Source organism: Neoarius graeffei, chromosome 3 (assembly GCF_027579695.1).
Source record: "Neoarius graeffei isolate fNeoGra1 chromosome 3, fNeoGra1.pri, whole genome shotgun sequence".
In the NCBI taxonomy this organism is placed as follows: domain Eukaryota; kingdom Metazoa; phylum Chordata; class Actinopteri; order Siluriformes; family Ariidae; genus Neoarius; species Neoarius graeffei.
In genome coordinates this window covers 76,133,950-76,257,934 of record NC_083571.1, presented here as the reverse complement: position 1 = coordinate 76,257,934, position 123,985 = coordinate 76,133,950, and the positions used below count along the sequence as shown (strand labels likewise).

Sequence of the window (123,985 nt, the reverse complement as noted above, 5' to 3'; positions counted from 1 at the left end):
ATTAATCGATATGAAGATGATAAACACAGCAAATGCGCCCTTGCCTCCCCTGTATTTTAATGATTATGACTGTTGAGCAAAATTGGTAGTATTTGAAACCACTTACTGTAGTAATCACATCCGTTTGTTCATTTATTCATATTGCTTTACCTCTTCCTGCACCTCCTCCCCTTCCCGCTCATCCTCGTCTTCCTCATGGTCACTCTTAGGTGACACCTTTTTCTCAGGGTTCCACTGCTCCCTGTTTGGGTGCTGCTTCTGGCCTGCAAGGCGGTTGATCAGGTCCTTGTCTGCACACTACATCGAAAGCAACAAGCAGCACTCATCCAAACTATTCAAATAGTCACAGAAGGCATCTTTACATTGCTGTTCAAGGTTCAGCAATGAACTTTTGGTCCATATTCAATTTTGGCGCTTATGGAAATTATACATTCATTTATAGTCAACTCTCGAACAACAAGATGATAAAAGGAAGAAGTTTACCTTTAGGTTGATGATGAAGTCTGGTGAGTGTTTTTGTTTTATCAATTCTATTTGCTCATGAATCTTCAGATATTCCTCAGACATTGATGGTAGGCATGACAGAACATAACCTGCTCAAGCACAACATGGACAAGTTATTACCTTCTACCTACCTGTATGACTATATCATTTTATGAGCTATAGAAGTTGTAGTGCTCTCAGCCTTTATAATCAACTGTCTATGAAGATTTCAAGAGATGCACAATTTCAGCCACAATAAATTGCTTTAGTTGCCTCGGGTCACCTTACCATAGTTTTCCACCTCTGGTGTTTTGAGCTTTTCAAGAACCAATGTCACCACCTTCTCCTCTGGAATGCTCTTTCCTTCAGCCAGGATTGCTAAAAGCTAAAATCCAGACACCACATCTAGTACATCATGGTACAAAAGTGTTTCTGTATACATGACTTTAACTAAATAAAGAAAATATAAAGAAGCACACAAATACACACCTCTTTTCCTTGCTCTGTACCATCATGAATGTGACTGTTGAGCAACTCTGTGTCTGAAGAAAGAGAAAATAATAGACAATACAGTACACAACAGTACAGAACTGGAAGTGACTGACTGATTAAAGTGACAGACTAAACAGTACCATCAATGAGGACACACCCCCAAGTTTTGGCAAATATTCTGGCAAGGGTAGACTTCCCAATACCCTATAAAAGAAAAATATCAAACAACAAGTCAAAAATATCAGAGTGCATCTGTTTTCAAATGTATACTAGGTATTAATCATTTCACTTTTACATGTACACTTCAGTTGTTCCACATGCCATATTAATTGGTGCATAATTTTATACCAGATGCTCTTCCTGCCACAATACTCCCGTTTCCAGGCTTGGGAAACAACCATTCACACCTATGGACAATTTATAGTAGCCAGTTAACCTAAATGCATGTCTTTGGACTGTGGGGGAAAGCGAAGCACCCACAGAAAACCCACGGGGAGAATGTGCAAACTCCACACAGAAAGGCCCCTGTCAGCCACTGGGCTCAAACCCAGAATTTTCTTGCTGTGAGATGACAGTGCTAACCACATGCCACCCATGAGCGCAGGTTTTCTGTACTAAAGTTAATCAAGTCTGTCTTAAGAAATACAATGAGTGAAGCATGATTGAGCAATTTGGGGGAGTTAAATGTAGAGCCAAGAAGGGCTAGAGCCATCACCCATGATAATTTTGTGGATGTGTTTGCCAAAAGACAGCTATAGGCGAATAAAGCTGTATTGAAAAGAATGTGGCCTGACAAAGCAAGGATAGGTTGAGTAGGCTATAGTAAAATTTACATTGGCCATGATGTTTTTTGTTTTATTTTTCATTGTTGGACATATACAGTGGTGCTTGAAAGTTTGTGAACCCTTTATAATTTTCTATATTTCTGCATAAATATGACCTAAAACATCATCAAATTTTCATACAAGTCCTAAAAGTAGATAAAGAGAACCCAGTTAAACAAATGAGACAAAAATATTATTCTTGGTCATTTATTTATTGAGGAAAATGATCCAATATTACATATCTGTGAGTGGCAAAAGTATGTGAACCTCTAGGATTAGCAGTTAATTTGAAGGTCAAATTAGAGTCAGGTGTTTTCAATCAATGGGATGACAATCAGGTGTGAGTGGGCACCCTGTTTTATTTAAAGAACAGGGATCTATCAAAGTCTGATCTTCACAACACGTTTGTGGAAGTGTATCATGGCACGAATAAAGGAGATTTCTGAGGACCTCAGAAAAAGCGTTGTTGATGCTCATCAGGCTGGAAAAGGTTACAAAACCATCTCTAAAAAGAGTTTGGACTCCACCAATCCACAGTCAGACAGATTGTGTACAAATGGAGGAAATTCAAGACCATTGTTACCCTCCCCAGGAGTGGTTGACCAACAAAGATCACTCCAAGAGCAAGGCATATAATAGTTGGCAAGGTCACAAAGGACCCCAGGGTAACTTCTAAGCAACTGAAGGCCTCTCTCACATTGGCTAATGTTAATGTTCATGAGTCCACCATCAGGAGAACACTGAACAACAATGGTGTGCATGGCAGGGTTGCAAGGAGAAAGCCACTGCTCTCAAAAAAGAACATTACTGCTCGTCTGCAGTTTGCTAAAGATCATGTGGACAAGCCAGAAGGCTATTGGAGAAATGTTTTGTGGATGGATGAGACCAAAATATACTATTCAAAAAAAGTAGGGGATATTTTATTTTGAGATCCAAATTTTCACATATACAAAGGGATACGAAAGCATGTTGTATAGTTCCTTACTGAGGAAGCATTTCCAAAGAAATTCATCACCCAAACACATCAATGACACTCTCATGATCAGCACGGGATGCTACTGATGATCAAGGGGGTCGTGCCACAAATTTGCATGACTCTGAATTGGAAGGTTAGAGCCACTCCAAAGGAAGATTTTGAAGAGAAAGCATCAGATTATCAGTGGTTGAAGTCGTTAATTAAACAGAGACCATGCACCGTCTAACACAGGATGAGAGGTTACGTGCCCTTGGCATGCTACAGGTTGGCACAAGACAGGTCGTTGTGGCAAGAGCATTGAATGTTTCCCAGTCTGTCATCAGCAGATTATGGTCCAGACATTGTGCTACAGGGTCTGTTCAGGATGGACCACGATCCGGTTGACCAAGGGCAACAACTCAGGCTCAGGACAGATTCATCCGCACTATTGCCTTGAGAAATCGTATGGTAACAGCAAATCAGATAAGGTCTCAACTTCGAAGGGATACTGGCTTGGTAGTGAGTGGCCAGACCATCAGGAATCGACTGCACAGATTTCACTTACACGCCCGACGTCCTCGTGTCATACCCTGTTTGAGGGATCGTCACATTAGGGCCAGACTCCAATGGTGTCGTCATCATCAACGCTGGGATAATCGCTGATGGAACCACGTAATGTTCTCAGATGAGTCGAGGTTCACTGTGGACTTCCTGGACAGACAGAGGGTTTGGCGCCGACGTAACGAACGTTTCCATGACGTTAACGTCATTAGACATGATCCGTATGGGGGTGGCTCTGTAATGGTGTGGGGAGGCATCACTGCTGCCGGCAGAACAGACTTGCATGTTGTTGATGGACGTGTCACAGGGCAGTACTACCGGGACAACATCTTGGCACCCCATGTTGTGCCGTTTGCACGTCGTTATGGCAGCCATTTCATTTTCCAAGATGACAATGCCAGACGTCATAGGGCCAGGATCATTACAGATTACCTCCAGCAGCAGAATATCACCAGATTACCATGGCCAGCACTCAGTCCGGACCTTTCCCCCATCGAGCATGTCTGGGACATGCTTGGACAGCGGCTACACCAACATCAACAACCTCCTGCCAATGTCCAAGAACTTGCTGCAGCATTGCAACAGGAATGGAATAACATTCCCCAAAATGACCTGGGACGTCTCGTTAGGAGTATGCCACGCCGAATTCGAGCTTGTCTAGCCAACCGAGGGGGTTTTACCCACTACTGACTCAGTTTCAAAATGGTGGTAAATTTGCTGTGTGACCCTGTGTTTGTGTTGACCCTTATTCTGGAGAATCTGTCCTTTACTGACTGTACACAGGGTTTCGAATAAATTGACAAATGTTTCCTTAATGTTTTTCTGTCATTTGTTTCCTTCCTGACCTCATGATCTGCATTTCATTGTACTTGTAAATCCAAAATCCCCTACTTTTTTTGAATAGTATAGAACCTTTTGGTTTAAATGAGAAGCGTTGTGTTTGGAGAAAGGAAAACACTGTATTCCAGCATAAGAACCTTATCCCATCTGTGAAACATGGTGGTGGTAGTATCATGGTTTGGGCCTGTTTTGCTGCATCTGGGCCAAGATGGATTGCCATGATTGATGGAACAATGAATTCTGAATTATACCAGTGAATTCTAAAGGAAAATGTCAGGACATCTGTCCATGAACTGATTCTCAAGAGAAAGTGGGTCATGCAACAAGACAATGACCCTAAGCACACAAGTCGTTCTATCAAAGAATGGTTAAAGAAGAATAAAGTTAATGTTTTGGAATGGCCAAGTCAATGTCCTGACCTTAATCCAATGGAAATGTTGTGGAAGGACCTGAGGCGAGCAGTTCATGTGAGGAAACCCACCAACATCCCAGAGTTGAAGCTGTTCTGTACGGAGGAATGGGCTAAAATTCCTCCAAGCCGGTGTGCAGGACTGATCAACAGTTACCGGAAACATTTAGTTGCAGTTACTGCTGCACAAGGGGGTCACACCAGATACTGAAAGCAAAGGTTCACATACTTTTGCCACTCACAGATATGTAATATTGGATCATTTTCCTCAATAAATAAATGGCCAAGTATAATATTTTTGTCTCATTTGTTTAACTGGGTTCTCTTTATCTACTTTTAGGACTTGTGTGAAAATCTGATGATGTTTTAGGTCATATTTATACAGAAGTATAGAAAATCTAAAGGGTTCACAAACTTTCAAGCACCACTGTACATTTTTGTTTACAAAAGTACACAGCAACAACCAAATAAAGCTGCATTTAAAATAGTTGGAGGCCTCTTGTGGTGATTTTAAATTTGAGGAGGCTTGGTGCCAGTAAATGTTTTGCTTCTTACAATCAATATACCCCTTCAAATTAAAAGATGTATAGTTGTCTTTTTAATGAAAAAGGACAACTAACCTATTTGAAGAACAATTAATCGCCTAACACATGTATGTACAGACACATAACACATTAAAACAGGATTATTGTGGAACTCAAAATGTTAACTGTTCTGGTATTGGTCTATGCATATCACCTAATTAATAATATTAACTGTAAAATAACAAAGTATATCAGTATACAATTCCCTATCATATTACTATAGTTTTCAAATAGCCTATATATGACAACAGCATAATAGAATTCCTGAAATTCTGTTATGGCTTTTGGTTTTGGTGTGCCACTCCAAGATTTTTAGTGGCCCCCATCTGGTCAACCTTTTGAAAAATTTCTGGAGATGCCCCTGAACACCATCCTCATTGGACTCATCTTTGATGAGGAGGAATCCACCTCCAGGTGGGAGATTGACCATCTGGTGTCCTGGTGCAGGCAAAACAACTTGGAGCTCAATGCCCTAAAGACAGTGGAGATTATTGTAGACTTCAGGAGCAGCTCTGCCACACCCTCCCCCATCACCCTGTTTGACTTCCAAGTCACCTCTGTGGAGTATTTCCGCTTACTGGGCACTACAATCACTCAGGACCTCAAGTGGAAGACGAATATCTGCTCTTTCACCAAGAAAGCATGACAGAGGATGCATTTCCTGCAGCAGTTGAAGAAGTTTGACCTGTCAAAGATAATGATGGTGCACTGTTACACCACCATCATCGAGTCCATCCTTACCTCCTCAATCATGGTCTTTCTGCTGCCACTGCCAAGGATAAGAGTAGACTGCAGCACATCATTCACTCTGCCAAGAGGATGATCAGCTGAGGGTAGCCATGGTCTGAAGTTTAGAGAAGCAGCCCTGGGCACGGGCGCAGATAGAGGGGGGGACGGGTGGGATTCGTCCCACCCAGATTTAAATTCACTTCGTTCGGTCCCCCCCACTTATAGGGAGGAAAAAACGTCTATGCTGTCTTTCTTTGCATAAGGCAAACCTCACGGAAAAATCAAAAGACTAATTACCATTTGGTTTATTGAGGTGCACGGCAGTATATACATAGTTGCAACAACTCACATAAAACAAAACAAAGACTGATATTCGGTTGGTTGAGCTGCGCAGACTGCACAGGTTGCGAGCTTGAGCTTGGTTGCTATGGTAACCCACAACAAGTTTGACAGGCATATCGGGGTTAGGGTTGGTTTGCTGGCAGCTTTGTCCCCCCCCAGTTTTTTGTCTCCCCCAGTTCAAAAAACATATCTGCACCCCTGTTTACATCCCAGTTATTAACAATTTTAGATGAACAGGTCCCAAATGTGCTGTTGCGCGTTATTTCCTCATCCAGCCTATTTCATCTCGCTGTCACACCGTGCATTTCCACAAGCGTGCGCACATTGTGGTTATGAACACATAGGCCTAGAAGTCATATTTGATGTTAAATAATTGTTAAATATATAACTTAGAAGAGGTGTATGCGTATGCCAATATTCTAAGCAGAATCGAACACTTGCTTTAGCCTACATTTCATTTAACCATTTTTGAGTTGCCTAATGCGCCCTCACGCTTTATCTGCCGGTTGCTGAGTACCCAGCATTGTTGATTTGCCATTATTTTCGAGGCGTATGCGGCATGTAATGCACAGGCATTGGTTCAAATGCACGCGAGATGGGTGCTTTCGTTATTTTAAGACTATGTGACTAAAAATGTGTTGTGTAATTCGTCTTAAATAACGCGAAACAATCAGCCATACTCGCTGCTTTGCTATTTGGAGTGGCAGTCAGCTGGATTTCGCCCCCGACGTAAAAGTTCATTCCCACACCCGGGCCGAAGATGCCGATTTCTGAAGATGCATGTCCTTTGGATGTGTTTTCAAATATTTTCACTAAGGAACTTTGGGACATGTTGGTGACACAGATAAATGTATATGCGGATTAGACACGCGGCCACACACCATCCAATTTTAAGTGGAGCCCCATCTCATACTAGATGAAATCGTTCGTCGGTCTCTGCATTACGTTTGTGGTCATTAAACTACTGCGTAATGGAAGTTTTATTAACCCTAAAGTAATGCAGAGAACGACGAACAACATACATTGTCACTACCTGAATTTAAACCAAATAAAAAGCATTGTGAAAGAACAGTTATTTGTTTTATCTTTTTTAATGTACTCAAATTCCTCCTCCATTTCAAAGTGGTCTGAATGTGAATTAAACTCCCGGACTGAAAACAGGGCCCACTCCGGCCCTGTATACTTTAATACTAAAACTTATACTTTAGTATACTTTTTACGTTTTTCTGCCACAAAGTACTAATACTTAGTATATCTTGCTCCAAGTGCATAATAAGGTCAAGTCATTGACTCATGCTTAACATTTAATTTATATATTAATATAATATAATGCTGGAATTTAAAACTTTACAGTATATAGTATGTGTGCTCAATTGCATTATCTTTATGTACCTTAAAATCATACACAAAAACAGGAAAACTTTTGACTTGACTTTATTGATCAAGCTAGTCCCTTTCATAAGGGTTTGGCAGTGGTGTTATAGCGTCAGCTGTTTCAACAAGAACACATTTTGTTTTGATCACGTCTGGCCAGACAGCATTAACAGTTTCAGTTTTTTTAACAACATATAGGAAAGTACTTTGTACATTGATTTGTGAATCTTTACATACAGGCCTGTCTGATCATAAAAGTACAGATTTTGTTTCTATCTAGTTATTTATTTTTGGTTCCAAAGGTGTGCACTTTTCTTTTACCTTTTTTGACAAGGACTTTAGTTCTCAGTTGAAGACGCTATGTTTACATTTTTACAAGCATATGCACAAGTTTTGCTTTACCACTTTTTACAAATAAGGACTTGATTTTGGAGAGACCATTATGTTTACATTCTTACATGCAAATGTGCACTTTTTCCTTTCATTTTCTCCAGTAAGGAAGGACTTGATTTCATAGGTCTTTGTTTTTGAAATGTTTGAAAATATATCAAACTTGTTTTCAACATTCTGTCTTGTGATTTTGTAAATGCATCACACTCTTGTGTACATACAGTATGAGTAAACTTTACTTTAAGGAGTATATTTCCAGTATATAAATAGTAAGCTACAAGTAATATGCCAAGCAAACTTAAAGTATAACAAGTAAACTAGTGAAATAACCAATGTTTATAACAGTATACTTAAAGTATACAATAATAAACTAAAAATAGGGACTTTTTGAAGTATATACGTAACTAGTACAATGGCAGTATATCGATAAGTGTACTTGTGGTATACTTTAAGCATACGAGAGGAATATACCAAGTACATTGATAGTATATAGATGAGTGTATTTGTTGTATACTTTAAAGTGTACTTTGCAAACTTAAAATGAACTTTAAAGTATACTTTTATAAACTTGAAATGTTCCAATTTAGTCCGAAAAAGTATTAAATTTGTATACTTTCTAGTACACTAAAAGTACATGGTCTGTAGTATACTTGCTATACTTATACTAAAGCATACTTAATAAAATGAACTTTAAGTATACTACTTTTTGCTAAGGGCAGCTCGGACTTCAAAACAACCCATATTTTAGACTCCTACTTATTTTTTAAAATTTTATTTATATTGCTAGTTTTATTTATTTTTAATTTTTTCCCTTAACTGTTCAAACATCAAGCTCCACAGCAAATCATCATTAAAATTATTTTTACGCCGTTTTGATTGGCCGAGCGAACTGTAAATAACGTCCTACAAATAAGTCTGCGCCAGGGGCGTATCACCCGCGGGGGATGCGTACGTTTCATCCCCCCCACTTTTGTTGAAACACAATTTCATCCCCCGCACTTTTGTCAGATTAAAATGACATCATTATGAAAATTATACAGCTACTATAAAATGTGTAACAAGGAAGTAAACTATTGCCATAACGTTAGACAAAAAACAGCCACGCAACGGACTCAAAACAGTTTTTCTCACCCAACCAATCAGCAGTTGCATGAATATAATAGCCAGTTTGCGTAGCGTGCCGAAAGCGCTCAATAATACAGTATCTGTCTGCAGAGCTGCAGAGCCAACACCAGTTTTACCGCTCCTGATTCACCGTTCCAGGTTTGACGTTGCATGCGGTGCTTACTGTGCCTGGCTCTGTGGCTCTGCAGACAGACCCTTCTCAAAGCGCTTGCGATGCCGTCGTTCAAACAGTTGTCCCAGGCGCCGTGCCCTAAAAGATTGTGTTAATAGTAGTTACTAGCTGTAAAGTCAGTTGAGGCAAGTTTTTTATTACGAGTGTGTGTGTTTGTACCAAGTCTACTTTTCATGCATTATACTTATCACTTTTTAGAAGAGTTTTTCAATTGAGATTTAAAGGCATTTCAAATCGAATGAATGTTCAATAATTGTTGTACAATAATGTTATTTGGCCATTTATGGCCCTTTTGCAATACCCTTTTTCAGCTCACTTCAGCCCGACACGGCTCGCGTTTCGACTATCTAAGAACAGCACGACTCAGCTCGCTTCAGCCCTGCTCAGCCCCCAAAACTCGCACAGTTTTGGAGTAGGGCTGAAGCGAGCCAAACCGAGCTGAGTGAGGCTAGGGGCGTGAGGAGACACTCCCCTGTGCACTGATTGGTGAGGAGGTGTGTCCTCACATGCCCACACACGCCCCGCGAGCACGCTGGGATCTGTAAACACCGTAAACCCGGAAGAAGGAGAATTACGAATTACGAGAATTATGAAGCCTTATGCGCCTCGCCTCATCTATACGCTCTTGCCAGTATCTGTTGGCGTTGTCGGTGACAACAAGCCACAGCACCAAGACCAGCAACACTAACGACTCCATGTCCTCCATGTTTATTGTTTACTCTCCGGGTTGTGAGACTACCGCTTAAAAGGTCACTGATGTCACTGTTTGCGCCGCATAACGACATCACCTGACGTCCACCCACTTTCGCTAACTCCACCCAATGTGTCCACCCACTTCCAGCCAGCACGGTTCAGCGCGGTTGTAGTCGAAATGCAACTCCAACAGCCCCACTCAGCTCGACTCAGCCCAACTCAGCACGGCACGGCTCAGCCCAACTCAGCCGCGTTGGTAGTGGAAAAGCGGCATAAGTGTTTGTTGTATGTGTAGTCTATTGCATCATTTTCAAATTTTATGCATTAAACCTGATGTAATGCATGAGGCAAACAAGTTTTGTACACGAGTTTGAATAATTAAAGACATTAAAAGCAGGAACTGCCCCATCTTAAAGAGGTCCTTCCAGGATGCTGCGCTTCTCCAACATGAACTGATTAGCCATGCCTCCTGCTCACACAAAGCGATCCCAGTCCAAACTGTTATGCATGATGGTGTATGATCTATACACTGTGTATGACTTCTTGGGCTATGTGAAGTTTTTGGTTTTGTTTATATCAGTGTGCAGTGTAGGCAGCAATACTGACATCTCTGTTATAGAACAGTATCCTGTTACCTAGAATTATCACTCAATACTTCTTGCCTTCACTTACTGAATAATTACATAGCCCTGGCAGTAACAACACCAAAACCCAACATGATAGATCTCTGCATGAAATGCAGAACTTGGCTGGAGTCAACTGGATTTATAGGCTTTCTGTTGTCCTCCCTTTCATTTGCATCCATGGACCATGGGTATGAAAAAGTTCCATATCGGTCATTGACAGTACATCACAGTGTACACGCCGGGCGTGTATATAGCCATAAACCGATTTCTAATAATATGGCTTCCCCAGGGCGGCACGGTGGTGTAGTGGTTAGCGCTGTCGCCTCACAGCAAGAAGGTCCGGGTTCGAGCCCCGGGGCCGGCGAGGGCCTTTCTGTGTGGAGTTTGCATGTTCTCCCCGTGTCTGCGTGGGTTTCCTCCGGGTGCTCCGGTTTCCCCCACAGTCCAAAGACATGCAGGTTAGGTTAACTGGTGTCTCTAAATTGACTGTAGGTGTGAATGTGAGTGTGAATGGTTGTCTGTGTCTATGTGTCAGCCCTGTGATGACCTGCCGACTTGTCCAGGGTGTACCCCGCCTTTCGCCCGTAGTCAGCTGGGATAGGCTCCAGCTTGCCTGCGACCCTGTAGAAGGATAAAGCGGCTAGAGATAATGAGATGAGATGAGATGAGATGAGATGAGATGGCTTCCCCATTCCAGAACACCCTCACTTTTGGAAAGCTTGAGCCGCCCCTGGTCTGCGCATGCGCAATTACGTCGCACTTTTGTATTTTGAGTTGAGATGTAAATAAAAGTGATTGCATATGATTTCTTTTATCGTTTGACTCGTCGCGCGAACTTTATAAGCAATATTTCAAAAACATTTGAATGATAAAATAATTATTGAACTCGGTTTTCACAAAACATCGTCATTTGTTCGTGTCTCGCAAGCATTTTTTTTTTTTGCCTCTGTCTTCGGCACTAACAAACCTCATTTCGTCCAATAATTGTTTACTCCTTGTATGTGGGAACGTTCTGATTCTGATTCTGATGACAAATAACGTGCTGTTACAACTCCAAGAAAATAGCTGTGGTAATAGCAAAATTGTTGTTAAACACTTGAATAATTCAGTCTAAGTCAGTCTAATTCAAGTGATCATTTGTCTTCTACAAAGAAGTATCTTGAAGTAAGTTTTAATGCTGAAACTCACTGGTTTTCCAAGTATAATGAAGCAAGCGGGCCTGGAACGCAGGAATTCACTCTCAGCTTCATCCTCTATCAAGCAGTCACACAAGGGGATGCCACGGGATACCATTCTGAACAGAAAGCTTTAAAAAATCTGCGAAGGAAATAATACTGTTACACAAACGATAAAGTCTCCACTCCAGCGTCTGTATTAGCAGCTAGTTAGCGAGTCAGACATGTAAATGAAGCTAAGCAACTTATTTGTTAATGTGTGGAACTGTAAAGCTGACTCCTTGTGCTCTTCTATTTCAGTTGTTTGCAGTTTTAACTATTTTCTCACCTGACATCTAGCAAGGTTTCTTTCAACTCCTCTCGTTCACTGTGTCAGTGTCACCATGGCAACCCTCCCTGCTCAAAGCGCATGCGCAGATATGAATGGGCATATGCATGGAAAGTTAAAAAAAAAAAAAAAAGTCCCGTGTTTAATCACGGCTTTTTAACAGTTTTCTTGTCCTTCTATTTAAATGCATGCCTCAATCTTCTTTCTACGGAAGCCGCGAGAGGCCCGTCATATAATCTTTTTTTATTCACCTTGTTATCCCGAGATAACGACATAATTAATTCAGGATCTCGAGAAAACATTCATTCATTCATTATCTCTAGCCGCTTTATCCTTCTACAGGGTCGCAGGCAAGCTGGAGCCTATCCCAGCTGACTACGGGCGAAAGGCGGGGTACACCCTGGACAAGTCGGCAGGTCATCACAGGGCTGACACATAGACACAGACAACCATTCACACTCACATTCACACCTACGCTCAATTTAGAGTCACCAGTTAACCTAACCTGCATGTCTTTGGACTGTGGGGGAAACCGGAGCACCCGGAGGAAACCCACGCGGACACGGGGAGAACATGCAAACTCCACACAGAAAGGCCCTCGCCGGCCCCGGGGCTCGAACCCAGGACCTTCTTGCTGTGAGGCGACAGCGCTAACCACTACGCCACCGTGCTGCCCCTCGAGAAAACAACACAACTAATTCGAGATCTCGAGAAAACAAAACCGTTATTTCGAGATCTCGAGAAAACAAGACAATTATTTCATGATCTCGAGTAAACAGCTGAGAAATGGTTCATTCAGGTGCAGACCCGTTACAACAAGGTAGGCAGACTGGCAATTGCCTAGGGCCCCCGCTGCCGAACGACTGGTTATGTATTCAATAGCAATGACAACTTTTTGAGCGCGGCAGCGCAGCGCCTAATGACACTTGTTGAAATACCCTAGTTCCAAGGGGTGGCCCCCCTAATGCACAACAGCGCCTCCCTACATGCTTTGGCCAAAAAGTGCAATGACAGTCTGTTGTCAACCCCTCAATGCCCATCTCCGTCCAGTCAAGTGGTTGCAGAGCTCCGCGGCAAAAAAAAAAAATCAAATATGAAGCGAAATTACCCCTCAGGGAGCCAGAAGAGAAAGAAGAAAAGGGAAGAGGAAGACAGAAAAAAACAAGACACTGGTAAGTGAGAATGTACACACTCATTAATACCAAGCGGGTCGACAAGCAAATTTGGTAGCTAGCTTACGTTAATGGTAGTTATATATGTGTGTGTGTATATTTTGTCTATTCTTGTGTTTAATTGGGTTTGATAATTATTTATAATAATGTAAAGAGTTCATTTATTAAGTAAAAATCGTAAGAATGATTACAATATGTGAGATGTTTATTTATTAAGTCTTCAGTGGGTAGGCGGCCATAAGGCCTTTCGTCGGGGGGGATAATTATGGGCCCCAGATCCCCCTTTGCCTAGGGCCCCCAAATAGCTTGAAACGGGCCTGTTCAGGTGCGCCAAGAGACTTGTGATATGCTGACTTTGGGGCTATTTCTCATTCTGTATCGGCGCAACTTTGGTCATTAGAATGTCTGGAATAATCGATCACCTAATAAGGCAATATTTTGATCAGGGGTTGACACAGGGAGAGATTGCATTAAGTCTTTTAATAAGGGATAATTTCACAATTATCCGGGTGATGTTCTCCTCTGGGACCCCCCTCTCTCTCAAGGCATTGTAAAAAGCCATTTCTGCTCTGTTACATGTCCGCCAATAGACCCCTTCACAGTAAACGTCATTCATACGTAAGAGGAAATTGCGCGCGCAGCCTGGACCCAAAAAAGACTCAGAAATGCCTAGTTGTTGTGTTGTCGGGTGTCAGGATCGTAGCAGTGATGGTGTTAAAATGTTCAGAATTCCAGCAGGATCTCACCCATTCCAAAAAAATCGCCGACGTCTATGGCTACAAGCCATCAAACGTGTAGACTGGGATGAAAGTACCATCAAAAATGCGCGGGTTTGCAGCGCCCACTTCATCACAGGTAAGATCAGGCTATTTATTAAATCTTTCTTTTTTATTCTTTCTAGTCTTCGTTTATTGATGTAGCAAAATACTTTGGTAGTGTTTGTCTGATTAGCTGGGTCATAGTTACACAATGTAATGAATATTGTTAGCATGTTAACTTAGCTTTGCATGCAATTTTGTTTGTAGGAGAGGTCTCGCTTGACTCAAGCAGTCCAGATTTTGTGCCATCATTATTTGTGTATGCCGAAAATCACAATTTTAAAGCAAGGATGGAAAGGTAAAATTGTGTGCCCTCACTCTAAATGCCAACTTACGTTGACTGCTCTAACCTAGCTCCCGCCCCGTTCAGTTTCATTTCTGCTCTCTGCCTCTCGCTTTTTACGCAGCTCTGATTTCTCTCAGCTGCACTCTTTACACTATCATTCCTTTCATGCCATTACCTCCTGCAAATTGCTGTTTAGTGTTGGTATTTGCTGTTGTAGCTAAAGCCACATTGCCATCACATCACTGGCATAATTTGATTAAAACAAAATGAACATGAATGTCCCATTGTTAATCAAGTTGTACATGCCCGCACATAACAATCATATGCGTCTAAAGACTTGTAGGCACGAAGTTTTTCGTGGGTGTACACTGAAGTCTTGTCAATAAGGTACGAGTATATATCTGGCCATTGTATACCAGGGAACTTACTAACATCGTCCGTCCACTCTTTAATTAAATGCGGATCCGGTAGGCGATGTCCACTTGTTAGAGTTAACTTATTTATGTAGCGTTCTCGATCTTGTAACGATAATTGTTTGGCATAATCTGACAGCTCATAATGCCGGTCTATGAGCAGCGCCATTGTTTCTGGGTCCAGGCTGCGCGCGCATCCTGGCAACGGTTGGTTTGTTTACAAACATGCGAAGGGGTCTATTTCTAAGACCCCGTCCACACGTAGCCGGGTATCTGCTAAATCGAAGATATTTTTCTACGTTTTGGCCTGTCATCCACATGAAAACACATCAAAAACGAATATTTAAAAAAACTCCTGGCAAAGTGAAGATTTTTGAAAACTCCGTGTATGCCTTTTCGTGTAGACAGAGATAACCGGAGTTTTGCGTTTTAGAACGTCACAATCTGCGCCAAAAAAATGACAACAAATCTGCCCTGACGTCAAACGTGCGACCTTTGTTTACTGCAGAAGCCAGATTAAGCATGGACTTAAGCTAGCCGCACACTACGGCGATCCACGCGGTACCGAACCGACCCATTTCAGAGCCGACTCCCGACAGGGCACGCACATATCCCCCGACTGTTGACGAGTGCAGTCGCGATTGAAGCGACACGTGACAATAGCTTTGTGATTGGCTATTGGATATAGTTACTGTTAAATCCAACACTTGAAGATGCTACAGGCTGAATTACAAATGACACAACATGGAATATGTAGCGCACTATCTAGGCTGCATGAGCTATTATTCCCAACCTTAAATAGTGCACTTATATAGGGGAGTTAAAGCGATTTGGAATTCAGCCACACAACTTGAGCAGAGTGGCTTTCCAGCCCACTGTGTCTATGGATAAAGCTTCAGTCTATGGAATTACAGTATATACCTGCATTAGGTGCTACCAACACGCATTTCTCGCGCTAGAAATAGTGTTTAATGATGTCACGTGTTATATGCGAAAGATATGATTGGCTATTGCTAGCGACTCTCGCCGATCAGTCTGGCTCCCGATTAGTTTTTCGAATCGGCTGTGAGATGAGTCGGTACCATCGAAAACTAGTCTTTACGCCTGACTCGCGACTTCAGTTGGCTCGGTACGCTGAAAATCGGCGTAGTGTGCGGCTAGCTAAAGAGTAATGGATCGGAGTAGTGCCTTGAAAGCGTTAATTATTGTGCAGGTGCTATTTACATGTTTAATTTTAGAAGCCCAACTACTGCTCCAAGAGCACAGGCGATGTGATTAGGGGGTAGGATTTGGGGAAATAATGCCATCTACAGGTTTGGAATGCTTATGAATGTGATTGAAAACGCAGATGTTCGGTTATGTGTGGAAGGGATTTTTTTCGAAGACGAGGTGGTGTGGATAAAACATTTTTATAAACGGAGGGGGGGAAATGTTCGGTTTTAAAAATACCCGGCTACGTGTGTACATGGCATAAGTCTTCGTTGTCTGACCCACAGGGGGCGCAGCTCTGCTAGAAATCTCAGCTGTTTTCTCGAGATCATGAAATAATTGTTTTGTTTTTTCGAGATCACGGAATAATTGTCTTGTTTCTCGAGATCACGGAATAACGGTTTTGTTTTCTCGAGATCTCGAATTAATTATGTCGTTATCTCGGGATAACAAGGTGAATAAAAAAAGATTATATGAAGGGCCTCTCGCGGCTTCCGTATCTTTCAATTTATCATGTTAACATTTGTTCATCGTTTTAATTCCACCGGAAAGTGAGTCCTTTAGAATCTGAGTGTTCACTTCAGATAAGTGTGTTTAACACAGTAAACTCTATTTTTTATTCTTCACTGAAGCACCAGGTCTTATGTATTAAACGAAGTTATTATTAAACACCGGGCTCTCCTAGAGTAAGTTTTTAAAAATATATCTAAAGAGTGGGCCACACTGAAAGTAATGCATTTCCGACGGTGAGCAGCAGGGTGCAGCAGTGTCCAGGGTCTTTTTTTTCCCAAGCCAGAACACTCGTTACTGTACTTCTCACAGAAATATCATATGATATCTTGATATATATTCGACAGTGTAGTCACATTAGCACAAAGAAGGAGAGTAAAGTGAACGGTTTTTCATTACATTATATGGTGACAAAACACCTAGGAACTTTTCCTCCCTGACAAGAGGTGTTTCCACACAGCAAATTCCTCAGGGTTGAATTAACACTTTCAGAGTTTATTTGGGTCCAATTGGACCTATATAAACACAGTAGGGTGTTAAATCAACACTCTGGGTGTTAATTCAACACTGGGGATTTTGCTGTGCAGTGGTTCGATCTGTACAGCCATCTGTACAGCCATCTGTACAACACATCTACTGCTCTTTAAAGGAAATAAAGCTGACCCACTTTTACTCTGCTTCACTTTGAAGCATGGCACTGACACATCATGGGCATTCTTTTCTGTCAACTATGATATCCAACCTGAGTCAGATTAGTGTATACAAGTTGAACTTACTCACACTTTATCTTTACTACTTTGTCAATAAAACACTTTGAAGCGATGGTGAGTGATTCTGTGTAATAGACCATTAAAGAGAGAGAGAGAGAGACTCTGACTGACTGACTCAGACATAATGCATACGCATTGACACATATACCATCCTCAGGAAAACAGGAAGCGATAAAGCTTCGATCTCCAGATGTTCTATGTTCAGCTGCTTTCTCCATTAGGATGATTACTTCAGCCAGACCACAGACAGAATGACGACTCTCTAGTATGAGTTAATAGCATCTCACAGCTCAGACACATCAAACACAGGAAAGCGTATGTACAGATGTGTATACAATGCCTTCATACTGTAGATCACACTCTGGTCAAAAACAGTGACTCAGCACAGGAAACAGAATATGCAAGCATATGATTGGGCTGGTGGGCGGTACAGTAGTGTAGTGGTTAGCACTGTCACCTCACAGCAAGAAGGTCCTGGGTTCGAGCCCAGCAGCTGGCGAGGGCCTTTCTGTGTGGAGTTTGCGTGGTGTCTGCATGGGCTTCCTCTGGGTGCTCCGGTTTCCCTCACAGTCCAAAGACATGCAGGTTAGGCTAATTGGTGGCTCTAAATTGACTGTAGGTGTGAGTGTGAATGGTTGTTTGTCTCTATGTGTTAGCCCTGCAATGACCTGATGACTTGTCCAGGGTGTACCCTGCCTCTCGCCCATAATCAGCTGGGATAGGCTCCAGCTTGCCTGCGACCCTGTACAGGATAAGTGGCTACAGATAATGGATGACTGGGCTACGAATGTCATGGCAAATTATGTATCATTCATTTTGAAAGTCGTGATTTCTGTCTCTCTGCTTCTGTGATTTAAAAAAAAAATCTACAAGGTGGTCCAGGGAGATACAAGTGCTTATATCATATCACAGAGGGCAAAATCTACTCTTAGTCTGGAATCAAAAAGGACAAAGGAAGGGTATAGTTAATAATTCTAGCTTTCTTAAGTGGTTCTACCCTATGTTGTAGACTTCCATACAGAGTTGTACACTCACCTGTTATAGGGTTCTTTAAAGAAACAAACCAAAGATTACAACAGGTCACAAATAAGGCCAATATTCTGCATAAATACCAATTAAATAATGTAACACTAGAACAAGGCTTAGAATTAGATATTACATTTGATCCCTGCAAAGTTTAATACAAAATGAACACACCAAACTGTCAGTTATAATCACTTCAATAATACATCTCATAATACGTCATATGTGTGCCATGTTATGCTAACCATACACTAGAAGACTTTGAAAGACTTGTAAAAGACCAAAGTCTGACTAATTATTAATTATTATAGTCTAATTATTAATGTAGTTATAATTAATGCTGTACCTGCACCTAAACCTAACCCTACCCTTAACCTCAGTAATGGAAAATAAACTTTTAGATTAGATTAGATTAGATTAGATTAGATTAGATTAGATTAGATTAGATTAGATTAAACTTTATTGATCCCTTTGGGCGGGTTCCCTCAGGGAAATTAAGATTCCAGCAGCATCATTACAGGGTAAATAGAGAATAGAAAATAGAGAAAAAACTTCTAGATAAATTAAATTAAGTATTTACATATACAAATATAAAAAGAATAAGATATGGGGAGGGGGGGGGGGAGGACCAGCAGGAGCGGTATTGCACATTATATTGCACATTGTCCAGTATTGCTTATTGTTAGGCTAGGCTACTGCTCCTTCCCGTCCTCTGTCCTCCTGTTACCCTTCCTCCCCCCCAGAGAGGAGTTGTACAGTCTGATGGCGTGAGGGACAAAGGAGTTTTTAAGTCTGTTTGTCCTGCACTTGGGAAGGAGCATTCGGTCACTGAACAGGCTCCTCTGGTTGCTGATGACGGTGTGCAGAGGGTGACTGGCATCGTCCATGATGCTCAGTAGTTTGTCCATAGTCCTCTTCTCTGCCACCGTCACCAGAGAGTCCAGCTTCATGCTGACCACAGAGCCGGCCTGCCTGATCAGTTTGTCCAGCCTGGATGTGTCCTTCTTGGATGTGCTACTCCCCCAGCACACCACGGTGTAAAACAGGACACTGGCAACCACAGACTGATAGAACATCCACAGGAGTTTCCTGCAGATGTTAAAGGACCGCAGCCTCCTAAGGAAGTATAGCCTGCTCTGTCCCTTCTTGTATAAGTGATTGGTGTTGCAAGTCCAGTCCAGTTTGCTGTCCAGCCACAGCCCGAAGTACTTGTAGGAATCCACAGCCTCCACCTCGACTCCCTTGATCAGGACTGGTCGTGACCTGGGTCTGGACCTCCCAAAGTCATTGACCAGCTCCTTGGTCTTCGAGGTGTTGAGCTGCAGATGGTTCCTGTTGCACCACACAGCGAAGTCCCTCACCAGGCTCCTATACTCCTCCTCTCTGTCGTCACTGATACACCCAACGATGGCTGTGTCATCAGCGAACTTCTGAATGTGACACAGCTCCAAGTTGTAGCAGAAGTCCGCGGTGTACAGGGTGAAGAGAAGAGGGGCCAGCACCATGCCCTGGGGTGCTCCGGTGCTGCTAATCACAGTGTCAGATGTGATGTCCTTCAGCCTGATGTACTGTGGCCTGTCGGTGAGGTAGCTGGAGATCCAGGTGACCAGGCAGGGGTCCACTCGCATCCTGTTCAGTTTGTCCTGAAGCAAAAGGGGCTGAATGGTGTTGAAGGCACTTGAGAAGTCCAAGAAGAGGATCCTCACTGTGCCATTTCCCTTATCCAGATGCGAGTGGGCTCGGTGTAGCAGGTAGAGGATGGCGTCTTCCACACCAACACCTGCCCGGTACACAAACTGCAGACAGTCCGGGGCATGTTGTACCTGAGGTCTGAGGAGGCTGAGGAAGAGCTGCTCCAACGTCTTCATCAGATATGAAGTGAGTGCCACCGGTTGGAAGTCGTTCAGCTCACTGGGCCGATTCTTTTTGGGAACTGGAACGATGCATGATGTCTTCTAGAGCAGGGTTTCTCAAACTTCTTTGCTCTGGGGCCCAGTAATGTTAGGCCTTGGTGCTGCAAGGCCCTGCATAAGGCCTACGCCTCTGTGCACCCCCCTGAACCCCCCCCCCCCCCCCCCACACACACACACACATTGTGTGCACCTCCATAGATAGATACATGCATACAAACATATATACATACATAGATAGTTTCTTATTATTATTTATTTTATTTTTTTTTGTTAGTAGTACTTGTTACAAGTAGCAGGCTTATACCAGCATAACAATATTTTGGCTAAATAAGCCCTAACAGGAGTGCATTGGCAGAATTGTAGAAAATTGCCAAATGACCAGTAACTGTCCAAAGATATGCCATTATAATAATAATAATAATAATAATAATAATAATAATAATAATAATAATAGTAAGCTTATTATTATTATTATTATTATTATTATTATTATTATTATTATTATTGCTTATGCCTAAACTATTATTAAACAAGGGAAACTAACAGAAATACTTTGGCTTTGAGATTATTGCCAAATTAAATAAATATACTGATATGTAGACCCAATAATTTGACTATTATTATTATTATTATTATTATTATTATTAACCTATTATTACCATTTGCATAAGAACCATTAAACCAAGATTTTTTTTTTTACTTTTGTGTTTTAGATTTTTTTTTTAAACTACACCTTTGAACTTGAAGCACTGCCAAACAGTGCCTCAATAACATACACACACTTATAAAAAGGTCTACCAGAAACATGGGACCTCAAACCGAGAAACCTGAAGACCTACTATACCCCTAATACTGACTGATTACACAATCCCAGTATGAAGACGGGAGAACTGAAAGTAGGCTACGTGCTGCCTTTTAACCTCAAATGACAGGCCCAGTCACCCACAGAGATTTGGAAAAGAAAAGTCAGCATTCTAATGCGAAGGATGTGCCTGCTTTCTCGCCACTAACAGGTCGAAACGAGGAAGAAAGGGTGACAAGGCCGCTCGGAGCGTGTTTTCTGAGTTGAGCCTGTTTCGGTATTTTGTCTTTGTGGCTGTCAAATGTGAAAATGCGGTCTTGCAGAGGTATGTTGAATGGAAAGGCATCAGTGTTTTCACTGCCATCTCACTCAGCTGGGGATATTCATCGTAGCATGACAGCCAGAATTCAGACAGAGAAAGTCGACCAAATCTCGACTGCAGACCAGCATCGCACAAAAGCTCCAGAAGTTTATCCTGCACGTTTCTGGGTTGGTGAACGAATCTCTTACCCATTGCTTTTCCATGAGATGGGATTTTGACAGGAAGTATGAATCAAAATGACGCAGTGTTTCGGTAAGGTGTTGCGCGATCACTGCTGGCACCTGCCCCAAATCCACACCTTCATCAGCCAGAGACGACAGACAGCCGAACATGTCAAACACACCTCTGTTAACTCTGTTGGTCCAGACTGAGAGCTTCTTTTTGAAAGCCATGATTTTATCATTGGCTTGAAAAATGTCACACGCTTAGCCTTGGATCAACAGGTTTAGCATATTGAAATGGTCCAGGATGTCAGAAAGATAAGCTACCTTCATAAGCCAAGACTGATCTTGCAGGTGATCTGCAAGATTGGACTGTTTATTTGTTAAGGATGCCTCAACCTCATGCCTCAACTCGTACACTCTGTTCACCACTTTACCCCGTGACAACCAACGAACCTCAGAGTGCAAGAGCAGATGAACATGATCTGCACCCATCTCATCACACAGAGCTGTAAATAGATGGGAATTTGTCGGATTGGCCTTAATGAAGGTCACTATTTTGACCACTTGATTTAAAACTTCATGAAGCTCTGTGGGGGGCGGCACGGTGGTGTAGTGGTTAGCGCTGTCACCTCACAGCAAGAAGGTCTGGGTTCGAGCCCCATGGGAGTTTCTGTGTGGAGTTTGCATGTTCTCCCCGTGTCCGCGTGGTTTTCCTCCGGGTGCTCCGGTTTCCCCCACAGTCCAAAGACATGCAGGTTAGGTTAACTGGTGACTCTAAATTGACCGTAGGTGTAAATGTGAGTGTGAATGGTTGTCTGTGTCTATGTGTCAGCCCTGTGATGACCTGGCGACTTGTCCAGGGTGTACCCCGCCTTTTGCCCGTAGTCAGCTGGGATAGGCTCCAGCTTGCCTGCAACCCTGTAGAATAGGATAAAGCAGCTAGAGATAATGAGATTAGATGAGACGAAGCTCTGTTGACAGGCGTTTAGAGGCAAGTACCTCTCGATGAATAACACAGTGCATTGCCTGCACTGATGGTGAAACAGCTTTTACCTGAGCAACAACTCCGTTGTGCCTGCCGGTCATAGCCGCTGCCCCATCTGTGCAGACACCGACGCAACGCCCCCATATCAACCCATGCCCAGAGATGTACCCATCAAGCATACGGAATATTTCTCCAGCGGTTGTGGTCCCTGGAAGCACCTAACAAAACAAAAAAATCCTCATGAAACCGGCCCTCATGAGCATATCTGATGTAGACCAGAAGCATAGCCAAGTTAGAGAGATCCGTGGTCTCATTCAATTGAATGGCAAACCAGTCAGATGACTTCGCCCTTTCTAAAATTTGTATTTCGATGTCTGCCACCATATCGTCAATTCGACAACAGACCGTGTCATTTGACAGAGGAATCTCTTTTACTTTGGCTGCAGCAGCCAGACCCAACACCTCACTACAAGCAGTAACAATCGAAGGCATAATTAGTTTCTCCCCAATTGTGAAGGGTGCCTGACATTTGGAAATGTGGTGTGAAATCATGTATGATGCCTTTGTTAGCTTTTCATTCTCGGTCAAATTACTTTTCAACACTTTAGTTTGGGTGGCCAATTCATCACGTTTTCTTCTGAAAAAAATCCTCTGATTTATCCATGAGATGGGAATGTCTCTCATCTCATCTCATTATCTCTAGCCGCTTTATCCTGTTCTACAGGGTCGCAGGCAAGCTGGAGCCTATCCCAGCTGACTATGGGCAAAAGGCGGGGTACACCCTGGACAAGTCTCTAGGTCATCACAGGGCTGACACATAGACACAGACAACCATTCACACCTACAGTCAATTTAGAGTCACCAGTTAACCTAACCTGCATGTCTTTGGGGGAAACCGGGGCACCCAGAGGAAACCCACACAGAGAACATGCAAACTCCGCACAGAAAGGCCCTCGCCAGCCACGGGGCTCGAACCCAGACCTTCTTGCTGTGAGGCGACAGTGCTAACCACTACACCACTGTGCCACCCAAGATGCGAGTGTTTAGTTTCCAAATGCCGGTGTAATTTGGATGGCTTCATAGCTTCGTTGCTTACCATGGTTTGGCAGATAACACAGATTGGTTTCGGGGGACAACTATCACTTGAAATAAAGCTGAATTGTATGTATGAAGGGTCGTAATTGCGAGTGAATGGGCAATTTTTTTTTGCCTCTGGCTCATGTTGTGTATCTGCACTGTCAGATGGGCACTTTCCAAAGAGTCAAGAGTAGCTTGCTTTGAACATGCCATGATATTGCTCTCATAAAGCATGTGTGTGCGAATGACTGGACTTGGGACAGAATGAATTAATAAGTTTAAGTGTGCAACCTCGCGCGGGCAGGAACGCTTAACATTCTAGAATGGGGGGGTGGGACTTACGCTATGTGGCACACAGTGACAAAAGCACTGAGAGCAGAGCCAGCCAATCGCTCTTCTACATAATCTGATTGACAGTGACCAGTAGTTTGAAATTATAATAATGACTACTAGTGCAGAGGCAGGCTTGCGGATCGATGGTAATCTTCTCACGGACCGGTACCAGTCCACGGCCCATAGATTGAGAAACACCGTTTTAGAGGGTGGGCACTCTCCCCAGCTGCAGGCTGAGGTTGAAGATGCAGTTTGGCTCTTTTGAGGGCGCTTAACTTCCTAAAACAGTTCTATTGAGAACCATCACCAATAGAGGAACATTCTGTTGTATATACATAACCTTTAAGGGTTCTACATTTCCTAAGGGTTTAGTTAGTAGTTTTGGTACATACCGGTAGTTTTAGCTACCCTTTCTCATCCTGCTTCACTGGTGTTGAATTCACCCCGGATGCAACACCAGTCCATCACAGGGCACCCTGCATATACAATCGTACCTAGTGACACTTTAACATAGGAATCCGCCTACTTATATCTTTTTGGACCATGAAAGGAAACCGGAGAACCTGGAAAAAGCCACATGGAGAACGTACAAAACTCACACTAACCCAAGCTCAGGATCAAACCCAGGAGCAGCTGAGAAAAACTGATAAAGATCTGAATAAAGCTTTGTCACTTTATGTTTAGGGCTGACAATTTAGGAAAACATGACATGTCACTCGACAAGCTGCTATTCTGTTTTAAGTCAAGATTTCGAGCATCAGTCAACACAAAGACCTTATTTTTCACATAATTCTTAAAGTTGACTGATGTTAATTGTAATGGATCTTATTTGCATCAATTAACCCATCAGATATAGCATTTAGGTAATGCCAACTGGAAGGAACAGAATGTCGCAGAGTGACTGAGCTGATAAAAAGATATGTCTGTGAAAAGTTTCGAGTTTCACTTGGTCTGAGTGAACTTTAGCTGAAAACTTATCCGTTTGCATTTCAGGGTTTTGTCACTGACGTTAGTTTTCACACAAGTGCCTCTGGCTATCATTTTACAGTTCAACCTGTAGATCTGTGGACGCTAAGCCATATTTGATCTAAAGGAGCCTCACAAATGCCTTAATATACGTAGAGTGTTTTAGACATAATTGTAAAAAAAAAACCCCACAAAAAAACAAACTAACAAAAAAACCCTCGGCAAATTCAAGGGGCCCCTGTCATTAATCATCACATGATCTCTCAATTAATCTTGTCCTTATAAACGGACTCTATCATCTTTATTATTATTATAGTGAGGATTATGGAGGTGTGATTGTTACACATGCACCAGTTCCCTCTCCAGATGGAAAAGTAGCCATGCAACCAATCACCAGTGAGAAAAATGCAGGTTTAATCTTTTGTGCTTTTACAGCCCTTTTTAAGATGAGCAAAAAAATTAAGACTCACATAATATTCATTAAAAGCATTTGCTTATGTTCATATCACACATTAGTTTAATTATTTTTTGGTAGAGGCTCCAGAACACCAAGAAAATTTCCATAATCTTTGTCTTAAATTAAAAGATCTAGTTAAACGATAAATATATAACCCAAGTATTTCTGGCAAAAGTATTTTTTGTATGAAATGATCAAGTCTAAAAGCACAAAATGTATCAAAATGTTTGGTTTCTATTTTTTTTTTCATTTTAGTACACAAGTGCCTAAACACAAGGTACAAACTCTGTTGCTCAAATGAAATGTTCAGCAATTAATCCTCTGACCCTTATTAACACCACCTCACATCTGGTTCAAACGCTCAGCAGACATTCATTCATCTCAAATTAGAATTCCTGATTGTTCAGTCAAGCAGATCATGAGACAAAGAAACACAGAGATACAACTGTTTAATATGACCTTTTTAATAAATACAGGAATGAATAGCAGATTTTAGCTTTCATAAGAAGAAAAACTTATCAGCCCTTCAGACATGAATTTTGTCTCTCAATTTATGAATTTCAGTTGAAAAATCTGTGAATCCTGAAGTGTCGGAAGCTGTTAACCATATAATATTCATCAGGAATGTAATCTGATGGCTATACACATAAAACAAAAAAAAAGGAAAAAGTCCCCTCTGTGCTGCAGTTCTACTCTGCTCAATCTGTAGTGTGTAAAATTCCACAGCATGCTGCTGACATTCATGGCATATGAGTCTGTAATGCTGCTCTGTGTCACCCAGCTTCCACTTAGATGGGCTTAAAGATGATGTGAAAAGTGTCTATAACTCCTGCTCCACTCCAGAACTGCTCTTTTTCTCATAAAAGATCTTTATTGACAGCAAATTCTCATTACAAGTTTAAGCAACACAATCATAATTAGTTGAATGTGACACAGCAGTTGGTGTTGTTTCTGGATGTGGATGTACATCATATACAACCCCGATTCCAAAAAAGTTGGGACAAAGTACAAATTGTAAATAAAAATGGAATGCAATGATGTGGAAGTTTCAAAATTCCATATTTTATTCAGAATAGAACATAGATGACATATCAAATGTTTAAACTGAGAAAATGTATCATTTAAAGAGAAAAATTAGGTGATTTTAAATTTCATGACAACACCACATCTCAAAAAAGTTGGGACAAGGCCATGTTTACCACTGTGAGACATCCCCTTTTCTCTTTACAACAGTCTGTAAACGTCTGGGGACTGAGAAGACAAGTTGCTCAAGTTTAGGGATAGGAATGTTAACCCATTCTTGTCTAATGTAGGATTCTAGTTGCTCAACTGTCTTGGGTCTTTTTTGTCGTATCTTCCGTATTATGATGCGCCAAATGTTTTCTATGGGTGAAAGATCTGGACTGTAGGCTGGCCAGTTCAGTACCCGGACCCTTCTTCTACGCAGCCATGATGCTGTAATTGATGCAGTATGTGGTTTGGAATTGTCATGTCAGAAAATGCAAGGTCTTCCCTGAAAGAGACGTCATCTGGATGGGAGCATACAGTGGTGCTTGAAAGTTTATGAACCCTTTAGAATTTTCTATATTTATGCATAAATATGACCTAAAACATCATCAGATTTTCACACAAGTCCTAAAAGTAGATAAAGAGAACCCAGTTAAACAAATGAGACAAAAATAGTATACTTGGTCATTTATTTATTGAGGAAAATGATCCAATATTACATATCTGTGAGTGGCAAAAGTATGTGAACCTCTAGGATTAGCAGTTAATTTGAAGGTGAAATTAGAGTCAGGTCTTTTCAATCAATGGGATGACAATCAGGTGTGAGTGGGCACCCTGTTTTATTTAAAGAACAGGGATCTATCAAAGTCTGATCTTCACAACACATGTTTGTGGAAGTGTATCATGGCACGAACAAAGGAGATTTCTGAGGACCTCAGAAAAAGCGTTGTTGATGCTCATCAGGCAGGAAAAGGTTACAAAACCATCTCTAAAGAGTTTGGACTCCACCAATCCACAGTCAGACAGATTGTGTACACATGGAGGAAATTCAAGACCATTGTTACCCTCCCCAGGAGTGGTCGACCAACAAAGATCACTCCAAGAGTAAGGCGTGTAATAGTCGGCGAGGTCACAAAGGACCCCAGGGTAACTTCTAAGCAACTGAAGGTCTCTCTCACACTGGCTAATGTTAATGTTCATGAGTCCACCATCAGGAGAACACTGAACAACAATGGTGTGCATGGCAGGGTTGCAAGGAGAAAGCCACTGCTCTCCAAAAAGAACATTGCTGCTCATCTGCAGTTTGCTAAAGATCACGTGGACAAGCCAGAAGGCTATTGGAAAAATGTTTTATGGATAAATGAAACCAAAATAGAACTTTTTGGTTTAAATGAGAAGTGTTATGTTTGGAGAAAGGAAAACACTACATTCGAGTATAAGAACCTTATCCCATCTGTGAAACATGGTTGTGGTAGTATCATGGTTTGGGCCTGTTTTTCTGCATCTGGGCCAGGACGGCTTGCCATCATTGATGGAGCAATGAATTCTGAGTTATACCAGTGAATTCTCAAGGAAAATATCAGGACATCTGTCCATGAACTGAATCTCCAGAGAAGGTGGGTCATGCAGCAAGACAACGACCCTAAGCACACAAGTCGTTCTACCAAAGGATGGTCAAAGAAGAATAAAGTTAATATTTTGGAATGGCCAAGTCAAAGTCCTGACCTTAATCCAATCGAAATGTTGTGGAAGGACCTGAAGCGAGCAGTTCATGTGAGAAAACCCACCAACATCCCAGAGTTGAAGCTGTTCTGTACAGAGGAATGGGCTAAAATTCCTCCAAGCCGGTGTGCAGGACTGATCAACAGTTACCGGAAATGTTTAGTTGCAGTTATTGCTGCACAAGGGGGTCACACCAGATACTGAAAGCAAAGGTTCACATACTTTTGCCACTCACAGATATGTAATATTGGATCATTTTCCTCAATAAATAAATGACCAAGTATAATATTTTTGTCTCATTTGTTTAACTAGGTTCTCTTTATCTACTTTTAAGCCTTGTGTGAAAATCTGATGATGTTTTAGGTCATATTTATGCAGAAATATAGAAAATTCTAAAGGGTTCACAAACTTTCAAGCACCACTGTATGTTGCTCTAGAACCTGGATATACTTTTCAGCATTGATGGTGTCTTTCCAGATGTGTAAGCTGCCCATGCCACATGCACTAATGCAACCCCATACCATCAGAGATGCAGGCTTCTGAACTGAGCGCTGATAACAACTTGGGTCGTCCTTCTCCTCTTTAGTCCGAATGACACGGCGTCCCTGATTTCCATAAAGAACTTCAAATTTTGATTCGTCTGACCACAGAACAGTTTTCCACTTTGCCACAGTCCATTTTAAATGAGCCTTGGCCCAGAGAAGACGTCTGCGCTTCTGGATCATGTTTAGATGCGGCTTCTTCTTTGAACTATAGAGTTCTAGCTGGCAACGGCGGATGGCACGGCGAATTGTGTTCACAGATAATGTTCTCTGGAAATATTCCTGAGCCCATTTTGTGATTTCCAATACAGAAGCATGCCTGTATGTGATGCAGTGCCATCTAAGGGCCCGAAGATCACGGGCACCCAGTATGGTTTTCCGGCCTTGACCCTTACGCATGGAGATTCTTCCAGATTCTCTGAATCTTTTGATGATATTATGCACTGTAGATGATATGTTCAAACTCTTTGCAATTTTACACTGTCGAACTCCTTTCTGATATTGCTCCATTATTTGTCGGCGCAGAATTAGGGGGATTGGTGATCCTCTTCCCATCTTTACTTCTGAGAGCTGCTGCCACTCCAAGATGCTCTTTTTATACCCAGTCATGTTAATGACCTATTGCCAATTGACCTAATGAGTTGCAATTTGGTCCTCCAGCTGTTCCTTTTTTTGTACCATTAACTTTTCCAGCCTCTTATTGCAGGGATGGGAATGAAAAATATTGAAAAAGTCTGAAAAAAGCCAGGGGTTTGGGGGCCACAGGCACCCAGTTGGGCCCAGGGGCAGAGCCCCAGTGGGGGCCCAGGGGGCGAAGCCCCTGGGAGCTAATGATTTTTGGCTATTTTTTTTTTTTACCCCCAAACCATTAATTTTATCAGCAAAAAGTTGCAATTTATTTGGAAATAAATTCCCTTTCTTGGTGGACTACCAGGTGAAAATGATTAATATGGTACAAGAGACTTGTTTTTAATCAATCAATTCACATTTGATGATTTCAAAAAAATCAATGCACCTTTTAATATAAACAAGAGCTCTACAGTATTATATTTCTGCATTTTTGTTATTCATGTCTTTCTTAACATGTGGATATCAATGTAAATGAAGAATATATAATTTTTAAAATATATAAAATACCTTACCAAATGGAGACTGGGCTGCTTTCTCTAAAGTTCTTTTCATAACAGTGATAAGGTTACAATACTTTTCCGTGTTTCTGTCCAGTTTATATACAAAATTAAAGTTTATATCAAACATTCATAAGCATTATATTACAATATATCAATAAAATACCTGAACATTATTCACACGATCAGCTACTGATATCAGAGGATTTACAGTGGAAGTGTGGCCATCTGTGCTTTTCACCAGTGGTTGATGTATATGAGATGCACTGCTACTATCACTAGTCTGAAGTGATGCTGGTAACTGGTAGTTTGTCCTCAGAAGTTTCAGTTTGTCTAAAATGATATCATCAGTATCATATGAAATTTATGTTCTTTGTTGACATACTCTAATCCTTTAAAATGAAGTGCAAACCAGAAAAAAGTTATATCATATAATTCTCTTAAGCTTTCTTTTGATGTTATCATGGTAGCAGGAGGTCTTGCATATTAAGCAGGCAGCATTCAACATCACTCATCACTTCCCTTTCAACTGTTGTGTGTACTAACTAGGTTTTATCTGGACAAGATGTTGTGTAATGTAATACATATACCATATGGTCAATTTGAAGATCAAGATGGTGATTCTGAATTAAAGAACAGGCATGTACAATTGGCATTACATACTGGAAATTTTTTTAAAATAAAAAACTACAAGTTCATCTCGGCCTAAAAAATTTGTGGCAGATGCTCCCATGCGGCACATGCCAGCAATCCCCCCCGTCCCCCTATGAAATGAGCAATAAGTAGGAGAGTTATACACGGTATCATACCTAAAATTTTATCAGAAATATAGATATGATACTATGATTCTCCCCAACATGCTACATTAGATAAGCTAACCCCATTTATAAAAGATACACACTTGTATTTGATATTGATTTTATATATAAATATATAAATAATGGCATTGATTCGTGCGATATACATTATAAATAATATAATGAATCATTGCCACAGCCACGGCCCAGCTTCGTTGTGACAGTCTGCTCGTCGATCTCGACATTCAGTGTTCTTTCTAACCAAGCCCATCGAAAATGGTTCTTTATCCCTGCACCTTTATCAATCTCCCTCGCTCAATCCTCTTCTTTCTTATCTAGGACTTTTGCCATTGTTGATATGCTAAAATATCCCGCCTGAATACGTGTCTTTCCAATGTTACAAATGCGTATCGTCAGTGTGTATGGTAGGTGAATGGTGATTGCAAGCCACGCGTGGAGAGCATGTGTACTTGTGTTTATACACTGCACGTGATGGGATTTCCCGAAAATTCTACCGCAAATAAGTCAAACATTGTCGCAAAAGTGAATGTTAATTACGACATGTCGAAAGACTCGAGTGTGTCAACCCGGAGCCCACCAAGAATCAAGACGTTTTAAGGTGACCACAGATCATTAACCATACCCCCCCCTCCCCCCCGAAAATTTCTCAACGGATTTACATCGATCTCAAAAACGATCATTTTGGTCTGAAAAAGTCGGAAATCCGCTGATCGGCGGAAAATTCTCATCCCTGTTCTTGCCCCTGTCCCAACTTTTTTGAGATGTGTTGCTGTCATGACATTTCAAATGAGCCAATATTTGGCATGAAATTTCAAAATGTCTCACTTTCAACATTTGATATGTTGTCTATGTTCTATTGTGAATACAATATCAGTTTTTGAGATTTATAAATTATTGCATTCCGTTTTTATTTACAATTTGTACTTTGTCCCAATTTTTTTTTGGAATCGGGGTTGTAGTATGTGTTCATGACCATAATATGAATAGTCAGATATTATTCATAGTCATTGAAAAACAAGCATGAGGCTGGCAGTGGTAACTGCAAAAACAGCAAATGCTATGCTTTTGAACTTTTCTTGCCCTTGTTGATCCGATGTCTTCTCCAAAGCAAACAGTTTTTGCAGTGGAAGCTTCGTGCTGAAAGGCTGGTCATGACTGGGTACACTTTTTTGATAGATACGCAATAAATTTTAAAATGTGCACATGTGGGTTATTTCATGGCAAAGGTGTGTTAACATTAATACTTGATTTATAAGCATGAATGTGAGCTATGAAGACAGGAAGAACAGATTTTTTTTTTTTTGGGGGGGGGGGGACAACTCTGAATTTAGCAATTTAGAACCAGCAGAATTGGGGTTAAGCAAAGAGCAAATGAGATAAGGAAGAGAAAAATTCACCTATCTGAATTAAAATATTAAACTTCTCTACAAGTTGTCACACATTCTATAAAAGCAAGTATGGAATAGATTATGAGCTTTCCAGGACCAACCTTTTGAGAGGATCAGACTTTACATGTCTTCTATCAATGAAATGAAATGAGAATTTCACATCTGTGACCAGTTCAGCTCTAAGCACAAGTGGACCCTGAATCAGTTTCTAATCCATCATGTCATTTGCGCATGAGCCCTTTGGTATTTCTCTTCAAAAACTTTTTGTTCTGTATTTCATTGAGAGAAAGGGACACAGAGCAGCGAGATGGGTTCTCCTTCCTGTACACGATGCTCTCCTTAATGGCCTCTTTGATCACCTGTGGAGGTAAAGTGAAAGAGTTAAAAAAAAGATTTCATTTGGCCATATGGTGAAAGAATGATTAAATCCAGACTCCACAGAAGTCATGTGCATTATGCTAAATGGTGGTCAAGAAAGTTTATTTACAAATTTATATAGCATAATAATATTATTTAGCATTTACCAATTACCCTGTGGCTACTATCTTCCATGCTTGTATTTAGTACATTAGCATTATTTGTGTTATTTTGTTGCCAGTTTTATATTAAATAATGGTGCTTTAAATAGTGATTATTTCCATTCATTTATTAAGCGTACTGTTCAGTAGGGGAGAGCGGGGAGACTTGGGACCGGGGAGACTTGGGACAGTTTGTCTCATCTCATCTCATTATCTCTAGCCGCTTTATCCTTCTACAGGGTCGCAGGCAAGCTGGAGCCTATCCCAGCTGACTACGGGCGAAAGGCGGGGTACACCCTGGACAAGTCGCCAGGTCATCACAGGGCTGACACATAGACACAGACAACCATTCACACTCACATTTACGGTCAATTTAGAGTCACCAGTTAACCTAACCTGCATGTCTTTGGACTGTGGGGGAAACCGGAGCACCCGGAGGAAACCCACGCGGACACGGGGAGAACATGCAAACTCCACACAGAAAGGCCCTCGCCGGCCACGGGGCTCGAACCCAGGACCTTCTTGCTGTGAGGCGACAGCGCTAACCACTACACCACCGTGTCGCCCTGGGACAGTTTGTATTCCCATAAATTAATTTCAACAAATCATGTTTTAGATTCCATCAAAAGTTAGATGTTGCCCCTTAGAGTAACCTACTTCCATTTGGAGCCACACAGCTGGACACTGCAGCAAGGTATGTGCGGTTCAATATTTTTGTCAACCAAAACTTGCATTTTCTAGGAAGTAAAGTATGTAGCCTAGAGACACTATATATAGTAATATTTATTAAATAAAAAAAAATTTTTTTTTTTTTTTTGGGGGGGGGGGCATTTAAGGATTTTTTTAAAAATGACCAGATGGGGTGAGTTAGGACAGTTCATGCTGCAGGTTTTTTCTTGAGGTTTACAAATATAAAATTTTTAAAAATGTTTGTTAAAATTTTGAACATGTCCCTGCATGAGGATTAAGCTTATTTTATTCCTTCTTGAGAATGGAACTGTTTTGTCTTGTCAGATTTGGATAAAGCTGGATAGAGCTCTTGGATAGAGCTCTTTCAGATAAATGGAAATAATGGCAAACCCTGAGAAGTGTATACAGTCAAACCTCGGGTCACGAACATCCCTATTCATGAACAAATCGGGCTACGAACACCATTTCCGAACAAATTTTGCTTTGATTCGCGAACGATGCTTCGATGCACGAGCACACAAACTGGCGGGCTTCTGCACCACGTGAGGCGTGTGGCAGCATTAGTTGTACTCAAGGTGGAGCGCTGTGAACATTGTTCGTCATTGCGTCGTGTTATGATTTATTTTTTGCTTTTTGCATTAAATTAACCCTCATTATGGCTCCCAAGAAAGTGAAAAGTGTTAGTGATAGTGCTCCTCCTCCATCCACGTGTGCCAGCAACTATCAACCACAAAGGTAAAGTGTACTGTACAATTATGTTTTATTTTAGTATTACTGTATTTTTCTATAATTAAGGTTATCTTTAATTTCTTTCTGTATTTTTTCCATACATAAACCCATAAAAAGTTACAAAAAACTATGTTTCTGGGGCCGGTGAATGGATTAATTGGATTTACATTAATTTCATTGGGAAAAATTAATTCAGTTCGTGAACGGAGTCAAAGAACGAATTAAGTTTGTAACCCAAGGTACCACTGTACTGGATAGGTGGTGGTATGATACCTATGCTCCCACTTGAGTCATGGACTCTTCAGGTGACTCTTCAAACTAAGTGGAGACTGAGTGGGGACCGAAGCAAATATGGCCTGCCAAAGTCTCCTGATCATATCTGGCTCCATCACATGAAAGCTACCAACATGTGGATAATTTAAAGCAATCCATAGGCCGAGTGTCAGCATCAGGCATGGTCAAACATCAGGAAGGAGGGGTTCGAGAGAACAAGTAGGAAACACCTGTTCATTGCTAATGGGAGCCTACTTCTGTGCCTGTTTTTGTCCTCAGTATGCTAGAGAGAGAAAAAATTCTCAGAGGTGGGTAAAGCCAAGTGCCACTAACTTCCAAACTATCCAAACCAGCAGGTTAAAAAAAAAATACAGAAACGTCTCCTCAGCCACTTAACACTCCTGTCTCAGGTGTCCTTATTCCCTTCTGAGTGCTAAGAGATCATATTTTGTTTTTATGCCCAAAGCACACATTCCTTGCATAGCCAGTAAAGTATGTCTGAGGCATGCCCATTCAAGTAAAGCCAACTTTCATGAGATTTTAGTGACCTTTCCTTTGCATTCTGGTTTTGCTCTTTATATGACAGTTGTCATGGCATGTCTTTTAGCAGAAGTTACAGTTCTACTGGCAGAAAGTTAATTTGTGCAGTTCCCTGAGTGCAGTTTGAATGCAACGATCCTGAATTTACCCAAAGTGAATCAAACACGTTGTGTATTTCAAGCTGCTGGTGAGATTTCTCTGGAGATGTGAGCTGCTAAACTGAGCCACAAGGCACAACATGAGGCAAAGGACAGATTGCTGAAGTGCTACAGAAATGTGTTCTGATAATTTGCATTTGTACACAGACTTGGCAAATGTTTGCTTGCTTCCCCCCCCATCACCATGTTTTTGACTGTAGCCTAGCTATCAGTCTTTAAGCACAAGTTTATGTGGAAAATTAAACACAGTTATCTAATATCAACTCACAAAATACCATGATGCAGCATTTTACGAGTAGTGTTATAAAAGCCAGGCTAATGTCTCAGGGATATCTGATTGAACATTTTTATCATAACATCAGAAATCAAACACAGGAGAGTTAGCTATGTGAAGTTTTCATTCAGATTACTCTGATCAGGATCATGTTTTACTGTGTTTATGGTTTGTGCTGTTGTGGACTCTTGATTAGCAGCAAGTGTAATGTGATTTGCACAGAGAAAACATTATCAGCATATTAAAATAAAGCACTCAAAGGTCTGGAATGAACTTTTTTTTTATGCATAGTGCAACTCCAGTGCATACACAACACTAATAAAAGTGTCATCATGTGGTCAGGACACTACTGGATGTTTGCAGTGCATTATGAGATGGCATGGCTGTAAATGCCTCACCTCTATGTTGTTAAGTGTGTTGAACTCCATGAGGTCATGCAGCTGAGTGAAGGCCTTGTTGGAATATTGGAAGTTAAAGGTGGAGTATGGTGTTTCTGGGTCATCAAAGATGTCATAGTCAGCAAACTCTTTGTCCGCTTCAGTCTCACGAGGAACTCCTGCAGAGCACCAAGTACAAAAGAACAACGTGGATGTTATATGATTGTGATTTTACAGTTCACAGTTTAAACTATATTAGACATATATATTACTAAATGCATTCCATATTGTTAAATTCAATCATGTTAAATTTGTCATACACTAAATTAATGTAGAATAGCTATGTCTTAAGACTATGTATATCTAAAGTATTTCCAAAGCTTCTGAAGAACATGGTCACAGGTACGTAATACACTACAGACTGTGCTGTTAAATGCAAACTATGCATGCTGGGGTGGTATGATGCGGCACAAAGCAAAAAAAGTGCATTATTTTCATATAACTGCAGTGTCTGGAGTGTTATTTCTCTTACACGACAGCAGTATGCAGTTTCCAATGATTACATTTGATTCGTTAATGAAAGACATACTGTGCATTTTAACAACTGATGCTATAGTTAGATTTAACGTTGTAGGACGTCTGAGAGAGAAGTTAGTTCCTGTTTTCACTCAGATTTAATGTTGTAGGACGTCTGAGAGAGAAGTTAACTCCTGTTTTCACTCAGAGTTGTCATTTTCTTTCCCTCTCTTGCTCTTCCCCCCTCGTTCTTTCTCTCTCTCTCACTCACACACACACACACACACACACACACACACACACACACACACACACACACACACATACCTGGGGCTTTGAACTTTCTGAAGTCTAGGTTAACCAGGACAAAGTGAATGACAGTGGGACAGTTCTTGTCACCCTTACTGGGCTTAAAGACATAGCACTCTTTCATTCCTTCCCGGTCAAACACTTTGGGATCAATTCTGGGAAATGGAAGCTTGTTCATGCGGGCCCACTTCTCAGCCAACAAAAGCTCCTAAAGAAAAAAAGAATGCACCACTTCAAAGTATGTTAACAGAATTATCATCAATGGCATAATCGTACAGCATTGTATGACATGTTTTCCTGTTTTGTTGCCATGGTAGCAGGTCTCTCCTACATTATATACAATATCACGCCATCCTGAGAAGGCAAAAGAGAGTTTTCAGATGAAGGGCGTTTGCATACTTTCCAGACCTGAGGGTATACGCAATGACAGCTTGAGACACATTCCAAATACCATGATTTGCTCAAATTATCATGTCCCTCCTACTAAAAGATTCGCAACGGTATGAAAAACAAGCTGTGCTATGCAACTCTGACTGAATGCCCTGGCAATAAATTGAGCCAACACATGACACACATTAAGAAGTAGAATAAAGAGATGGAGCAATTATCTTTTGTTTGGCAATGATTTCATGTACATTAGAATTAAAATATAAATGTGTGCGATAGAGCCATGGTCAAGCAGGAATGTGACTGTGAAAACAGAGAACATCCAGATCTAGCCCTGAACCAAATTGCTCGTCTACTTGGTAATGTTTTTGCATGTGCTTAGTGACCATGTGACTTCACGATGCCATAATTAACTTCAACATGTCATCCTAAACCTCAGCATGTCCACGAACAGAAACCATCATGTACCACTAAAAGCCTATCAGTGTCCTTTGCTGAGGATTGTATGCTGCGTGCTTCTCTATCTGTGAGAATGTGAAGCATTTACTACTACATGTGTTTGTATGTTCATAATCACCTTGAACGGAGGACTAGTGTCACTTGGTCGGGCCGAGAAGTCAAAGGAGATAATTAGGTCAACTCCCCTCTGGGGTCTCAGGATCAAAGGATAGGGCAGGTTAAAAGTCAAGCCACTGTCCACCACATGGATCTTCTTGCTCTTTACGTCGAGCGGCTCATAGATGCGGTCAAACTCATTGGGGTCTAATGCCATTCCACAATGAAGAGAGAGAAGGAGAGGGAAGAAATAAATGTTAAATGCTTTCAGAACTAAATCACAAATAGAAATAGATTAATTTAACGCTTTTGCAAATTTCCAACAACACTATCATTTTTTAGTTAATTTATGTTTTGCTGTCCACTGAAGAAGAACTGAAGAAATAAAATCAAACTATCTGTGCCATACTGAAATGCACAGCATCATATTATTTTATATCACATTGAATCGCATTGTGTTGAATCAAATCGTGTTGAATCACACTAGGGATGAATCGTTTATCACAACAGTAGTTGCTCCATATGTATCTTTAATGTATCACATTGGCCTCAGTGATGGAGATGCACATTCCTACTGTTAAAAAAAACTAGTCACCAAAAGCGTTTGTCCAACATATACAACATTAGTATTTCCAGACCAAATTATTTTATACCTGTTACAGCATCTACCTCCTCCTCAGGACTGTTTTGGTTCAGGACATCACTGAAGGGTGAGAAAGGGATGCTAGTGTTCAAGTTAAGACCGAGCATGAAGTTGTGCACTTTTCCCGCTCTGCCCTCACGCGTGTTAAACAGGGCGGAGTCACTGAACAGCGAGGTGACCATGCGCTGCATCCAGCTGGCCTGTGCTTGCTGATTGTCATTCTGCGTGCCAACTAAAGAGCAATCGCAAAGACACGAAGAGAAAATGTTTAGAACCTGCACTGAAAAAAAAGTATACTGAATTGACCTAATTAAAAATGTGTACATCAGTTCCATGTGAATGAACTGAGTCACATTAACACAGCTTGTTTTCATTCAATCAACATGATTTGATCATGTATTTTCAAAACCCTGGAATAAAATCGAACAGGGCACACTCACCTGAGCTCAGGACTGAACCCAGGATCTTGCATTGTGAGGCAGCTACGTTACCCGCTGCCGCACATGTCAAACAGATCAACTTAATCTTATCGTCTTTTCTTCCTGTCAGTGCCAACATCCTCACGAGATTTTAAAATGTAACTGGATTACATTAATACTATGTGAATTGCTTACACTCACTCAACATAATTCAAACTAGTAAATCAGATACATGTTTAAATCACATTTAGCATAAGCAATGAAATCATGTTTCAATAAGAAGTTTGACATTTTTATGCAAGCTATGTGTAATATTTTATCTCCTTTTTCCATGTGGTGAAAGAACAAACCACAGTAAAAAGCAGTTTTTAATGTGCCTTTGCATTGTGGGTAATGTAGTTTCTCACCTTTGCGTGACTCTTCATCAGTGTCTAGGCTGTCTTCTCCCACAATATGCTCAGGTTTTAAATGTTCTGTCAGACAAATACATGTTCACAGCCACTGATTAGTCACGTACTTGTTTTATTAAGGAGAGCCTAACAAGAGCTCCTTGCTTTAACTGCAAAACAAAACTTAAAAAATTTTCGTCCTGCAAAAAAAAACAACAAAAAAAACACTAGCTCCCTCTTTAAAGTCTCTCTGCAAAAATGTACTATAATTGTGCTAGATCAACTGCAACCCTGACCAGGATAAAGCTCCTACAGAAGATGATATATACTCATGAGTAAACTTATTACACTTTCAAGATACTGTTTGTACTCTTGCCACATATAACCCCAATTCCAAAAAAGTTGGAACACTGTGTAAACAGTAAATAAAAACATAATGTGATAATTTGCAAATCATGAAAACCCTATATTTCATTGAAAATAGTACAAAGACAATATATCAAATGTTGAAACTGAGAAATTTTATTGTCTTTTGAAAAATATATTCTCATTTTGAATTTGATGTCAGCAACACATTTAAAAAAAACTTGGGACAGGGGTATGTTTACCACTATGTTGCATCACCTCTACTTTTAACAACACTTTGTAAACATTTGGGAACTGAGGAGACCAATTGCTGTAGTTCTGAAAGAGAAATGTTGTCCGATTCTTACCTGATATACAATTTCAGTTGCTTAACAGGTCAGGGTGTCCTGTGTTATTTTGTGCTTCATAATGCACCAAAAGTTTTAAATGGGAGACAGGTCTAGACTGCAGGCAGGCCAGTTTAGCACCCAGACTCTTACTATGGAGCCATGCAGTTTTAATATGTACAGAAAGCGGTTTGGCACTATCTTGCTGAAAGAGGGAAGGCCTTCCCTGAAAAAGATTTTGTCTGGATGGCAGCATATTGCTCTTAAACACGTATATGAGGGTAAGTCAAAAAGTTCTAAGACAGATGTTATAATTTTAAAAGGTGTGAAAGACATCTCCCAGAATTCTACAAAGAAGGAATTCTCCAATGGAAACACCACTTGCAGAAGTGTTTAGGCTTAAATGGAGGATATGTAGAGAAATAGCTTTGTTATTTTCATAAATAAAGATTTTTTTTTCAGTTTGTCTTAGAACTTTTTGACTTACCCTCGTATATCATTCAGCATTAATGATGCCTTTCCAGATGTACAAGCTACCCATGTCATGAACACATACACGCTCATACCATCACATATGCTGGCTTTTGAACTGTGGACTGATAACAAGCCAGATGGTCCTGCTCCTCTTTTGCCTGGAGGATGTGGTGTCCATGATTTTGAAAAAGAATTTCTACTTTTGATTTATCAGCCCTCGGGACAATTTTCCACTTCACCTCAGGCCATCGTAAAAGAGCTCAGGCCCAGAGAAAGTGGCGGTGTTTCTGGATATTGTTTTAACTTGCATTTGTGGATGCAGTAAAGAACTGTTTTCACAAACGATGGTTTTCTGAAGTGTTTCTGAGCCCATACAGTGATTTCCACTATAGACACATGTCTGCTTTTAATGCAGTGTCGCCTGAGGGCCTGAAGATCACAGTCAGTTTTCAATGTCAGTTTTCAGCCTTGTCTCTGAGATTTCTCCAGATTCTCTGAATCTTGTAATGATATTATATACCATAGATTATGTGAGCCCCAAATTCTTTGTAATTTTACATTGAGGAATGTTATTCTTAAGTTGTTGCACTGTTTGCCCATGCACTCTTTCACAGAGCAGAGAACCCCTCCCCATCTTTACTTCTGAGAAACTCAGCCTCTCTGGGATGCTCTTTTTATACCCAATCATGTTACTGATCTGTTGCCAATTAACCAAATTAGTTTTTTTTTTAATGTTGCAGATCTTCACATTATGTTTTTATTTATGATTTACACAGTGTCCCATTTTTTTTGGAATTGGGGTTGTACTTATTTAAGGACTGTATTTCATTCAAAGCAAACTATGTACTGACTGGAGAGCACACTTTAAGAAGAAAAATATCTAGGCCCACCCTGTGGCACAAAAGATAGCAATCTGAATACTGGGTCTCAACATCTTTTTTTATTGAGTGAGAAAGGAAGTGTATGGCATCCTCAAGACTCAATCTTCTGAAGACAGAGTGGATGATTGAAGAGTGTGCGATTTGGGAGCTCGTGAACTGGCTTTAACACAAATCATCTGTTCGCTGGTTAGTTTTAAGAGTTAAATCCCCTTTATTTCTATCATACAAGAGGTGTGTGCTAAATATAAAATGAACTGAGTAAAGGGGGTTGAAACCTCTTCTCTAGTATATACATGTTAAAAAGGTTACAAGTAATGTATATGATATACATACATTATATAAATCTGTTAATTATAATGTGCACCTAATTATATGCAGACATGAGTATTTAGTAAACTCATAAATAAGTCAAGTAAGCAAATGTATAATTAGTTGTACATCTATTATACACAGAGTACATCAGTATTAATTTTGCTTTCATAAGTTAAGTAAAAGTTGTGGTCTTCACACATTTTTCTTTTGCTTTAACACTGATGTTAAAAAGAGCGTGGTACCCTAATTACAGGAAATGAGATGCCTTTAAAAAAAAAAAACCACACAAGCCCATATCTGGTTAAACATCAGCTCAGTAATATGATAATAATCAGACAGGGAGCACATCTTATCTCACATCTCTTCCTCTCCACTAACTAGTTCCACTTTCAAAAGCTTAAAATATTTAGTTGATAACATAATAGTAACCTTTCATAAGAGGGAGTTATAACTATTAATTCCTGTACATTAAGGCATCATATCAGAGTGGGGTAGTGCTGTCCCTAACCCTATTCATCATCTGAATTTAAACAGAAGCCTGCTATCATCAGTTATACCTGAAGAACATCAGATTATTTTATCTCTGTGTTTTGATGCAGTAAATAGTTATAGAAAATGTGATAGTGAACATGAGAAGCATGTGAAATGTCCATGTGAAATGAGACGTAACGTAGTGTGAGAAGATTTGCCTGCATCATACCCAGCTCCTCCTCCATGGTGCTTCCCCCAGTGTTGTCCTTTACCCCCAGTACTCTGTTAAAAAGTATGGAGAAAGCACTGCCCCAGACCCCTAAAGAACACACACACACACACACACACACACACTGCAAGATATCACAACCAACTAACCAACTGAATAATTAAGAACCAAGTTTTCTGTTTATCCTAAATGTAAAAGGGCCAATAAAAAGTTGATTCTCAGAATCTCAAACTGGGAATCAAAAGCAGACAATAAAGTTTTGGAGTTGATCCCTTGGCTAGAATTTTAAGTGACAAAGTAAGAGATTGCATCACTACAAATATCCGTAGTCTTGCAGAATTTTGCTTCTGAGTAATTTTTTTTGACAAAACAAGCTTACAATCAAACAAAATCCCCCCAAAACATCTTAAGGCTATTAACCCAACAAAGTTCACAGGAGAGTCAGGGATAGGTTTAGTTAGCTAGGCCAGCAGTCACACTCCAATGTACGCGGTTAAACTAACTGGAAATCATTTATCATGGTCATTTCCCAGTCACTGCTCGGCTGATGGCTGGCCTGTCATTGGACAAGTCCAGAGTAATAATGCTGGTGTAATATTATCTGTATATGTGATTTTTCTTTGTTTATATTATGTAAAATAGTAATTATTAAAGGCAGTGCAGGTAATTTTGGAGAAACCAGGAAGAGTAAGCTAGATTTTGAAAGTATCCAACTGAAAAATTTCTGCCTTTCCCTTCAGCCCTCCTTCCAAAACCACTTCTCCAAAACACATGAACGTGCATTGCCTGACTACTGCTGGAGGACGAGTGCATGATAGAGAGCATTGAGGGGAGAAGCATAGTGCATCGTTGTCATATCCAACTATCTCATGTTTCACTCACATATTTAAAAAAAAAAGAAAAAAAACCCCTAACATTATCATAATGAATGTAAACAACAAACATGGTTATTGTTTGTACTCACAGCTGTTGACTAGTTCACTAGCTTCAGCAACGTGTCGGTAATATGTCTGTCTAACCTTGTGGAAGGCTCCAGTCACACATAATGAGTTGACGGGCAGAGTGAGCACAGGTAGACAGGTAGGTAGGCCATCTAATCATTCCATTCAGACCGAATGTTACTGTACATCATTCAGACCAAAAGAAACAATTAGACGGGATTTTTACAGCCCTGTAAGTGCCACAGACGACAGATTTTTTTTTTGTTAGAGGATTTGATTTATTCATTGCTTGTTGGGATGTAAAAAGAATGTCAAGAAATATAACAAGGAATGCTTCGGGGAAAAAAATACCTACCCTGCCTTTAAAGCTCTCATTTTTTTTGGTCCAGGTACATAGAATAAGACTAGTCCATGCAACAGCTATGGATAAACAATTAGCCTAATTTTCCCTGTAGGGGAACTGCAGTGCTGATCCATCTTGGCATGACCTCCTGAGCCAGTTACGATTTCTTATGCTATGTCACATGCTGCTAAATTAAAACTAGAAAGCATGTCCTGTTGACACAAAGTGACACAACAGGACAGAAACAGTATCCTGTATCCATACACATAAGGCAGTTTGGTTTACTGATTGACAATTCAGACTTAAGGCTGAGATTAAGACTTCAAATATATATATATATATATACACACACACACACACACACACACACACACACACACACAATTTTTTTGTACATTTAGTAGACACTCTTATCCAGAGCGACATACAACATACCCAAAGCAGCCTGGGAAGCAGTTGGGGGTTAGGTGCCTTGCTCAAGGGCACTTTAGCCACTCCAGCTGGTTCAGGGAATTGAACTGGCAACCTTCTGGTCCCAAAACTGCTTCTCTAACCACTAGGCCACGGCCTATATAGGCTCATATATGGTGAGTAGAGAAAAACAAAATGGCGGCGCATGAGGCTGAACCAACTGAGGATGAAATAAAAACTACTCGAAAACAAGCCCCCCAAAAATACGAAAAGCAACAAAATATGGAGTGAAAGTATTTGATGGTAAGAACATATCTTTTTTTATTTTTCAAGAATTATTATTATAGCAGGGTGGCATGGTGGTGTAGTGGTTAGTGCTGTTGCCTCACAGCAAGAAGGTCCGGGTTCGAGCCCCATGGCCGGCGAGGGCCTTTCTGTGCGGAGTTTGCATGTTCTCCCCATGTCCGTGTGGGTTTCCTCCGGGTGCTCTGGTTTCCCCCACAGTCCAAAGACATGCAGGTTAGGTTAACTGGTGACTCTAAATTGACCGTAGGTGTGAGTGTGAATGGTTGTCTGTGTCTATGTGTCAGCCCTGTGATGACCTGGCGACTTGTCCAGGGTGTACCCCGCCTTTCGCCCGTAGTCAGCTGGGATAGGCTCCAGCTTGCCTGCGACCCTGTAGAACAGGATAAAGCGGCTAGAGATAATGAGATGAGATTATTATAGCATTTTTCACAAATTGCTACTGTCATTTTGCTGCTTTTCTTTACATTCTAAGCAACAAGAGTGCTCCGAGAGCACAATATCCCCCACTCACAACTATGCCATAACTCTGGTAAAATGCGACTGAATCGAACGAAACTGCAATATGCATATTACCGACATATAACAAAGAATTCTGTTACGTTTCATGAAATTCCTCCAAAAATTGTGAGAGGAGTTGATTTCTGAATGTGAGTACCCTTCCCGGGATGGACAGACGGACATCGCCATGCCATACTCTCCCTTCAGGCCTTTCAGCCAGTGGGGGATAAAATTTTTGAGGGAAGTTGATTTCAGAAAGCAAGCACACATTGATGAAATTGCCAAAGTATAAGTTTGTTAATAATCAAGGGCATAACTCTGGTAAAATTTGCCCAAATTAAGCAAAATTTCAATATGCGTATAACTGTTGTATAGCAAAGCCTTTTGCCAAGTTTGGTGAAATTCCGCCACAAATTGTGAGAGGACTTGATTTCAGAATAACATGCACCCTCATGAAATTGTCAAAGTACAAGCTATTTAATCAAGGGTCAAAACTCTGGTAAAATTTTCACAAACAAAATTAAATTGCAATATGCGTATTACTGTAATATAACAAGGCCTTTTGCCAAGCTTTGAGAAATTCATCCAAAAATTGTGAGAGGAGTTGATGTCAGAAGGCAAGCACACCTTCACGAAATTGTGAAAGTACAAGGTTGTTAATCAAGGGCTACAACTCTAGTAAAATGCGACCAAATTGAACAAAATAACAATATGCATACTACCGACATACAATGCCTTTTGCCACGTTTTGTGAAATTCCTCCAAAAATTGAGAGGAGTTGATTTCAGAAGGAAAACACACACTCATGAAATTGTCAAATTATAATTTTGTTAATTAAGGGCTGTAACTCTGGTAAAATGTGACCCAATTTGACAAAATTACAATATGCGTATTACCGACATATAACAAAGAATCCTGCCAAGTTTCATGAAATTCCTCAAAAAATTGTGAGAGGAGTTGATTTCAGAAAAAGAGCGCCCTTCCCGGGATGGACGGATGGATGGAAATCTCGACATAATTCCCCTTCGGGCCTTTTGGGCAGCGGGGAATAAAAATTATTTTGTCGGACGTTTTGTATAAAGTTTTATTAATTGAATTTGCAAAAAATAAAAATAAAATGCTCTGTTTCTCAAAATCCAATGAATGTGGACATTATAAAACAGTAATTCCACTCAATCTCTTTGTATATGGCTTATATCAGCTCATGTACGACTCGATTTCATGGAATAGCTGTTTTTTATATATATATATATATATATATATATATATATATATATATATATATATATATATATATGTAAGGGCTGTCAAACGATTAAAAAATTTAATCGCGATTAATCTCAGAATTTCATATAGTTACTCACGATTAATCGCATTTTTTTAAATCTATGTAAATGAATAAGGCTTTTAAAGTGAAATGTTACAATTAAAATGGTGAACACATTTTATGCTAAAAGTACTTGTTAAAAACTGCTGGGACAAGAGAAAATGGTAAGGGAGTTTATTCACTCACATACTAGGCAGTACTGAACATACAAAACACAAAATTGGATTTTGTGATGGATTAGGGAGCTGTAGTCTCAAATATAAGACATGTAGTCACATACTACTGTGTCTCAGTTCAGACATGTGTGACAAAAGAAAATAAAAATGAAATAAAACTTCAATTGTGCTGGAGTTGTATTCAGTCACAGCCTATAGGACTTCACAGTACTGTGCAAACAAAAATAAATTGCAGTTGGGCTTCAATAAAGACATTTAGTATCATATCACAGTGCTACAGCATACTGAAATCTCACTTTGCAAAAGTATTTTAGAACTGCAAAGTGCATACCAAAACCAACTCAATCACACTCTACTTTTGAAATGAAACTTCTTGTTTAACAGACCTTTCTCCATCACTCACACTTACTCTTATTGAAGCAGTGCGTGACAAGCCTCAACAGGAACTATGGGTGACTCGCAGGGCCAAATTAGAATTTGCGCTAACGGCACTATTTTTTTTTTTAATCGCGTTAAATTGAGATCGCGTTAACGCGTTATTATCACGTTAACTTCGACAGCCCTAATATATATATATATATATATATATATATATATATATATATATATATATCTCTCATCTCATTATCTCTAGTCGCTTTATCCTGTCCTACAGGGTCGCAGGCAAGCTGGAGCCTATCCCAGCTGACTACGGGCGAAAGGCGGGGTACACCCTGGACAAGTCGCCAGGTCATCACAGGGCTGACACATAGACACAGACAACCATTCACACACATTCACACCTACGGTCAATTTAGAGTCACCAGTTAACCTAACCTGCATGTCTTTGGACTGTGGGGGAAACCGGAGCACCCGGAGGAAACCCACGCGGACACGGGGAGAACATGCAAACTCCGCACAGAAAGGCCCTCGCTAGCCACGGGACTCGAACCCAGGACCTTCTTGCTGTGAGGCGACAGCGCTAACCATATATATATATATATATATATATATATATATATATATATATATATATATATATATATATAATTATTTATTTATTCCCCACACACACACACACACACACACACACACACACACACACACACACACACACACACACAAGAGTGTCAACCCCAGTGACTGTGTAGTCATGGATGTTCAGGCCCATGATTAGCTAGTAAATATAATCTTCTGCGCAATATGAAACAGAAGAAGAAATACTTGGAGGAGTGTTTTGAATAGCTTGAAATGAAATTTGATTGGACAGTTTTCCCCCTCATTTATTCTCTCACTTTGCATCCATAAAACTGTTTTGTTGTAGAAGTTTTAAATCAGACACAGCATTTTTGGAATAGAATTAATTGAATTACAACCCCGATTCCAAAAAAGTTGGGACAAAGTACAAATTGTAAATAAAAACGGAATGCAATAATTTACAAATCTCAAAAACTGATATTGTATTCACAATAGAACATAGACAACATATCAAATGTCGAAAGTGAGACATTTTGAAATTTCATGCCAAATATTGGCTCATTTGAAATTTCATGACAGTAACACATCTCAAAAAAGTTGGGACAGGGGCAATAAGAGGCTGGAAAAGTTAAAGGTACAAAAAAGGAACAGCTGGAGGACCAAATTGCAACTCATTAGGTCAATTGGCAATAGGTCATTAACATGACTGGGTATAAAAAGAGCATCTTGGAGTGGCAGCGGCTCTCAGAAGTAAAGATGGGAAGAGGATCACCAATCCCCCTAATTCTGCGCCGACAAATAGTGGAGCAATATCCGAAAGGAGTTCGACAGTGTAAAATTGCAAAGAGTTTGAACATATCATCATCTACAGTGCATAATATCATCAAAAGATTCAGAGAATCTGGAAGAATCTCTGTGCGTAAGGGTCAAGGCTGGAAAACCATACTGGGTGCCCGTGATCTTCGGGCCCTTAGACGGCACTGCATCACATACAGGCATGCTTCTGTATTGGAAATCACAAAATGGGCTCAGGAATACTTCCAGAGAACATTATCTGTGAACACAATTCACCGTGCCATCCGCCGTTGCCAGCTAAAACTCTATAGTTCAAAGAAGAAGCCGCATCTAAACATGATCCAGAAGCGCAGACGTCTTCTCTGGGCCAAGGCTCATTTAAAATGGACTGTGGCAAAGTGGAAAACTGTTCTGTGGTCAGACGAATCAAAATTTGAAGTTCTTTATGGAAATCAGGGACGCCATGTCATTCGGACTAAAGAGGAGAAGGACGACCCAAGTTGTTATCAGCGCTCAGTTCAGAAGCCTGCATCTCTGATGGTATGGGGTTGCATTAGTGCGTGTGGCATGGGCAGCTTACACATCTGGAAAGACACCATCAATGCTGAAAGGTATATCCAGGTTCTAGTGCAACATATGCTCTCATCCAGACGACGTCTCTTTCAGGGAAGACCTTGCATTTTCCAACATGACAATGCCAAACCACATACTGCATCAATTACAGCATCATAGCTGCGTAGAAGGGTCCGGGTACTGAACTGGCCAGCCTGCAGTCCAGATCTTTCACCCATAGAAAACATTTGGCGCATCATACCGGTAAAACGGAAGATACGACAAAAAAGACCTAAGACAGTTGAGCAACTAGAATCCTACATTAGACAAGAATGGGTTAACATTCCTATCCCTAAACTTGAGCAACTTGTCTCCTCAGTCCCCAGACGTTTACAGACTGTTGTAAAGAGAAAAGGGGATGTCTCACAGTGGTAAACATGGCCTTGTCCCAACTTTTTTGAGATGTGTTGTTGTCATGAAATTTAAAATAACCTAATTTTTCTCTTTAAATAATACATTTTCTCAGTTTAAACATTTGATATGCCATCTATGTTCTATTCTGAATAAAATATGGAATTTTGAAACTTCCACATCATTGCATTCCGTTTTGATTTACAATTTGTACTTTGTCCCAACTTTTTTGGAATCGGGGTTGTTTTCACAAGTCCTCATGTAGCAGAATAAAGTTTATATATAAAGTGTGAACATTTTGTCTTTATTTCTCACAGTATAGTGTAAACAGGAGTCACAGATGTATCATCTTACCCATTAGGAAGTGCAGAGGATTCTCCTCATATTTCTTAACTACAGTTCCCATGAAGAATTTACTGCCAAAGAGGTCAGGGGACATGAATGTGCCATATTTAGCCATGCCAATCTCATAAGGACTGAACTCCACCCAATCTGTGAATCAAAACACATCACAATTAGTACATTATTTTGCATAATTGTTTTTAACCTAATTGAAGGTCATGGTCCTGTCTGTTACTTGGCAAAATGTGCACTTTTTTTTTTACTCTATTCATCACCTGAGTGTGTGTGGATTCTAGCAGTATGCATTGTTATGTGTGGAGTGACTGGCAGCACTGGTCAGAAAAGAGGAAGCTGAGGTCAGTGGCCCAGATTACTCTTTCATGTTTTCTATGCAGGACTATTTTAGGATCATCAGGATGACACGAGGGGGAAAAATGTGTGTGTGGGTATATATATATATATATATATATATATATATATATATATATATATATATATATATGTGTGTGTGTGTGTGTGTATATACATACACACACTCACTGGCCACTGCTGTTTTATGTAGTTATCTAATCAGCCAATCCATTGACACCAACACACTGCATAAAATCACACAGATACAAATCAAGAGCATCAGTTAATATTCACTTCAAACATCATAATGGTAAAAATTGTGATATCCGCGACTTTCACTGTGGCATGGTTGTTGGTGCCAGATGGACTGGTTTGAGTATTTCAGAAACTGCTGATCTCCTGGGGTTTTCACACAGAACAGTCTCTAGAGTTTAAAAAGAATGGTGCACAAAACAAAAAGACATTTGAGTAAGCAACTGTTCTGTGGGTGGAAACACCTTGTTGATAAGAGAGGTCAGAGGGAAATGGCCAGATTGGTTCGAGCTACCAGGAAGGCTATAGTAACTCATATAATCTCTCTTTACAACCGTGGTGATTCCAAGGTTGTCATAGCCAGGGGTGGCAGTAGGGACAAGCTCCCACTGCCTAAAAAGTGTTCCCACATGACATGCACCTCAAACAGCCTCTGACAACTAAGTCCAACTCCTGGCCTGCTTGTGTGGATTAGTCTTGAAGCCTGGTGGAACTGCTTTTACTGACAGGAGAAGGTGCGAGGGCGGATCTCTGGCGCCTTAAAACAAGTTGCTTTGGGTATGTGGAGCTTGTCAGCCTGGGAAGGCAGTCCATCTAAGAGAAGGTAAACGCTGATCTCAAACCTCCACTGCCTTGTGGCCATATCCAGTTTTGGAAAAGGCTTCAGGAGCAAACCTCGAGGAAAAACCCAGAGTGGAGCCCCTAAGGGGGTTGGATCATCAACATTGACCTCCTTCTGGCAGCTCCTGCAGCCAAGCTGATGCCAAACGTATTGCTCTGCTCTTCTCTGGACCACATCGGTGAGGCTGAGAGGGTGATTCTATTGACTGGGCACCACAAGATCTCCATACACTTTGCCCAGGCATGCGCCCTGGAGAGGTCACTCCAGGGCCGCTGTTCTCAGTATCATAAAAAACACAGGAGGCAACAGTTACGAGTTGCAAGTCCAGACCAATTGGCATAGGTTCAGGCGCTAGGGGCTGTCTCCAATGGTGGGAGGGATTATCGTAGTCTCATTGGTCAGCTATCGCCTGCCTCAAGCTGGGCAGCCCCCAGCCAGTAAGGTCCTGACTCACCACAGTCTGCCTGCTTCTTTGGGTGCTTGGAGCTAAAAGTAACAACCGACAAGCAGACTGTAAACATCGCACCAGGCAAAGAAAGAAGAAAGAGAAAACCATCACTCATATGACTAGCAAGCTGGAATATCAGGACAATGTGTGCTGGCCTCTCTGATGACTTACGTCAGGTTGATGACTCCAGGAAAACAGCTATCATCAACCAAGAGCTCAAAAGGCTCTCAGTTGATGTCATTGCCACGCTGCAGGAGACCAGACTCCATTCAAATGGTGGCCTCAGTGAACAGGACTACACATTATTTTGGCAGGGAAAGGAACCAGAGGAACCATGTATGACTCAATTTCAGAGGAACCACAATTGCATGGTGTTGGATTCACTGTGAGAAACTCTCGCCTGTCATCAGTGGAACCACCATCCAAAGGCACAGCCCGAATCCTCTCTCTCTCTCTCTCTCTCTCTCTCTCTCTCAACCTCCTCTGACACAGTGAACATCTTGAACATCTATGCTCCTACATTTTGCTCATCAGCCAAGGTCAAAGATGAGCTTTACAAGAAGCTTGATTCCACTATCAGAAGGATTCCTCCTACAGAACACCTGTACCTACTTGGGGACTTCAACACCCGAGTGGGAGCCAACCATGACTCCTGGCCCCACAGCATTGGCCACTGTGGTGTTGGCAAGCTTGACGAGAAAAGACAGAGGCTTCTAGAGCTGTGCTCCTACCACAACCTCTGTATAATCAACATGTTCTTCTCCAGCAAGCCAAACTACAGAGTATCCTGGTGGGACCCCAGATCCTGTCATGGGATCTCGTTATCACTTGAAGACCCTCACTGAACTGCATCCTTGTCACTCGCAGCTATCACAGTGTTGACTGTGACACCAACCACTGCCTGGTAGGCAGCAAGGTGTGTCTTCAGCCCAAATTAATCCACTGCTCCAAGCAGAAAGGATGCCCATATATCAACACAGCCAGGACAACAATCCCAGACCTGTGTGAATGCTTCGCCGGCTCCATTGAAGAAGTCCTGAAGGACTGCCCCACAGGCAATGCCGAAGAGAGATGGAATCCCATCTGTAATGCCATTTACAACTCCGCCTTGGACACCTTCAGCAAGAGAGATAGGCAGAACCCAGACTGGTTCGAAGCAGGAACTGCTGAACTTGAGCCAGTAATTGCAGCTAAGCATGCAGCACTGCTCAACTACAAGAGAGAGTCCTCAGAGAAGACGCTTGCTGTGCTCAGGAAGGCCAGGAACGATGCCCAACAGATCGCTAGACAGTTTGCCAATGAGTACTGGCTGAACCTCTGCCAGAGCATCCAGCTCTCTGCAGCTACATCCATGCGATGTACAATGGCATAAAGAAAGCCTTTGGTCCAAGTGCCACCAAGACTGCACCCCTGAAGTCCACTTCTGGCGACTTCATAACCGACCGAAGCAAGCAGATGGAGAGATGGGCAAAGCATTACCAGGAGCTGTAATTCAGAGAGAATGTTGTCACTGACACAGTAGCGTACCAATCCCCTGCCTGTCATGGAGGAGCTCAATGTTCCATCCTCTGTAAAGGAACTGAGCAAGGCCATCAACTCCCTAGCCTGTGGCAAAGCTCCAGGAAAGGATGGCATTCCCCCTGAGGTCATCAAAGCTGGCAAGAAATCTGTTCATCTGTACCATTTGCATGAGCTCCTGCTACAGTGCTGGGAGGAAGGTACAGTGCCCCAGGATATGTGTGACACCAACGTCATCATGTTGTACAAGAACAAGGGCGACCACAGTGACTGCAACAACTACTGTGGAATATCCCTCCTCAGCATCACTGTGAAGGTCTTTGCCCAGAGAGTATTGAACAGGTTACAGGTACTTGCAGAACATGTATACCCTGAGGCGCAATGCAGATTCAGAGCAGAAAGGTCAACAGTAGACATGATCTTTTCACTGAGACAGCTGCAAGAGAAGTGCCAACAGCAGAGATAACCTTTGTATATCGCCTTCATTAACGTGATGAAGGCTTTCGACCTTGTCAGCAGGAAAGGCCTGTTCATCCTGCTACAAAGGATTGGATGTCTCCCCAAGCTCCTGAGGATGACCACATAGTTTCATGAAGACATGCAAGTTATCGTCCCATACGATGGCTCATCCTCTGACCCATTTCCAATCAGGAAAGTGAAACAAGGGTGCGTACTTGCCCCGACACTCTTTGGCATATTCTTCTTCCTACTGCTGTCCTTCACCTTCAGCCAGTCAGAGGACGGTGTATACCTCCACACCAGAAGTGATGGGAACCTCTTCAATCACACTCACCTCTGTGCAAAGACCAAAGTGCGGACTGTCTTGATCAGGGAGATGCTGTTTGCAGACAATGCTGCCCTGACTGCACACACTGAGGAAGCTCTACAGCATCTCATCAGCTGCTTTGCACATGCATGTAGAGAGTTTGGCCTTACCATCAGCATCAAGAAGACCAACATCTTGGGCCAAGGTGTCAGCAGCATTCCAAGCATCTCCATCAGTGACTACACCCTTGAGGTGGTGGAGAACTTCACTCACCTTGGCTCGACCATCACCAGCAACCTCTCCCTGGATGCCAAACTGAACACATGTATCGGCAAAGCAACAACAGCAATGGCTCACCTTGCAAAGAGGGTTTGGAAAAACTCTATGATGACCATCCACACCAAGATGAAGGTGTACCAAGCCTGCATGCTCAGCACTCTGCTCTATGGCAGTGAAGCGTGGACCTTGTACTCCTGTCAAGAATGCAGACTCAATGCCTTCCATCTGCACTGCCTTAGAAGGATTTTGGACATCACCTGGCAAGACCGCATCCCAAACAAGAGCGTCCTGGCACAAGTGGGGATACCAAGCATGTTCACCTTGCTCACCCAGAGGCGCTTACGCTGGCTTGATCATGTCAGTCATATGCAGGATGGCTGAATCCTTAAAGACATGCTGTATGGTGGGCTTGCCATTGGCTCCAGACCTGCAGGAAGGCCTGTTCTTCTCTACAAAGATGTTTATAAACATGAATTGAAGGCAAGCAACATCAATCCAGCAAGTTGGGAAGCTGCAGCTGCAGACCGCAGCAGCTGGAGGCCTGCCGTCGAAGCAGGCATTCAGATGAGTGAGCAGAGGAGAGAGGGGCAGTGGGAAGAGAGGAGACGGCGTAGATGGCAGAGGGCAGTATCAGCACCCACAGAGCCAGGCGCGGACTATATCTGCAACAACTGCAACAGAGCCTGCCATTCCAGGATCGGGCTGTACAGCCACAGCAAGCACTGCAACCCAACTGCAGACTAATCCTTGGCGCACATTCCATTGTCTTCCAAGACAGATGGATGCCAACAACAACCATGGTGGGCAGAAAAGCATCTCAGCATGCAACAGTAGAAGATTATATTGGGTTCCACTCCTGCCAGCCAAGAGCAGGAATCTTAGAATTAAGAACAAGTTCCTATTAAAGTGGCCAGTGAGTGTATATAACAGTATACTGTACATATCCCAAAATAATATGTCCATTACACTTCCAGTTATAAAGTTATAATAAAAAGCAATAAAAGTTACATAATCCTATAATGGGATTGGCTGCTAATTTGACCGTCTGCACACCCTTCGCTGCTTTCATTACTGTAATGACGTACTGATGTATGCCATCTGAGAACTATGCCATGACATGTCCTGTATTCAATTACACAGTCATCACAATACCTGAACTAAAGAAAAGAGAACAACTGGGAGGATTGTGTGCTTGACAGAGTGATCCATTTGGGTGTCCCCTGACTGACATATTACACATTAAGTAGCTGGAATGTAACTGGTTCTGTCTTTGCAGCTTATAGAAACACTACTTGTTCTGTCGTAACAGCTAAAATGTCTCCAATAATAGTCTAAACATACAAGGAATTTAAGCCAGTGTTTCACCATGCATACCTTGATCATTTGCCTGTTGGAAAGGTTGTGGTATTGTTGAGAAATGTGAATGTGTAAAATCATTGTGCTGCACACTGACAAAGTAAGCCATGTTTTTAATGCAACGCAGCATGCAAACACATTTGCATCCATCTACACAATGCCTTCCTAATAGTAAAATAAAGGCATTGCTCCTTCAATTTGCATACAAACAGTAACCCTCATGTACAGACATACACGAAAAACATTCACAAACATGCTTACCAGCAAACATGAGCTCAGACACATCTGGTTTGACATGCAGGCATGTAAAAAGTGGCAAAGGAGACTGTGCTTCGTTAATTTTCTCCTGCATCTCACTCAACTTAGTGTCCATCCTCTGTAAATAGTCAAATTGAGAAAGACATTAATACAATAATACATACAAATATACAGGACATGCCAATCTTTACACTTTGCGCAAGATATCATAAATTGCAAATATACTGTTTGGAAATGTGTAAGTAAATATAATTACACTCAATTGTTGACACACACACCTACAGTATAAGTCATTCTCCTATATAAAAGAGGACAAACACCTGTATACATCTATATCCTGAGTTTACAAAACTAACACACACACATTGTAAATAATAAATAACTAAATACAACCCCAAATCCAAAAAAGTTGGGACACTGTGTAAACTGTAAATAAAAATAGAATGTGATAATTTGCAAATCATGAAAACCCTATATTTCATTGAAAATAGTACAAAGACAACATATCAAATGTTGAAACTGAGAAATTTTATTGTTTTTTTAAAAATATATTCTCATTTTGAATTTGATGTCAGCAACACGTTTCAAAAAAGTTGGGACAGGGCATATTACCTCTACTTTTAACAACACTCTGTAAACATTTGGGAACTGAGGAGACCAATTGCTGTAGTTTTGAAAGAGAAACATTGTCCCATTCTTGCCTGATATACAATTTCAGTTGCTCAACAGTTCAGGTTCTCCTTTGTTATATTTTGCGCTTTGTAATGCCCCAAATGCTTCAAATGGGAGACAGGTCTGGACTGCAGGCTAGTTTAGCACCTGGACTTTTTTACTATGGAGCCATGCAGTTTTAATATGTGCAGAAAGCGGTTTGTCATTGTCTTGCTGAAAGAAGGAAGGCCTTCCCTGAAAATGATTTTGTCTGGATGGCAGCATATTGCTCTTAAAAGTGCATATATCATTCAGCATTAATGATGCCTTCCCAGATGTACAAGCTATCCATGTCATGTGGACTAATGTACGCTCATACCATCACAGATGCTGGCTTTTGAACTGTGTGCTGATAAGAAGCCAGATGGTCCTGCTCCTCTTTATCCTGGAGGATGTGGTGTCCGTGATTTCTAAAAAGAATTTTTACTTTTGAGTCGTCAGACCTTGGGACAATTTTCCACTTCACCTCAGTCCATCATAAAAGAGCTTGGGCCCAGAGAAGGTGGCGATGTTTCTGGATATTGTTTATATACGGCTTTAACTTGCATTTGTGGATGCAGTAATGAACTGTTTTCACAGACGATGGGTTTCTGAATTGTTCCTGAGCCCATACGGGGATTTCCACTACAAACATGTGTCTGATTTTAATGCAGTGTCGCCTGAGGGCCTGAAGATCACAGGCATCCAATGTCAGTTTTCAGCCTTGTCTCTTGCATACGGAGATTTCTCCAGATTCTTTGAATCTTTTAATGACATTATGTATCATAGATGATGTGATCCCCAAATTCTTTGTAATTTTACATTGAGGAATGTTAGTCTTAAATTGTTGCACTGTTTGCCTGCGCAGTCTTTCACAGAGCGGCAAACCCCTCCCCATCTTTATTTCTGAGAGACTCAGCCTCTCTGGGATGCTCATTTTATACCCAATAATGTTACTGACCTATTGCTAATTAACCAAATTAGGGTGTTTTTTTTTTTTTGCATTACACAACTTTTTCAGTCTTTTGTTGCCCCATCCCAACTTTTCTGAAATGTGTTGCTGACATCAAATTCAAATGAGCATATATTTTTCAAAAAACAATCAAATTTCTCAGTTTCAACAACTGATATGTTGTCTTTGTACTATTTTCAATGAAATATAGGGTTTCCATGATCTGCAAATCTTCACATTCTGTTTTTATTTATGTTTTACACAGTGTCCCAACATTTTTTGAATTGGGGTTGTAGTAATAATAACCAGCCTGCTGAAATTATAGTGACACTATTTTGTTACAGCTTAATACGTACAGCAGGAATAAGTGTTTCTCCAATAAGCATGCCAAAGATGTCAGCAAATGTGACGGGTTGGCCACTAGATTTTTTGGTCCACAGAGCTTGGACATAGTTGGTGATGTGCTGTGGCAGGAGCAGGCGGAGAGGATTGCTGCTCACACTGTTCATTAGCTCCTGATTAATCTGCTCTGGGCCCTTCTTAGGGAACTCTGGGTGAGAGTACAACGTAGACATATACCTGGAACACACACAGATGCGTTAACAAGGAGTTGGAGGACAATATCTGTCTCAAAGAAGCAACTTTCATGTCAAACCTGTTGTCTCACATTCATAAGTTTCAGTTTCATGAGGAGTAAAAACACTTGGTAAAAACATACTGTGTAAGAACAGGTTAAATTGTTAAAACAACATGCTTGAAGTGTCCAAGGGTAACCAAATGTGTCACTTAAAATCATACCCACTGTAGGACAGTATTGTGGAATGATGTTGAACATACCATGTTGAGCCAGACAGGCCAGCAATGTATGTTGTGCAGTCCAGAACTCCTGACTCGTACAGAGCCTTCATGACCCCTGAGAAGCCAACCATCGCCCTGAACCCACCACCTGATCCTACCACAGCTATGACAGGGACCTGCATAGACATACAATGATATTACATCAGTTCCTGAACATCCATCCATCCATTGTCCATACCGCTTTTCTATCATGGTCGTGGGGAAGCTGGAGTCAATCCCAGCTGACTTCGGGTGAGAGGCGGGGATCACCATGGACCGGTGACTAATCTATTGCAGGTCTAACACAGAGATGAACAACCACTCACACTCACTTTCACACCTATGGGCAATTTAGAGTAGCCAGTTAACCGTATCCTTGTCTTTGGACTGTGGAAGAAAACCGGAGCCTTGAAGGAAACCCACGCAGGCACGAGGAGAACATGAAACGCCACACAGAAAGGCCCCAGTCAGCGGCCAGATTTGAACCCAAAACCTTCTTGCTGTGAGGCGACAGAGCTAACCACCACACCACTGTGCTAACCCAGTTCTTGAACATTAGCTTAAATTTAAAACATGATCATGATATATATTTTTTTGCTTTAATGCTCTCTTAACCACACACTGGGGAAGGTATATGTATTTCGAGAATAGTTTCATTAATTCCTTCGGGCACTGGTATTTATCCATCCATTATCACTTATCCATCTGGGTTGCAGGGGAAGCTGGAGCCAATCCCAGCTGATTTCAGGAGAGAGGCGGGGTACACCCAATCTATCACAGGGCTAGTCACTGTTATATACATTTATAGTATTGCTAGTGTTGCTAAAGGACAATGCATTGGTGCAACAGGCAGCACCACTGTCGCCCAGCAAACCTTCAGCAGCAGATTTGAATATATTCTGCATTTTCATGCTATGTGTTTCAGGTCTTTTACTTCATTTACATGCAGTTAATTAATGCAAACATTCACACATTTGTTACACACGTGTTATACTAGTGCTGTTTTTTTTCCCTCCCACATACATTACTTTCAATTCTGTTCACTTTTATTTACATAGCAGTTTTTAGAATGGATATTGTCACAATGCAGCTTTCCAGAACTTCAGATACAGATTCAAAATTTGTCCATAATATGCAAGCCAGAGGGGGCGGCACGGTGGTGTAGTGGTTAGCGCTGTCGCCTCACAGCAAGAAGGTCCTGGGTTTGAGCCCCGGGGCCGGCAAGGGCCTTTCTGTGTGGAGTTTGCATGTTCTCCCCGTGTCCGCGTGGGTTTCCCCCACAGTCCAAAGACATGCAGGTTAGGTTAACTGGTGACTCTAAATTGACCGTAGGTGTGAATGTGAGTGTGAATGGTTGTCTGTGTCTATGTGTCAGCCCTGTGATGACCTGGCGACTTGTCCAGGGTGTACCCCGCCTTTCTCCCGTAGTCAGCTGGGATAGGCTCCAGCTTGCCTGCGACCCTGTAGAAGGATAAAGCAGCTACAGATAATGAGATGAGATGCAAGCCAGAGGTGAGGGTAGTTACGAAAAAACTCCCTGAGATGACATGAGAAAGAAATCTTGAGAGGAAGCAAACGTGAAAGGGAACCCATCCTCATGTGGGTGACACCAGATCATGTGATTATGAATCATTGCTCTTCCACAGCTGTATACTATACAGTCAAACAGTACTGTGTTGAAAGGAGTTTCAGTACAAGCATCAGTGTAATTTAGCTTTAAGTCTATAGTACCCAAGTGAAGTTATCCACTGAATAATGAATGAGACGTGAATGCAGACTGTTTTCAGTAAGTGCAGTCTTTAGGCTGTCCAAGTGACACCATCCATAGCCATCTTTAGCGTATCTGCGTGGTACCATACCCAGCAACCTCAAAGTTTAAGTTAGCCATCTTCAGCAGCAGTGAGCCTTTATTTGTCACACATACATTTCAGTACAGCAATTTTAATTTATTTTTTAACAAATTAAAATAAAGCTTGTTATAAAGTTGGGGTCAAAGCTCATTGTCAACCATGATACAGTGCCCCTGGAGCATAGATGGTTAAGTGCCTTACTCAAGGGCCCAACAGTAGCAGTTGTGTATTAATGAGGCTTGAATTTCAACCTTCTAATCTTAAGGTTCTTTTATCTGCCATTTCAACCATATACAGTTGGTACAGTACACAGTTAAAACAAAACAATGTTTCTCCAGGACCATGGTGCTGCATTAAATATCATAGGACTACAATCTAAACATCACAGGACTACAGTCTACAACACACAAAGTGCCAATGTGCAACACTGCAGACAATAAATGACACAAACAACAAAAAGTGCAGACACAAACAAACAACATGAAAAATCGTGCAGAGTACGATACTTGCGAAAATCACAAAGAAACAGAAGTTATGGCTGATTAGGTGTTTTTACAAGATTTGACCTTGGTGACCTTGACCCACCAAAAACTAATGATGTCTTTGTGTGACCCTAATGAGTTGTCCTGTGCATTTTGGTGAAGACTGGTCAATCACGAAGAAACGGAAGTTATGGCCAATTAGGTGTTTTTACAAGATTTGACCTTGGTGACCTTGACCCACCAAAAACTAATGATGTCTGTGTGTGACCCTAATGGGTTGTCCTGTGCATTTTGGTGAAGATTGGTCAAGAAATGATGATGCTAAAGCACCAACAAACAAATGGACAAACAGACAGATCAACATACTTGCAAAAATCTCAGATTTTCGCAAGTAATGAAGTGCAGAGTTGAGTGCGCATACTGAGGTAGTATGAAAAGGTTATAAATAAATGTAAACCTTGTGCGTGTGTGAGAGACATTGTAAACATTGTAAAGCAAAAGTGCATTATTGTCCACTGTGCAAAGATTGCAGTGTGAGTGGTGTGTTCAACAGTCAGTGAGTATCAGTCCAGTCCCACAGAATTGAGGAGTCTGATGGCATGAGGAATTGAGGCAGTATATGAAAAAGGGAATAAATAAATGTAAACCTTGTGTGTGTGAGAGACATTGTAACATTGTAAGCAATAGTGCACTATTGTCCACTGTGCAAGATTGCAGTGTGAGTGGTGTGTTCAACAGTCCATGAGAATCAGTCCAGTTCCTCAGAGTTGAGGAGTCTGATGGCATAAGGGAAGAAACTGTTACAAAGTCTGGCTGTGAAGGCCCGAATGCTTCAGTACTTTTTTCCAGATGGCAGGAGGGTGAAGAGATTGTGTGAGGGGTGTGTGGGATTGGCCACAATGCTAGGGGCTTTCCGGATGCAGCGTGTGGTGGAAATGTCCATGATGGAGGGAAGGCAGACTCCGATGATCTTCTCAGCTGTCCTCACTATCCATTGTAGGGGACTGCAATCAGAGACGGTGCAATTCCCAAACCAGACCGTGATGCAGCTGCTCAGGATGCTTTCAATAGTCCCTCTGTAGAATATTGTGAGGATGGGTGATGGGTTTTCCTCAGCCTCTGTAGGAAATAGAGATGCTGCTGGGCTTTCTTGACTATGGAGCTGGTGTTAAGGGACCAGGTGAGGTTCTCTGGCAGATGAACACCAAGGAATTTGGTGCTCTTGACGTTCTCCATAAGTGAGCTTTCGATGTACAGTGAAGAGCGGTCACTCCGTGTTCTTCTGAAGTCAACAACCATCTCTTTTGATTTGTCCATGTTTAGAGACAGGTTGTTGACTCTGCACCAGTCTGATAGCCGTTGCACCTCCTCTCTGTATGCTGACTCATCATTCTTACTGATGAGACCCACCACAGTAGTGTCATCAGTAAACTTGATGATGTGGTTCGAGCTGTGAGTTGCTACACAGTCATGAGTCAGCAGAGTGAACAGCAGTGGACTGAGCACACAGCCCTAGGGGGCCCCCAATGCTCAGTATGGTGGTGCTGGAAGTTCTGCTCCCAATCCGGACTGACAGATCTCTCAGTCAGGAAATCCAGGATCCAGCTGCAGCGGGAGGTGTTCAGGTCCAGCAGGCTCAGCTTTCCAATTAGCTGCTAAGGGATGATTGTGTTGAATGCTGAATTGAAGTCTACGAACAGCATTCTGACTCTAGGTCGATAACTAGCAAACTAATCAATCATCGCTTCTTAAGCCTAGTTTGTTGCTAAAGTAAGCCTCACATACCCCTTTTCCACCAAGGCTGTTTGAGAGCCATTTCAGAGCTGGTGCCTAATCTTCGCATTTCAACAACCAAAGAAGCAGCTTTTAGCCGGGAAAACTGGTTTGAGAGCAGCACCAACACTGTGATGGTCTCGAGCCAAGAACCACTTATGTCAGGGGCTGAGGGTGAGATTATCATGATCAACAAGACCAACTAAAACTGTGTGGCCACCATTTAAAAAAACAAAAACAAAACAAAAAAACCCAGAGCTAGTGTACTGTCTAGTCTGCCTAATACGTCAGTCCACCATTGTTATTGTTGTACTTGGTGCAAGTGGAGACATACAGATGTATACAGTGAGGGGAATGATGCAGCTCTATGGTGGCTCTCTAGTCCAAGAAAAAACAAAATGGTTCTTAGGAAGGTTCGCAAGTTGAACTGACTCCAAACTGGCACTCGCACCAGCCCAGAACTAGGACTTTACATTGGTGGAAAGGGGATAATAGAGGAGATGTAGATTCATTAATTATAGGTTAATGTGAGATATCCCAGCACTCTGACAGTCGGTTTATTATTTTTACAGACTAATAGAGACAGTGTAAGCAATAAAGTTCGAAACCTGAGAGACATTTTAAGGACTTAGATTTAGGTACGAGTGTGCTCAGCTGTGTGTAGGGACGGGGGCAGGACTATCTTTTAATTCAACATGTAATATTTGCATGGTCAAGTGTCCAAGTTACAAAATCTCTTGCATAATCTGCTCATGTCTGATGTCCAGAAACAAGATCCGCTACGCCAGCATTAGCACTAAAACTGATTCAAGACTTGCCAAATGATTGTGAAATCTCACTCTTTTAGAAGTTTCTTAAGCCCATACAACACCACCATGTTCTTTGCTGTTCTTTTTCAGCCTGATCAGTTTAGAGGTTATTCTGAACCATTTGTCTTTTTACCACCAGAGTCAAGAGAATCAGGATGTAGTTTCTGAAATATTACACAATACAAGGGAATTGCAGTGTTTGAAACTGCAGCTTTAAACCATTCTAGGCATTGCATTATCTTGCACAGTGAACTGAGGGACCATTGAGTCACTGCTTTAAGTAAACTAGGCTTCCTGGAAGACTTCTGGGGTTTCTCTGCTTAATATCTCTGAGGAGTTTCATGTTTCCTTCATGTCTGTGTGGGTTCATTCTACTTTAAAAAAAACAAAAACGAAAAACACACTATATACTTGTTAGCTTCCATATGAACTCAGAACTACAGTCAAACTTCCAGTAAATTCATGATAACGTGACTTAACAGTCAACTTTTGGTCACTGTTGATAATTTATTAGCAGCCTTTATAAATTATAATAATCTCCATGCAGTACTGTGTACTTTGAAAGAAAAATATATATGTATAGCCAAATAAGCTAAAGCTCAGACCAGGAGTATCTGCCTTTTTAGGCTTTTATGCATGTTTAATAAACCACGACAGTCAGTTTTTAATGCCGAGTGGGTTAGTAAAGTTACACTTCCTGAAAATGAGTAAAAATTAATATAGAATATAAATAATGCATGCAATAAGTAATATTTTGAGCTTGAATATAAGGGGACACTGTATAATTTAATTTCAACACAGTAGTTTTTAAAAGTTGTTTAAGACAGTAAAGCCTCCCATGGAGGAGATAACAGCTCTGAGTCTCTTCCTGTTTTGTCTAACGAGAGTGAAGTATGCTCATGCAGCCTCTCTCTAGCAAATATTCATCTGTTATAAAATTGAAAAATGTTAGTTACTTATGTAACTTATGAACATCGTACAAGCGGCAGCGTAAGCAGGCATTCAGCATAGCATTCACTATTAAAGAATGTGAAATAGCTGATGCACTTTTGTCCTGCTCTCGAGAGAAAGTACCATTTTAAAATAAAACTATGATCTAGCATGATCTAGTTATATGACGTTTCTGGCAGCACGTTATTTTGTCATGTTTATTTCTTGCTGTTTTGTTTATTAGCCTAAAATAAACAGTGCTCCGTGTCTGTTTGACAGCCGACTTGCCTGAGTATGACACTGAAGGATGTCAAGGACTGTATGAATAATTGTATAGTGCGAATTATTTTCAATTTGCAACAGACATGCTTAATAAGAACTATAGCTTCACAAGCATCTGACACTGATGCTAATAACAGTGCTTTTGGTGTAACACTGATTTTTTTATTCTTGAGCCAATTTGTGTTTAGTTGTAGCTCATTTTGTTCTTTAAATCATGTACTTGTTTCACGTCAACAAAGTAGAACCTAAAACATGTGCACTGTCATGTCATACCAGTATATGATGATAGGGATGTAACAGAATATGAATACATTATCTGGATTGAAAAGATAACTTTTGAAAAGATGAAAAGATGTGTGAAGGAGGCAGATATAAATGCAGAAATATTTATTATAATACAGTGCAATCTATATACATAAAGTGCAGGAAACACACACAACAACAAACAGTCCAAATTGGCAGGCAAGGTCATAAACGTGAAAACAGGCAAAGGGTCAATCGAGGTGCAAACAGGATATTGGAGGCAAAACGAGAACGAGAACTAGAATCGGGAACAAGAGTCGAGGAACCAGGAAGATCACAAAAATGGGAAACAAGGCTCGGTAATGCACACTGAATGCGGCGTAATACTTTGCGTCATCTTTGCATCGGCGCAGTCCTTAAATAGCCCAACACAGTTCACTGATTGAGGACAGGTGTGCCTTGTTCACGGCGTGCGCACAGCCCGAGGTGTACCTTCAGGTGCACGCGCTAAGGCGCGCAGGACTGACAGAACCCCCTCCCAAAGAGATCCCTCCGGGAGCAAAAAGTCCATAATACTTGGCCCCGGTAGGGGTTCGGGCTCAGGCTCTGGACATGACTTGAGTTCTGGGCTAGGAGTAGGCTTGACTTCGGGACTTGATGTGGACTCTGGACTGGACTCGGGTTCTGAAGATGGCTTCATAGAGGGCTCTGCACTGGGCTCAGGCTCTGTAGGGGGCTCTGGAGCAGAAACTGGATTTGGAACAGGCACTGGATCTGGAGTAGGCACTGGCACAGGAGTGGGCTCTGGAGCTGGCTGTGGCACGGGCTCTGACGCTGGCTGCAGCGCTGGCTCTGGCATGGGAGTGGACGCTGGCTTGGGAGCAGGCTCTGCCGCTGACTCTGGCTCTGCCTCTGGCTTGGGAGCAGGTGCTGGCGCTGTAACAGGAACAGGTGCTGGCACGGGAACAGGAACAGCTGCAGGCTCTGGCTGAGGAACCAGCTCAAATGAGACAGCCTCCTCTGCTGTCTCTATATCAGCCACTGGGGGGAGCTCTGGGGCAACAGTCCCCTCAATTGAGTCAGCCACTGGAGTGGTTGCCTTTAGGAGGCGCTCTAACGCAACAGCCTCCTCGACAGCGTCGACCACAGGAGGGAGCTCTGGAGCGCTGGTCTCCTCAGCTGGGTCAGGCTCAGGCTTGATTGCCCCTCCCCAAAAATTTTCAAGGGGTTCCTCCTTTACTAATGAATCAAAAATAACCTCAAGCATGGCAAAGAAAGTCTGAGAATTACGAAGGCATGGGTGTCCCACCCGAATGAGATAGTCAACCCATCTGTGTGCTCGTCCAGACATAAATGTCAATACGAAGCTTACCCAGATGGGTTCGGGTGGCTTGGGCTCTTGGAGGTTTTTGTAGAAGAGATCACACTGTAGCTTGAATCCCCTTGGGTGATATATTCCATAGTAGACTGCCGGGGAACTCCAGTCAGTCTTCTGAAGAAAATATGCGGAGAGTGGTGGGAACAGGGAAACCCGAAAGCAGCGTGGGATCACGTATTGGAAAAAATCTGCTACATCCATGGTATGGCGAAGTATTCTGTCAGCTGCGCGAAGGAGGTGGATGTAAACACAGAAGTGTTTATTATAATACAGTGCGATCTTTCTACATAAAGTGCAGGAAACACACACAACAACAAACAGTCCAAATTGGCAGGCAAGGTCATAAATGTGAAGACAGGCAAAGGGTCAGTCGAGGCACAGACAGGATATCGGAGGCAAAACGAGAACGAGAACTAGAATTGGGAACAAGAGTCGGGGAACCGGGAAGATCACAAAAACGGGAAACAAGGCTCGGAAATGCACACTGAACGCGGCGTAATACCTCGCGTCGTCTTTGCATCGGTGCAGTCCTTAAATAGCCCAACACTTAGTTCATTGACTGAGGACAGGTGTGCCTTGTTCATGGCGTGTGCGCGCGCAGCCCGAGGCGCGCTTTCAGGTGCACGTGCCAAGGCGCGCAGGACTGACAATAACGCGTTTTAAACTAATACAAACAGGTTTGAAGAGTAAGTGCATCCCAGCTTTGCAGAAGTTCCTAATAGCATTTACAGAAAATTTGTCAGAATGTAACAAAACAAAAAACAGAAATCTGATAAAATATTAGATGACTATTGTTGTTGATTTGGTTAAAACAGGATTTGTTTTTTAATATTTCCTGAGCTTATTCACACACAGATACAAAAAAATCTGATTGAGAGTAATTATGAACTCAAGTGAAGGAGCTGGGGACTTGTACAAGTTCAGGACTTGAGTAGACTATTCAGTAAACTGCTATTTGTTGTTATGGTTTATGTTGTATGCTGTATTTTGTAAACTGTTAGAATGTTCTTTTGTGTGTTTCTGGTGACAGTGTTAGGTTTAAAAAAAAAAGGAGCCTTCAGGTCTAGATCATGCCCACTTCCTTTTTCCAAACACAGATATACATACAACTGCACTTAGTTAGAAATGGCTCCAAAAGACACTCCTGAGTTGTGCAAGTCTATGATCCTCTTTCTCAGATCTCCACTGAGTTCCTTGGACTTTCCCATTGTACTGTGTGTTTCTCAGCAATGAGTGTTGTCAAACAACCCCTTTTTATGTCAACAGCTACCAGCTGTAGTCATGAAGTCATGATCGCTAATAGGAAGTTAAGACGCCTTGACAATGAATACATGTTTAATGTACAGTGGGGCAAAAAAGTATTTAGTCAGCCACCAATTGTGCAAGTTCTCCCACTTAAAAAGATGAGAGAGGCCTGTAATTTTCATCATAGGTACACTTCAACAATGAGAGACAGAATGCGGGGAAAGAATCCAGGAAATCACATTGTAGGATTTTTAATGAATTAATTGGTAAATTCCTCGGTAAAATAAGTATTTGGTCACCTACAAACAAGCAAGATTTCTGGCTCTCACAGACCTCTAACTTCTTCTTTAAGAGGCTCCTCTTTCCTCCACTCATTACCTGTATTAATGGCACCTGTTTGAACTCGTTATCAGTATAAAAGACACCTGTCCACAACCTCAAACAGTCACACTCCAAACTCCACTATGGCCAAGACCAAAGAGCTGTCAAAGGACACCAGAAACAAAATTGTAGACCTGCACCAGGCTGGGAAGACTGAATCTGCAATAGGTAAGCAGCTTGGTGTGAAGAAATCAACTGTGGGAGCAATTATTAGAAAATGGAAGACATACAAGGCCACCCTCGATCTGGGGCTCCACGCAAGATCTCACCCCGTGGGGTCAAAATGATCACAAGAACGGTGAGCAAAAATCCCAGAACCACACGGGGGGACCTAGTGAATGACCTGCAGAGAGCTGGGACCAAAGTAACAAAGGCTACCATCAGTAACACACTACGCATGGATTAAAGCAAAAAAAAAATCATCTGACTGAAAAAAAAAGCTCCATGTCGTTGGCCCCTACCACGTCAGCGATGCGTCATTTTAAACGCCGTGTTGTCCATTATCCCCTCGGCCCCTACTTATAGTACATTTATGTAATTTTAACAATGACTAAAGCTAAGGCAAGACTTTACCATTGTCATTACTGGCTATAAATGATGAAACATCAAGTTTTCAGCGCAAAGTGCAAATTTATTTCAACAATACTTTAGTAATGCACAACAGTGGTTAAGAGAAAAGTGCAAGTGCAGTCGAACTTGAACCATGCTTTCAAAAGAGTGGAACAGAAAGAAAAATAAGAATCTGTTGAAATAAAGCCAGGAAACAAGAAAAGTAAAGTGAAAGTTCATTTTTTCTGCTTCTTCGCAGTGAAGCCAAAGGCATCTAGTTTGGCAACACCTGATGCCTGTTTTTGTTTCTTTTTCCTTGGCACAGCAGCAGGAGCTTGCCATTATTGTCCATTTCATTTCGCCAAGCCCAAAATTTTCTGAATTGTAGATTAATACTAAAGTCATCAACATTATGAAGAAATATATATGGAATTATTTGGTAAACAAAAAAAGTGTTAATCAAACCAGAATATGTTTTATATTTTAGATTCTTCAAAGTAGGCACCTTTTGCTTAGATGACAGCTTTGCACATCTTGGCATTTTCTCAGTCAGCTTTACGAGGTAGTCACCTGGAATGGCTTTCAGTTTACAGCTGTGCCTTGTCAAGAGTTAATTTCTTGAATTTCTTGACCTCTTAAAGTGTTTGAGACCATCAGTTGTGTTGTGAAGAGGTAGAGTTGGTATACAGTGAATGGCCCTATTTGAGTACTGTTCTTATGCCAAGAACTACTCAACTAAGTAAAGAAAAATGACAGTCCATCGTTACTTTAAGAAATGAAGGTCAGTCAGTCCAAAAAAGTTTGGGATGAGTTGGACCGCAGAGTGAAGGCAAAGCAGCCAACGAGTGCTCAGCACCTCTGGGAACTCCAAGACTGTTGGAAAACCATTTCGAGTGATGACCTCATGAAGCTGATTGAGAGAATGTCAAGAGTGTGCAAAGCTGTAATCAAAGCAAAAGGTGCCTACTTTAAGAATCTAAAATCTAAAACATATTTTGGTTTGATTAACATTTTAAAGTTTACTAAATGATTCCTTACGTGTTGCCGCATAGTCTGGACGACTTCAGTACTCATTTAGAATGTAGAAAAAAAAATTAAAAATAAAAACATCGAATTTGAAGGTGTTTCCAAACTTTTGACTGGTACTGTATACGGAGGTTTCAGTCACTGAAAACAACTACTTTCGCAAACTCTGGGCAGAGTGGAGATTTCTGAAAACTCCATCTTCAGACACGCATGTAAATCGGGAAACCGAAGCAGCAGTGGGCGAGAGGGCGCGCGCAAATATAATGAGTCATAGGTGTGAATCTTTCACCGAATACCAATTGTCCTGGTTCTTCATGAAATCACACGCGCATGCACAAATTCATCAGGTTAACTTTCAAATAACTGTTCTTGTGCACTTGCGACACCGGAGCCACTTTCCTGAATTTTGAGCTTCGGAGTATTGGCTTCCACTGTTTTCCGACCTTTTGTGCTTAGTGAATGAGACACTTCATTACACTCCACTGACTGACTTCCAATTCCGGACTTTTTTGAAACTGTAAAATATAGGCCTACGAGATGTTTTTTTGGGACTTAATTTGCATTACTCCTTCACTATTAATTTTTAAGACTGACGAGGCACTAAATACTGTGGAATTATTTTCTCCTTACTATGAAGTTTGGCATCTTAAACAAGTGTCGGGAAATCTTGCAGCCCGACTCTGCAGCCTCCAATGTTTAAGCGAACTGCTGAAGCCATAATGTTTAAATATTAAATCGTAGGCTAATCAAACCAAAGAAAAACACAGCCTTTCCAGAACGTTGTGTGCCGAAGCCTGTTTAACCTACAAAAGGCTTAATAGCAGATTTTGCTGCGGCTTCAACAGGGCTGTTTAGATTTTTTACCTGATCACCTTTCAATACGCAAATATCATTATTATTATTATTACTACTACTACAATAGGACTAGTATTAGTAGGAGGCAAGTAGTTGCCTAGTAGTAGGACAGCCAAATTGTTTCATTAGTGGAGCCGCCGTGAAAAGGAAACTGATGCGGAGCGCCGCGGCTCGCCTCAGGGTGAATCGCGTCCCGAGGTGCAGGGCTGGCCCGCCCTGGCAGCACTGGTTCATTGGGGAGAGGGCAGAGGTCGCTGGCTGCCAAGTTTGGAGAGGCTGGGACCTCCCCTGGCCGAGTTACGAGCGTGCAAAGTCGGGCTGGAGCCGCCGATAGAAACGCAACTCAAGCCGAGCACCGCGGCTCGCTGCCTCCGCCGAGCCTCCCCGGGACTAGTCAGTAGCGTAGGCTGTATTTATTTATTTAGGCCTATCTAGCGCAACAACTTATTCCTTTACATATACTCAAACATAGCACAAGAAAGGGTTCAACAACAGGCAATCGCAGCAGCTTGGTGAAGTTCTAAATCACGTCAGTGTCAGACCTATGGGCTTAGTCTGGCTAACGCGACAAAGCTCTATGAGCTATTAGTCTGGCCAAGATATTAAGCCCAACCGTTTCCCAGAGCCCGTGGTTGACCCGCCTCCCTGAAATGCCTCAGTTTGCTACTGGTCGAAGCCAGAAAAGGCTGTGACGAAGCTTAAACCAATCACATCACTCTTTCCTCTGACGTATGCGACGCGACAGGGCTAACTGGTAGATTAAACTCTTACCGAAGCCGGTCGGGAGCAAGGCGAAAATGTCCTTCCTTTCAATAAATACCTCCAGGGCTGCTCTTTGCTCCGTTTTCAATGAGAACTTCCCGTTGAATGCTTTCAATACAGCATCTATGCGTAATAGATGCGGAAGCGTGAATGAAGCGCTTCTGGCATAGATTCTGTAAACAATCTATGGCTTCCGGTCGCAGTTCTACTACGTCAGTGCCTTGAACATGCCTCTACCCAGGGCCCTTGGAGATGCTCAAAGTTGATTGGTTCCCGATTTTTTGGGAGCTTGGAAGAGCTGTAGATAGCTTGCCTGGCCAGACTAAGCTCGCAACAGGCCCTCGTGTTGCGTCACGCTTAGGATAGGCGGGCCCAGGCTACTATGGGCCTACCCCCCTTTTTTTTCTTCCTTGGATCTGCATCAATCTCATTACTGACCTTTAGCGCTCCCAGTTGACGGAAATCCGTCATAGCGACGGAAAACTTTAATGCACTACGCCGCCAGGGACTCAAATCCTGCAGTGCCAGACGTGTCCCCCTGCTTAAGCCAGTACATGTCCAGGCCCGTCTGAAGTTTGCTAGAGAGCATTTGGATGATCCAGAAGAGGACTGGGAGAATGTCATATGGTCAGATGAAACCAAAATAGAACTTTTTGGTAAAAACTCAACTTGTGTTTGGAGGAGAAAGAATGCTGAGTTGCATCCAAAGAATGCCATACCTACTGTGAAGCATGGGGGTGGAAACATCATGCTTTGGGGCTGTTTTTCTGCAAAGGGACCAGGACGACTGACCTGTGTAAAGGAAAGAATGAATGGGGCCATGTATCGTGAGATTTTGAGTGAAAACCTCCTTCCATCAGCAAGGGCATTGAAGATGAAACGTGGCTGGGTCTTTCAGCATGACAATGATCCCAAACACACCGCCCAAGCAACGAAGGAGTGGCTTTGTAAGAAGCATTTCAAGGTCCTGGAGTGGCCCAGCCAGTCTCCAGATCTCAACCCCACAGAAAATCTTTGGAGGGAGTTGAAAGTCCGTTTTGCCCAGCGACAGCCCCAAAACATCACTGCTCTAGAGGAGATCTGTATGGAGGAATGGGCCAAAATACCAGCAACAGTGTGTGAAAACCTTGTGAAGACTTACAGAAAACATTTGACCTCTGTCATTGCCAACAAAGGGTATATAACAAAGTATTGAGATGAACTTTTGTTATTGACCAAATACTTATTTTCCACTAGGGTTGGGCGGTATCCAAATTTTGATACCTTTAAACTGTCTCTGTGTTTTCCCGGGGTATACGGTATTACCGAGAAAAAAATATTTTGTTTCGGCCTACTGTGTAACGTGCGCCTATACCGGCGGACCTTGTCCAGACCTGCGCCTATGCCTCAAATGTACTATTTAAAAGCAGCATAGCGAATTATGTGCATTGTGGTATGGATTAAGCAGCAAAGCGAATTTTGTGCATTGATGAATGGATTAAGAGATATTTCAAAGCATCACGCAACTCTTCCTTCATCTTGAAAATAGCATTCAACTGTCGTTTACACATGTCTGCGTTGAAACGCCATTTGCAGCACTATTTCACCTACTCCATCAAAAAAAAGTACACGATGAGCAGGATCATACCCTTTCAAGCATGGGAAATAAAAAAAGAAAAAGAATCAACCAACACCCAAGTCCGTTTAGACTGCGCGATAAACCATATTCTTCAGTGCAAATGAGGCGAACCGAATTCAAATGCGTGATAGCTGCACAAGGCAAAATCATATGGGCCCACGTCATGCCATGGCGGGGAAATTAATAATCAAATGGCCTTACCTTGCTTAAAACGTTGTCTTGATCACATAACTCCTTACAATTATTCCACTTAAATCCATACGGTTTAACACACCCAACAAAGATAGCAAGCGCATTGCTAATTCCCACCAGAAACCTAACAGTTTACGCTACGATGTTTTCTTCCGTTTCTTCAGTAGATGACATTTCAAACGTTTATTACCCACATCCCAAATGTCATACGTTATATTATTTTACCTTGTTGTTACTCATGTAACCTACTCTCAAAACAACTCATTGGAGAGATCTCGTGGAAGTGGAGTACCCCAGGCTATGGTGTGCCTTAGGGGACATATTAGATTTTTTTCGATTTTGCGCGGTCATTTACATTATTGCTGGCTCTTCCTTTTCGTTTGGTTTGAAACCAAAATACTGCCACACTGCCAATGTTGTATTTTTTTTTTTGCCACTAACTCGTTATCTTGACTTGCCATCTTTCAACTGCGGTCTCAGTCTCTTGCGAAGCTTTCTGTCAGACTCCAAATGTCATGCAGGATTGCCATGGTAACGACATAAACAACCCTGCACGCGATGAGAACTTCTTTAGGAAATTGATAGAATTAGTGAAAATACGATCACACAGTTATTCGGGATGATCTTCAATTTATTATTTTATATTATGACCTCATGTACTCCATATTTATTTAGATATTATATACATTTTTAAAATGATGGTAATGAGACCGATACCGTTGGTACTTTTGGATACCTCGGGATACCTTCTTACCGTAATACCGCCCAACCCTATTTTCCACCATAATTTGCAAATAAATTCTTTAAAAATCAGACAGACAATGTGATTTTCTGGATTTTTTTTTCTCATTTTGTCTCTCATAGTTGAGGTATACCTATGATGAAAACTACAGGCCTCTCTCATCTTTTTAAGTGGGAGAACTCGCGCAATTGGTGACTGACTAAATACTTTTTTGCTCCACTGTATCTGTACATTAAACATGTACAGATACAGATAATGGCATTGCAATACCTCCTCATATATGAGACCGTAAAAATGTTATTTTCAGGCACGGTGCATCCCATAAAATCTGCTACAAGACATATTGATAAGAGTAAGAATAGCTTGCTTTTTAAATAACAGAGCAGAAAACGCTATTGCTATAATGGCTAGCCTTAGCTTTAGTAGGAATAGAATTTTTCTGCTCTGTTATTTGTAGGAGTGATATTTGTAACTTATTTTCATTTATTCATTGTACTTGCACTGCATCACTATAGGTTATTTTACGTGATCCACTTTGCAAGTATGAAGTTATAAGTAAGCACCATGTTGTACACAAAACTCTGATGTTATCACTCTGTCTATTGTAAATAATAACATATTTGCATACTGGCCTGACAAGACAGGCTGTAATGAGTCTGTCTGCAAATTATACAACATTATATATTTAGGGGGCAGCGCAGAATTTGTGGTGTTGCTAATGCACAAGGTAGAGTGTTTGTGTGTATAATATACCTCCTGGGGTCTAGAGGGCAGGAATCGAGGCTTCTCCATGTCCAGGAGTTTCTTGATACCCAGCATGGCTTGCTCTCTTCGCCGTTGCCTGTACAACTTCTCTTTGTCACACAAGGCAAGACTAAACCGCAGGTCAATAGCAGAGCTGGAAACAGGCATAGAGACACCACACTAATTTGAGACACGCTTATCTTATATCATATTTTAAGAGTTTTAATATGCCAGACTGTGTACAAAACAAAGGAAAAGCAGAAGAGGCTTACAAACCCAAAGAAACTCTTTTATTGGTTTCCTGGGCTTGGCTACCTAAATATAGCTGCTTATTCATATTGGGCAGACTGAGAACAGAGAACTGTTTAGGATGAATGAACAAGCATAAGCCAGTGAGTTCTGACACAAGAGCTGTGTCACAGGTAGGATCTCGTATATTTTATCATTGTATGTTATGTTATCTGTGCCACTGCTACAAGCAGATATATAAAATCATCAAATGAGTGGATAAAGTGGCAATATTTATTCATTCATCCTTTTTTATCCTGGTCAGGTTCAAAAAGACCACCGAAGGGATGCTAGTCCAATGCAGAGTGCCCTGCACACACACTCACTCTCTGTCATACTCACTCACTCACTGATTAAAATCCTGTGGCCATTTAGAATTTCCAATCTGTATATTAAGTATAATTAAGTGCTCGTGGGAATTACAGGCATTGAGCTGTGTTCTGTAAAGAATAGAAGAGGTAGTGCATTTCCAACAGCTCATCATCATCATTAGACTAGTGCCTATCACTAATAACAACCAGTGATCTATCACATTCCAGACATAATGACACAGTGAACACCAAAACACACAACATGCTTTATTTAGACCACATCCAATAAGTAAATAAAGAAACCTGGCTGAGTGAGCAACCGGCTGTTGCATTCAACAGAATACATACCAGATTTCCAGACTGAGCTCTAAGAACACTTTGGTGGTCTGTTAGAACAAAACAAAGACATGCTATTATTGTGACATGGATCACTGTTCATCAACTGTTAATGTATAGCACAGCAGAAGAAAGGAAGGAGGGGTGAGAGGGATGAAGGAAGGAAGGAAAGAAAGAAAGAAATGCTGGTTGTTAAATTTCTTACTTTTCCTATGTCAAATGGTAACATTTCCTTTTGTCCCACTTTCAGGTTGGAAATGGAATATGATGTCATACCCAGTGTCTCATCCATCACATAATTAGCATCCATTAATGTCAACTGGAAACATTGCAATGTGTATATATATATATTAATAGAACAGCACTGTTAAAGTTTAGGAGCTGTCAGGAGTAGTTCAGTTGAAAAAGGGTCCAAAAGGCCTTCAGCAAAGCTGTGAATTGTTACCTCCAAAACATTGTTCTGGTTTGGATCCAGAATGAACTCGAAGCTTTCATTCCACTCAGGGTTGATGTCATTATCAATGTGCCGTGTCCTCTTCCTGCTCTCAGGAGCCGTGGGAATGAAAAGCTCCACATAGGGGTCCGGGGTGTCCACTACAAATGTATGAAAGTACAGTGAGGCAACAAGACCCAAGACGCAACATATTCGATTCATTGATATGTTGTTTCATCAGTTGTTCTCAGTGTTCTAGAGCTTTTAGTTACAAGTATTTAACTCCACATTTAGAGAATGCTGAATATTTGATGCAAAAAGACACTAGTATTTAATCACTTAAATAATGTTCCACAACTCACACAAGTCACCCAGAGCTCCTTTAGTGACATTTTCTGCCCGCAGCACTTTCACTTTGAATTTGTGGGAGTACTGCTGCTCTACCTAAAAACCAGAAAAAGACAATTATGTCAAAGTAAATTTCTCTTGGAAGATTACATCATTCTTCATTGCACTAAGAGCGTACTCTTATATTATAGCAGTGAATACATTTACTAATCTGGTTTACATTTTTATTTAAGATTTTCAAACTAGGGGGCGGCACGGTGGTGTAGTGGTTAGCGCTGTCACCTCATAGCAAGAAGGTCTGGTTTTGAGCCCTGTGGCCGGTGAGGGCCTTTCTGTGCGGAGTTTGCATGTTCTCCCCGTGTCCGCGTGGGTTTCCTCCGGGTGCTCCGGTTTCCCCCACAGTCCAAAGACATGCAGGTTAGGTTAACTGGTGACTCTAAATTGACCATAGGTGTGAACGTGAGTGTGAATGGTTGTCTGTGTCTATTACCCCTTTTCCACCAAATCAGTTCCAGGGCTGGTTCGGGGCCAGTGCTGGTGCTGGTTCACAACTCGTTCAACTTGCGAGCCAGCTGAGAACCAGTTTGCTTTTCCATAGCTCGCAGTGCTAAGCGGAGCCACGTCATTACGTTGCTGTATACATCAGTTACGGCGCTACGTTTACATAAACCTTGGTGCGAATATCAAAGCAAAAACAACACGGAAGAAGCAGCAGCAACAACAACAACAAGAATAACAATGGATGACTTCGCGTTTATACAGCTGCTGCTTCTCGTCGCTTAAAAATGGCGATCTTTCGCGGTCTTGTTATTGTTGTTGTTCTTAACAACTCCGCCCCCCCGCTGACGTAAGCGGTTCTTTCCTCTGGCCCAGCAGAGAGCTGGTGCTAGCCTGGAACTGGTTTTTCTGGCCCCAGAGCCAGTTCTTTGTCAGTGGAAACAGAAAACCCGGTTCCAAACTAAGCACTGGCCCCGAACCAGCCCTGGAACTGCTTTGGTGGAAAAGAGGCATATGTGTCAGCCCTGTGATGACCTGGCGACTTGTCCAGGGTGTACCCTGCCTTTCGCCCGTAGTCAGCTGGGATAGGCTCCAGCTTGCCTGCGACCCTGTAGAACAGGATAAAGCGGCTAGAGATAATGAGATGAGATTTTCAAAATAAGCTATTCGCGCTTCTTTGATTGACATCTTGATTGTACTCAGCTGAGGAACAGTGATGTTAGAAAAATGTTTGTGAATTGGCAAGTTGTAATGAGCATCAACTGTTTGTTGCTTGAAACTCTTGTTATATACAGTGTGTGTGTGTGTGTGTGTGTGTGTGTGTGTGTGTGTGTGTGTATATATATATATATATATATATATATATATATATATATATATACACACACATATATACACATACATATATATACATATATATATATATATATATATATATATATATATATATATATATGTGTATATATACACACACACACACACACACACACACACACACACACACACACACACACACACCAATCAGCCAGAGCATTAAAACCATTGACAGGTGAGGTGAAGTGAATAACACTGGTTCTCATTATAATGGCATTTGTTAAGGGATGGGGTATATTAAGCAGCAAGAGAACAGTCAGTTCTTGAAGTCGATGTGTTGGAAGCAGGAAAAATGGGCACACGTAAGGATCCGAGCAACTTTGACCACAACCAAATTGTGATAGCTAGATGGCTAAGTGACAGTGGTGCAGTGGTTAGCACTGTTGCCTCACTGCAAGAAGGTTCTGGGTTTGAGCCCAGAAGCCGAAGGGGGCCTTTCTGTGTGGAGTTTGCATGTTCTTCCCTTGTCTGTGTGGGTTCCCACTGGGTGCTCCAGTTTCCCCCACAGTACAAAGACACGCAGTTAGGTTAACTGGCTACTCTAAATTTCCATTGGTGTGAATAGTTGAGAGGAGAAAACCTCTATAATAATCCGGGAGAAGGCAAATACTACTACTACCACTACTGTAATGTTCTCTAGAAACTCTGAAAAAGTTAATGCTGGCTAAAACAGAAAGGTGTCAGCATTAAGTTTTTCAGCAGTTTGCGCTACAGTAGCTCTTCTATGGGATTGGACCATATGGGCTAGCCTTCATGCCCCATGTGAATCAGAGAGCCTTCAACACCCATGACCCTGTTGCCGGTTCACCAGTTGTCCTTCCTTAGACCACTTTTGGTAGGTACTAACCACTGCATACCAGGAACTTCCCACAAGATGTGCCATTTTGGAGATGCTCAGACCCAGTCATCTAGCCATCACAATTAGCCATCTCAGATCTTTATGCTTGCCCATTTTTCCTGCTTCCAACACATCATCTTCAAGAACTGACTGTTCTCTTGCTACCTAATATATCCCACCCCTTGACAGGTGCCATTGTAAAAATTAAATAAAGATATGTTTTTACCATCCAATACTTTTATTCTGTATTTTGTTGCTTTTTTTTTGTATTATTTGGGGTTTTGTTTTCAAGTAGAGTTTTTATTTTGTCCTTGGTTGGTTCAGCAACACATTCCACCATTTTGTTTTTCTCTACTCACAGTATATGAGCTGATAGCCTAGTAGTAGAGTATCCAATCAAAGCGCGCAATTGCTCATATTCAGTGAATATGGATAGAAACAAGAGTTTTAAGTGACAAATAGTTGATCCTCATTATGTGCGCGCGCGCGCACACACACACACACACACACACACACACACACACACACAGGTGCATCTAAAACAATTAGAATATGATGAAAAAGTTCAATATTTACTATCACTTACTTAAGAAAGTGAAAATTTAATATATTCTAGACTCATTACATGTAAACTAAAATGTTTCAAGAATTCTATTTTAATTTTGATAATTCTGGACTACAGCATAAAAAAAAATTCAAAATATGAAAATATTTTATTTCAAGTTTGAGTAAAACAGTATAAATACCATGTATCTCTTGGTCTAGTTCAGTACATGCAACCACAATCATAGGGAAGACTGCTGACTTGACAGTTGTCCAGAAGACGATCATCGACACCCTCCACAAGGAGGGTACGCCACAGAAGGTCATTGCTGAAAAGGGTGGCTGGAAAAGGTGCACAAGCAACAGAGATGACCGCAGCCTTGAGAGGATTGTCAAGAAAAGTCAATTCAAGAACTTGGAAGAGCTTCACAAGGAGTGGACTGAGGCTGCTGTCAGTGCACCACACACAGATGTCTGCAGGAAAGGGGCTACAACTGTCACATTCCTAATATCAAGCCAGTCCTGAACCAGAGACAATGTCAGAAGCGTGGGCTAAGGAGAGAAAGAACTGGACTGTTACTCAACAGTCCAAAGTCCCCTTTTCAGATGAAAGTAAATTTTACATTTCATTTGGAAACCAAGGTCCTAGAGTCTGGAGAAAGAGTGGAGAGGCACAGAATCCAAGGTGTTTGAAGTCCAGTGTGAAGTTGATGCAGTCTGTGATAAGGGGTGCCATGCCATCTGCTGATGTTGGTCCACTGGGTTTTATCCAGTCCAAAGACAACACAGCTGTCTACCAGGAGATTTTAGAGCACTTCATGCTTCCATTTGCTGACAAGCTTTATGGAGATGCCCATTTTCTTTTCCAGCAGGATTTAGTACCTGCCCACAGTGCCAAAGTTACTACCACATGGTTTGCTGACCATGATATTACTGTGCTTGATTCACCAGCCAACTCGCCTGACCTGAACCCCAGAGAGAATCTATGGGGTACCGTCAAGAGGAAGATGAGAAACATCCAACCCAAAAACACAGACGAGCTGAAGGCCACTATCAAAGCAACCTGGGATTCAGTAACACCTCAGCAGTGCCACAGGCTGATTGCCTCCATGCCACACCACATTGATGCAGTAATTCTTTATGTTGCTTAAATTCTGTGGTTTCTTTGAAACAGCAGTTGAAAACGCTGCTATTCAAACAGGCTTTTAGTTAAACAAGGGTTGTTACGACTACCTGACTTTTTGTACTTATGTTTGTCTATTGTTTTTCTATGTCTTTCATTATCTATTGTATTGTACTTATTTTTTATTTAGTGTGAAGCACTTTATGATTTTATCTGTGAAAGGTGCTACATAAATAAACTTTACTTAATTCATGGTCAAGGAACCCTGATCAAGTATTGAGTGTATACAGTGGTATGCAAAAGTTTGGGCACCCCTGGTCAAAATTGCTGTTACTGTGAACAGTTAAGCAAGTTGAAGATGAAATGATCTCCAAAAGGCATGAAGTTAAAGATGACTCATTCCCTTTATATTTTAAGCAAAAACAATTTTTTTATTTTCATCTTTTACATTTTCAAAATGAGAAAAAAGGAAAAGGGCCCGAAGCAAAAGTTTGGGCACCCTGCATGGTTAGTACCTAGTAATACCCCCTTTGGCAAGTATCACAGCTTGTAAACACTTTTTGTAGCCAGCTAATAATCTTTCAGTTCTTACCTGGGGGATTTTCACACATTCGTCCTTGCAAAAGGCTTCCAGTTCTACAAGTTTCTTGGGCTGTCTTGCATGCACTGCTCTTTTGAGATCTATCCACAGATTTTCAATGATGTTTAGGTCAGGAGACTGTGAGGGCCATGGCAAAACCTTCAGCTTGTGCCTCTTGAGGTATTCCATTGTGGATTTTGAGGTGTGTTTTGGATCATTGTCCTTATTGTAGGACCCATCCTCTTTTTAACTTCAACTTTTTTTTTTACAGATGGTGTGATGTTTGCTTCCAGAATTTGCTGGTATTTATTCGAATCCATGCTTCCCTCGACCAATGAAATGTGCCCTGTACCACTGGCTGCAACACAACCCCAAAGCATGATCGATCCACACCCATGCTTCACAGTTGGAGAGGTGTTCTTTTCCTGGAATTTGGCACCCTTTCCAAACATACCTTTGCACATTGTGGCCAAAAAGTTCTATTTTGATTTCATCAGTCCACACAGGGTATCTGCACATTTTTCAAGTACAAATTTAAAGACTTTTAAGACCTTTTCAAGACCTCTAAATGGAAAAATTAAGACTGTACCATGGCAAAGAAAATGATAAATGCAATAACTTAAAACTGTTTTCTGCAATAGTTTTTTTTTTACTAACTTTAAGAAGAATGCACACAATTGGTGAACAACAGGGTGCATCAATGGCAACTGTTAGACATGCAAACAGCTGAAGCAAAGTCGTGTGTTTTGGGCCTGCAGAACTACTGTAGCAGCAAGGAGAAGACTGGTGTTTACTGGAGAAAACACCATGAATCATTTCAAAAACAAAAACAATAAACGGCAAGTCGAACCAGCTGAACAACAGCCGGCATTATTTGAGAAAATTCAAACTGCATAACATGAGCCCTACTGTAGAGGGCGATTCCCCCCCCTGCACCTCAAATCATGTCAAAATGCACACCTCAAAGTACATAAATAAAAACACCCACAGCAAATGGTAACAAAATCAGTATAAAAAGTTACCCAGTGTCTGACATGCAGGTCCAACTGTTTACTCTTTGTTGTCCTGTTCATACTTTCGTCAAACATGATGACAAAGTTTCCCTGGTTTATCCATGCCACAAGCTCCCTTTTCACATATGGAGCAATCCCAAATCGTGCAAGATACGCTGTCTTGTCTCTGCCACAAGTAAACACGCTCACATACTCGGAGTCCGGGAACATCGCCTGGAAGACGGTGTGAATGTCATCGTTTGAGTTGTAAGATTGGTGGTGGCTAACTGTGCGTAAAACCCAGAGCACTTCTGCCTTTAACGTGGCTGTGCTAGAGAACGTACTGAAGGCAGAGGTAGACGCACTGGAAGTAGACACAACAGGCCTACTACTACTAGCAGATGTACTTGGCTGAGCACCGGGTGATGGCGTTGTAAACATTTGGAAAGGTAAACTGCCCGACTGATCTGCCATATAGCGCTTATGTTTCTCGCTTTTCGCGTGGGAATCTAGGGCTGTTTGACCCATTGTCCCCAACTGTATAATATTTTTTGCAGAGATCACATCGGGCCTCCTTATTGCTGCCAGTTTTCTTTAACCAACCCTTGTATTTGTCATCCCCCAACCACTTGTCGTTAAACAGACATCTTCCCATAATTATCAACGCTTTCTACCGCCCAAGTAAGCTACCTGCGTATCTCTCACTCTTCACAACTACCACACCACACTTCCTCCAGTAGCCTCCTAACGTTAGTTCTTGATCTACAGAATGCACAGAACCAATGCTGCCCCCAAAAGGTACGCTGGTCACTTTTAAAATTAGGGTTAAAAAAATACCCCAAACCGGATGGAGACATTTCACTCGTTCGGTCCAATATTAAATTTAATACCTCCCTTTCGAAAATTCCACTCATTCCAAACAATTTAAGACGTTTATAGGCCTTGAAAACAGAAAGTTGTATTTAAGACTTTTTAAGGACCCGCGGGAACCCTGTCCACAGGACTTGATTCCAAAATGCATCAGGCTTATTTAGATGTTCATTTGCAAACTTCAGATGCTGAATTTTGTGGTTAGGATGCAGGAAAGGTTTTCTTCTGATGACTCTCCCATTAAGGTCATATTTGTTCAGGTGTCGCTGCATAGTAGAACAGTGCACCACCACTCCAGGGTCTGCTAAATCTTTCTGAAGGTCTTTTGCAGGGGTTTCTATTTGCCTTTCTAGCAATCCAACGAACAGTTCTTTCAGAAAGTTTTCTTCATCTTCCAGACCTCACCTTGATCTCCACTGTTTCTATTAACTGCCATTTCTTAATAATATTACAATCTGAGGAAACAGGTACCTGAAAACACTTTGCTACGTTCTTGATGCCTTCTCCTGCTTTGTGAGCATCAATTATTTTATTATTCAGAATGTGAGGGAGTTGCTTAGAGGAGCCCATGGCTGTTGATTTTAGGGACAAGTTTGAGGAGTCAGAGAATTTATACAGCTTTGAAATCTGCATCATCTGACCTTTCCTAACGAAGAATTTGAACAAGCCACAGCTCAATAAGCTAATTAAGGTCTGGAACCTTGGTAAAAGTTACCTGAGAACTCAAATGTATTGGGGTGCCGAAACTTTCACATGGTGTTCCTGTTCTTTTTTCACTCCCTAATTGTACAAAATAAAAATACTACACAAATCTTGCAGAAAATGCTGAAAAGAAATGTGTCGTCTTTACCTTTATGCCTTTTGGTGATCAGTTAATCTTCTGCTCACTTAACTATTCACAGTAACAGACATTTTCAGTAAGGGTGCCCAAACTTTTGCATGCCACTATAAATGAACATACTTTTCAGAAGTTGGATGCTTCTGTATTGTAAATCCTTTTTAATTGGTCTTGGGAAATATTCTAATAATTTGAGATGCTGGATTTCTGATTTTCATGAGCTATAAGCCATAATCATCAAAATTAAAAACAAAAAAGACTTGAAATATTTCACTTTATGTGTAATGAATATAGAATATATGAAAGTTTACCTTTTTGAATTAAATTATGAAGAAATTTAAACTTTTTCATGATATTCTAATTGTTTGAGATGCACTAGTATATATTCTTGGCTTTTATATTTTGTTTCAGAGTTGCAGCTGTTTGAGTTTGTAAGAGATTGACAGTCATCAGCACCCTGTAAAACTATTGTTTGCTGTTTATTTTAGACCATATTAGTTGATTATCAACTATTGCAGTCTTATCTCCTTGAAATATTTCAAGTCTTTTTTGTTTTAATTTTGATGATTATGGCTTATAGCTCATGAAAACCAGAAATCCATATATTCAAGACATATCAAATCCTTAAATTAGGTTATGAAATCAAAAGCCCAGAGGAACCCAACAGACATTTGAAAGACATTTATAAGCGCATACATGTGAAAGGGCTCGTAGCATTGATTCACAGCTGGCATATTAAGAAGAACAGTGACAAGTTGGTGTGACCTCACATCTAATATAACCTCACCAAAAAAAAAAAAATATATATATATGCACACATCCATCCATCCATTATCTGTATCCTGTACAGGGTCACAGGCAAGCTGGAGCCTATCCCGTTGACTATGGATGAGAGGCGGGGTACACCCTGGACAAGTCACCAGGTCATCACAGGGCTAACACATAGAGACAAACAACCATTCACACTCACATCTATGGTCAATTTAGAGCCACCAATTAGGCGCCGTTTACACATACCCGGGTATTTTTAAAAACGCAGACCTTTGCCTTCGTTTGTGCCTTTCGTTTATACACAAAAAAAAAAAAAAAAAAAAGTGTTTTTTCCTCTGAAAACGATTCTTTCTAACAACCCCGGCAGAAGTGGAGATTTTTTTGAAAACTCCGTTTTGCGTTTGTGTGTAAAGAGACCAAAACGGAGTTTTAGGCAATCTTCACGCCACAAAAGAGCGACCATTGTACATATGACAAGCATGGAAACACTCAGAGTAGCAGCATTTCTGTTATTAAGAGCTATATTCGCCTGTTTGCTTTTGAGAATAAAGCTCATTGACCAGCAGAGACGCATTAGGGCTCGGAGGGCAGCAATTGCGGAGCTTCTGGTGACCAAAAGAGCCCGACCATACCACCGCCAGCATCGGCGATTTTGGGTTCGACCTGGACGGACTGCTATCTGGTGGGAGAATTTTGAGAATGTTGTTGTCCCAGAGGAATGGCAGGAAAATTTCAGAATGTCGCAATCCTCACTCCTGTCACTCGCAGAGTTGGTACGTCCGTACATACAGGGTGAGTGTACTCACATGTGCGCTTCTGTCGATGTCGTCAAAAAAGTTGCCTGCACACTCTGGCGTAGTTTAACAGCTCTTGACAGCGTATTTATGCGGCTCAATATAAACGTAATTAAAAAAAAAAACGCAGCTGTGTGCAAGAAGTTATTTTGGAAAACGGAGTTTAGAAAATATGCGTTTTTAAAAATACCCGGGTATGTGTAAACAGCACCTTAGCCTAACCTGCATGTCTTTGGACTGTGGGGGAGTAGGGCTTATGCTTATATATATATACACACACACACACACACACACACACACACACACATATACACACACATACACAGTGGTGCTTGAAAAGTTTTGTGAACCCTTTAGAATTTTCTATATTTCTGCATAAATATAACCTAAAACATCAGATTTTCACACAAGTCCTAAAAGTAGATAAAGAGAACCCAGTTAAACAAATTAGACAAAAAAATATTATACTTGGTCATTTAGTTATTGAGGAAATTACATATTACATATCTGTGAGTGGCAAAAGTATGTGAACCTTTGCTTTCAGTATCTGGTGTGACCCCCTTGTGCAGCAATAACTGCAACTAAACGTTTCTGGTAACTGTTGATCAGTCCTGCACACTGGCTTGGAGGAATCTGAGCCCATTCCTCCGTACAGAACAGCTTCAACTCTAGGATGTTGGTGGGTTTCCTCACATGAACTGCTCGCTTCAGGTCCTTCCACAACATTTCCATTGGATTAAGGTCAGGACTTTGACTTGGCCATTCCAAAACATTAACTTTATTCTTCTTTAACCATTCTTTGGTAGAACGACTTGTGTGCTTAGGGTCGTTGTCTTGCTGCATGACCCACCTTCTCTTGAGATTCAGTTCATGGACAGATGTCCTGACAATTTCCTTTAGAATTCGCCAGAATAATTCAGAATTCATTGTTCCATCAATGATGGCAAGCCGTCCTGGCCCAGATGCAGCAAAACGGGCCCAAACCATGATACCACCACCACCACGTTTCACAGATGGGATAAGGTTCTTATGCTGGAATGCAGTGATTTCCTTTCTCCAAACATAACGCTTCTCATTTAAACCAAAAAGTTCCATTTGGTCTCATCTGTCCATAAACATTTTTCCAGTAGCTTGTCCACGTGATCTTTAGCAAACTGCAGATGAGCAGCAATGTTCTTTTTGGAGAGCAGTGGCTTTCTCCTTGCAACACTGCCATGCACACCATTGTTGTTCAGTGTTCTCCTGATGGTGGACTCATGAACATTAACATTAGCCAATGTGAGAGAGGCCTTCAGTTGCTTAGAAGTTACCCTGGGGTCCTTCGTGACCTCGTCGACTATTACATGCCTTGCTCTTGGAGTGATCTTTGTTGGTCGACCACTCCCAGGGAGGGTAACAATGGTCTTGAATTTCCTCCATTTGTACACAATCTGTCTGACTGTGGATTGGTGGAGTCCAAACTCTTTAGAGATGGTTTTGTAACCTTTTCCAGCCTGATGAGCATCAACAACGCGTTTTCTGAGGTCCTCAGAAATCTCCTTTGTTCGTGCCATGATACACTTCCACAAACATGTGTTGTGAAGATCAGACTTTGATAGATCCCTGTTCTTTAAATAAAACAGGGTGCCCACTCCTACCTGATTGTCATCCCATTGATTGAAAACACCTGACTCTAATTTCACCTTCAAATTAACTGCTAATCCGAGAGGTTCACATACTTTTGCCACTCACAGAAATGTAATATTGGATCATTTTCCTCAATAAATACATAACCAAGTATAATATTTTTGTCTCATTTGTTTAACTGGGCTCTCTTTACTTTTAGGACTTGTGTGAAAATCTGATGATGTTTTAGGTCATATTTATGCAGAAATATAGACAATTCTAAAGGGTTCACAAACTTTCAAGCACCACTGTATATATATATATGGCTTGTAGTACTTGAGTCCAACTCGTGCCCTAATTTTAAGGACTTGTGACTGAACTTGAGCACTGATGACTTGGACTCATGCATTAACTGCATAAGGATTCGTAAATTGGAGATGAGGACTCTGATTTTTTCTTTATTTTTTGTAACGTTCCATAATAATTTGGCATAAGATATTTATATCTCCATTAATTTTTGTATTAAATTCGTGCAAGAGTGTCACACCTGCGCGGCTTGACGCATGCATCAGATAGACTCTCAGGTGCGTTTCGAACAGCGCGTGCATCAAGCGGACTCTTGCGTGCGCTGTAAATGACTCGCACCTGCACAGGATTAAGGTGCAATCAACGTACCTATATAAAGACTGTGAAAACACACTTACTTTGCAAAGTATTGAGTTGCATTGCTGACACGTTATCTAGCTTTATTTCCTTGTTTGGTTTCCTGATACCTGATTTCCTGTTTCTTGTCTTTGATTCTGCCGAGCCTATGATAGCCTGTTTGTGCCTTGCTCGACCTATTGCCTGTTTTACAATTTCTGGATTGTTTACCTGTCTTCACTTGTATTAATAAACACACCTTCTGCACTTACATCTGTCTCCCAACAATCTCTGACAGAATATTTCACAGTACCTGACAAAGAGAATGCACATTCACTTGTTCACACGTCAGGTAATCAATCAGAATAATAACGCTCAGTAGGCTCACGAAATGTAGAGGCAATACTGTGCAAAGAACAAAGCAAACAAAGGGGTATAAATACAGACATAATAAAAAAGGTACAGGTGATAGTGATTAGAACTCGGGAGAACCACTCCTAGGAAGTGGCTCCGGGTTGGCGGACGGAGTGCACGTGGCAGTGACTGGTGTGTGAGGGGGATTGTGGGAAGTGGAGTCCTGAGTGTTGGGTGAGCCCGGAAGCGTGACATAGAGAAGAAGCTTTGGGACCAAAAGGTTGACAGTTCAATTCCCTGGACCAGCAGGAATGGCTGAAGTGCCTTTGAGCAAGGCACCTAATCCCAAGCTGCTCTGGGTATGTTGTTTGCCACTCTGGATAAGCACGTCTGTTAAATTCCTGTAATGTATTTCTCAAATGAAATCAAGCAAGCATGGATACTATGTTTTGTGCAATAAAAAAGTACATTACTGGTACTAATGTCTTTTTGCAATAAATGGAAATGTGGTTGACACAAGATATGTTTAAATAGTAACTACATTAACTGAAATGGTTTTACATTTTAATTGAATAATTTTAAAATAAGCTATTTGTGTTTTTAGTGCACTTTTTAAAACATCTTGGCATTTTGTGTACAGCTGAGAAACAGTGGCATTCGAAAAATATTTGCAACTTGGCAAGTCGAAATGAGGATCGACGTTTTTTAGAAGTTGCTTAAAACCCCTCATTTTTAACTTTGATGGCTATTATATCTTCAACCAGGTAAAAAGTTTTGTCATCAGTAAAAAGCATCAGTGACATCTTTCCAGAGCTTACTTATTTTCAGAGGTGGAAAAAGTACTGAAAAATTGTAATTAAGTAAAAGTATCTTTACTTTGCTTAAATTCTACTCAAGTAAAAGTCAAAGTACCCATCTAAAAATCTACTCAAGTAAAAAAGTACTCAATTTAAAATGTACTTTGAGTAAAAGTTACTTAGTTACTTTCAATTATTTGATGTAAAAAAAGAAAGGACAAGTCATAAATCAAATTGTTTTTAATGAACTATTAGTCCACATAATAACCTTTCAGGCAGTATAATGTATAAAGCTTTGTCTGGACTACCCCATAAAACATTTTCAAGTACAAGTGGCATAACTTGTAAATTCTATCATCCATTTTTTTCTTTACTGACAAATGCCAGCTATTAAAGCCACTAAAGCAGACTTACTAAATGACACATATGAAACATAAACCAACCAAACTCAAAGTGTCCAGGACTCTCACGATTTAAAGACAGCTAAGCGATTCCTTAGTAACACTGTGCTCTTCCTTATATAGAAAATATAATTGACAAATTAACTGCATAATTTTTACAACCTGTCGAGAGGTAATGTGCAAACTATTTTGAGACCACCCCATAAAACATTTTTAAGCAAAGTGCCAAATTCTGAATTGTATGGTCCAACTCAAACGCCACAATAAAAAAAGAAAATAAAACCAAAATCAAACAAAGTATCCAAGACAGTGAAAATGTTGAGCAATTCCTTATTAACTGTGCTCTCTTTTTCTTTCTATAGCAAACATAAGTTATATCAATTGTCTTAATTGAAAAATTAACACACTGACTGCTGATAAAAGAAATGAAATAAAGTGCCCTGCCCACTCTGCCCACTGAATACTAAAACATTAAACTGAAACGCTCTTGTTGAGTTTCAGCAGGAGCTGATTCTCAAAGTTTGTTGCACTAATCCGTGCTCTCTTTGCGGTAAACAATAAACCAGCCGAGCTGAAAAGGCGCTCACAGGCAGCTGAGGCCGGAAGGCCCATGTTGAGTTTCAGGGAAAGGTTTTTATTTTTATTTTTGGAAAGGAGTTAAGAAGGTCCATGCTCTCTGAAACACAGGCAAGGTAGCCCTGATAAAACAAATTTGTAAACGTGAGGTGATTCATTTCATTTAGGCTACTTCACTTGAAACGTTAGTGATCAGTATGGATGCTAGGCGGCCAAAAGAATTGATAATGAAGGCACATTTTACTTAACAGTGGAAGGTTTTAACCAAACAATAAATATAACGTTTGGGATACACAGGTAAATGCACATACTTATCACCACATGCTTCCGCAGATTTGATGTGGAAGTTTTGTAGACTGATAGCTCTGTGCAGCACGGCAGGCATATTTTGCATTGCATTATTATGTTATTGCCTCGTTTGCATTTGAATGCAAAGTACTGGCTGAGATACGGCCCTTGCTGTCCGGCGCATCTGTTCCATGGGAATTCTCTTCTTGGCAATCCTCAACCTCCTCCATGACCTCCTCTATCTCTTGCTCAGCTACCTCAGCACCAGCCATCATCCAACCATACATGTAGGCTAATATGGATATTCCGTGCGCGCGCCTGCACCAGCTTCCTTTCAGTTCAGGCCAATTGTTTTTTTTCCCCTGCATTTAATTTTTTTACTCAGTAACGGACGGTTTTCGAATGTAGCGAAGTAAAATACTTGGTTCAAAATATACTTGAGTAAAAGTAAAATTACTCATTTCAAAAACTACTTAAAAATTACAAATTACACAAAAAATCTACTTAATTACAGTAATGTGAGTAAATGTAATTCGTTACTTTCCACCTCTGCTTATTTTCTCATGAGGAATGCCATTTTCAAACACATTTGTTTACTTCTGAACACTCTTTGGCCTGCTTTCTTGGTGATTAAATTAATCTGTCATGTTTCCTCACTGTGCCAATCTTGCCTTTGTCCTCTCACTTTCTTCTTTATTACAAGCGTATGTACACCTGCACATTTATGAAGTTATCTCATCAGCAGAGATGCCTACCCCAAATTTTGAATTTCAGTATTCTTGAAAACATTTTTCAGTATTTTGGAATGACTTTCAGTAACATTAATTTATGTGCATTTCCATTATAAAGAGGTATATATACCAATATGTTTAACATTTAAATTATTAAAAAGAACTGTTTTGTGTGAATTGAATAAACAAAACGCGAGCAGCCATCTCAACTGAATTTCCACTCAACAAATTTCTAGAGCATACAATATATCACATTTTTATAAATACAATAGTGTTCCCTGTTTGCAGACATTACGGTTGACTACCAATCATTGGTATTGAATGTAACTCCTCAAAAGTATTATATTATATTGCCTGGCAAAATGTTGTACCTGTTAACGGATTCTAATAAAATTTAAAAAAAATTTCTTATTTCATGCCAAAGAGAGTCCGACATTGTTATCTTAATGTCCCAATATATAAATACCTCAGCATAATGCTTCAGAAGAGCCATTGAATAAAATAACATTTATAATTGTATTTAAAACAGTGGAATGCTCAATTTTTTGCCACAATCCCAACAGCACTAATCATAAAATTCTGTTTTTGATCATACTACATGTACATTTGCACTTGCAACACTGAAAAGACTTTGAATTAAAGAAGTACAGCCAGTGTTTGATATTTCAGTGAATAAAAATCAGACATGTAAAAAGAAACTGAATAAGTTTAACTCACATTTCATGGCACTAATCGGCAAGTTCAACTCCAAGCATAGGTCAACCATCACCGCTTCAGCACGTGTCACGTTCCGTGTCTTTTCATCCACAGATTTCGTAAAATACTGCTGGATACCCCCAGATTTACTTTCCGCCTGACTCGCCATTTCAGCATACTCCATATGTTTTTTGTAGTTGACATGCCGCGTGCAGTCATCGCGACCACCATGAGTGATGTTAATGTCAGTTCTACACAGTTTGCAGTGCGCGTATCCATTGCCCTTTTGACTGGGTGTAATGCATGGCCATTCTACCGTATCGAAAACAGCGCAAACAAATGTGCGGAATCTGCGCATGTCACACACAGCATGTGCGGAATCTGCGCATGTCACACACGGCATGTGCGGAATCTGCGCATGTCACACACGGCATGTGCGGAATCTGCGCATGTCACACACGGCATGTGCGGAATCTGCGCATGTCACACACGGCATGTGTGGAATCTGCGCATGTCACACACGGCATGTGTGGAATCTGCGCATGTCACACATGGCATGTGTGGAATCTGCGCATGTCACACATGGCATGTGTGGAATCTGCGCATGTCACACACAGCATGTGTGGTTGTTGTAAAAATAAATAGCCTAGCCGTGAATCGCGCATGGATTGAAAAAGTCGCTTGGACATTTAAAAACAACTCACTGGAATTTTTTAAGACTTTATAATAATTCCGTACAGAATAACACTGTTTGCCATAACATTGTATTTACGTAACTTTTCCGTACAAAATACAGCCAATCCGTACTAGTAGGCATCTCTGCATCAGCTAATCATGTGGCAGCAGCACAATACATACAACCATACAGATACAGGTCAAAAGCTCCAGTTTAGAAGTCTGCCGGGTCGGATTTTTCAGTCCCGCTCCCGCCCGCGCCCGCATTGTGCAGTCCCACTCCCGCCCGCGCCCGCAAAGAATTATGATTTTCAGTCCCGCTCCCGCCCGCGCCCACAAAAAAAATTATGATTTTCAGTCCCGCTCCTGCCCGCACCTGCCATATTTTGTCCCGCTCCCACCCGCAAATCCCGCATGATGGAGACGTTCGCGTTATTTCTCAGGAAAGTTCTTGTCTTGACACAGCGTGATGGTGCCCCGCCCCCTACTTTGAGTGGATTTGAGCATAAATATCTACAGCTCACGTTTGTTATTATTTACCTTGTTTCTGAATTCAGCATGTAGTATCTCTAATAATAATAATAATTAGTACTGTCAAACGATTAAAATATTTAATCGCAAATCACACATTTTTATCACATGAGAAACCATTGTAATTCTCTGATCAGCATAAAAAAGTGAATGGGCTTGCTTTGTACCAATGTTTTTTTTTTATTTATTGTAAAGCAGACCTAGTAAAAGAAGTGAATTGATTTACTGCTTGCGTTAGTCTACAACTTTAATCAGAGAGACACGTTACACAGTGACGGTAGGCTTGACTCAATGCTATCCCAGAAATCCTTCCTGTAATATGCAAATTTGGCCACCTCTGATTGGACAGCCAAATTTGCATATTACAGGAAGGATTTCTGTAGACTAACGCAACAAGTAAATCAATTCACTCATGGTTTTCTTGCTAGTTGGGTGTGAACTGTGAGTCATTACAGTGATCAAAGAATTTCCCCTTAGGATGATCAATGGCAAGTTTAAGATGCCATTTCTCACTCAATCTGGCAATCTGATTTTCTCTGCAAATTTAGATATCTTAAAGTGTTTTTATTAATGCCAAATAAAATATCCAGCACAAATTATATATGATAGACATAAATTAATAATTTGTAAATTTTATTTCAAGCATGTTTTTAGTTAGCGGGACTGCAGCTCATCACCGCTCCCACCCGCGCCGCATATGTGCACTCCCGCTCCCGCCCGCACGCGCATATGTGCACTTCCGGTCCCGCCCGCGCCCGCAATGAGCTTTCAAAATTCGTCCCGCGCCGCACTGCTTTGCGGCGGGTCCCGCGAGTCCCGCGGGACTCCCGCGGGAGTGCAGGGCTCTACTCCAGTTAATGTTCACATCAACCATCAGAATGAAGATAAACAAAGAGTGGTCTCTGTGACTTTAACCGTGGCATGATTATTGGTACCAGACGGCCTTGGTGAGTATTTCAGAAACTCCTGGGATTTTCACACACAACAGTCTCAAGAGTTCACACAGAAAAACAAACAAACAAAAAAAAAACACTGAGTGAGTGACAGTTCTGTGGGTGAAAACGCCTATATGATAAGAGAGCTCAGAGGAGCATGACCAGATCATAAAGTGACAGCACAGCCGAGTTATAATTTGCAAAAAAAAAAAACTCAAAAAAAAAAGCAAAAGTGCCTGTTGTGTAAACTCCATCACTTCCATCTCACCAATGTTGATTTTTTTTGGCACCAATTCCTCAGCTATCAGTTATGCTTAAAAAAATGAGGAAGAAATCTAAGCTAAAGGAATCACCTACTCTTTATTAATATTAGTGTTGTGTCTGTCAGAGAGTGTGCAAGCTGTAACAGTGAATAAAGTATGGTTCATAAAACAACTTAGGATGCCATGTCTGAGAGTTTTATAGTGCAACTGATAAAGTGTGTTTCAAATAATGATATACATGAGCTCTCTGTAAACACGGATCATGGATCGTGGAGATATTTACATAATATATCATTCATGATCTAAGACTGTCATATCACCCAGCCCCAGCTGCAACAAGCTATAAAAGTAAAATAAGAAAATGACATTTGCACATGTTTGGGCTACACATGAAACCAACCTGGTCAACAAACCATTTTATGTGACAGGTAATGTACTGGTTTGCTCTGTCCGACTATGAATTATTAGCTATTGGCCAAGCTTGTATGATAAACATATGGAGGTCTGATAGTGTTGTACAAAAAGGTCTGCATATCTGCACCATATTCACACATTAAACATAAAACTGCCTTTGACTGTAATGAACTATTATGAAAGATACACTGCGGTTTTAACACCTTCTGATTTGCATAAAAGAGGTTAGTGCACATGGCCTTTTTTAAAGGTGTCATTGCATCGTTTTTTCATTAATTGTGCGGTGGTCTCTAGTATGAATGAATCCCTGTGAGCCGGTTTTGGTGAAAAAAATGCTGTGGTGCTCCTGTTTCAGGCTGTTCTAGTTTGGTGGAGGAGTGTGTGGGGAGAGAACGACAGGATTTCAGCTCTTACTCATGAATATTCATGACATGTAAACATATCGCTTCTGATTGGCTAACAGCACTGTGATGCTCCCTCCAGTGGGTTATGGGCGAGGCCATGACTACTAATTTTCAAAGTGACATAAGTTCGTAGGGCTTTTTCTGATTCGCTCATTTTTCCGTCTATTTTCTTTCATAGGCTAATACAGGGAATGGGGGTAGAAGAACATTTTCACGTGCAGCATGCATATGCAACTCGGAGTGACCTATGGTATTTAAAAAAGAGCAAGTATTAAACGGTTTGTCGTGGAATGACACCTTTAAATAAATGTGTACTTTTTTCAGCAAAGAGGATTATTAAAAGGAAAGTACAATTTTGTGGTACTTACAATGATGTACTGATAAGGATCAATCGCAGACATAGTGGTGTTTTACATGGAGTGATGAGGACTCGCTGACGATCCTCTGTCCACGTGAAAATCTGGCCCTCTGATGTAGAAACCGTATGGGAGTAGGAATAATCATCTAGCCATAGCAAGAACAGGGTGATTTATGAGACAGGAATTACACAGGAATTTAAACTGAAATTGTACTCTGATTACAATAAATACTAAAAGGTTAACAGGAAGGAATGTCAGTCTATATTAAAATGGCAATCATGATGTTGTACATAATATATAAGCATTATACAGCCTGTATTAATAAGATCAATAGGACAGGCTATTCTGTGTGTGTGTGTGTGTGTGTGTGTGTGTGTGTGTGTGTGTGTGTGAGAGAGAGAAGGGGTGAGAGCAAGAAAAGAGGAAGTGTGCAACTCAGAAAACTAAGATAATACTCTTGGTAATTGTGGTCAGAGAAAAACACTCATTTCAGTCACACTAAACACCATGACTGAGCAGAATTTATGAAAGTTCAGCATGTGTTAAATGACTTATTTCAGCAGTGGTTCTGGTTTACCACTATTCTGTACATTTTTCTCAGCTCTAACACACCGACATAAAAGAAATTATGTAGCTGATGAGTTTGAACAGATATGTTACATCAGGGAAACCAACAGAATACACAGGCACAATACACAGCAATTCTGTGTCTAGTCTTGGGACCCACTCATTTAATTTAAATGTGAGTTCCAAGGCAACAACTTTAAAAGTTAGACCATCAGGAGATTGCAAGTCTGATTGATGATGATGCTACAGCCGTCCAAGAAGGTCCAAGAGTGCAAAATTGGTTGAATATATTGGCATTACTCTCTCCTGTGACACTAATCAATCATGGAAAGGAACAGTTAGCACTTTCCTCCGAGTGTATTTAGCTAGCAGTTTTTAAAAAATGAAATTGCAGGCTTCATGTACATGGGAGCAGATGCTAATCTTCACTCTCCTCAATTTAATTGAAAATGATAGTAGTTGTTGTGTGTTGGTGAGAAGCTAGCTAGAAAAGGGAAGTTAGCAAATGACCAAACTGAAAGGAAATGGGTTATAAACAATTAAAAAATCCTGAATGTACTGTACTGATGACTATTGTTAAGTCCAATAATGAGTCAGAGAAATTCTGAAGAAAATAAAGTCACTGACCATCATACTGAGTGATTTTCCATATCATTTTACGCAAATTATTAATCTAATGCTAATGCAATGCTGAATTGTTTATTCAGTTAACACCACCCCCCACCACACACACGCACACAAATTAGGCAACCTCTTTCAACAGGCTCTGTCACGGCCCCCAAGCTATGACCCCTTTGGCTTCCCACTCACGTTATTTGACTATTTCCTGTTCTTTCTATCTACTCACATTCTTTCACACATTTTCATTTCTTTAGTTAAGCTCCACGATTCACTTCTTTGAATTCACTTTCATATGTTAGAACCAGGAATGCCAATACAAACTTGGGATGAACAGGGTCCCCACATGATCCTGTTCAAAAATCTTGCTTTTCTGACCAACTACCAGCTGTTCAAACACAGATTGAGCTAGTCAAACTGGTAAACTCAAACTATTTGCCAGCTACTAAGTCCCCCCAGCTTTTGTACTAGTTGACAAAATTTATCAATAATTAATTGACTTATAGTTGTTTTCTTAAAAATAATTTCTCTTAAATACAAATAAGACCAAGGAGATGATTATTGATCCTAGGAGGAGGAGGAGGGAGCAGCACACCCCAACATACATTGGGGAGACAGAGGTTGAGAGGATAAGAACTTTTAAGTTCCTCAGCACTGACATCAGTGAGGACCTCACTTGGTCTCACAACACTCAGCAACTTCTGAAGAAGTCACAGCAAAGATCCATCACAGTGTGGTATGAAAACTGCACTGCTCAGAACAGGAACGTTCCGGGTTTGAACCCAGCGGCCGGCAAGGGCCTTTCTGTGTGGAGTTTGCATGTTCTCCCCATGTCTGCGTGGGTTTCCTCCGGGTGCTCCGGTTCCCCCCACAATCCAAAGACATGCAGTTAGGTTGACGTGGGGAGGCCTTGGGCTGAGGTGCCCTTGAGCGAGGTAACTGGCTCCTGACTGCTCCCTGGGCGCTCTGGTGTGGCTGCCCACTGTGTGTGCATGTGTTCACTGCTTCAGATGGGTTAAATGCAGAGGATGAATTTCACTGTGCTTGAAGTGTGCATGTGACAAACAAAGGTTTCTTCTTTCTTCTTAGGAAGGCTCTCCAGCAGGTGATAAAGACTGCCCAGTCCATCTCTGGAACAGCCTTCCCATCACTACAGGGCATTTACAATGCAGGAGGGCCCATAACATTATTAAGGACAACACATACCCACAACACAGTCTCTTTACACTCCTGCCAATGCGCTGCCGAAGCACGCAGAAGGTGTTAGTACGCCTGTCATTATAGTGCGGACTTTCCATAGCATAGAAAATCGCCACGTTTCAATTTGTGTAACTGAACTTGTTTCATATCACTGGTCATATAAACCTATGTAAACAGGAAAAACGCGGAAGAGTTTGGTCGCATCTAACTACAGCCCCAAAAAATACCATTGGCCATACTGAGCCTAGCTACATTGCTAACAGGAGTGACAGCGCGTCTGACTGCGTCTGACTGACTGGGAGGTCGCGCAAAGCACGGACAGGTACGGAGCAGCTCGTCTCAATTCAGATAAGAGCATATTTCATTATGGAAGTACGGTGGACTGTTCCTTTAAAGTGATCCTATGGACAGATAATCCCATCTCACTTGTGGATCTTTGTAGCTCCTTCAGCATTATCTTTGGTGTCTTTGTTGCATCTCTGATTAATGCTCTCCTTCCCTGGTCTGTGAATTTTGATGGGCGGTCTTCTCTTGTCAGGTTTGTCGTGGAGCCATATTCTTTCCATTTTGCTATAATGGATTTAATGGTGCTCTATGGGATATTCAAAGTTTGGGATTTTTTTTATTACCCAACTCTGATCTATACTTCTCCACAACTTTGTCTCTGACCTGTTTGGAGTTGCTTGCTTAGTAGTGTTGCAGAATGAGCCCATGTTTACATTAGACCGTATCAGCGGATCATCAGATTAACGTTTTTAAAACGATTAGTGTGCACACAGCAACACCAATACACGATTTGCGTGCACACAGCAATGCCAATACACGGATACGCTCGGCTCCGCAGGCATCCTGCGCTCCAAATCACTCTGCCCTGAATAGCGAGTGCCCTCTGGAGGGTGCGCACTCCGGCCTTGCGCAGCTCACAGAGCACGCGAGTGAAGTGAACAAGCTGTGATTCGGGACTGAGCCACTGTGTGTGTGATCCCAGCGCACATCACTTACCACTTGCAAGTGGAAGGATGGCAAGCCTAAAGACAATCATAACTACACAATGGGCAGTATTTGCATCAGTATTTGCAGTATTTTCATACTTTTATACTCTTTAATGAAAGGTGATACAAGGCGGAAGTCCGCACCGTTTTTCAGCAGTCGTGTCACATGACCAACGCCAGCGAATCAGGAAGGTGGATGTCACAGTGACGTTGTCCAATGAGATGCCAGCTAGAGCTCAGCACAGCGTATCCGCGTATTCTGAATGTTTACACAGCACCGGAGCGGACACGATCTGGATTGAATACGTGGACGCTGGCGGATTCCCGTTTCCCGGCGTTTCCAGGCGGTTTAATGTAAACGGACAGTGCATCCGCGAAGAAAACGAGACAGATACGGTCTAATGTAAACGTAGCCTGAGGGTCCTTCCAGAACAGGTTGATTTATACATACATCATGTGCCACTTTGATTGCACACAGGTGGATCTTCTCATCTCATCTCATTATCTCTAGCCACTTTATCCTGTTCTACAGGGTCACAGGCAAGCTGGAGCCTATCCCAGCTGACTACGGGCGAAAGGCGGGGTACACCCTGGACAAGTCGCCAGGTCATCACAGGGCTGACACGTAGACACAGACAACCATTCACACTCACATTCACACCTATGGTCAATTTAGAGTCGCCAGTTAACCTAACCTGCATGTCTTTGGACTGTGGGGGAAACCGGAGCACCCGGAGGAAACCCACGCGGACACGGGGAGAACATGCAAACTCCGCACAGAAAGGCCCTCGCCGGCCACGGGGCTCGAACCCAGGACCTTCTTGCTGTGAGGCGACAGCGCTAACCACTACACCACCGTGCTGCCCCAGGTGGATCTTAATCAACTAATTATGTGACTTATGAAGTTAACTGGTTGGACCAGCTCTTTCATACGAAAGGGGGTGAATATCTATGCACACTCCAGATTTCTGTTTTTTTTTAGCTTAATTATTGTTTGTGTCACAGTAAAAAAAAAGCACTTTTAAAGTGGCAGGCATGTTGTGTAAATCAAATGCACTTTAATCCATTTTAATTCCAGCTTGTTATGCGACAAAAAAGGACAAACACCAAGGGGAGTGAATACTTTTGCAAGACACTCTAAATACTTTCAAATGCAATATGAATGTGACACAAAGAATTTCACACAATCTGAAACAAAGCTGAAAATTTGTCCCAAGTCTCCTCGCTCTCCCCTACACAGGCTATAAATGAGAAGGAAATGATGGTGAGGTAGACTGTTTATTTAAAGTATTCCAGCAGCTGAAGTATAAATGAACAGTAATTTACAAGTTGGACACAATATGGCAATGAAACACACTCCTGACTCACACACTTATCTGCATTGCTCACACTTCAATGACTTTCTTAAGCGTTTAACAAATGAGACTGACTGCCAGCTGTTACTTGATATATAAAATGTCTATATGTTTAGATATTTTCAGCTAACCCTCACACAGGCCTGTAACTGTCTAGTCTTCAGAAAGTTCAGCACTGAGCTGAATGATCTTCCCTTTCTCCTCCCTGCTGCGCGCCTGTAACACTCCACCTAGTTCCTACTCTCAACTGGACGACTATAGAAGCACAAACAACGGACTCACCCGAAGATGTTATCACAAATACGGTGTCCTAGAAAAATAAAATCTCGCATTATTTTTTCCTGCACACGATCTCGCATTTCGGTGTAATCATGATTAGAGGAACAGGAGGAGGTGCCGGAGAGCAGAACGCTGGCTTTTCCTTGTGCTCATAAACACGCCCCGATTACAAAACATCCCTCAAACACACACCGGGTCGAGGAAATCCATCTGTCTGTTGTCTGTGAGGTGCAAGTGCGAGGACCTGTTGAGGAAAAGGCGGAAGAAACAGTGAAAACTCGATGTCTGCCTAAAAATCGCGACTTTTACCAATGCCTGAGTTGTTTTAAATTATTCTGGCAAATCAGACTGCAAGGAAACCTATAAAGTTGTGTCATTTTTTTTCCACTAGGGGGAAACCTAATTTCACTGCTTTATTATAATGCTCCTGCTATGGCTTTATTATTACTATCTGAAAAAGTTTGAGAATTTCTGTTGTAAGGTTGTGTAAAACTACAAGCCTATACATACATACATACATACATACATTCACTCACCGGGTGGCACGGTGGTGTAGTGGTTAGCGCTGTCGCCTCACAGCAAGAAGGTCCTGGGTTCGAGCCCCGTGGCCGGCGAGGGCCTTTCTGTGCGGAGTTTGCATGTTCTCCCCGTGTCCGCGTGGGTTTCCTCCAGGTGCTCCGGTTTCCCCCACAGTCCAAAGACATGCAGGTTAGGTTAACTGGTGACTCTAAATTGACCGTAGGTGTGAATGTGAATGGTTGTCTGTGTCTATGTGTCAGCCCTGTGATGACCTGGCGACTTGTCCAGGGTGTACCCTGCCTTTTGCCCGTAGTCAGCTGGGATAGGCTCCAGCTTGCCTGCGACCCTGTAGAACAGGATAAAGCGGCTAGAGATAATGAGATGAGATACATTCACCGGCCACTTTAATAGGAACTTGTTTTGATTCTAAGGCCCAATCCCAATTCTAATTTCTACCCCTCCCCCTTCCCCTTGGCCCTTCCCCTTGAAACTGAGCTACAAGGGATAGGGCTTGAAATTCAACCCTTACGTATTGGGATAGCCCTTCAACGATCGCATACGTCATCGCGTACCTCCGTCAGCGTTTACGTTAGCAAAACGCGACCAAATGCGTCATTGGCTGCGACCAGCCGCTACAGTCAGAGCCAGAGGCAGAACCAGAAATCTCTGCTGGCAGGGTGTGATTTGTTAACTAACACCACTGAATGGGATATCTTTGGCGCGTCGTGCACCACATCCGACAGAATGAGGTGTCAGAACACTCATGTAAACAATAAAAGTGAGAATAACAGAACAAAACGTACGCAGTGAAGCAACCGAAAATAATACTCACTCCCAAAGCTTTTTAGCAGCAGCTTGGATTTCAGAAATCGCTGCTCATTCTCAGCTCGAAAGCGAATCAAGCGGCGTGTTTCCTCTGGATAACAACTTAAAACACGTAAATAATGGAGAAAATACATTTATGACAATCTTTCGCCGCGGGAACCGCCATCTTTCTGAAATCCGCATGAAATCTCGCTGAAATCCGCATGGCATTGTGGGAAATCACTCAAACCCCTTCGTTCGGAGTCAGCTCCAGGAAAATCTCTGTTTCGAGGGGTACAGAAGCCCTACCCCTTCCCCTACCCCTCCGCGTTAACTGGGATTGGGATACCCCTACCCCTTCACGTGAACGCGCAAAATGGAGGGGAAGGGCCAAGGGGTTGGTCCAAGGGGTGAAATGGGATTCGGCCTAAGATTCCTGTTCTTGGCTGGCAGGAGTGGAATCCAATGTGGTCTTCTACTGTTGCATTCTGAGATGTTTTTCTGCTCACCACGGCAGAGCATTTTTTAAGGATTTTCCACTAGGAGACCAACTGGTCTGGGCAATACAATCACAGGCCCCAGAGTCCATGCGGCTGCACCGCTGCGGCATATTCTGTGATGCAAATTGCCGCATTACGAATCCTTGTTTCAGCCAGCATAATATCAACATAGTTAATGCAGTGCTAAGTTTTCCTTCTTAAATGTATACTTACATGGTACTTGGTTAATTAATTGCAACTGATTGAACCAAACGATAAGACATAACTTGGTTTAAAATTTGGTCTCCCAGTGAAGCTGGTTTGGCATTGACTAGGAGACCAAATCTGGCCACTGGGAGACCATTTGGTCTCCCAGTAACTATGTTAAAAAATGCTCTGCACCACGGTTGTAACAAGTTGCTATGATTTGCTACATCGTTTCTGGCAGCTTGAATCAATCTGGCCATTTTCCTCTGACCTCTCTTACCAACAAGGTGTTTCGACCCACAGAACTATCATTCACTCAATATTTTTTGTTTTTCGCACCCTTCTGTGTAAACTTTAGAGACTGTTGTGTGTGAAAACCCCAGGAGATCAGCAGTTTCTGAAATACTCAAATCAGTCCATCTGGCACCAACAGTCATGCCACAGTGAAAGTCACAGAGATCACAATTTTTTCCCATTCTGATGTTTGAAGTGAACATTAACTGATGCTCTTGATTTGTATGTGCATGAGTTTATGTACTGTGTTGCTGTCAAGGGATTGGCTGATTAGATAACTGCATAAAACAGCAGATGTATGGGTATTACTAATAAAGTGGTCAGTGAGTATATGGTACATGTATGTTTCCCCATAATTTTGATGAAACTACACAAAGTAAGAGCATAGCATCCCACACTCTATGGCTAAACTAAATACGCATTTAGGTCACCGCCAACTAATTGTTAAGGTGTTGAAAAACCTCATTCTCAAGCTGACATAGATGTGTTTCTACAGTACAGTAACTTTTGACATCAAGGGTGTAGCTACATATGTAGCACAGGGTTGCTTGACCTTGAAATAAGCATTTCCACCAAAATTCACCCCTTAGCTTACCCTAAATCAAATTTCTAAAAGATATTTTTCTGATATGACACAGTGGTGCCGTGGTCAGAGTTGTCACCTCACAGTAAGAAGAAAGTTCTGGGTTCAAAACTCATGCCCGACTGGGCCTTTCTGTGTGGTGTTTGCATATTCTCCTCATGCCTATTTCTCAAAGTCAAGAATACTTCCTTGGTAAGCAGGTGCGCATCATTGAAAAAGTCCCATTTTGTATGTGCGCATGGGATTGTAGGTGCTTTAAGAATGAAGGACTCAGTCCTTGGTAGAATTCAAAGGATCTAGACATCGGAACAGTCCTGTGGCAAGATTCTATGATGTGGCATCCTTGAAATACAGCTGTTAAACATCATTCCTTGACATTGAGAAATACCCAAGGATTCCAGACTGGAAGTCAGTTTGCCAAATGAGTTTTCTCAGTGACTTAAAACACTTTTGCTGAAGACACTACTGCACCTTTAAGTAATGCAATTTTGCACCAAGGAACAATGTACATCCTTGCAATATACATAATTAGTTGGTGCCGCCCTTTAGTGTGTTCTTGCCCCACCTCGTTGCAACCTCATACCTTAAACCCTGGATATGACAGTTGTTATGATTGTCAAATCAGTACAATTTCAACATCAGAAGAATAAATGTAAAGTTTTTTTAATTTAATTCACAAATGCAGTACTGAGTTCCTCACAGCGGCACGGTGGTGTAGTGGTTAGCGCTGTCGCCTCACAGCAAGAAGGTCCGGGTTCGAGCCCCGTGGCTGGCGAAGGCCTTTCTGTGCGGAGTTTGCATGTTCTCCCCGTGTCCGCGTGGGCTTCCTCCGGGTGCTCCGGTTTCCCCCACAGTCCAAAGACATGCAGGTTAGGTTAAATGGTGACTCTAAATTGATCGTAGGTGTGAATGTGAGCGTGAATGGTTGTCTGTGTCTATGTGTCAGCCCTGTGATGACCTGGCGACTTGTCCAGGGTGTACCCCGCCTTTCGCCCGTAGTCAGCTGGAATAGGCTCCAGCTTGCCTGCGACCCTGTAGAACAGGATAAAGCGGCTAGAGATAATGAGATGAGTTCCTCACAGGTGAAGATGCTAAACTACATCAACATCTTACAAAAAGTTTTAATCTAGAATTATTAGGTGTTTCAAGTTTTAGGAAGTTAGCCAACAGACCGTAATGAGCCCATTTTTAGTATCTGTATAGGACACGTATGATTTTATGAAGATTAGACTACACTGCCTAAACAATTCTCTTTTTCAGAGCCCATTTGAATATAATTTCATAAAACGTGTTCTGTGCTCATGTTACATGCAAATGATCTACAAATGCAAATTTGTGGGAATTCATCTGGGGAAAAAAATTGCAAATCATGTGAAGGTTACATGTGAAAGTCTGAAAACAAAATGCGTGGTTTTGTTTTCTTTAGAGAAAACCCCTATTTTTTTTTAGAGTGTAAGATGAAAGTTGGGACAGTGTACACTGAGAGGCGTAACCAAGTGGTTAAGATAGTGTCCAAGAACATCTGTGCTGAGTACGGATTAGAAGTCCCCGAGTCTCAATGGGGTGTACCACCAAAAGTGGTTGAGAACAACAAAGCTAAGATCCTGTAGGACTTCAAGTTCCAGACTGACAAGCAGGTGCTGGCTTAACCAGACATAGTGGTAGTAGACAAGGAGGAGAAGAAGAGTGTAGTTGTGATAGATGTGGCAATCCCAGCTGACAGTAACATCAGGCAGAAGGAGCACAAGTAGATCGAGAAGTACCAGGGACCAAAAGAACAACTGGAACAGATGTGGAAGGTAAGGGCCAAAGTGGTCCCAGTCAGGGCTGTGACCCCCAAACTGGGAGATTGGCTTCAGCAGACTTCAGATACAACATCTGAGTTCTCTGTCCAGAACAGTGCAGTCCTAGGAACAGCAGAGAACCCTCAAACTCCCAGAGATCTGGTAGAGGAACCAAGCTTGAGGAAGACAGTTGTTTACAGTTTTACACTCTTCTTCTCCTTGTCTACTACCATTATGTCTGGTTAAGCCAGCACCTGCTTGTCAGTCTGGAACTTGAAGTTCTACAGGATCCTAGCTCTGTTGTTTTCAGCTACTTTTGGGGGTACACCCCATTGGGACTTGGGAACTTCTAATCCGTACTCAGCACAGATGTTCTTGGACACTATCTCAACCACTTGGTTACGCCTCTTACTGTAGTGTACGCTGTCCCAGATTGCATCTTACACTCTACAAAATAGGGGTTTTCCCTCAAGAAAACAAAACCACACATTTTGTTTTCAGACTTTCACATGTAACCTTCACATGATTTGCAATTTTTCCCCCATATATATGTGTGGGTTACTTTTATTTTGGTTTAGCTTATGAATATTCCATACCTTTTTGTGCTTTATCTCTAATCAAATCAAATGCTCACTTAAATATATATATGGGGCGGCACGGTGGTGTAGTGGTTAGCGCTGTCGCCTCACAGCAAGAAGGACCGGTTCGAGCCCTGTGGCCGATGAGGGCCTTTCTGTGCGGAGTTTGCATGTTCTCCCCGTGTCCGCGTGGGTTTCCTCCGGGTGCTCCAGTTTCCCCCACAGTCCAAAAACATGCAGGTTAGGTTAACTGGTGACTCTAAATTGACCTTAGGTGTGAATGTGAGTGCGAATGGTTGTCTGTGTCTATGTGTCAGCCCTGTGATGACCTGGTGACTTGTCCAGGGTGTACCCCGCCTTTCGCCCGTAGTCAGCTGGGATAGGCTCCAGCTTGCCTGCGACCTTGTAGAACAGGATAAAATGGCTAGAGATAATGAGATTTTATATATATATATATATATATATATATATATATATATATATATATATATATATATATAAGTGATGAGCATTTGATTTTATTAGAGATAAAGCACAAAAAGGTATGGAATATATATATATATATATATATATATATATATATATATATATATATATATATATATATATATATATTATTTTTATTATTTACTTTTTTTCCAAAGCCTCTATCTTGGACATGTCTCCACCCTAACAGCACAGTAAATAATTTAGGTTCCTTTTTTAGCATGAACACTTACTCATTAATCCAAATTTCAGTGACGCAGGATGCATACCACACATAGATTACAAAGTTTCCGTCTTAGTTGCATTTGTTTGTTGGTCTTTCATTTTGATAGTAGGTGTATTTGGTAAACGTCTCGGTGCTATACAATCACAGCTCTAATCGCAAGGGTTTCCGTGTTGGAGTTGCGCTCGAGACTTGAGTCATCACGAACAATGAAACCTTTCATTTCACTGACCTACTGTCTCACCTTGGCTCGACCACAAATGCTTCTCATAGGTCCACAGTGGTCAGTACATAAGGTGCACGACGCATCCTTTCCCCCTCTGGTAGTTCGCTGGTAGAAGCAGCAGAGAGCCAGATGTTTACTGAGCGTCTCAATTGCGTCACCTGAAGTACACTATAAAAGCTACTCGCTTACTCAAGTTCATTCACTCTCAGGTTTCAGCGGGCGAGCAAACAACTGAAGTTGCAACACACTAAAAATCACAGGAATGTACACGACCGGACTGTTCCTTCTTCTTTTATCCCTGGGCGTCCTGGCTTGCAATGGAGGTGAGTTATTTTAGCACAGACACTAAACAGATTAAAATCTCAATTTACTCTGATATGATCCACGTATAGAATAATGCTTCGTTAAACCGAAACAGCCATATCTATCCAAATAACTGGAACGCATTGGTATTTTGGTGTTGTGTGATGCAATACTCTATTTAATCCAATATTGAATAAAAAATAAGGAATAACCAGGATTTTGCTGTTGATTACAGCCGACCCTTGTTGCTCACAGCCATGCCAGAACCGTGGTGTGTGTACAGCTCTTGGACAGGACTCTTACGAATGTGACTGCACACGGACTGGTTATTATGGGCAAAACTGCACAACTCGTAAGTAGAAACGGTTTGTGGTATTGAAAAAACAAGATAAACAAGATGCTCATTAAAATCAAACTGTTTATTCTCAACAGCTGAATTCCTCACATGGCTGAAAGTATCTCTGAAACCAGCACCAAACACGGTGCACTACATCCTCACACATTTTAGAGCTTTCTGGAACATCATCAACAACATACCATTTTTGCGAGACTCCATCATGCGTTATGTTTTAACATGTAAGTAGAAACCCAGAGGTCTATCAGTTCTTGCATTTATTTTGTCTGGAAGATTCTGAAGTATTTGAAGGCTACAAAGTAATATATTTTGACACTATATTCAACATTCTTATCTCTTCACTCAGCACGTTCCCATTTAATTGAAAGTCCCCCAACCTTCAATGCTGACTATGGTTACAAGAGCTGGGAAGCCTATTCCAATCTGTCCTATTTCACACGTACTTTACCTCCTGTTCCTAAAGATTGCCCAACACCTATGGGAGTTGCTGGTGAGTGTCACTGTCCAAACCTGTTCTTTTGCATTTTTTGAAAGCTTATCAACAATATCATAGTGACATTATATCACTGCCCTATAGGCCAAGGAGAGGAACTAGGCTGCATGCATATCAGAATGTGCTGAAGGGGTTCAGAAATGCTTAGAGATTAGTTTTTCACATTCAGAGGAAAAATATCCTTGACAGCAGATTTAAAGTCTTCAGGACATTTTCTGTAAAAGGCATTTGCATAGCCTTTGCTTTAGTTATGTAATTTGTTTCAACTCTCATGCCCGGTCTCTTTTCAGGTAAAAAAGAGTTGCCTGATGTAAAGGTGGTGGTGGAGAGGTTCCTGCTCAGGAGGAAGTTTATCCCTGACCCACAGCGCACCAGTCTCATGTTTGCCTTCTTTGCTCAGCACTTCACACACCAGTTCTTCAAAACTGACATGAATAGAGGCCCAGCCTTCACTAAGGCCAAGAACCATGGGGTGAGTCTGAACCCTTCAGTAACTTTATCTCTGCTATTTGATGAGACGGATTTTTTTTCACTTTCTGTCATGTGATAATTGAACCATATCATCTATCCACATCTTCCATAACTGCTATAATGTAAATTCCTCAGGTTGATCTAAATCACATTTATGGAGAGGAACTTGAACGTCAACATAAACTCCGGCTGTTTAAGGATGGCAAGCTAAAATATCAGGTAGGGTTTTGCATTCATATAAATAATTACTAAGTAATGAAAACCTTTAATGATATCATGACCTCTGACACTGTTATTACAGTTCAAAGCTATGTTCAATGTTAAATATATTAGTAATATTTGTATTAGTTACTTTTTTCTTTCATCCTGACACCCTGTAGGCCAATTGGCCTGTCAGTTGCCAGCCGAGGCTGTCTGTGTCTATTGAGAGCACACTTAGGCTACATCCACACGACAACGGCAACGAGATGTTATTTAAAAAAATATCGCGTCCAAATGGGCAACGATCAGTAAAATATCAGGTCCATATGGCAACGCAATGCTTGCTGAAAACGATGCAATACACATGCCACACCTCTAGGGGCGCTGTAAGACGATCCCTTCGGAGACACCAGAACAATAGAAGAAGTAAGGACGCATGCGCATAAACTATTATGCGCGAGACTTCATATTAGCCACAAAGTCAGGAAAATCTGTTCGTAAAATTACGTTATAATGACCAAATACAATGAAAAGTATTTTTCCAGTCTCACCTGTGAAAGGTAATCCCATGTAATCTCGTTTGGACGGTAAACCTGTTGGTACAGTTAAATGCAGCACATGAATGAGGCATCTTTATTCTCCGCTTTGACCTATCCAATATGGTGGCAAGGATGACGTATGATTCTACGTGGAAGGCGGCGTCTTTAATGGTCCGGAATAAATTGAATGCTACACGTTGATGGATTAATTTGTTGTTCTACGCCCTTTTTGAGGAATGTATTGTAAGACTTAAACCAACATCTGAAGAGGTGAGATCGCTCCTTTTTTTCCCTATTTTTGCTGGCGGTATTGACTCTGCCCTAAGGGCTATTTTCTCTCTCTCTCTCTCTCTCTCTCTCTCTCTCTCTCACTTTGCACCATTACACAATAAATATTCACAGTGAAAATATTTTGTAAGCGCGTTTCATGAACCAAGTTATAGGATTTGCTGACAACTCACATTGAGTTCGTTACACTTCTACCCGGCGTGAAGCACTGACAGTCATGTGGTTGTGACGTCATCGTAAACAAATCCGTTCTACTCATCCAGACGACTTCGCAATGGCAACGTTGCCAGATCTTTCCACTCTGGAACCCGTTCTCAAAAGATTGCGTTTTGGGGCACCCAAAACGCCGGTGCCGTGTGGACGCCAGGCCTAAACGATAAACAATTGTATCGGATTCACCTGAATCCGTTGCCATGTGGACAGGGCCTGAATCTACTGCCAGCTTGACAACCTGTCACAGTTTCACAACCATTCACACTCATATTCACACCTATGGTCAATTTAGAACCTCCAATTAGCCTAATCTGCATGTCTTTGGACTATGGGGAAAACCAGAGCATCCAGAAGAAACCCACTCAGACACAGGGAGAACATACAAATTCCACACAGAAAGGCCCCTGTTAACCACTGGGTTTGAACCCAGGACCTTCTTGCTCTGAGGTGACAGTGCTAACCACTACATCACCGTGCCACCCTACTTTTTATTTGATCTTTTTATATTTCAGTGTTTGCAATTTCACACACCCTTTGATTAGTCCACTGTTTTTATTTATGTTTTGAAAGAGAATTTTTTTTATTAGAAGTGGTGAAATAAATGTTTTCTTGTCCTGTTTAGGTTCTGGATGGTGAGGTTTATCCTCCCCTAGTCAGTGAAGTTCAGGTGAATATGCACTATCCACTTCATGTGCCTGAGTCTCATCGCTTCGCTGTCGGCCATGAAGCCTTTGGTCTGGTCCCAGGCCTCATGATGTATGCTACTCTCTGGCTTCGGGAACACAACCGTGTGTGTGACATTCTTAGGCAGGAGCATCCAGATTGGGATGATGAGAGGCTCTTTCAGACCACAAGACTCATCTTGATTGGTGAGGGAACTTCTATTCAAAGAGATGAATGGAATGTGTTTTCGGTTCTTAATGGAAATTACAACTTTATTCTGTGGAAAAAATATGTGTGGTTAAACTTTTCAGCTATTTTAACCTTTACTTCCCTGTCTGCAGACAAAGCCCTATTGTCAAATCATCATATTTCATTTATGTATGTCCTCCACAAAAAATTATATTCTCATTCTCATCTTTCAGCATTTTTCATGCTGTACCAAGAAGATCTTGTGTGTCAGGTTATATTTTTGGAAACCCTCTTTAAGAACTCTTGCCATTCCTTTCTGTAGGTGAGACCATCAAGATTGTAATTGAGGAATATGTGCAGCACCTGAGTGGCTACCACTTGAAGCTTAAATTTGATCCAGAGCTCCTCTTTAACCAGCGTTTCCAGTACCAGAACCGGATCTCATCTGAATTTAATACCCTTTACCACTGGCACCCACTCATGCCTGATAACTTCTGCATCCAGGGTGAAGTCTACAGCTACAAGCAGTTCCTCTTCAACACCTCAATTGTGACAAACCATGGCATAAGTAATCTGGTGGATTCATTCTCCAAGCAGACAGCAGGCAGGGTAAACAGTGTTTCCAACTGTAGGCCTGTTTATACCAATTATATTGCATAAAATTACATCACAGTATGAGTGGGTTTTGCTTAGTTTTCAAGTTAATAGTAAACCTGGGTCAGGTTTAAATATAGGTTTCAAAAGGTGACAAGATATTGGATGTTTATTATATACACAATATAAAGACACAAAAAATACTCCGGAGTACTTTATGGATTAGGCTAAATAAACAAGGCCCTATATAGTTATCCTAATCCATAAATTAACCTGAAGTAGCTTTGTGTCTTTGTATTGTGTATTACAGTTAACTTGGGTTAGATCTGTGATTAGTGTAAAATGTCCATGAGTTTAAAACAACAGTAAATTTAACTCTTCATTCATTCATTCATTCATTCATTCATTCATTCATTCATTTTTCTTATTCTGTAGGTTGCAGGTGGTCACAATGTTCCACCTGCACTGATGATGGTGGCTACAAAGTCGATTGAGAATAGTAGAATGATGCGCTACCAGTCTTTCAATGCTTATAGGAAACGCTTCAACATGAAGCCGTATGACTCATTTGAAGAGCTTACAGGTGAGAAGGAAATGCACTGTCTTATGTTAACATATGAGTCAGAAGATGCTTTTATTCAAAACACTCTCTCATATTATTTAAAGACATCTAAAACAGTTTACCTTTACTATAAAGAGATATAAACTGCACTGGAGTAGATTGGGCTTGATGACAGATGTGGCCTGACTGCCTTGCATAATGAAACTGTAGACAGCTTTTCCAAACAGCAATCTGGCAAACACAACATCAACCATCAGTTTTGCTTCGCCTGTGTAATCCTGACTGTAGTCCAAAGGAAGCAAAAACTCTTCTGTCATTATGGGGCTTTTAAATGTTAATATACATGTTATATATATATATGGGATTAAAGGCTTAAATCTTCTAATGAGTGTATTTGAAGGAGTCAGTATTCAAATTAGTACTGTTAACCCTCAGGTTTTCTGCCACTCATATTGACAAATGTATATTGATGATTGATGTTAGTAATGGAATCAAGTGTGGTGTTGAATGCAGTTTTTAATAATGTCAGTAAAACTTGCCTTAATGATAAAGCTGGTAGTAGTGCTTATTGCTAGCCACATTTATAGCATTTATAGGGGAAGTATACCTTTAACATAGGATCCCTCAGGATAATTAAGTACAAAATCAGTTGGTATCAGTGGACTGGACAGACTAACACAGCATATTATACACTTCAGGTGACAAGGAGATGGCAGCAGAGCTGGAGGAGCTGTATGGCGATATTGATGCTATGGAGCTATACACCGGCCTGCTTGTTGAAAAACCAAGGTCCAACGCCATCTTTGGAGAAACCATGGTGGAAATGGGTGCCCCATACTCACTGAAAGGCCTCATGGGAAACCCCATCTGCTCCCCCGAGTACTGGAAGCCCAGCACATTTGGTGGCAAAATTGGCTTTAACATTATCAACACAGCCTCGCTGCAGAAGCTGGTATGCAATAACATCAAGGGGCCTTGCCCTACTGTGTCTTTTCATGTGCCCAATGTAAAGGACTCAGTACTGACGACAATCGATGTAAGCATGGCACACTCAGGCACAAAAGATGTCAACCCAGCAATTCTACTTAAAAAGCGGACCTCTGAGCTCTGAAAAACCACTACTGTGATTGATTCTCGACACGAATCACTAGAAAGAATTGAACTCTTAACATAGCTTTTCAATTTATTTATTTATTTGTTTGTTTGTTTGTTAAATTTATTTATTACATATTTATTTATTACATATTTATTTTATTTATTTCCTTTAATAAGATCTGTTTTATTATATAAAATGCTGTATTTTAAATGAATATTCTATATATCTTTGTAAATCAGTATAGTGTAGTGTATATAGAAGGATTTTGACATGGCTGTTGAGCTTGCATTGTGCTTACAATAAGATAAAGTCAAGAACACAGACAACACTGAACACACAGAACACATACTTTCTATGTACAGCAGTGGATACTGTATACAACTATTTTCCTGTAAATGAAGAACATTGCACAACCTCTCTGGAGGTGAACAGGTCTTTGAAGGGGGGCATGTTTCCTTCTAGGAGTCTTGAAGTCAACCTGACAAAGCATTGCGGTCTGTTCAGGGTCGAGTTTCCCAAAAGCATTGCAGCACAAATATCAATTCAATTTTATTTGTATAGCACTTTTAACAGTGCACATCATCACAAAGCATCCATCCATTATCTGTAACTGCTTATCCTGTGCAGGGTCGTGGGCAAGCTGAAGCCTATCCCAGCTGACTATGGGCAAGAGGCAGGGTACACCCTGGAGAAGTTGCCAGATCATCGCAGGGCTGACACATAGGGACAAACAACCATTAACACCTACAGTCAATTTAGAGCCATCAATTAGCCTAACCTGCATGTCTTTGGACTGTGGGGGAAACCGGAGCACCCGGAGGAAACCCACGCGGACACGGGGAGAACATGCAAACTCCACACAGAAAGGCCCCCATCAGCCACTGGGCTCAAACCCAGAACCTTCTTGCTGTGAGATGACAGTGCTAAACACTACACCATACCATCTCATCACAAAGCAGCTTTACAGAAATATATAAATGTTAAATTTATAAATTATTCCCAAATGAACAAGTCAGAGGTGACAGTGGCAAGATGACAGGAGAAAGAGACCTTGAGAGGAACCAGACTCAAAAGGGAACCCATCCTCATCTGGGTGCCACCAAATAGTGCGATTATAAATAATTTATCTAACTGCATACTATATATTCAAAAAGTGCAATTGTGTTAACAGGAACTTATGAGTTTATAAGCAACTTATGTTTATGAGCATCAGATTAATTTCTGAATTTGTTACAGTTTTAGCTTAAAATCTATTGTTTTAAACCGAAGTCATTAAATGTTCAGTGTTGGAGATTTGAGAGGAAACTGATTTTAGCAATTGCAGAAAGGAAGAACATTCACAACCATGTCTATGGTCTTAATGTGGTACCATCCACAGTGGGGGGGGGGACACAGATCATCATATTAATTGGTAGCGCAAGTATTACGATGACCTCTCTCTCTCTCTCTCTCTCTCTCTCTCTCTCTCTTTCCCAGTTTAGATGATTCTTACTTTTGCAGTACTTTAGGGGAAACTCAGTCCAGGTTATTACTGGTTACAGAACCACAGCACATTTTTGTGGTGGAGAAAACAGACTCAATGGTTACTATGTAGAACTGGGCCAGCAGCAGTTGTTCAGTTTGTTGGTGTATTTACATCGTAAAATATAGAATGTTTTTGTAATTGTGATCCCATATGTTAACATTGTTAACACTACACTATTGTTTGTTTTTATGGAAATAATACTTAAACAAGTTTAGTTTACAATTTGTTATGTCTAAGCATTTATTTAGCATTTTTACAGCATTGTCTTCCAATTTATTTATTTCTAATTTAGTTGTTCCCCATTGTTACAGTTACTCATCTAGGTGGGCAAAATTAATTCATACTTCTTCCCAATTTCACCACAAGATCTTTTCAAACTTGTACTCATGCAACATCACTAGGCAGCTAAATGCGCTTGGAAGAGAGGATGAACTGCCATCTATACATACATGCGCCATGACTTAATACATGCCTATTATTGGGTATAGTTTTTCTTACTGATAGATTAAAGAGAGTAACACCTGTCCCACCAAGAGAGCAGAACCACTTAACAGTGTTTTTTTTTCTCTATACTCAGTGGAAAGAATAAAAAACAACTTTGGAAAAGGGTAATAAACAAAGTCTCATACAAAATATCACTTTTCCCAGTGTATTTGTTGCAGTGTGTGGTGTTTTCTGGCTCATTCACAGAATAAGCTGACAAAATATTTGTCACATACAGGCGGCACGGTGGTGTAGTGGTTAGCGCTGTCGCCTCACAGCAAGAAGGTCCGGGTTCGAGCCCCGTGGCCGGCGAGGGCCTTTCTGTGTGGAGTTTGCATGTTCTCCCCGTGTCCGCGTGGGTTTCCTCCGGGTGCTCCGGTTTCCCCCACAGTCCAAAGACATGCAGGTTAGGTTAACTGGTGACTCTAAATTGACCGTAGGTGTGAGTGTGAATGGTTGTCTGTGTCTATGTGTCAGCCCTGTGATGACCTGGCGACTTGTCCAGGGTGTACCCCGCCTTTCGCCCGTAGTCAGCTGGGATAGGCTCCAGCTTGCCTGTGACCCTGTAGAAGGATAAAGCGGCTAGAGATAATGAGAGAGAGAGATGAGAATATTTGTCACATACATATCTATCAAGTGTGTTATAATTGTGTAATATCTGGTCTATTCCCTAATATCCTCCTCTGTATTCTCTTAAAAGTGCAAAATAGATACTGCATTATGAGTTTACAGCACACAAGACTGTACACAGTATTTTCCAGGAATATGTTGCCCAAAACTATATATTTGTGTAAATATTTTACACAAAATGGCTAGCACAATTTATTTAAAGTATTAAACATATGCTCACATAAATCAGGGATTGCTCATCAGGGATAAATAAATGTATGAGGGATAAATTTAGCTCATATGTTTAAAGTCTTTATTTTTCTGTAAAGCTGCTTTGCAACAATGTTTGTTGTTAAAAGCCCTATACAAATAAATTTGACTTGACTATAAATGATAAAAGAATTGAACATACAGCTTTAGAGAATGAGATAATTTTTTTAAACGAAAGTGTTGATTTATCTTATATACTAAACACTGATCAGCAAACAGGGTATTGAAACCTAGTACAAATTTCTGACATTCTTTTCTAGTGACATTTTATGATACAGCCAGGGTTAGCCCAGCAATTAAACACAGAAGATGGTAATCCATTCCAAGTGTTCGTGTGAAATATCAATGTTGGTAGAAGGAAGATGACATAATATATGTTTCTGTTTGACCAGTGTAGCTACTGCTTTCACATTGCTCAATAGTGCTTGTAGGAAAAAGAAGAGGCACATTCAAGATATGTGCCATGACACAGGTAGTAACTGGTCACTTCTTGCAATGTCAGTAATGCAGAAAGAACTATTTCCTACATAGGACAATTAGAAAACAATCCTCTACTGCATCCATGATATAGTTACTTAATACAATCTACACACACTTAGGCTGAGATTCAGATCAGGACTTTGTGATGGATGGTCCAATACTTTCCTTTTGTCTTTAAGCCATTTGTAACAACTTTGGCTGTATGCTAAGGATCATTGTCTGAGTTTCAAAGTTTGTTCTTCCCTGGGAGTTCATTTGTGCCTCTTTCCTGAACGATGCAGTGTCTGTATTGCCTGAATATGTTTATATTTTTATACAGCTGTTTGTACAGGTGCTTGTAATATTTCACTTAATTAGAAATTTCTTTTAATAAAAATTGTGGACTTGTGGAAGTCCACTTTTTTTCTGATGTCTTTGCTGAATTTACACAATAGAACCAATCAGAAGCTTCTAAAAGTCATTTTGTTAAAGTTTGGAAAGTTCCAGCCTGGTTAAAGACACAGTTATCTTGGTGTAAACTTTTGACCCACTAGGATCCTCATCTCATCTGTGAGGGAAATTTAGTGCATGAACATTCCTGTTCTCTGTGTTTCTGTGTGTTGAGCTCAAGTGGCCTAGTGTACTGAGAAAAGTTGTTTTTCCAATGCTGTAATCGCCTTTCTGTGGCCTTGGCTGGTGATAAGCAGGGTGCCTGAGTTCTCCATAACTACGCATCCGCCTGCACATACCAGAGCACGCCAGGTGCACGCTTTAACAAAGCTTCATAGAAAATCTTGAGCCAATCACGTGAAGATGCAAGCAGTAAGCGAATGCCTTTAGAGTATAATAGATAACAGCCACTAAAACACAACTCAGAGTGCGCATACTCTTGACATCATCAGAAGTGGTGTCTTCTTCTATTCTTCTCTTTCCTTTCCTATATTTTTTATATGATCTACGATAATAAATAACTGAAAGGACAACTGCTAAGCGTTCTGAAGTGTTTATTAGAAGTTTCCATTACAATTTGGCATCCCTGGGTGGGCCCTATGCGTCTGATCCTCAGACGACGGAACACTCCCAAGGCTACGGTGCGGAGCTGAGAACTCGGACGAGAGACCAGACTGTCAGGGCTCACCGAACCAGTAAGTGATAACTTTGCATTCTTGTGTAAAGGAATTAGTGGAAACAGTATTTAAAGAATGATACAAGAAATGGACAGAGATTTGTCCTAGTATTTAAAGAATGATATAAGAGATAGACAGAGATTGTCCTAGTCAATGAAGACTGATATAAGAGATGGACAGAGATTGTCCTAGTCAATGAAGACTGATATAAGAGATGGACAGAGATTGTCCCAGTCAAGGAAGACTGATATAAGAGACGGACAGAAGTTTGTCCGAGCTCAGGAGGACTGCTAAGCTGTGGTACCATCAATATGTTTGCCGAAACGGATAAAACACAATTTTGAGACAATAAACCGCAAATAGTTTATTGGGTTGTGTAAGAGAAAAATCTGCCCAAGTGACGACTGGGTAATGGCTCACCTACTTGAGCGAGGGAAGTACGGCTGCGTGTCTCGACGGACTCACGTTCAACAATTCGTAACTGGGAGAGAATTGAGTTTTGCTCCCTTTGTTCTGTGTGAACAACTGGCCCGTCGGAGGAACGGGATAGAGAGGTTCGATTACGAAGTCGCAAAGACACACCGGTGTGCACGCAAAATATTGATGAATTAACAGAGTACTGTCCTCCTCCAAATTCTGAAACAGAGAAACAGATTTTGTACACGTGCGTGAGTTGTCTTTGAGGTTGCTGTGCTAAATGATACCTACTTTAGTTTAAGGCAAATGTTAGATAAATTGTTTACTAATAAGAACACACCTAAAGGATTGTGTTGCATTTTTGGGCATAGTCCAACTTGCTCTTCTTGTGAGCCTGAAAAAAACTCAGCCATTGTTGTCATAACCTATTGATATAACAGTGTACAATGAGGAACAGAAACAGTAAGTTAGGGAAAGAAAATAAAAAAGCAAGTAAGTGTGAAGCTACATGTGCTATAATAAGAATTGGATGTTCCTATGACAGCCCAAACATCCAGTTTATGAAAACCTCGTATGGCGAGGATTATTTGGCACAGTTTGACATATGGGTAAAGGACTTAGGATTCCCTGAGAAGGACAGTTTTAGTCCCAGGCAGATAGAATGGTTAGAAGAAAAGTTGAAACGGAAGGGAAAGTAAGAGTCTGCAGATAATTTTAAGTTCTTAGGGGACTGGAGGGCGTTTTCTGCATGGAAAGAAGAAACACTTAAGAGAGAGTACAAAAGAGAGGAACAACAGGCAGGGCTCTCACCCTCTTCTCAGTGTTTGAAATTTCAGATGGACCCTGACCTGGAGTCTGCCCCACCACCCCAACACACACTGCCTCCTCAGCAAGGCGGAGCATCACTCCCACAAGCGCTTCACCCACAGAAAGGGGGAGAAGTCGAGACAAAGAAAAAAAAAACTGAGCCTCTGGAATCTCTCCCAGCCTACCAGCTGCCTCCAGCATCAGTGCCTCCACTCACTTCTCCATCACACACGAGATCCGGTCTTACATATGGCGATGGAAAAGACACCCTCCTGGACCTGACCATGTGCTCACCAGTGGGTCCACAAGGCCGTAACCTAAAGTTTGAAGTCTTTCATCTTCCAATGATGGAAGTGGCTGGAGCTGACAGCATGCTTCTAGTCCACAGACCCTGGACGACAGCTGACATGAAGGAAAGCATGGCTTCTCTTCCCAATGTGAGAGAGGTAGGAGGAAAGAGATTTGGTAATGAACTGTTGATGTTTTGCAGAGAATTCCGACCAACCACCCATGAACTTTGCCGCCTACTCATGATCAAGATGGGTATAGATTGGAACAAAGTTTCCAAAGAGTGGCCGGAAGCTGACCAGCGAGCGACTACACCGGACGGGAGCACGGCTGGCAATGGTGAGTATAGAGATACCATCACTGCTCTCTGTGCTCGTCTGGACAGTGCTTTTCCCTTGAACATAGACATTACTAAGATCAGTATGTGTAAGCAAGAAGATGGTGAAGTGTGTCAGCGTTTCTCGCCCATCTCACCGCCGTGCATGAGAAACACAGTGGCCTGACCAGACCCGTGATCCTGGCTGGAGTGGAAGAGACTCCTGAGGTCTGGGAAGCGCACCTGCAGAACAATTTCATGAACAGTACACAGCAAATTTCTCAGTGTTGAATTAAAACTTTCAGAGTTAATTTGTGTCCAATTGGACCTATATAAACACAGTAGGGTGTTAAATCAACACTCTGGGTGTTAATTCAACACTGGGGATTTTGCTGTGTATGAATCCAGCAGTGGCCAAGTCAGTAAAGTAGCTCTGTCTCCTGTGGGAAACCGCCAGCCTCACCAAGATCGAGCAGTATGCTGTGCACGCAGAAAAGCTGCTGAAAGAGAAGGAAAAGACAAAGTCGGCACAAAGAGACCAAGACCTACACGCCGCCACTCTCACTCTTCTCCAGACTGCTCAGCCTGGACCTAGAGGAAGAGGTCGAGGTAGGGGCCGAGGCAGGACGACCTGGGGTGACTCGTCCTGGATAAAAGGCGCAACCTGGTACAACTGCAATCAGAAGGGACACATTGCTTGAGATTGTCTCCACAGTAGCAGCCAGAGGCCCTGTGAGGAGTACAGCAAAGCAGACTGATGGGCGGACTCCAGGAATGGGCCCCACACAGAGAACAGGGGAGGTAACACACACACACCTGATGATACACATACACATAGACAGGAGCATTCACATGACATTAAACACATTAGTAGCAGCACCTGCATGCAACAGCAAGACTACACAGAAACGCCCGATACACCAGTCCAAATAGATACACCTGAAGTTGCATTAAGTTTGTTAAAATACAGAACTACTCCCTTCTCTAAACTCCCTTGTATGCCCCTCACTGTATGTGGGCATGTGTTAACCTTTTTTAGTAGATTCTGGAGCAGGATATATATATATATATATATATATATATATATATATATATATATATATATATATATATATATATACACACACACACACGTGTGTGTTGTGGCTATACTGTTATAGCCACAGTATATACATTTTATATTTTATATATATATATATATATATATATATATATATATATATATATATATATATAATATGTGTGTGTGAGTATAAATTTTTTTCCTGGGGGGCATTGCATGGCAAGCACTGAGTATACCCACTGCAAAAATGTAGACTACACCACTGGACGTGGGGGAGTGGGTCAAGAAGTGTGCAGCCAATGGCAATGAATGGTCCCAAACAGAGGACCCTAGTGTGTTGTTTTGCCAAAAGCTTGGGGTCTACGAACAAAGTCATGCTATGTGTGTGCATGTTAAGCGCAGCATAATATTAGCCACTGATGACCGGGATCCTGGGGACCCCGGCTGTAGTGGCCTGTTTGTCTCTGTTTCCACAGGCATAAATCCAGCAGAGGTGCACCCCAAATTGGCGGGAGTTCCAAATTCCGTTTGGGCAAAGGGTAAACATGATGTAGGCCTAATAAAGAATGCTGAACCAGTGGTGATCACCCCCAAATCAGATTTCAGACCTAGACAGACCCAGTACCCACTCAAACCAGAAGCAATTGCAGGTATAAGACCGGTCTTTGATTCGTTGCTGCAGGCAGATGTAATTGTCCCTTGCCAGGACTCTCCAGTGCGCACTCCTATTTTTCCAGTTAAGAAGGCAAGAAAACCGTCCCAGCCCGATGAGTGGAGGTTTGTCCAAGATCTACAAGCAGTCAATGCTGCAGCTGTCCCGCGCGCACCTGATGTCCCTAAAGGGCGCTCTGCAGACCACACCCACTCTGGGACTGCCTGACCCCAATAAACCATTTGTTCAAAGTGTAGATGAAAAGAAGGGTTTTTATGACCTTTGTTCTTTTGCAGAAACACGGGGATAGATTGAGACCTGTAGCCTACTTCTCCAGCAGGCTGGATCCAGTGGCAGCTGGACTTCCTGTTTGCCTGCGTGCAGTTGCTGCAGCTGAAAAGGCAGTAACTGCTTCCAGAAATATTGTGGGGTACTCTAACCACACCCCTTTTGGTCCCACATGCTGTCTCCCTGCTTCTGTTGGAGAAAAAGACGTCACATTTGTCAGCACATCTCTGCAGAGATGATTAAAGTATAACACTGTCATACTTGATATGCCTAACATCATTGTGAAATGTTGTTCTGTTCTGAATTCTGCCTCTCTTCTCCCTACAGAGGATGATGGAGAGCCACATGACTGTGTTGCTCTCACTAACGATTTTTGTTCCCCCAGGGCAGACTTGAAGAGCGACCCTTTGGAAAATCCAGACATAGTCCTCTACAGTATGTGGATGGGTCAGCCTCCAGAGACTCAGAGACGGGAAAGAACAAAGTAGGTCTCAGATCACGAGGTCCTCAAGACGTCGTGTCTGTCCTCAAACCTGTCGGCGCAGGCCGCAGAGCTCTGTGCCCTTATTGAGGCATGCAAATTGGCTGCAGGGCAATCTGTCAATATTTTTATGGACAGTAGGTATGCATTTGGTGTTGTGCATGATTTTGGCACCATTTGGAAACACAGAAATTTTCTCACTAGCACAGGATCTCCCATTGCACATCATAAACTGGTCTCTGAGTTGTTGGATGCTATTCTACTCCTTAAAGCCATTGCTGTGTGTAAGTGTGCTGCCCATACTAACAATACTGATCTTGTGTCTCAAGGGAATGCCAGGGCAGACGTGGCAGCTAAGTGTGCAGCCTCAGCTTCCAGTTCACCCTCTAACCTTGCTTTTCCTCAGGTTTCTACCCCCTGTTTACAGCTAGCAGACCTTCAGAGCACTGCCACCCAGGATGAGAGACAAGTCTGGAAACAGGCCGGCTGTATCTTTGCAAACTTGGTCTAGGTTTGTCCCTCGGGCCATCCCTGCCTACCAAAATACATGTTCCCTTTCTATGCAAAATTGGCACATGGGCTCACCCATGTGTCAAAAGGGGGGATGGTAGCAGAAGTAACAAAGAGGTGGTTCACAGAGGGGTTTTCAAATTATGCTGCGAAATTTTGCAAGCAATGCTTGATATGCGCACAAAATAATGCAGGTCAAGGTATCAAACTAACTCAAGCAGCACACCCAATACCAGACAAACCATTTGATCATCTCCAAATGGACTTCATTGAACTGACACTTAGAGAGGGAAAATGGGTCCCTTAAAAAATAAACTAAGCAAAGCTTGTGCAGAAACAGGGCTAGGATGGACAAAGGTCCTCCCTGTAGTACTCACACAAATGAGGATGCAAACTAGGCCTAAACATGGGTTAAGCCCATTTGAAATTCTGTTTGGACGAGTACCCAACACGGGGATAGGGCCAGGTCAAGGAACACTGCCGGACACCATACTGTGTGATGATGCAATGTTGAATTACTGTGCAACATTGTCCTCTGCTTTGAAATCTATCCACAAACAGGTAAAAGAACCACTTCCCAAACCCGCTGAAGGACCTCTGCACGATCTACAACCAGGGGATTGGATAGTGGTGAAGGATTTCCAACGAACCAAGTGGAACAGGCCACGGTGGAATGGTCCAGTCCAGGTCCTGCTCGCAACCCCAGTGGCAGTGAAGGTCACAGGCAGAGTGACGTGGATCCACGCTAGCCACTGCAGGAGGGTTCCTGAACTGGCTGAGTAGGAGGGAAAAGAAGGCCTAAGTGACCCAGACACTGACTAAAGCTCGTGAGGAAGAAAAAAAAAATTACTACATGGAACAGTGCGAGTATCTCATCAATCACGCATGCACCTGAGAATTAGTGGACACTGGAGAGTGTAACCCATTAGGAGACGGGCTGTGGCTCCTTATCATGGACAAAGAGATCAGAGTGACAGCTCCAGGAGGACAATCCCAGCAGACAAATCTGAATGACACAAACGAGGAGAAAGAAGTGTTAATTGAGTACATCTTAGAACAGAACCCCAACCATAAGGTGAGACAAGTGGTAACCCGAGACTCAGGAGGAGAGGCAAGATCTAGTCAGTAAAACTGGTTTCAGAAGTCCCGAGTTTCTCCAAGCTCCAGTGAGGTGGGACGAGGGCTGATAGGGCGTGCCCGCCCTCTGAGCACCAATACACGTCAAGAAGGGCAAGGATTAACTTGGTAACATCATTGAGGCACTGAACAAGATGCGCAAGGTTGCTGAACAATTACGAGCAGATGAACATGAAGGAGTTGAAGACAGCTGATCATGTTAGTTCAGTGGATGGAAGACTCTGATTCTATCCACCATACCGGTCCTGGGCTTAGTGATTGTGATACTATGTTTGCTCCCTGTTTTCTGTCAATGTTGTATGTCTGTGTTTCAGAGGCAGCTGACAAATATTGGTTATCAGATGGTGAAAATAGACCCAGACGACTTGCCTGACTGGCCTCCAAAACCCACACGAAGACCACAACCCACCGTTCGATGACATCAGCACAGTTGACATGAAACTAGTCCTGACTTAAAACACTTTCATTATGATTGTTTCCTGTTCTATTATTCCTGATCTATGTATATGGCTTGCTAGCATTTACTTAAAGACGTCTATGTCTTATAAAAACAGCCTTAGTATTATCCCTGTACACTCAATGACGTGTTAAGTCGAATCTCTCTGAGAACTCTTATCACTGAAACTGTGTATAGTTCTTTTCTTTTAGCAATTATTATCCTGTAGGATAAAAAGGGGGGAAATGTGAGGGAAATTTAGTGAATGAACATTCCTGTTCTCTGTGTTTCTGTGTGTTGAGCTCAAGTGGCCTAGTGTACTGAGAAAAGTTGTTTTTCCAATGCTGTAATTGCCTTTCTGTGGCCTTGGTTGGTGATAAACAGGGTGCCTGAGTTCTCCATAACTACGCATCCGCCTGCACGTACCAGAGCACGCCAGGTGCACGCTTTAACAAAGCTTCATAGAAAATCTTGAGCCAATCACGTGAAGATGCAAGCAGTAAGCGAATGCCTTTAGAGTATTGAGGTATTTCACCTGACGTTACAGGGTCACGTGACGCCCCGGTGTCCGCCATTTTGAAGGTCAAGCTAGTTAATGTCAACAACATAGTAGCTAGTATGTTACTGTAGCAATGTTTATGTTCAGTCATTTGGATGACTGTTAAAATCTTTCAGTCTCAAGTTTTTCCTTTACTGTATTTACTAGTTTACTGTAATTATGATCTGGCAGCTATTTACACCGGGTCCAGTGTAAATAGCTGCCGGAGCGCGCTCCAGCTTGCCCCCCCTCAAATTAAGCAGTGCGCTCCGGCTTGCTCCCGGAGTGCTCCGGCCGAGGTTCTGGAGCGCGTTCCGGCTTGCTCCCCCTCAAATTAAGCAGCACGCTCCGGCTTGCTCCCGGAGTGCTCTGGCCGAGGTTCCGGAGCGCGCTCCGGCTTGCTCCCCCTCAAATTAAGCAGTGTGCTCTGGCTTGCTCCCGGAGTGCGCTGCTTAATTTGAGGGGGAGCAAGCCGGAGCGCGCTCCGGCAGCTATTTACACTGGATCCGGTGTAAATAGCTGCCAGATCATAATTACAGTAAACTAGTAAATACAGTAAAGGAAAAACTTGAGACTGAAAGGTTTTAACAGTCATCCAAATGACTGAACGTAAACATTGCTACAGTAACATACTAGCTACTATGTTGTTGACATTAGCTAGTGCTAACAGCTAGCTGCTAGTGCACTGCTACAACACAGACACCGACCCTAATAATGCAGTTCTTGGTCATTGCCTGGTAACAGCAAATTTATAATGGGCCATGTCTCAACAGACTAAGAAGTTATTTCAATGACATTTAATAACATTTTGTTTATCCTGAGGACCGAAAGTAAATGAAAATATGAACAAACCTTAGCTGTAATAAGATGGCGACCACCGGCTCCAGGGACGACCCACTGATGTAGGCATGTTACCCAGCCTGACACAAAATATTTGTAGGCATCCAAACTCTTATACACTTTCAGATCAATACCTATGTATGGCGATGGGTTTTTAACGACATAGGTATACAGATCATGTGGGCCGAAGTCAGGTAAAGACGAGGGCTTCATGTACTTCCGTACGTCAGTGAACAAGTTCAAGTTCAGGTTCAAGTTCAGGTTTATTATAAAGCCCTTTAAAAACAACAACAGTTGACCAAAGTGCTGTACAGTCCATCTAAGATAAGAGTAATTAAATAAATAAATAAATAAAAATAAGTAAGAATGAAGTGAATATACATAAAAATCATATATAAGACCTAAAAGCAGATAAAGGACAGAGACATAAAATCACACATAGACCCTAAAAGCAAATCATGGACAAAAGACATGGATCTTCACTATACCAAGTCACATAACATCACACCACTCATAGAGAGTCAAACGCCAGGGAGAAAAAGTGTGTTTTCAGGCGGGACTTGAAGATGGGCACTGAGGGGGCAAGCCTTACATGCAGTGGGAGTTCATTCCATAGTTTGGGACCTATAACTGCAAAAGCACAATCCCCCCTACTCTTTAGTCTAGAGGGTGGGACAGTTAGCAGTAGTTGGTCAGAGGACCTCAGTGATCTCAGGGGTGTATGATGATGAAGGAGGTCTGCTATGTAGGATGGGGCTAAATGTTTCAGAGACTTAAAAAACAAACAACAGAATTTTAAAATGTATCCTGAAATGCACAGGGAGCCAATGGAGAGCCTTCAGAACAGGTGTGATGTGCTCACGCTTGCGTGTTCTGGTCAGGAACCGTCAGGTAAAACCTGACAGGTAAAACAGCAAATTTATAATGGGCCATGTCGCAACAGACTAAGAAGTTATTTCAATGACATTTAATAACATTTTGTTTATCCTGAGGACCGAAAGTAAATGAAAATGTGAACAAACCTTAGCTGTAATAAGATGGCAACCACCGGCTCCAGGGACGACCCACTGATGTAGGCATGTTACCCAGCCTGACACAAAATATTTGTAGGCATCCAAACTCTTATACGCTTTCAGATCAATACCTGTGTATGGCGATGGGTTTTTAACGACATAGGTATACAGATCATGTGGGCCGAAGTCAGGTAAAGACGAGGGCTTCGTGTACTTCCGTACGTCAGTGAACAATCCTGGTGGAAGCAGGTAAACGTCGTTCTCTAAGCCTGCTAACCTCAATTTTTGCAAATACCTCTCCCTCTGCTCACCCTGTAAATGCCCTACGTCGCTGGATAGTGAAGGTGTTTTCTGCATCTCGCTCCTTTTTCTTTTATGTTTTTCATTTGTCGCCTTCCTCGCATTCAAACTGATTCGAGCCGTGACATCCAAAATGGCAGCCTAAC

At 41.5% G+C, this 123,985-nt stretch overlaps 2 protein-coding genes across 2 annotated transcripts; one reads left to right on the top strand and one right to left on the bottom strand.

The window, feature by feature from the left end:
• Positions 1 to 28,422: 28,422 nt before the first annotated feature.
• Positions 28,423 to 98,367, bottom strand: pla2g4ab (phospholipase A2, group IVAb (cytosolic, calcium-dependent)). The gene is made up of 18 exons (XM_060917357.1): positions 98,134 to 98,367; positions 93,129 to 93,264; positions 74,743 to 74,824; positions 74,393 to 74,541; positions 74,153 to 74,266; positions 73,960 to 73,997; positions 73,022 to 73,166; positions 57,152 to 57,288; positions 56,671 to 56,893; positions 54,676 to 54,790; positions 48,835 to 48,972; positions 41,764 to 41,853; positions 38,723 to 38,788; positions 37,907 to 38,128; positions 37,276 to 37,460; positions 36,330 to 36,519; positions 35,508 to 35,665; positions 28,423 to 32,286 (listed from the first exon to the last, which is right to left on the bottom strand). Exons 2-18 carry the CDS (start codon positions 93,159 to 93,161, stop codon positions 32,149 to 32,151), a joined length of 2,223 nt encoding a protein of 740 aa, XP_060773340.1. The 5' UTR covers positions 93,162 to 93,264; positions 98,134 to 98,367; the 3' UTR covers positions 28,423 to 32,148.
• Positions 98,368 to 104,526: 6,159 nt separating this feature from the next.
• ptgs2b (prostaglandin-endoperoxide synthase 2b) lies at positions 104,527 to 112,440 on the top strand. The gene is made up of 10 exons (XM_060917355.1): positions 104,527 to 104,636; positions 104,852 to 104,968; positions 105,049 to 105,192; positions 105,318 to 105,461; positions 105,755 to 105,936; positions 106,071 to 106,154; positions 107,799 to 108,045; positions 108,351 to 108,637; positions 109,058 to 109,205; positions 109,883 to 112,440. The coding sequence occupies exons 1-10, from the start codon at positions 104,576 to 104,578 to the stop codon at positions 110,293 to 110,295; spliced, it is 1,827 nt and encodes a 608-aa protein (XP_060773338.1). The 5' UTR covers positions 104,527 to 104,575; the 3' UTR covers positions 110,296 to 112,440.
• Positions 112,441 to 123,985: the final 11,545 nt, after the last annotated feature.

Excerpts from the sequence above, each read along its gene's own strand:
- pla2g4ab (XM_060917357.1), bottom strand. The coding sequence starts at position 93,161 with ATGTCTGCGATTGATCCTTATCAGTACATCATT. Across the intron at positions 74,825-93,128 it reads ATCCTTATCAGTACATCATT|GTAGAGCAGCAGTACTCCCA; the intron begins GTAAGTACCACA and ends TCTGGTTTTTAG. Across the intron at positions 38,129-38,722 it reads TGATGAAGAGTCACGCAAAG|TTGGCACGCAGAATGACAAT; the intron begins GTGAGAAACTAC and ends ATTGCTCTTTAG.
- ptgs2b (XM_060917355.1), top strand. The coding sequence starts at position 104,576 with ATGTACACGACCGGACTGTTCCTTCTTCTTTTATCCCTGGGCGTCCTG. Across the intron at positions 105,462-105,754 it reads AACACCTATGGGAGTTGCTG|GTAAAAAAGAGTTGCCTGAT; the intron begins GTGAGTGTCACT and ends GTCTCTTTTCAG. Across the intron at positions 108,638-109,057 it reads CCAAGCAGACAGCAGGCAGG|GTTGCAGGTGGTCACAATGT; the intron begins GTAAACAGTGTT and ends CTTATTCTGTAG.